The following is a 144,179-nucleotide window of genomic DNA, read 5'->3' on the forward strand; positions in this document are numbered from 1 at the left end:
CTGTCTAGTTGAAGAGTTAGCGACTAATTTAATTAGAGTTTTACCATTCCATATAAGAACTATTTAGAAGTACAGTAGAGTATAGTTTCAAGTGAGAGTAATCAAAGAGAAACACAACGCTCGCTGTGAAGTTTTGAAAACGTACGTCGAAACTAATATTAAACAATTTTGGCCCGATAACGTGAGTTTAAAGCGAATGGTTAATTACTACCTTTTGCTTATCAGTAGCATTCCTTTTAAGTTTAAAAGCCTTTATTGTCTCTGTAAAATGGTTCCAAAACATACATAAATGCTTTCACTGAAACATAACATGTACTTGAATATTATTCATGACAAACTTCCAAATATAATGAACAGCGAACACACAATTCTCAATCTCTCGGTCCACAAGATTCGCAGTAATCCAATTTGAGTCACACTCGTCAGTCGTCACTTTCATTGCAGGATGAAATCTCGTTTCCTGTAGTACAGAGATTTAGATGTATGAAAGGGTGGATTAAATAGATAGTTAACATTGTAAATAACAACAATAATGGTATTCCTTATTTGTGTTATAATAGCAAGTAAGAAATGGGGTTGAGACCACCCATTGAAAACTTGAAGTATAGGCATAGCATACTTTAAGTAGATAAAAAAGAAAATAAATAAATAATTCGTCTAGATTTTCAGTCATTATTCAGAAGTCATTCTTGAATATTATTTTCTTAGCTTAAATAAAATTTTCTGAATGACTGAATTATGTACACGACCATTACTAGGCTTACAAATTAATATGTAGTTATATATTACCTTATTCTTATCTATCATGTGGCAGATACAATATGCATGATAAGAACGTGCAGCATCTACTCGATAAGAAAAATAATTAACCGTAGGTATATTCAACCTCAGAGGAAATTTGCAAGATAAGAAAACCTTTGCAGGGTACCTGTTCACATAATATCTTTTAATCCATATTAACTTTTAATCTTGGGCTATTTTTACTACAGATACGGAATATGAGATAAATTTAGAATGCTAGTAAATTACCACAGTAGGTACTGATATTATTCTATGTAAAAAAAAGCTAATCTGATTCGGCTTACAGACGACGACATAATTATCGGAAATAACATTATCATAATTTTTGTATAATGTGTATCTATCGAACCCACTATGTGGAGGACACAGTGATTCATCTTAATGTCACAACTGTATAAAATATAACCCTAAACACTATAACTACAAAGCCACCGTGACTTCGTCACCACCATATAAATAGTCCCTAAACACTATAATTTCAAAGCCGCAAACATACTTCGCCTACAAATCACATACCATCCCATGAAAGTAATGGAGTCGAAATTCCCTTAACGAAGCAGTTACCTTCATAACCGTTTAACTGTGGGCTGTGGGATTTCGTTCATTAGCTATCTTAATCACTTACACGACGTTACGTTCCGCCATAAACCTTGTGCCAGGGACGGACTTGGGTTATTGGGGCCATATTACAAAAATATATAATTGAGAGCTGATAGTTAGTAACTTATTATCTACTAGCTATCCGCCCCCGGCCTCACCCGCTAAAAAATTAAATAGTAAAACCTTCCTCTTGGAACAAACCTGGATTAAAACTAAGCAACGGATTTTGATGCGCTTTTTTTAATAGATAAAGTGATTCAAGAGGAAGGTTTTAGTATATAATTTATTAGGTTTTAGACAAAGCGGGCGAAGCCGCGGGCGGTAAGCTAGTCGTTTATATAGGTAGATAGTACCTACTGCACAGTACAGGATAAAATAATAAATTAATTTATCAATATACAATCTGGTTATTAGGTTTCAAAAACGATGAGTAACCAATTTTACGAATAATTAATTACATTTTAAAAAATGTGTCAATGTTTATAATTTTCATTAAATTTGTTATTTGTTCACGCGTGATGCCGTGACCAAGGAAAACGGGTTTCATTTTCATCCGCGTGGTTTCACCCCCGTGGCTCCTCTCCTGTTGGTCGTAGCGTGATGGTATATAGCTTATAGCCTTCCTCGATAAATGAGCTATCTAACACCGAAAGAATTTTTCAAATCGGACCAGTAGTTCCCGAGATTAGCGCGTTCAAACAAACAAACAAACTCTTCAGCGTTATAATATTAGTATAGATATAGATTTTATTTTAATTGTATCGTGTTATTACAGTGGTCAATTCTAGTTGAAGATTTAAAAGTACGTACAAAAAAGGATCCTATCATAATGGTCTAAGATCCGAACATAAGGCGAAATTCAACGGCGTGATAATAGAATGAGACCAATTTTATAATTAACTAGCGGTCCGCCCCGGCTTCGCCCGTGGTACATATTTACGTTTTCTCTACATAAAAAACATCCTCGTACTTCAAGGAATATAATAAAAAAAGAATTATCGAAATCGGTTCAGCCGTTCTCGAGTTATGCGCTTACCAACACATTTTGCGATTCATTTTTATATATAAGAAGATTTAGTCTATTAAAAAATGTATTAAAAATGGGTTGACTGGGAAAATCCTGGACAGAACATTTTTAATGAATTAAATTTTTTTTATTTATTTTTATTTTTTATTAATTGCAGTTTCGAGATAATAAAACAATTTTGTAATAAAACAGTGCTGACATAATTTTTTTTTTCATCATCCTATCAAGTGAAAGAAACTGGTACCGACATACCTGTTTATACCTGCCAACCTAGCCGTTTGTCCCGGTAAATATTAGAAAACTATGACTGCACATTCTGTAGGTTTCATACTTTAAGTCTATTATATTTTTTTTTATTATCTTGATACTGCAATTAATTAAAAAAAAATGTTTTTTTTTCATTAAAAATGTCCTGTCCAGGATTTTCCCAGTCAACCCATTTTTAATACATTTTTTAATAGACTAAATTAATTATAAAATTGGTCTCATTCTATTATCACGCCGTTGAATTTCGCCTTATGTTCGGATCTTAGACCATAAAGATCACTAGGCAATAGGCAATAAGAAAATGTATTACAAAATTACGTAATTTTCTCATTATTAGATAACTTTGGAACGATAAATTACAAAAATAACAAATTATTCCTACGTATATCGGAAGATAAATATATAATATGGACTCTTCTAATCAAATTTCACCGTTATATTGAATATTGTTTTAAAATAAACATTATAAATGTTATAATAATAATAATAATAAAATAGTACACTATAAACAAGAATAAGCATGCTATAACAATAGAAGCACCGATAAATGTAACATACGTTGGCTCAATACGCTTTACAAGATATTGAGAGCATTTTAAATCTTCCCGTGTTGTAGATACAACAGAATTATAGTTGACTAGATACCGCATTTTACAAATTAATAGAAAATACGCTATTGTAATATCGAATACTAGCTGCGCTCCGCGGTTTTACCCACATTGCTCCGCTCCTGTTGGTCTTAGCGTGATGATATATGCCTAAACTCTAAAGCCTCCTCAATGAATGGGCTATTTAATACCGAAAGAATTTTTCAAACTGGACCATTAGTTCCTGAGATTAGGGCGTTCAAACAAACAAACTCTTCAGCTTTATATTAGTATAAATGATTTAAGTCTACGGTCTCTTGAAGCTGTGAAAAAATCAAACTAATAGCCAACGCTGATTTCGTGCGTTGGCAGAAGATACTCGTTTTTGCTGAAAATTTTCGGCAATCGCAAGGGTCGAAAGCAATCAAAACCTACACTCCCCGTGAACACTGAATTTTGAAATATTGTACGACGTAACATCTTATAGCACAGATAAAGGAAAAATTGCGAAATGCATAAATTTAAAGTTACAACATTTATAAACAAGATGTTTGTACAGAACCCTCGGTGCGCGAGTTCAACTCGCACTTGGGTCGTTTTAAATTTTTTAAATATCATTTCTGTTTCATTATATTATTATGCGGTATCTTGTCCAATATAAATCTGTGGTTGTTACAGCAACTTTCGACAGGACATTGAGAAAACTCCCAATAAGGGGGTTGAATTTAATAAAGTAGCGTTTGTACAGTCGTTCCGTTGGGCTATTGAATGCGCGATTTTACATATTTTTATGTGTTTGTATAAATATGCTGATAAAGTAAACCTTTGTATTTAATAATTGGTTATTTGTTTGTTTGCTTGAATTCGATTATCTTGGAAAACCGCTAATATGTTGTACGAAACATTATTTTTGTATTACTTAGAGTTAGATTATAATATCTCATCATCTCAAATATCATGTATCGATCTCTTAATATTATCATGTATCGAGGTATAGTGTTGCGCTGCATACTTTAAAGTTATAACTTATAAGTCAGTGAGACTGCTCAATTAAGTTATTATTAAGTTTTATTTTCGAATATAACGTTGATTCAATTTTAATATTTGCAGGCTTGCAATAATTTTGTGTCAAGTCTTATCAGATACCAGTAATTGTGTAAATTTATAATATTAAGTTTCATTTTCAAGTACAATTGTACAAATTACAATTAATCTAAAGTTACCTTTATTATTTTTTTATTTATCGCTTATCCCTCCCAATTTTCGAGGTAGGTACTAGGTTGACCGCCTCCTCGGTACAGTGGTTGACGCGTGAGCGTAACACCGAGGGGTCTTGGGTTCGATTCCCGGTGGAGACGAAAAAAAAATATGTCTTGTTCTGGTAGGACACAGAAGGCTGATCATCTACTTGTCCCTAAAGAAAATCGATCAGTGAAACAGATGTATAATGCATCTGCCCCTTACCCCACTAGGGAACATGGGACCTCCCAATTTCATAGCCGCACTTCGTTTCAAATTAAACGTATCGTTAAAATTGGTCTGTTTACATGCGATATCGTCGCGCAATCGTACCGTCGGGAGATGTAAACATTCCGATCAATACACGGGTAATATAAAATTTCGATAGCTTTTACGCTGTTGTAATAATAAAGTATCTTTTATGTGATCGTTATTAATGTTTATTGAAAGATTTTGAACGTTACTGAAGATGTATTCTGTTGTTTAGGGCATTTTAATGAAAGTCATCGAAGTTTAAACAAATTAGAATAACAAATAACATTATTAAACATTTTTAAAGATTATTTAAAAGCCTTTGTTACAGAATAAGCTACATTAATGCTTACACTAAAATACGGCATAGCGACCAAGCCAATTAATTACATTGGGACTAAAGAATAAAACTCAACTGTAGGTACATTTACAATGATACTATTTCTTTTGCGTTTTTTCTAGAAGAATTCGAAATTCCTTTGTGTGCTATTCGTTTTATAATTGAATTCTTTTCACTGAGACCGGGCTAACCATGACCTAAAAATTTGGTTTACATTTCAGTTGAAAAGTCTTTTTTGGTATGAAATATGAATGTTTTGAATCGTGTGTATTCATGACAAGTTAATAGGCGGTGTATACAGAGCGAGCAGCTTCACGAAACAGCTCGGTCAGTGTGGACGTGGTTCGGTCGAGGAAAATGCCGTGAGTTTTCAATTGTCATTGTCTCGGACGAGTATGTATGTACATATTATTTACATGCTTCGAGAGGCTGCTCGCTGTGTGGAGTCCCGCCTAATATTGTAATAGTAAAACAAGCTTCCCGCCCGCGGCTTCGCCCGTGTTTTCAAAGAAAATCTCGCATAGTTCCCGTTCCCGTGAGATTTCCGGGATAAAAACTATCCTATGTGTTAATCCAAGTCACCCTCTATATGTGTGCTAAATTTCATTGTAATCGTAGTTTTTTCGTAAAAGAGTAACAAACATACACACACACATCCATCCTCACAAACTTTCGCATTTATAATATTAGTAGGATAGGATAGGATGATTTAAGTACTTATATTTGCGTGCATAATATAAATGCGAAAGTGTGCTTATTATTTTCTTTGTCTATCCTTTACGTTGCAATGAGTCGATTTTATGATTTTCATGTCTAAGTAGTTGAGATAGTTAGGAGGGCAGAGAATAATACTTAGGTAACCGTTTACGGTTTAGTGCAGTAAATCATCTCATTCCCATGGATAGATGCGTATTGCAATTATTCCAAATTTCTATAGATGACGCTAGTTAGATTACATTTGGGTCGATTACACCTAACCTTTTTTTTTTTTTTTTTTATAGTGGGGAAATCTTCCAAAGATACCCACGGCCCCCGGGGATGGAGCCAAGGGTTATGTCGGATTCTTACCGACTAAAACCCCACTGTGTTCCGTCGAGCCGCGCAGTTAGCCGGGGCCGCGGGTACTCTTAGAAATCGTCCACGACCGATTACACCTAACCTAACGAGTACAGTGGCGAGTCAGTTTCAGCCGCATTAGCCGCGAGACAGTTTGTTGTAATATGAAAGTTTTCTTCAGTTTGTTGCGAATAATAGCGTTGTTTAATAATGTACACAATTATTTATATTGAATATTTATTTCATCTGTTATATAATATTATACTTATTCAACAATGTTTGTAATCATTAGGTATGACATTTTGCTATTTAAATTTCTTGCTGACTAACGATGACAATCTAATCGGTCATTGTCAAGTAGCAATCACTTGTTCTCACTTATTGGTAAATGTTTGTTTGTTGGAGCGATTTTCAAGTTATTTTGTGTATGTCTTAATTTTAGTGTTTATAATGCACCAGAATGACTTAGTAATTTTTTACGTCATTTGGGTCTCCTAATAGATCGTTGCCAGCGGGTAATAATGCATCTGCAGCATAGAAATCTAAATAACACGCTCACGCACGATTTTACTACTATATTTCAAAAATAAAATTTTCCTCGATAAAGAGTAGGATTGTCACTGTAATATCTCCAAACACAAAAACCATTACAATACATACAGAATCGTTCCGCTGCGATCTAATAGAGGGACAAACGTAGGTAGGTATACTTTTAAAAACAAAACCGCATCAAAATCCGTTGCGTAGTTTTAAACATTTTAGCTTAAATTTTAAGTATATAGGGATATAGAGACAGAAAGCCACTTCGTTTTATACTATGTAGTAATAGTGATAATGCACATGTAAAGAGCAATGACATGCGGTTTTACTCAGATCCTACAATTAATCTCACATAAAGATAAAGTTAAGGAGATAATGTACAGACAACAATTAGACTGCGTGATAGTCAAGTGACGACACGTGATCGTGACGTCATAACTGCAGATAAAATAATACGAGTCACTTCATATAATTAATTGCAATATAACTATTAAGTGGAAAAAATTAAAACAAAATAATTTTAATGTCATCCTGACTGTCATAAATACGAAAGGGTGGTTGTCTTTCTTTTACTCGAAAGCTGCGCGCGATTTGCTATGCGCTAGATAAGCATCACTACATAATATAAATCAAAGTCGCTTTCCTTGTCCCTATATTATGTCTATGTATGCTTTAACTACACAACGGATATTGATGCGTTTTTTTTCAATAGATAGAGTGATTCAAGGGGAAGGTTTTAGTATATAATTTATTAGGTTTTAGACAAAGCGAGCGAAGCCGCGGGCGGATAGCTAGTTAGATTAGAATTACTAAGATTATAATTCATACTTCTAAAGCCAGGGTGATTTTCCACCAAATATGTGTTATGTTATGATTGGAAATCTTATTAATTTAAATACTAGTGGTCGGCCCCGGCTTTATTAAAACCTAATATTATTATAATATAGCCTATAGGACTCAGGTATCACGTACATTATTATCTAACGGTGAAAGAATTTTTTAAATCGGTCTAGTGGTTGGTTGATATCCACCAATCAACGTGCAAACAACAACGTGTGTCGTGCAAACAATTTTATTATTGTAACAAAAATCGTAACAATTTGTATCGGAACTCATATTGTAGACGATTTTAAATAATTTTCACATGAACGGACAAATCAACATAATAAATAATAATATTATGTAGGTAGGTACATCATACGGAATCTTATCGAACCTAGATGAAACTATTAAACATTCGTCAAATAGATAAACTACGCGTGCTATCTCAAATTTGTAAATATTATCTTGAAAAATATGAAAACCGGTTCTAAAATTGGATGACTTGCATAATTTTAAAGAAGTCTAATTTATCAAATGCAGAACAGGAAACCTCTTCCATCTGTAAATTGGGATATTAAACGTGGCACTTTTTGATCTCTTAATTACTTAGATACGAATAGGAAAAGAAAGAAAAATTATTTTTGTTCGACTTGTTTGCATTTCTTACGGATTTCGACTATTTTAGCATTGTCCAGAAAAAGTATGTACCTCTGTATTTAAAAGTATGTAACTGTATGGTGTCGGTATTTTTTTTAACAATAATTCAAAACCTATACCTAGGTACCCAAAGCACGCAAACTGAACAAAAAGTGTTTTTTCCTTATAGTTCAAACTAATAAATAGATATAGTATTCCGCTAGTAAAAACGTATTTAATTATAGTACATATATTAGTTACTAGCTGCTCCGCGCGGTTTCACCCCCGTGGCTCCATTCCTGTTGGTCGTAGCGTGATGATAGCCTATAACCTTCCTCGATAAATAAGCTATCTATCACCGAAAAAATTTTTCAAATCGGACCAGTAGTTCCCGAGATTAGCGCGTTCAAACAAACAAACAAACTCTTCAGCTTTATAATATTAGTATAGTTTTAGTCATATGTTCCGCGCATACGTGTCCACCTAAGGTGTCCACAGATCAACAATTTGTTCTTCTTGGCACAGATTATAGGAAGTAATAACAATAAAAAAAACTGGGCGCCACATATTATTTGCTAAAAAGTAAAAATACAAAAATAACGACATAATAATATTGTATCATCGTCATACGCAGAGGAAACTCTCTATAAATACATACGAGGTTTGACAGCGTATGTTATTATAATATAATATTATGTCTCCGTCATTTGGTTGAATCTGCTATTTGATTGAATGACTAGGCCAATTATAAGCATCACTCAACGTTCAACTACTTAGCAGATTGTTACATATCCCTTTGAAAAGAGTGGATACAATGCTCAGTATATTATTATTGTTTCAGTCAAGACATTGAACGTTACATTAAACAACTTGACGAGTTGTTGTTTAATCATTCAATTAAATGTAGTCATTCAATAAACGCGCTAGTCGTTATAACAAATAGCAGATTCAACCAGATGACTGCGACATATATAAATAATACATACATAAATATTATCTCGCTTCAATGAATGACCTACTGCTCAGTGCTCATGTACCGTGATTCTATTTTAATACCAAGGACATACGGCGGCATAAGCATCAAACGGTACGAGATTTGATGCCAGTTTTTATACATAATATTATTCTCAAGCAATACATAGTACCTATTTGCTTCTGTCCATTGTATTAGCAGCTTCTTCATTTAGGATTACAATACGAAGATTAAAATTTTGAAAAACGTATAAAAAATCTATCCGGACGGAGCTGGGTTGAGCAAGTACCTACTTTATAGTAGGAGATGAAAATTTTCTTGCTTGTTTCGAACCAAGATCGAGTTTTTTTACAAATCTACAAAACGATTCTTAAAATATTAAACATATTATTATTTATTATGTGATAACCACCAACCAGTCTATACTAATATTATAAAGAGGAAAGGTTTGTATGTATGTATGTATGTATGGTTTTCACGCATAAACTACTGGACCGATTTTGATGAAATTTGGCACAGATAATCTTTAGACCCTGAGAAAGAACATAGGCTACCTTTTATTGCGAAATATGTACCACGGGCGAAGCCGGGGCGGGCCGCTAGTGTAAAATAAAAATATTCAGCAGTATATCCAGGAATAGCGTGTGAATACAGAAAATAAAAATCGTATAAACGTTTTCATGTGTACGAGGAAAATGATAAGCAAATGATAAAAAATTGAAAGTGTCTGATAACTAAAAATATGTGTATCTCACCTAAATCCTAATAATAGCACTTAACAATCTTGCATATTTTGGCAGCTCTAATCGATAGACAAAAAATAAAATTATATCTATTAATTAATTTAAAACAAATGCATTTTAATTAAACTTTCTAAATAAAGTAATGTTTGTTTTAAACATTTTTATCAGATATGCAAATCAGTCTGGTCTCTCGATTAACAGCAATCAAATAAAATTATCTTTGAATACTCTTGTCTTGTCTTACATTAGTGTATCTACAATACGGAACGTTATTTTTGTAGTTTATTATAGTTGGTGAGTAACACTCATTATGAGTGGTCTAGTACGAGTAATCTGTGTTTTGTTCCTATTTTTCAACTACGAAACAAATGCAGCAAAAATACTTGCTGTCTTTCCCTCACCTTCTATAAGCCATCAAGTGATTTTTCAGCCTCTCACGAGAGAGTTAGCGCGACGTGGTCATGATCTAACAGTCATAACAACTGATCCTGTATTCACCAAAGAAAACATATCAAATTTAAGAGAAATAGACGTCCATGATGTGTCATACAACAACTTTAAAGAGGACTTCGTCGAACAAGAGAAATTTGGAGAAAAGAGCAGCATATTTAATCAGATAATACACGCGATGTCTCTGATGCTTAATGTTACCACGTTGCAAATAAAAGTTGATGAGATACAAAATCTTATCAACAATAAGGATACAAAATTTGATCTGCTATTGATAGAGGCTTGGACACGGCATGCGTTGATATATTCGCATATATTCAAGGCTCCTGTGATTCTAATAAGTTCTTTTGGGTTGATGATAGGCAACGATGATAACGTTGGTGTTCCGATGCATCCAATCTTGTATCCAATGGCATTTCAACAGAGGTTGTACAATCTAACGTTTTGGGAGAGGTTTGATGTTGTTTATAAGGACTGGTGGTTCAGAAAACAATGGTTCTCGAGAGAAATGAAAGAAATTGATCATTATAGAAATGTATTAGGTCGATATATACCACCTTACAACGAGCTGAGGAACAATGTCGATATGTTATTTTTAAACAGTCATCCAGTGTGGATGGGAAACCAGCCATTACCACCTAATGTTATATCGATTTGGGGCATACATCAGAAACCTGAAAAGCAGTTGCCAAAGGTAAATAGCTGTGCCTTAATCTGTGTAATTTTAATCCTGTGGGACGTGGTTTGCTAATTGAGTGGAAATTTCAGGTGAAAATATTGTTGTATGACTTATCACTCAGGAATTTCCATTTAGTTCATAAATTTTAGAGATTTTTCGTCACGATATTAGACCATTAGAAGAAGAATAACAATAGAATACCTGTAAACATTGGACATGAAATTCCATACGACGTTATCTTTAAGAGTTTAATAATTTGTATTGATTGTAAGCACTTATCCTTGACTCTGTATGTTATCTAGTACACTGTAGTATCACAAAAAAATATTGTATCTTTACTATATCTCTTTTTATTATGACAACACATTTACAACTTATAATAAGGTTGCGGATCCTTGTTGTTGACGTATGTAATTCCTACATCTTTAAATATACATATATATAAATCTCGTGTCACAATGTTTCTCCTCAATGGACTCCTAAACCACTAAACCGATTATAATAAAATTCGCACACCATGTGCAGTTCGATCCAACTTGAGAGATAGGATAGTTTAAACATGTAGGTACCACGGGCGAAGCCGGGGCGGACCGCTAGTATAAATAATAAAGCATACAAAAATGTGCATGGCACTTTTATTAATTCCTCTTAATTCTTTAACAGGATCTACAAGATTATTTAGATTCATCAAAACATGGTGTAATCTATGTAAGTTTTGGCTCAAATGCTCCATCGTGTTACCTTGCTTCTCATTTTATTGAGTTATTAAAAAGAGTATTCTCCAAATTGCCGTACGATGTTCTGTGGAAATGGGAAAAGGATGAACTGCCTGGGAAATCGGAGAATATCAGAATATCAAAATGGCTACCGCAATCTGACCTCCTAAGTAACTATAATACAGTTCATTATATACTCATTTTTTTCTCATTTATATTTTACTGTGATCTTATGCGATATTATTATGGATATCATATTCTGAGTTCCTAGAATTCATCTTCAAATACATTTGACCGCAATAAATATGATGATGGAAATGCAGTGTATATTTGGCTATATAATATGACGATACATTAATTTTATCATTTGCAAAAATAGTTTCAGAGATAGTGGTATGGATCATGCAGATAAATTAAAAAAATCTATTTATTTTATGCACTGTAACTCATTCTAAATTGCAAACCAAAACCACTGTTCTATTTATTAAGATATTTGGTATAATTCTAGAACATCCAAAAATCAAACTCTTCATAACACAAGGAGGGCTTCAATCAACAGATGAAGCTATAACTGCTGGAGTACCTCTTATTGGTATACCGATGCTTGGAGACCAATGGTACAATGTAGAGAAATATGCATATCATGGAATTGGAGTCAAACTTGATATGGAAACCGTAACTGATAAAGAACTTGAAACGGCTATAGACAATGTTATTTATGATAAGAGGTATGATTATTTTAGTAGCTTCCGCATGATCATTTTTTATATTTATCCATACTTAATATTATAAAGCTGAAGAGTTTGTTTATTTGTTTGTTTGAACGCGCTAATCTCAGGAACTAATTTTGTATCATTGTATTACGTTCATCAAAGCCTAAATTAGTTCAGCTAAAAGGTAACACAACATTCATTGACAGGGCGGTACAAAGTTCGCCGGGACAGCTAGTTTTTATATATATAGAAGATTATGATAATGTAATAATGATAGTGAATTAATTTTTATCTTAAACTTATTAATTTTGGCTGATGAATTTTTAGAACAATTAATTTATTTTTTTTATTCACGCGCAATATTTATTTTCTTACAGTTATCGAGAAAATATAATAAGACTTCGTACCATAATGAGAGACCAGCCCGAGAGCGCACTGGATCGTGCCGTGTGGTGGACGGAGTACGTGCTGCGGCACGGAGGGGCGAAGCACCTGCGGGCCGCTGCCGCCAACATGCCCAGGACTCAGTATTATGAGATCGAATTTGTATTACAATTACTTTTAATAGCATGTACACTTCTCACAATACCTACCATAGCTTTATATTCTTTATGGAAATATGTTTTTGGTAAAGTAAACAAAAAAAGTAAAACTTCATAGCGATAGATTCAAAACGCGTATACTCGTAACTATGATGATTTAGTCAATGTTTTTATTGACCGACTTCTTTTATTTGTTACGAATCTTTGATGTTCTTATAGTGTGTAAATCTTATTGTAGGTATATACGATAATTTCAAGGTCACGTCATGGAGTAGGGCGACTGTGGTGACTGTGTGGTGATTTTGTTAAAGAAGTTTCACTTCTACCACGTGTGCTACGTGGCAGAAGTGAATAAACTAATTGGCTAAAAAAATACATTGTCACGTATTTATCATAAGTGACAATATTACAGCGTGTATTTTGTTAATTATTAATTTAAAATTTTTTGTTAACTTATTTGTGACAATTATATATACAAATTTTTGGTTGTGATGTTACGTTGTATTTTTTTTTTACTTTTACACCGATAAAAAATATTTATAGTGCACATATGGGAAATTTTACATTATTTATTAGTACTCTCCAAATTTTTCTTCTAAATATCTTCTTTGTACAGAATACGATCTCTTTCATTAATAAGGTATAGATAGATATGTAAGATAAATAGAAACATCAAAAGTTATTATTAAATAAAATTCGATTTATGTATCGTATATATACCGCACTTACATTTTTTGTCGAGTCAATACCGTTATATTATCCAAAATTTCATGAACACGTTGATGTTTGTATCGGCCCTTAGAACTGTGTAGGTACGACGTATGTATGACGTAATTCATTGCATATAATATTACGATACTCCACGTATTCTTGCAATTTATACGAGTTGGTAAGTTACAGTCGTTATGTGCGGTCCAGTACAATCCTGTGTTTTGATTATACTATTTATTTACCAAACAAATGCAGCAAAAATACTTGCCATCGTTCCTACACCTTCCATAAGTCATCAAGTGATTTTTCAGCCTCTAACAAAAGAATTAGCGCGTCGTGGTCACGATCTGACTGTAATAACAACCGATCCTGTATTCACTAAGGAAAATATATCAAATTTAAGAGAAATAGACATCCATGATATTTCATAAAACATCTGGAATGATGACTTCGTCGAACAGGCGATATTTGGTGAAAAGGGTAACGTATATAATCAGGTGAAAAAGGCTGTGTCTTTCATGATTGATCGAACGGCCGCGCAGTTAACAGCTAATGAGATACAAAAACTTATTAACAATAAGGACATACAGTTTGATCTTCTATTGGAGCTTGGACATGACAGGCCTTGATATATTCGCATATACAGGGTGTAATCGTTAAGTGTGCACAGGCGATTATTCCGTAACTATTACAGATATAAAAAAAACTTTAAACTGATATTGAAAGTACTTAACCTAATGAGTTAAATGGCCATAATAAAATTTTTAAAATAAAACGATAATAATGTGTTTCGTTATTTTTATATCGAACAATAATAATTGTCACAGACCAAAATCTTTAAAGCTACATTAGTGCTAATTTGCGATTAGGTATATACTTTTAAGATGAGATAAAGGTAAACTTTTTTACGTCCTGCCCCAACAAAAATGCCTAATAATTGAATTTATTTATATTAAAAAAGGAAATTAGGATCATGGAATGGCCGATAACACATTTTTATCATCAAATTTTTGATATGATAAACACACACTGATTTATGTTTGGTATATAAACTGCGCGATCAATAGTGTCGAGTCATTACTATTACATCATCCGCAATGTCAAGATCACATGTTCTAGCGTTTTTTCTATTTCTAATATTTACTGGACATGAGGCCGCGAGAATTTTGGCAGTATTCCCAACTCCGTCGATCAGCCATCAAGTTGTATTCAGACCTCTAACACAGGAGCTAGCTCGACGTGGCCATGAAGTCACTGTACTCACAACGGACCCAGTGTTTACGAAAGAAAATGCTCCTTCAAATTATAACGAAATAGACCTTCACGATGTCTCCTATAAAGTATGGAGAGAGGAACTAATGAAGTATGGAGCAAGTTTCGGCGATAAAGGTAGTTTACACAAACAGATAGAGCTTGTAGCAACGATATTTGGAATAGTTGCTCAAACACAAATTAAGACTCAGGAAGTCCAGAATTTACTAAAGAAACAAAAAGATGCATTTGATTTGTTAATAATCGAAGACTGTGCGGAACCTTATTTAGTGTTTTCTCATTTATTCAAAGCACCAGTGATTACTATTAGTTCAATGGGTATGACGTTAAGATCTGATCAAATTGTTGGTGCACCAGGAAACGTTTTCTTATACCCAACAATGTATAATAAAAGAGTGTATAATTTAACCTTCGGGGAAAAAGTTGAGGAATTTTATAATAACTATATGTTAACAAACGCTTGGCGTTCCACACAGGATGAACAATTAATAAAGATTAAAAATCTCCTAGGATCAGACATTCCCTCTTATAGTGAATTGAATAAAAATATTGATATGTTGTTTTTGAATATGCATCCGCTATGGATGAATAATCGACCGTTGCCTCCCAATGTAATTTCTATTTGGGGTATTCATAAGAAACCATAAAAGGCACTTCCACAGGTAAGCAAAAATTGTTGTACACATCGTAGGTATATAGATATCAAAGCCATGGAATTACAATTTCAATAGTGATATCAATATCATAATTAGTGTAGTAACGGAAGATTGTCGACTCCGTATATTAATTACAATTTAAGGTCCTTGGTCCTGGTAAAATTACAACGTCAAGGCCATACTATAGTATAAATGGAATAATGTCGATTGACAGTTCACCATTTAATTAAAACATAAATTTTAATACCTAGATGTCTGTGCATATATACAGTATTAAATCGTTTATTTGTTTATCATTATTATTGTTTTCAGGATCTGCAATCTTATTTAGATTCATCAAAGAACGGAGTAATATATCTCAGTTTCGGAAGTAATGTTCCCTCTTCGATGTTACCACCACAAATAATCCAACTATTTGTTAACGTGTTCTCAAAATTACCCTACGATATACTGTGGAAATGGGAAACAGATGAATTACCTGGGAAATCGGACAACATTCGCATATCTAAATGGCTACCACAGTCTGATTTATTGAGTAAGCTATTTTCATTACCTAATTGTTACGAGATTTTTTTTATATTAGCTTCCGCCAAATAATTACTAACCACATATTATTATAATTATCTATGTAACTGTTGTCAAAAATTCTTTCACATCAGGAAACTACATACTTCTGAGTGACCATAAGGTACTTTTTAATACGTAATAATAGATCAGCACTATTAAATTCATCATTTGGCTTCGTTGAATGTTTTTTTATTCATCAGCATCTGCACGCTATGTGACTAGAATTTACTATTACGAATTACCTGTTAATTTTTGTCTGATTTCATGATATAGAATGTTAATGTTCTCATTTATTTTTAAGGACATCCCTAGTTAAAATTATTTATAACACAAGGAGGGTTGCAATCTACGGACGAAGCTATTAAGGCAGGAGTACCACTAGTTGGTATACCAATGATTGGAGATCAATGGTATAATGTAGATAATTATGTGCATCATAGAATTGGAGCGAGAGTAGACTTCGACGCACTATCGGAGGATGCGCTTGATAAAGCTATCAAAACTGTCATTAATGATAAGAGGTAAGACATAATTCACTTTTCCTTTCCTTGATTATAAATTGGAGCAGATCAGTTGGATTAGTAGTTAATAGTTAAAAGATAAAAAAAGATTAATAGTTAAAAGTTAAAGTTAATTTTGCTAAAGTCTTAACCGTAGAAATCTAAATAACAAGACACTAGAAATGCTTTAATGTCATAATTAGTATGAAAACCACTGTCGCCAAAACCAACACATAAAGACCGATAGATAAACAGTACACACAAGTAAACTATGCCTTTTATTGGACAGCTTCATTTTAGTGAAAACTAAATACAGAATTTTATACATGAATATATGTCTTTAATTTCGACCACTGTAATCCAATTCGACAAACTTCAACGGAAAAGTTCTAATACGAACGTAATTTCAGCTACCGTGAAAATGTTTTGCGACTGCGTTCGATCATGAAAGACCAGCCTGAAACCGCTCTTGAGCGCGCCGTGTGGTGGACGGAGTACGTGCTGCGGCACGGAGGGGCGAAGCACCTGCGGGCCACAGGCGCCAACCTATCCTGGGCCGAATACTATGATATTGAATTTATATCAACATTAGCATCTCTTGTTATCTTGTTTGTAGTTGTAACTCTGTATGTTGTATACTCTTTATTAAGTCTAGTATTTGGTTCTACTAAGACTAAGACTAAAACCTCATGATAAACCTAACCTCAGATTAATTGTATTCTCAAAGCCATTGTTTATATGGTCAGTATTATATAAGGTTTGGCAGAATAATGTTTACTGAAAGTAACTACAAGCTTTAAGTATTTTTATAGTAAATTATGTTAATGTAAACAATGGTGTCTTATTACCCGACTACGGCAAAGCAAAAGGAGGGTTATGATTTTGACAGGCTATGTATGTATGTATGTATGTATGTATGTATGTTCATCTGTTCCCTCGTAACTTCTAAACTACTTATCAGAATTCGACAAATGACATATCATTAGAAGCGTCTTAATTGTCCGCTGGTTATAGGCTATATGGGATTTCACAAAATCTAATGTGGCGCCCTCTAGCGGACAAAACATACAGAGTAAAAAAATAAAGTTAAGATAAATATGCCGTGTTTGGTATCATTTGAAAGCTTTTTACTTGCACATTTTGAATATATATATATTACTAGCATTTGCTTGTGACTTTACCTGTATTCATGGGCTGATTGCATATAATTCACATCTTTTCGTTCATAGCTTCTTTATTAGTTCATCAATTTAACTTTTGTCAATATTATGCGCCAGAAAATACACTTTAACACCAAAATAGTACAAATAATAAAAAGTAAAACAACTAAAACCCAACTACGACAAAAAACGACGCTGAAAAAGTATAAAACAAGATTTTCAGAATTCCACTATGTAGAGATAAATTTTCATGTTTGGAAAGGCGTAGTCACACGTTACATATATATATCTACCGTAGTACTTTGAACACGTAGTACTTTATCAATATCTCAAATCAAAAATAAATGTAAACAATACATCACAGAAGCAAGGAATCAATATTCAATAAACAATAATATGATTTGACCTTGAACGCGCAATGTAGTCACAGCGTAGGTCATTATCATCGCAAAACATATTATAATTGGTAATAAACTAGGCACAAGCCATATCATATAGAAAAAAAAAAATAGCTGACCGAGCAAACGATGTAACCTGGACATTTATAATGATCCAGTCATTTTACGAAGTTCACCTCGGAATTCGAGATACCCAGCTGCTGCTGTCTCTGTAATTCCGAGATTCGTACCTAATTTAACCTTAAATGATTGGGCCATAACACGGGTTTAACAACACGAAATAGTTTACGATCTTTATTCAGACTTACAAAGTATATATAGAAAATTATTTTAATCTGACTAGCAGCTCGATAAGAGTCTGGTAATAATAATTATTATTTAATCTACATATTATAATTTAACATACTTAGGGCTGATTTTTCAATCTTTGGATAAAACTTATTCGTCGAATATTTTATAAAACTACCATTTTAAAATCGTATTCTAATTGCCCGTATTTGACAGTTTACGTGACGTTTAATATTATCGTGTAATACTTTATTGGACGGATAAGTTTTAACCAAGCATTGAAAAATCGGCCATAAATGTGTATGAATGTAATTTTTTTATGCACAGTCACATGGGCGTTTATCTATTCAATATATCAATTATCTAGGTACTAATTACTAAAACCGTAAGAAAATTCATCTAAAAAAAACTTGTGCACGATCTGTGTGCACGATTGACCCCATGCGTACACAAACGTAATCATTTTGTTTTTCATTTGTGTGTGTATTATACGTTTAAATTGACTGATTAAAAAATTGTCATATTGTCATCGAATTACACACGAAAAAAGAAAATCCCACCAAAAACATTTTCATGTAAAATGTTGCCAAGACGAGCCCATATGACTCGCACTGTCAAAAAGTTATCAGATCTCATGTAGAGCCAAGCTTCTGTGACATATCACACTAGCGGATTGCGAGCGGTTTCAAAGCGGAGCGGGTGCGCAACGAATACGTTGCGGGCGCGCAACGAACACGCCGCGGTTGCGCAGCGAATTCGTTGCGGACGCGTCATTTTGTATACTCTCGCACAAAAGCCAGCCCTTCCGCCTTGCCTAACTTCCATTCAATATTTCCATCGTTTCTGTAGCACTCAATTTTTTAACCGTACTGTGGAAATGCACTTACTTAACAGTTAACTAAAGATGTAATAACAACTGGAGTTGTTAAAAAAAGGTGCTATAAAATTGAATTACTAGGACTTTTAGAATGTACCATACATTCCAAAAGTATGTAACGACTGACCAGTATAATCTCTCCCATAGCAACGTATGTTATAAAGAGATTTTGTGAACCTAATTATGAGCAAAGTGATAGTGAGTTGCTGGTTGCTTGATAAAATTTTCTATTCACTGCTATTTATCTAATAATAAGATAGCCCTGTTTTAGTTAAGGAGCTTTAACATTTATTTCACTAATGAACTTTCTTAATGAGCAATTAAGTTATCTGATTGCATTTCGACCAAGATTTAATAGATAAAACAATACCCTAAACATTAACATGTTATGAAACTCGTAAAAAATAATGATCTCATAATTATTATACTATCACAAGTTATAAGTAACAACCAGCACGGATTCCATTTTGTTAATGAGTGTACATGACTGCGACGTAAACGTTGCGCATCTGCCACGCGTCCGCAACGAATTCGCTGCGCAACCGCAACGTATTCGTTGCGCACCCGCTCCGCTTTGAAACCGCTCGCAATCCGCTAGTGTGATATGTCACTAACACTACACGCCCTAACTCTACAAGGCCTAACTTCACAAACTCTACACCTTAGTCAAAATATGTGTCTTGGCCGTTCGTTAATACAAAAACTATTATATAACTAGCGGTCCGCCCCGGCTTCGCCCGTGGTACATATTTACGTTTTCTCTTCATAAAAACCATCCTCGTACTTCAAGGAATTTAATAAAAAAAATGTGTGCGTGTACTAGAGTACACACGTAAGAAGTGAAACTTCTTTATGACCTTATTTTTCAAAAAATAATTTACTATCTACACTAATATTATAAAGAGGAAAACTTTGTTTGTTTGTTTGTTTGATTGATTGTATTGAATAGGCTCATAAACTACTGGACCGATTTTAAAAATTCTTTCACCATTCGAAAGCTACATTATCCACGAGTAATATAGGCTATATATTATCACGCTAAGACCAACAGGAGCATAGCCACGCGGGTGAAACCGCGCGGCACAGCTTGTATACAATATTACAGAAATACGTTAGTCTAACACGCTCGTCGCTTCGCTCCTCGCTACCTATTTAAATATTTACACCAGCCGCTGCTGAAACTCGCTCGCTTCGCTCGCTCGGCTCGTGCGGTAGTTCAAAAATCAAAAGTTAACCTAAGATGCTCGTCGCTTCGCTCCTCGCTACCTATTTAAATATTTACACCGGCCGCTGCTGCAACTCGCTCGCTTCGCTCGCTCGGCTCGTACGGTAGTTCAAAAGTTAACCTAAGATGCTCGTCGCTTCGCTCCTCGCTACCTATTTGAATATTTACGCCGGCCACTGCCGCGACTCGCTCGCTTCGCTCGCTCAGCTCGTGCGGTAGTTCAAAAGACCAAGGGAGACGCCAAAAAATTCGAGTTATATAGAGTTTTCAACTTATAAAGGATTTCGACTTAGGCGGATTTTGATTGGACATAAAGAGTTTGAGGTTTATTCTTATATAAATATTGAATTCACAAAACCATAATTGAACACCAATCAAGCAAACACGTGTTAACGTGAGTCATAGATTTATTATCGTATACTCCTAAAATGTTTTCTAAGAAACAATACTGTACTTACATTGTCGGCAAGTTCTTAAAGGCGGTAACTTATTTTTGTTCGAACAATAGAGGTAATAAATATAAATTCCTAATGTCGAAATCTCGAAACAGTCAGAAATTAATGACGCACATAGTATATACATATTATGACAGAGGTTAAGCTTAAATAACTTGAAAAATAAATAACATGATCTCGCCCACGTGTTGGTGTTTTAAAAAATTCAATCAAAAACTGAGGTTAACTTTAAATACAATTTTAGAAAAATAAATACCACAATCAACATTCAAGTATTAGAAAAAATTGATACCATAATTCCACCCACGTGTTAGTGTATTGAAAAATACAATCAAAAAGTGAGGTTAATCATAAATAACTTAGAAAAATAAATACCATTATTACACCTAAGTATTAGAAAAATAGATGTAGGTAATTACTTATTTACTTTTTTAGAAATTCACTGGAATTAGAATTAAAACAAACCCTTTGATTTTGCTGATCACTTTAATATAACATGTATATAGTCACGAGTACGGCGTAACGCAAAAATGTCACGCGTGCGGCGTAACGTAACGCAAAAATGTCTCACAAAATTTTTGTCCACCCCCGATAAAGAAGTTTCACTTCAAAAAGAATTATTGAAATCGGTTCAGCCGTTCTCGAGTTATGCGCTTACCAACACATTTTGCGATTCATTTTTATATATAAGAATTAGACTAACCCACGAGTAAAACGTTGTTATAGTAAAGTTAAATAAAATTGATATATTTCACAATTCACTTCCTGCATTCAAACGTATCAAACTTCGTGTAAGCAGTACAACAAATGATTTAACATTGTTAATAACATTAGTGAATAAATTGTTTCTTTCTATTTTACTCTAACACTTCTATTGTTTAATTTCTATGCAACATCCTAATACTATTATAAAAGGCGAAAGTTTGTATGTATGGATGTTTGTTACTCTTTCACGCAAATACTACTGAACCGATTACAATGAAATTAAGCACACATTTAGAGGGTAACTTGGATTAACACATAGGATAGGTTTTATCCCGGAAATCCCACGGGAACGGGTTTTTCTTTGAAAACGCGGGCGAAGCCGCGGGCGGAAAGCTTGTAAAAATATAAAAAAAGATGTCATATAATTAAATTAACATTGTAAATAACTATGTATTAAATTAAATTAAAAATATTTTTATCTATTCCTAAAGCGCGTCACACACGGTGAAGATACTATAATATTTTATCGTAATATTTTATATTATAGTATCTTAAGGTATCCGGTATCAGCGTTCTGACCATCATTTTTCTTTTTGTTATTGCGTACTAAGACCCCTGTAGAACCGCCATCCTGTTACAACTGAAGATAAAATATTAAGTATCTTCACCGTGTGTGACGCGCTTAAAGGCGTATTTTGAAAATATATATTTACATTGAAACAAGTCTGCAGTTCTAGCCCTTTTTATGCACTGAGAATTTGAAAAAGTTATGAGGATCTATATTTATCGCTATTTTAAGGTAAACATTTAAATTTTTAACATAACTGATTCCATGATTTCCTAACCTTTACAACAATTAAATTAAACATAGCTGCGCAATAGATTGTAAAGAAATGATAAATGATATATTGTAAAGAAGTTACTGAGAGGCACTTCAATGAGGATAGCATTAAGGGCCATTTACAATTATTCATATTGCCTAGAATGTTTGTCACGATGAGTATGGTTGTACCATAGTTAAGGTTCGTACATCACGCGACATGCGCTACACAAAGCAGTGTTCGGAACCGTTCGAACAGTTTCACTTTTACCGTGGTTTCATAAAACCACACAACATTTTTTTTTTTAATATATTGAATGGTTGATAATTTGCATAACGTCTGTGTTTCCAAGAAAAACCTTTAGCACAACAACAGTAGAGGTATTATTATCATTGTAAAGAATTAGATATTAATAAACACGAATACAATGAGATTAATATTTTCAATTGATTATTTCAAAAGTCAGTATACTCATCATACATGGATACATGTAAACAGTGAGTGCGTATCCTCAAAAGATAGTTGTATTTTAATGTTGATATTCAGATAAAAACACAGCAGTTATAATTAGGTAAAAAAAGGCGCAGATTTGCGTTTCCTATATAAACAGCGTGTAGAGTATTGCCGAGTCATTACCGTTTCATCATCTAAAATGTCGAGATCATATGTTATAGTTTTTGCTCTAGTTTTAATTTTTACTGAACATGACGCGGCGAGAATTTTGGCATTATTCCCGACTCCGTCGATCAGCCATCAAGTTGTATTCAGACCTCTGACACAGGAGCTAGCTCGACGTGGCCATGAAGTTACTGTACTCACAACAGACCCAGTGTTTACGAAAGAAAACTCTCCTGCAAACTTTACTGAAATAGACCTTCACGATATCTCTTACAAAGTCTGGAGGGAGAAAATAATGAAACATGGATCAGTTTTTGGTGAAAAGAATGGTTTATACAAACAGATAAAGGTTCTAGGCAGCTTAATTGGAAATGTTGCAGAAATACAACTGAAAACTCATGAAGTCCAGCAGATACTTAAGAAGGAAAAAGATGCATATGACTTGTTAATAATTGAAGAATGTGCGGAACCATTTTTAGTGTTTTCTCATTTATTCAAAGTGCCAGTGATTTCTATTAGTTCTTTCGGTATGATGTTAAATGCTGATGAAATTTTTGGAGCGCCAGCACACGTTTTCTTATACCCATCAATGTTACATCAAAGAGTATATAATTTAACGTTCTGGGAAAAACTCGACGAATTGTATAAAAATTATAAATTGACGAACGATTGGAATGCCCTACAATTGGAGGCATTTAACAAAATTAAAAATGTTCTGGGATATAACGTGCCTCCTTATAGTGAATTGTATAAAAATGTAGATATGTTGTTTGTGAATATACATCCGCTGTGGACTAATAATCGACCGTTGCCTCCCAATGTCATATCTATTTGGGGTATTCATAAGAAACCAGAAAAGGCACTTCCACAGGTAAGCATTTTCTTTATTGCCAGTTATGAAATCGATAATTGTACATTACCTGAATTTGTTGCACATGATTATTGTTTTTAGGATCTGCAATCATATTTAGATTCATCAAAGAACGGAGTAATATATTTAAGTTTCGGAAGTAATGTTCCTTCCTCGTTGTTACCAGCAGAAACAATTCAACTATTTATAAAGGTGTTTTCAAAATTACCTTACGATGTGTTGTGGAAATGGGAAAAAGATTTATTACCTGGGAAATCGGACAACATTCGAATATCTAAATGGTTGCCGCAGTCAGATTTATTAAGTGAGTTATTATCGATGCTATTCCTGTACATTTCAAGTGAAAAAATTGCGTTTGCTTTAAGTGCCGTCCTTGACTTATATTTTTTCCCTGCAAAGCGAGCAACTCTGAAACAATAATAATAACACTATCTTAATTCAGATAGTGTCGAGTACGAAATATAATTATCATATTTTTTTCAAGTAAATTCATTAATGCTATGAGTTATTTATAGTGCCGCGCAGTAATCAAATATTACACGTTGAAAAAAAAATATTGTCAAGTTTTTTTAGCTCGTTATTTATTATTGTATAATATGTGTTTAGTTATTGTGATTAGATTTTATCACTTATGTTTTAAATTATGTTCAAGGACATCCCAAGATAAAATTATTTATAACACAAGGAGGTCTACAATCTACCGATGAAGCTATAAACGCGGGAGTACCTCTCGTTGGTATACCAATGCTTGGGGACCAATGGTACAATGTAGATTATTACATGTACCATAGGATTGGTGTTAGACTAGATTTCGATGCATTATCTGAAGACGCGCTTGATAAAGCAATCAAAACTGTCATTAATGATAAAAGGTGAGAGATAGTAATTAAGTAATAAGTATACTTTAACAAGATTTGATCAAACTTGAAATACTGCCTTGTGCAAATACGTACCGGTGAAATGTTTAACGAAGCATTTATAATATGTCCAGGGGCCTTAGACAAAGTAACAATTAAAAAACGATAACGAAGTTAGAAAAGGAAAAATGTATGGGATTGACATTAGATAGACCACGTGATCTAACGCGGCGTATGTCAATCCCATACATTTTTGCCTTTTCTAACTTCGTTATCGTTTTTTAATTGTTGCTTTGTCTAAGGCCCCAGATCATAAATCCTGTAATCTGTAAGACCATATTAGCGTTCCTTACCTTCATTTAAACATGTGTGTTTATTCTTAATATCTGCGTTTCTAATACGAACGTTATTTCAGCTATCGTGAAAACATAATACGGCTGCGTTCGATTATGAAAGACCAGCCCGAGAGCGCCCTGGATCGCGCCGTGTGGTGGACGGAGTACGTGCTGCGGCACGGAGGGGCGAAGCACCTGCGGGCCGCAGGCGCTAACAAAACCTGGGCCGAATACTATGACATCGATTTCATATCAAAATTAGCCTTTCTTGTTATATCTATAGTAGCTGTATCTGTTTATATTTTGTATTTCTTGTCAAGTCTATTACCTAAGTCTAAGTCTAAGATCTTATGATAAATCTGATTGTTAATATTTGTTACGTTTTAGAGCCATTTTTTAATAAGGACAGTATTTCAGGAACTGCAACAAAATATTGTTCTGTATTGAAGTGCACTTCCGTGTACGTGTTTAAAATGAGTTATATTAATATACACATGCGTCTTATTTTCATGTTACACAAAATCCAAATTGAAATAAAGATCAATCTGCTTCAATATACAATTAAATGATTTGACCTTGAACGCGTACTGTGTCTGTCTGTTTATATTTCATAAAAAAGTTTAGTAATGAAACCTGTTAGTAAAAAATAGAAGACCGCATCCTTTTCCTCTGCCTTAGTGAATTCATCGTATTGAATTACGTTCTTATCCCCTATACTTTTAATAGCGGGCAAAGTATTTGTACTTCTGCAAATGTTGATGGGTTCAGTCTCATAATAATTATGGCGCAGTTTCATTAGTCGATATGGCCCGCATGCGGGGTGCGAGAGATTTCTGGAACGCGTGCCACAGGGCCAGCATTCGGGGAACCGTTTTCATTAGTCGATAGGGCCCGCATGCGGGGTGTAGGGAGAACCTCCATTTTCCAAGCTGTATAATGACCGATGAATTTCATTGGTCGATATCACGGTCGGTATTAAGCATGCGGGGAACTTGTTTTCATTGGTTGTTATCTCGCCTGCGGGGACTCCCCGTATGCTGTATACCGAACGAGTTAACGACTAATGAAACTGCGCCATTAGCGATAGTGACCTAGATACATAGGAGAATTATAGATACCTCGTTAACGGTAGAAATGTTTTTTGAAATATTTCTAGATCTATAGTCTACCAAGTTAAATGACCAAGAAGCGATATTATCAAATGTACGTTTATTGGCTGCAACTACAACCATGTTTCTTGAATTATAAGTTAATGATGAAAAGGTAAATAAATCCTCTCACACACACACACACACACACACACACACATGTATTTATGAACGTACGCGCATACATAAGTAACTATCGTTCTTCTTAATGTCTTTAAACAGAATTTGACTGTTTAGTTTTATTATAGTACCTCTATAGATATCTATCTACCTAGATAAGATTATATAATATCTTTATAAGTGATTAGTCATCCTTAGTTAAAAAAAAATATTTGCTTCAGTCTTGAACTTTAAACTGCTATATACCAAGAAATATAATATTTTGTCTTAGCTCTTAGGTTAGGTTAGGTCTATGGAAACAGCCTCCGGCATGTAACTATGCAGAAGCCATTAGATGCACCCTATTATTTTACTTCCTTCTTAACATAGATGATTATAATAAATTATTATAGCAATAACCATATTATAATAATGACGAACAATTAAATTGACTGCCTTTAGTTCCACTAAGGTCGCGATCACGACGTCACTCAACAAGTCACATTCAGTTCAGCGATCCGTCATCCGAGCAAACATTTTTTTTTGAAATGCAACCAAGAAAGTAAAATTTAAAGAGATTAATAAAATTAAAAACAATCGTCTTATTTTTGTTGTATCAAAAGTTTTAAGTTTAGTAAAGTTTTTCATTATGTAACAAAGAAAATTTTATCTATTTATGACACGATAAAAAACATAATATCAAGGGCTATAATTAGCTTAAAAGAAATGCGTTGATTTGGTTTCCCTATATAAACAACGTGTATATTACTGCCGAGTCATTGTTCAAAATGCCACGATCATATTATTATGTGTTCGTTTTGGTATTATTTTTTACAAAAAATGACGCGGCGAGAATTTTGGCAATATTCCCAACTCCATCGATCAGCCATCAAGTTGTATTCAGACCTCTGACGCAGGAGCTAGCTCGACGTGGCCATGAAGTCACTGTACTCACAACTGATCCAGTGTTTACGAAAGAAAATTCTCCCGCAAACTTTACTGAAATTGACGTTCACGATATCTCCTATAAAGTCTGTATGGAAAAACTAAATTCGCAAGGAATAAGTTTCGGTGATAAGAATGGTTTTTTTAAACAGATGAATATCATAGGAACCTTAATGGGCGACGTTGCGGAGATACAATTGAAAACTGATGAAGTACAGAAGAAACTGAAGAAGGAGAAAGACGCATATGATTTGTTATTAATAGAAGACTGTGCGGAACCTTACTATTTGTTGTCTCATTTATTTAAAGCACCACTGATTGTTATTAGCTCTATGGGTCTGTCCTTTAGTTCCAACCAACTAGTTGGTTCGCCAGGAAATATTTTCGTATACCCAACAATGTTAAATCAAAGAGTGTATAATTTAACGTTTTGGGAAAAAGTAGAAGAGTTGTATAAATATTATAAAGTAACGAACGCTTGGCGTTCAATACAAGATGAGCAATTAAAGAGAATGAAACATGTCCTCGATCATGACGTGCCTACTTATAGTGAATTGAATAAAAACGTTGATATGGTTTTTATGAACATGCATCCGCTTTGGACCAATAATGCACCGTTACCACCCAATATTATTAATATTTGGGGAATTCACAAGAAACCAGAAAAGGCGCTTCCACAGGTAAGCATTCTTTTTTAGTAATATAATTGTTCAGTGTGTATATTTCTTGAATTTGCTTAATGCTATTGTTTTTAGGCTCTTCAATCGTATTTAGATTCATCAAAGAATGGAGTTATTTATTTAAGTTTCGGAAGTAATGTTCCCTTCTCGTTGCTACCACCACAAACAATTCAACTATTTATTAACGTGTTTTCAAAATTACCTTACGATGTGTTGTGGAAATGGGAAAAAGATGAATTACCTGAAAAATCGGACAATATTCGTATATCTAAATGGTTGCCACAATCAGATTTATTGAGTGAGTTATTTTCGTCTACCAATATTTAAAAAAATGGCGTCTGTGCTAAGAAGCTCACAAAAAATTTAACTGATTTGAAAATTATTTTTTTTTACAGCATAAAACTTCGTAATTCTGAGTTATCAAAAGTTGTTGTATAGAAAAATTTAATTTAATTTAAATTATGTTTTAGGACATCCCAAGATAAAATTATTCATAACACAAGGAGGTCTGCAATCTACGGATGAAGCTATAACCGCGGGAGTACCTCTCGTTGGTATACCAATGCTTGGAGACCAATGGTACAATGTAGATTATTATAGGTACCATAGAATTGGAGTTGTTCTAGAATTCGAAACACTATCTGTGGACGCACTTGATAAAGCCATAAACACTGTTGTTAATGATAAAAGGTAAGAGATAATTAACGACAAGTATCGTATCGGATTTTCTATGGAAAATTTCCACTTTCCTTCCCCCACAATTTCAAGCTCATCAAAAATATGTTTTCGGGACTGTAGATGATCATTACCTTCATATATACAAATGTGTTCATTATACGTAATTTAAATAAAAATGTGATTACAGCTACCGTGAAAACATTTTGCGGCTACGTTCGATCATGAAAGACCAGCCTCAAAGCGCCCTGGATCGCGCGGTGTGGTGGATGGAGTACGTGCTGCGGCACGGAGGGGCGAAGCACCTGCGGGCCGCAGGCGCTTATAAGAACTGGGCTGAATACTATGACATCGATTTCATATCAAAATTTGTCGCACTTATTATCTTTACTATAGCCGTAATTGTATATATTTTATATTTCCTGTTAAGTTTAGCACCAAAAACAAAGAGTAAGATCTCATGATTAAACAAAAGAATTAAGTATGTTTTCTAAACCATTGCATATAATTATTGACTACTAGATTTCCGCCCGCGGCTTCGCCCGCGTTTTCAAAGAAAAACTCGCATAGTTCCCGTTCCCGTGGGATTTCCGGGATAAAACCTATCCTATGTGTTAATCCAAGTTACCCTCTATATGTGTGCTAAATTTCATTGTAATCGGTTCAGTAGTTTTTACGTGAAAGAGTAACAAACATCCATACATCCATACAAACTTTCGCCTTTATAATACACTAGATTTCCGCTCACGGCTTCGCCCGCGTTTTCAAAGGAAAACCCGCATAGTTCCCGTTCCCGTGGGATTTCCGGATAAAACCTATCCTATGTGTTAATCCAAGTTACCCTCTATATGTGTGCTAAATTTCATTGTAATCGGTTCAGTAGTTTTTACGTGAAAGAGTTACAAACATCCATACATTCATACATCCATACATCCATACAAACTTTCGCCATTATAATAGTATAAGATTAAGATAGTATTAAGAGTTACTTCAACAGAATGGGTTCAATGCTGCATTGCATTTAAGATAATATTATTTAATTAATTGTATTGCTATACATAATAATAAATGAAATGTGTTTTATTTTATTTAAAGCATACAAACAAAGAATCACAAATTCAGTTGTACAAATTAAGAAAAGCTTTCGATATGGAAGATAATAAACTGCGACCAGTAGTTCCTGAGATTAGCGCGTTAAAATTAACAAGCAAACCAACTCTTCGCCATTATAATATTAGTATAGATTTATACGTTGTAAATTGTGCACTCCAATTAGTTTTGAAATGGTTAAGAGCTAATAATTTAATGTCACAAAGAATTCTTTAATGTAATGTTTAGCCAAAGGAACCCTTCTAATCGTTTGAAAAAAAATGCTATTCAGAAATATATTTAAAGAATATCAAAACCAAGAAAGTTTCGGTTTGAGGACAAGTATATTTTTTGTAAGCTGTAGAAAATAATATTATTATCATCACAGAATATTATAACAAATAAAAGGTGATTATTTAACATTAATTCTCAATAATGATCACCTTTCATTTAGTACCTACCTACCAAGTATAATGCCGTCATTGTTTAAAACAATTTGCATAATAAAATAAAATTGCAATATAAAAAGATGACAATTGATTCTGATAGAGCAGAATAAAATATTTTTGCAGTGTAGTTTTTTTCTATTATTAATTTAGTTACACTTCAAATTAATCTAGTTTTAATAAGTAACACTAATTAAATCTCTGAATGTTGACGTTCGTAATAAATAATAAGCAAAATGGTTATAGTTACAAAAACCAATAAAAACATTATGAAAGTAAACTGCATAATGTGACAATATGCCCCAATTTGACTGGCATTGACCCACATGTTGAATAAAATGCCCAATGACCTTTTGTATGCAGATATAAATTATACAGGGTGTAATCGTTAAGTGTGCACAGGCGATTATACCGTTACTATTACATATTATATCAAAAATCTGAATATCGAAAAGTACTATGCCTAATGAGTAAAATAACAATAATAACTTTTTAAAAATAAAACGAGAAATATCCAAAAAAAATTACATCAAACACTCCGATACATTTAGTATGAAATATGACTATTCCAGACATTTAATATTAAAGGTTTTGCTTTCTTATTTGATTTTGTGCTTTAATAATTACTTCACAAGTTTTAATGAATGTTCATTTAGTTTATTTTTTATGTAAATAGAGCTCGATGTGGAATACAATAGTATTCCCAAATGAGGATGTCATTTCGAACATTTGCTTTGAATACAAAATGTATGGGAAATAAAATGTATGGGAGCGTTTCATGTAACATTTTTGGATGTTTCTTGTTTTATTTTAAAAAAGTTATTATTGTCATTTTACTCATTAGGGACAGCACTTTCAATATCAGTTTAAAGCTTTTTTGATATCTGTTATAGTTACGGAATAATCGCCTGTGCACACTTAACGATTACACCCTGTATAGTTATAAATCGAATTCTGATTTTTTAATGGGAACAAGCTGTGATATAGTGTTAATTTAATAACATAGGTAGTTACAAGTATTTATGTTAAAAAAATAAAATAACGCACATATCTGTTTGTACTGTTCTTGTTATGGATATAACAAGAATTATTTGTATTTATAAATTTAAAGAATTTATATTTTCGTCTTTCTGTCAGTCCTAAGTCCGACTCGCACTTGACTAATTTTATTCATTCATAGTGGAAACATATTTTTGGCAATATTAACATTAAAGTATAACTTTATACTGATAATGTTCATAAAAGAAACACGAACGTTAGGTTATAGTTTTTGTGTTACTCACACAAAAACTATAACCTAACGTTATGAATGGTTGATGTTATTATAATTTTATAATCATGGTGCTTCCGAGAACAACTGGTTAGACCTTTGAACTCAGAAGAGGTATGTTATTAGTATTGTAATGTCTTAGGAATTAATAATCTTAAATACGATCGTACTATTTTTAATAGTTTAGATGTTCATATACTCATATACTAATATTAATATGTACAGTAAATATCCTTATAAGATACTTTTATCTAAATGTTTATAATAAGATAAAAAACACATCCTACATAATAATTAGTTAAAAATGCGCTGATTTACGTTTCCTATATAAACTGCGTGTACAATGATGCATAGTCATTACCGTTATATCATCTGAAATGTCAAGATCACTTGTATCGTTTGTTCTATTTTTAATTTTCACTGAACATGACGCAGCGAGAATTTTGGCATTATTCCCGACTCCGTCGATCAGCCATCAAGTTGTATTCAGACCTCTGACACAGGAGCTAGTTCGACGCGGCCATGAAGTTACTGTACTCACAACGGACCCAGTGTTTAAGAAAGAAAATTCCCCAGCAAACCTAACTGAAATAGACGTTCACGATGTTTCATATAAAGTCTGGAGGGAAAAATTAATGGGACATGGTACAGGTTTCGGTGAAAAAAATGGTCTATACAAACAGGTAAAGGTTATTGGAAGCTTAATGGGTGATGTTGCAGAAATTCAATGGAAAACTCCTGAAGTTCAGAAGATACTTAAGAAAAAGAAAGACGCTTACGATTTGTTAATAATAGAAGAATGTGTGGAACCTTATTTAGTATTTACTCAATTATTTGAAGCACCAGTGATTTCTATTAGTTCTATGGGTATGATGATAAATGCTGATCAAATTTTCGGTACGCCTGGACACCTTTTCTTGTATCCAACAATGTTACATCAAAGAGTATATAATTTAACGTTCTGGGAAAAACTCGACGAATTGTACAAAAATTATAAGTTAACGAAGGATTGGAAAGCTATACAAGAAGAGCAAAAAAAAAGTTTTAAACAAATTCTAGGATATGACGTGCACCCTTACAGAGAATTGTATAAAAATATTGATATGTTGTTTGTGAATATACATCCGCTGTGGACTAATAATCCACCGTTACCTCCCAATATTATTTCTATTTGGGGTATTCATAAGAAACCAGAAAAGGCACTTCCACAGGTAAGCTATTCTTTTTTAGATATAATATTCTTCAATGAAATAATTCCTTGAATTTAAGTTGTTGTTATTGTATAAATTTATAAATATAATTGTTGTTATTGTTTTAAGGATCTTCAAGCATATTTAGATTCATCAAAGAATGGAGTAATATATTTAAGTTTCGGAAGTAATGTTCCCTCCTCGTTGTTACCAGCAGAAACAATTCAACTATTTATTAACGTATTTTCAAAATTACCTTACGATGTGTTGTGGAAATGGGAAAAAGATGAATTACCTGGAAAATCGGAAAACATTCGAATATCTAAATGGTTGCCACAGTCAGATTTACTGAGTGAGTATGAGAATTTAATATTTCCTAACTTAACTAATTAACTGATATTGATAAATTGATAAATATTTCATATTACAAAGCCACTTAATTCCTGAGTAACTATTAATATTTTAGTTTTGCAAGTATCCCATTTGTTTGTGACTTCGCACTATTTTGCTTATCATTTTTGTATTTTATGAATATCACTATAATGAATTACATTTATATAATTTAGTAAAATGTTAATTTTTAAAATTGTGTTTAAGGACATCCCAAGATAAAATTATTCATAACACAAGGAGGTCTGCAATCTACGGATGAAGCTATAACCGCGGGAGTACCTCTCGTTGGTATACCAATGCTTGGGGACCAATGGTACAATGTAGATTATTACATGTACCATAGAATTGGTGTCAGACTAGATTTCCACGAAATATCTGAGGATGCTCTTGATAAAGCAATCAAAACTGTCATAAATAATAAAAGGTAAGAGAACATAATTAAGAACACGTATGTAGCAGTTGTAATCATATGAATTGTATGAACTAAATATTTTGACTAACCGTTTGGCTTAGTTGGTAGTGACCCTGCCTTTCAAGCCACAGGTCGTGGGTTTATTTCCCAACCGGGGCAAATATTCGTGTGATGAACATAGATGTTTGCTCTGCCTGCCATTATCTATATACATAAATATTTAAAAAAAATTATATATTCTGTATATTTATCAACCATCTGGTTTCCATAAGCGAAAGCTTAGTATGGGATCAGATCGTGCCGTGTGTGAAAATTGTGCTGAATATTTATTTATTTGTAAATTAAGTACTTTAAATAACTCTTAAGAAGATTTATTGGATGTTATTTAATATCTCTCTAATACGAACGTAATTTCAGCTACCGTGAAAACATTTTGCGGCTGCGTTCGATCATGAAAGACCAGCCCGAGAGCGCCCTGGAGCGCGCCGTGTGGTGGACCGAGTACGTGCTGCGGCACGGAGGGGCGAAGCACCTGCGGGCCGCAGGCGCTAACAAAACCTGGGCCGAATACTATGACATCGAATTTATATCAAAATTAACCTTTCTTGTTATATCTATTGTAGCCGTATCTGTTTATGTTTTATATTTCTTTCTAAGTCTAGTACCAAAAACCAAGAGTAAGATCTCATGATGAATAAATTTATTTATGTTTTCATAGCCATTAACTATAAATACAGTATTACAGTACTACTACAGCATATTGTTCAGAACTGAATTACGCTTCATATACTTTTAAAATAGATTATATTAATGTATTCTAATGTATTTCATTGTAATTGTAGCCAAAATAAATAAATCAACATTAAAATACATGATATAAAGAATCAGGAACTCACACAATATAGAACGACAATTAATTGACCTTGAACGTGTAGTGTAGAGTGTAGACTCAGTGTAGACCAATCTTATCACGAAAATTTTGGGCACAAGGCCAACAAATGTTTTAAAAAGCGTTCATAAAGATTAAAAACATATTATCTTATATATAAAATTCTCGTGTCACAATGTTAGTCTGCATACTCCTCCGAAACGGGTGGACCGATTCTCATGAAATTTTCTGTGCATATCGGGTAAGTCTGAGAATCGGCCAACATCTATTTTTCATATGTACCACGGGCGAAGCCGGGGCGGACCGCTAGTTATACAAAATAATAGATAAATGTGCTGATGATAATTTAGAAGACCTTAATATCATGTTAGATGATAATTATTATGTAAGTTACATTAGACATGAAAGTTTAAAGAATCTTACGTCACTTTTAAAAGTTTTTAGGATACAGAGAGAAATGTAAATTATCACATGAACTCAAAACGCCTGGGTGACACCAATCATATGCCTATATCGTAGGTAATATTAGCATTTCATAATTATAATCTTATATACAGGGTGTAATCATTAAGTGTGCACAGGCGATTTTTCCGTAAGTATTACAGATAACAAAAAACTTTAAACTGATATCGAAAGTACTTAACCTAATGAGTAAAATGGCGGTAATAAATTTTTAAAAATAAATCGAGAAATATCAAAAAAATTATCTTTAAACCCTCCCATACATTAAGTATGAAATATGAATATCCCATATACATTTAATATGAAAGATTTTAGCTTTCTTTTTCTTTTTTGGTTTTCTGCTTTAATTACTTCGCAAATTTGAAGTGGCATTTTCCACGCTTTTTCCGGACATTTTCACGCATTTTCCGGATATTTTCCGGGGATTTTCCGAGCATTTTCCGGATATTTTCCGGTATAAAAATTAATTATAATTTCCGGATAAGTTTTTTGTTATCTGTAATACTTACGGAAAAATCACCTGTGCACACTTAACGATTACACCCTGTATAAAAACAAGAGGTCCGCCCTTGCTTCGCCCGTGGTACATAATATTTCGCAATAAAAGGTAGAAAAAAAAATTTCATGCAAATTGGTTCAGTAGTTTAGGCGTGATGAGTAACAGACAGACAGACAGAGTTACTTTCGCAAATTTATAATATTAGTATGGATGAATCGCAAAATGTAAGTAAGGTAAGCGCTTAACTCGAGAACGGCTGAACCGATTTCGATAATTCTTTTTTTATTATATTCCTTGAAATACGAGGATGGTTCTTATATAGAGAAAACGTAAACATGTACCACGGGCGAAGCCGGGGCGGACCGCTAGTTCTTATATATAAAAATGAATCGCAAAATGTAAGCGCATAACTCCAGAACGGCTGAACCGATTTCGATAATTCTTTTTACCCGACTGCCAAAGAAGGAGGGTAATGTTTTTCGAGTGTATGTAAGTATGTATGTATGTCTTTTCCTTTGTGACCACCTGTAGCCTAAACGGCTTGATGGATTTTGATGTATGAGGTATCGTTAGATTTGTCTTGATTACGGGAGTGTCATAGGATACATTTTATCCTAAAAGTCCCACGGGATAAAGACATAATAATATTTTTTCTAAATTTCCCTTTAAAAAAATATGTATGCGGTATCATTAGATTCATTTCAATCACTCTTTTTTTAGTGTGCAGTCGGGTATTTTGTTTTTTTAATAATTTACTTGTTTTATTATATTCCTTGAAGTACGAGGATGGTTCTTATGTAGAGAAAACGTAAACATGTACCACGGGCGAAGCCGGGGCGGACCGCTAGTACCTAATATTTATAACTGCTAGGAGACAGACGGAAATGTTAAATAGCATTTGAACCTAAAACCACCTAAAACGCCTGATATTATTTATTATATTGTGGATAATAAATAATATTAGACTTTCATTTATACTTACATTTATAACTGCTATACATTTTGAAGATTTTAATGATAAACCGTAAAAATACTGAATCCAACAATCATATGGAAAAAGAAAGATGTAGGTTTAATAAAATTCGCCGGGCGATGGAACGGGGATCTCCATTGTCCGGTGTGATGAGGCGACGTGAGACGTGTTCCGCTCATGCCACCCCATGAGGGTAGAGCTGGTAGGCTCTTCACCGCTTCAAGCAGTTAAGACCGACGGCTTGAAGCAACGACGCGCGCTGAACTATGGACATTCATTCATTACCGTACACGGACTGCTCGAGCCGTCGCGACCGCTTCAAGCCGTCAACTGCGCGGTTTGTAGTGACAGCTCGAGCAGTCAACGACCGACCGCTCTAGCAGTCCGTGTACGTCGCTCAGCCGTTAACTACTCGAGCCGCCCGTGTTTAGTTTTTTGGCCTAGTGACGGGCAGCCGCTGATGGGGTCACGGACGACTACCATACCCGTGGCCCCGTCCTTGATGCGGCTTGACGGAACACGTGACGAAACACGGGGCTTTGGTCAGTAGGAATTCGACATAACTATGGGTATCTATGCAAGATTTCCCCACTTAAAAAAAAAGGTTTAATAAAATTGTGTGTACAAAGCAATACTACAAATCTGACGTTGTTATGTCAGTTGGTATCAGGAACTACTGACTCGAAAAAAAAATTTCGTGTTAAATTGATTATCGAGGAATATGTAGGTTATCATTACCATCCGGCCGAGGCCGTGGCCGAGGAGGGCAGGTCTAATGGAAAATTTTGTTTTAGAGCAGATAAAGTTCCGTGATTCAGATAGTAACTAAGTATTAGGTATTTTTGGCACCATTTACCTGGACACTAACAAATCAAATCTTATTGAGCAATAAGATATCTAATATTCTACGTGGTGAAAGAATTTAAGTATTCTGTCAGTTATTATCGATTATCTCACACAAACAAACCTGTCGAGGGGTTCCAGGTTCGACTCTTATCAGAAGTTACGAAGGCGTGGTTAATCGCAGAGCACGTACAGCTGTGAGAAAAATGAACTTAAAGTACACAAAGGTTCATGAATAGGTTAAGTTGTTTCGTCACGCTACACGTCTTAAACATAAAAAAAATAACTGCTGATTTGGGTTCTGTATATATTATATTTTATTTTGATAGACCTCCAAGTTTTTTTTTACCAATTTACTGAATCAATGAAATGTTCAATTTTAATAATTTTAATAAAGATATAGCTAAAGATCGATAAGATGTTAATGACCTACATTTTATTAAAAATATCCTGTTATGTTAAGTTTCAAATCATCACTAATTGTCGGGTTGCTTTGTTGTGTTAATTTTATTATACAAATAATTTTTTTTAACTTTTGTATATAACTTATTTAAAGATAAAAAGTTATAGAAGCAAAGTTGTGGACAATTAAATTCGCCACAAATTATGTCTTCAACTTTTCTGTGGAATTTCTTTAGGAGATACAGCATGAAACCCTTCCCAACCATTGCAGACTATAACCTGGGTTTAATACCAAGATCCGCTCTTTTAGTGTAATAAAAAGTAGGTAACAGCTTCTTGAACTCATTAACAAATATAATTCAGCATTTTGCTTATGTGGTGTATAACTTAAAAATAAGTTAAAAATATACTTACCTGAACCTTCCTCTTGAATCACTTCATCGTTTAAAAAAACGCTTCAAAATCCATAATCCGAACAGACAGCGACAGCAGCTTTGTTTTATGCTATACTAGCTTTCCGCCCGCAGCTTCGCCTGTTTTATCTTAAAACCTAATAAATTATATAGTATACTAAAATCTTCCTCTATATCTATTAAAAAAAACTGCATCAAAATCTGTTGCGTAGTTTAAAAAATTTAAGCATACATAAGGACATAGGGACAGAGAAAGCGACTTTGTTTTAATTATATATAAATGATTATATAAATGATTATTTTTGGTTTTATATACATAATTCAACCAAATTTACCTCGCTTTCAGATAACACATCCACACAAAATCTTAATAATTAAGCAATTCAGTCAATAAAGTATAGTATTTCGTAATGAACACATCAACGATATCGACATATTTATATATTGCATAGAAGAGGAATAAATACATGACACTCATCTAACACATGATATACTGATAAAAGTACAGTTTTTAGAGTAATAAAAAAATATCTATTATCATTATAATTAATAACGATATCACTGTGACGGCCTAGTCAATAGTATATTTTTTGCTATCTGTAGTTTGATACTTCGTTAATAAAACAATATTAGACGGTTGACGATAAACTGGTATTCATTTAACGAAATACAGTCGCGATGGTCAGATTACCAATAATCATTTTGCTCACATCTCTGTGTGTTGGAGTATACACAGCACGAATATTGGCGATTTTACCGACGCCATCTGTGAGTCACCAGGTGTTTTTCCATCCTCTATTAATTGAGCTGGTTCGTCGTGGACACCAAGTCACAGCTTTAACAACGGACCCTGCATTTACAGACGAATCTCGTCCAGAAAACCTAACAGAAATCAACGCCCACGATATATCATACAAAATATGGAGGGAGGGCTTTGTAAACACTTTCAAATTCGGAAGAGTCCAAGGCCTATACAATTTGGTTTCAACAATGGTAAATCTGATGGCGGATATTACTGTGGAACATTTGAAAATGCCAGAGGTTCAGCGCTTGATAGCTAATCCTAATGAATTTGACTTATTGTTCCTTGAAGCTTGGGTCCAACACCCGTTGATATTCTCACATATTTTCAAAGTGCCTGTGATCCAAATCAGTTCGTTTGGATTTGCGCTTGGTAACAAAGAGACCATGGGAGTACCTAACCATCCATTCATGTATCCATATCTTTTCACTCAGCAAAAAATCAACAATAGCACCTTTTGGGAGAAGGTAGATGAATTAATAAAATACTGGAAAATGAACAAATTTTGGAATTCAATAGAAGATGATGAAATTCGAAGGTTCCGTGAGATTTTGGGGCCAAGCTTACCTGATTATAGTGTTTTGAGGAACAATGTTGATATGTTTTTTTTGAATCATCATGAAATGTGGATGGACAATGTGCCTTTACCTCCGAATTGTATATCCATTTGGGGTGCCTATAAGAAACCCGTGAAACCTCTACCTCAAGTAAGTTTGAATAGTTTTATTTTATCTATTATTATTAAATATAAGCTGATTATCCCGGTCTCGCTTGGAGCAATAGATATAATATTATAATGTAAAAATAAAAATACTTCTATTTATTTGAAATAAATTTATTTCACAGATGCGTTATATTAGTGATTTAACATTTCTTGCCAAAAATTTATTGGCAAAACATAAAGTTACCTAAATTAATTTTCATATTGGTAGTAATAATTTCATTCTTCGTTAAAATTAAACAAGTCAATAACTGCGTTAAAAACAACCGACTTCAAACTTGCACTTGCAACATTTACAAATACAGACAAAAATGCTCATAAAATAAAAACTACTGGGCCTATCCGAATAAAATTTTTATGGGACCAATTCGACACCATCCCGCATCGAACAAAAAAAGAATCACATAAATCGGTTCAGATTAAGCCACGGAGTAATCGGTGTACATACATAAAAAAAAAAAACATACCGGCCGAATTGATAACCTCCTCCTTTTTTGAAGTCGGTTAATTATCCTGCAATTTATGGTGTATTCTATAAATCTATGTTTGAGTACTAATTGTATAATTTGTCTATATTTAAAACTAAGATTTAAAATTTATAAAAGTTTTCAAATTCGAAATAGATTGCAATTGACTATGAAGTTTTATTTTAAGGAAATTGGGATTTATTTCAGGAATTAAAAAGCTATTTGGATTCTGCAACGAATGGTGTTATTTATTTGAGTTTTGGTACAAATGCTCAATCATCTAATTTACCACCAGAATTTATACAGAGGATGGTTAAAGTTTTTTCAAAACTGCCTTACAATGTTCTTTGGAAATGGGAAAAGGACGAATTACCGGGAAAATCAGAAAATATACGAATTTCTAAATGGTTCCCACAATCAGACTTATTAAGTAAGTATTAGATATTCTCACATGTAAAAATAAAACCAATAAATAAAATAAAAATCGTTTATTATAGAAATAGTAATAAAACGATTTCGATTTCGTTTCCTATTAGCATACGTAATACAACAATAGATTAAAGTTTTAATGCAAAAATTTTAAACACTTGTAAGATGTTGACTTTGTAGAGGTATTTAAAGTGAAGTCCCATGTCCCCTAGTGGGGTAAGGGGCAGATGCATTATTCATACATCTGTTTCACTGATCGATTTTCTTTAGGGACAAGTAGGTGATCAGCCTTCTATGTCCTACCAGACCGAGACATTTTTTTTCTTCGTCTCCACCGGGAATCGAACCCAGGACCCCTCGGTGCTACGCTCACGCGTCAACCACTGTACCAAGGAGGCGGTCAACTTATACTTATATCGATTATTTTTCGTAGGACATCCAAACATAAAACTCTTCATAACACAAGGAGGGCTACAATCAACGGAAGAAGCCATCAATGCTGGAGTACCTTTTATTGGTATACCGATGCTTGGAGACCAATGGTACAATGTAGGGAAATATGTGCATCACCAAATTGGTATTAAACTTGATATGGAAACGCTCACAGAAGAACAATTTAAATCAGCCATTGAAACAGTTATAAATAATGACAGGTATGGTATTTGTACGGGCTAGCCGTACATCCTGACTCAGCGCTTCACACGATCCTATTTCATTATGGTGACAAGAACATCTTCACCCAGTTGGTCTGCGCTCGCGGCTCGTGTAAAGCGCTCGGGGTGTACGCGCTATATCAATTAATCTCATTATCAATCAACTATCAAATATATCAATATATCATATTATCATCATTAGTTTATAGCAATCAACAATAAAGTGATCAAAGGCAATAACTTGTTTTACATCATCAGTAGAAACTATCAAACTATCAATTTATCAGCTAAAGGAGTGTATGGGATATCATATCATATCAATCAGCAGCCCATACAGTATTTATAAGATACTAGCTGTGCTCCGCGGTTTTACCCGCTGCACTGTGCTCCGCTTGTGTTCTTTCTTATAATTATTTCAATTTTAAATCTATACTAATATTATAAAGTTGAAGAGTTTGTTTGTTTGAACGCGCTAATCTCAGAAACTACTGGTCCAATTTGAAAAATTCGGTGTTAGATAGCCCATTTATCGAAGAAGGCTATAGGCTATATTATATCATCACGCTAAGACTAACAGGAGTGGAGCTAGTCAAGTATAATTGTATAAAGTAACTATAGATAACATGTACAGTGGTATCTTAGAGCGTTCACTTTTTTTTTTCAGTTATCGACGAAATGTACTAAAACTACGAGAACTTATGAGTGATAAACCCCAACCTGCTCTGGAGAGCGCCGTGTGGTGGACGGAGTACGTGCTGCGGCACGGAGGAGCGAAGCACCTGCGGGCCACCGCCGCCAACATGCCCTTGACTCAGTACTACGAGATTGAATTTATAATCACATTGAGTTCATTAATACTTCTTTTAGCATCTGTGTTAATAGCTGTGTCTTACATACTTTTGAAAAAATTTATGCCCAGTGTTAAAGTTAAAAAATGTTAGTTTAAAGAAATTTAATATTAATTAAAGTAAAATAAAGAATACTTATTGTGTATAATAAGTCTTATTTTAAGTATGTATAATATAATTAGAAATATAATAATAAATAAAATGCAAACTCTAAGATTTTTAATACAACTTTCGTATCATCACATACGCACAACTTATCACTTATAATAATTATTATTAAATGCCAAATATATAAATAACTAGAGGTCCGCTCCGGCTTCGCCCGTGGTACATATTTCGCAATAAAAGGTAGCCTATGTCCTTTCTCGGGTATCAAAATATCTCCATACCAAATTTCATACAAATTGGTTGAGTAGTTTAGGCGTGATTGAGTAACAGACAGACAGACAGAGTTACTTTCGCATAATATTAGTATGGATTGTTAAACGTAATTAACTTAATAAGAAGTAAAGGTTTTTCTTATATTGGAATATTAACAAATTTAAAAAGCAATGAGAGTAAAGCATTTTCTTAAATGGACTATTGCAATTTTTTATGATAATATAAAAAATGAATGTGAATAAAATAACAAACAATAAACATATACGAGTCACCATATATAATGTCTTCTAATAGAACCTCATATTGTTACAATAAAAATTAACTGAAAACTTATAATAAAAATTTTATTATTAATATTGCTCTCATTGTACAACCTCAGCATTTATAGAGACATTACAGCTTGGTTGTTTCTCAAGAGTATAACAAAATCTGGTTCTTTCGCCTTCAAAATTACTATTTCTCAAGTGTTATAATAATTATAATAATATTGCACGCCTCATAAGCGAAGCGTTGAGGTGGGTACTACTGTCACTTCGCGCAAAACATCTGATTTTTCAAACTTAAAATGTCTTTATGTATCATACATTGCACTTGTAAGATAATACATACACACACATATTAAGAAAAAACACTATTTTTAACGTTCATGATATTTTTGATGTCATTTTTGTTATTTAAACTAGTTAAAAAACAGTTTAAAAAAGTTCTGTCTTGGACGTCCGTGTGTCTGTATGTGCGGATCCTTTTTCTTGTTAACACGATAGCGACCGAAATACTTTACTAATCGAGTCTTTTTTTTCTCTTACGCTTGAGTATGCTCAGGAATAGAACCCTTTCATTTTTCAGGGTCTGATTCGATGTGGTTTAATTGTTATTAAATAAACAAAAATAATAGTTAATAAATATTTATTAAAAAAAAATTATGAGGCGTGCACTTTTGGATTTTCCAAATTATTGAAATATTCCTTAAAAAACTGCATTTTCAAACCATATGAAACTACAAAGTAAAATATCTGCATATATCAGCATGATATTGCAACAATACTATCAGTTTATTTTAGAATTATCATTCCTTTGAAAATACTTCCATAAAAAGACGAAAATAAAAGAAAACAATCAGTATAATATAAAATTGTATAGTGACAATGTGCCGGTTAGTTAAAATTCTACTCATAATATCGTTAGTTAGTAAAATAGATGCTGCAAGAATTTTAGCTATATTTCCAACTCCGTCGATAAGCCATCAAGTTGTATTCAGACCTTTGACCCAAGAGTTGGCAAGACGAGGCCATGAAGTTACTGTCATTACAGCAGACCCGGCGTTTACAAAAGAAAATGCTCCAGCAAACTTGACAGAAATAGATTTTCATGATATTTCCTATAAAACATGGAAACAAAGCTTCATGAATAGTAAAGTACAACTTGGTAAACGAAGCAGTATGGTGGAACAAATAAAAGTATTGAGAAACATAGTGGCTAAGTATACAGAAGAACAAATGAGGTCTAAAGAAATACAAGAGTTGGTGAAAGATGGGAAGAATAAATTTGATTTATTACTGCTAGAAGCATGTGTAAGGCCATATACAATATTTTCCCATATATTCAAAGTACCAGTTATTGAAATGAGTTCCTTAGGTATGTTTATTGATAGTGAAAACATCGTCGGTGCACCATCTCATCCCTTCTTATACCCAACAGCGATGAACCAAAATAAATTGTTTAACTTAACATTCTGGGAAAAGATTTACGAATTATACAATCATGTTATGATAAATATTTCATGGTCTGCTGATATAGATGAGGAGCTGTCAATATTTCGTAGTCTTTTTGGTAATGATATACCTAGTTATGAGGAATTGAACAAAAATACTGATATGCTTTTTTTGAACATACATCCAGTATGGAGTCACAACCAACCTTTACCGCCAAATGTCATTTCTATTTGGGGACTTCATAAAACACCAGAAAAGCCCCTTCCTAAGGTTTGTTGTTTTATATTTGACTTCACACATCGCATGAGTATGTAGTTTTTTTGAAATAAGAGCAGGATGTTTTTTAAGTAAGTAGGTAAAATTAGAATAAGTTAATCGATGCCATACGAATTAATATTTAAATAATATAAACAAGGATATATTATATGAACACATAATTAAGTGGAAAATCAAAAATAGATGCAATTTTAAATTAGTTAATTGGTTTTAGGACTTAGAAGGTTATTTGAATTCATCCAGAAATGGCGCAATATACGTAAGTTTCGGTACTAACGTTCCCTCTTCTGTGCTTCCACCAGCAAAGGTTGAAGCTTTAATGGGAGTATTTTCTAAATTACCTTACGATGTGCTTTTGAAGTGGGATCACACAAATGTTCCAGGATTGAGTAGTAATGTTAAAGTATCTACATGGTATCCTCAATCAGATCTTTTAAGTAAGATATTTATTATATTTTATTGTCAATCTGTTCATTTATCAATAACTAGCAGTCCGCCTTGGCTTCGCCCGTGGTACATATTTCGCAATAAAAGGTAGCCTATGTTCTTTCTCAGGGTCTAAAGATTGTCTGTCCCAAATTTCATCAAAATCGGTTAAGAGGTTTATGCATGAAAACAATACATACATACATAATTACATAATTACAAACTTTTCCTCTTTATAATAATGGTATAGATAAACTGTAGCAATCGTATTCACTAATTATTTTATTAAAAGTGATAGTAAATTGAATTCATACTTATTTAAGAATTTGAGCTAGATCTCTCCAAAAATAGATTCGATCTGAACATTAATTTTATTACAAATTATTTCTAGAACATTCGAAGATAAAGCTATTCCTCACACAAGGCGGTCTACAGTCCACAGAAGAAGCTATTAATGCTGGAGTTCCTCTTGTTGGTATTCCGATGCTTGGAGATCAATGGTATAATGTAGAACTATACGAATACCATAAAATAGGAGTAAGACTTGATATAGACAATTTAACTGAAGATAATCTGATGAATGCAATCAAAACTGTTATCGATGATAAAAGGTATACCAGTTTAATATTTAATAATAATTATTTTGTTTGAATTATAGCATGAAATAAAACAGTTTACGCATTGAAGAATGTTTGAAACGCGAAAGTTATTTTGGAACTACTTTATCTTTTTGAATTGCCACATTGCATTTATTTCTTGCATGAATCATTTTGAATAAACTGACAAGATCCTTTTTGGTTATTGTTTTAGCTACAGGGATAATATTATAAGACTTCGTACCATAATGAGCGACCAGCCCGAGAGCGCCCTGGATCGCGCCGTGTGGTGGACGGAGTACGTGCTGCGGCACGGAGGGGCGAAGCACCTGCGGGCTGCAGGCGCTAATATGCCCTGGACTGAGTATTATGAGATTGAATTTTTACTTACATTGGGTTCAATAGTACTCCTTTTTGCAGCTGTGGTTATAGCTATTTTATACTTACTATTGCAAAAATGTTTATCTAAAACAAAAGTTAAAATTTCTTAGTAACATTAAATGCGATTGAAAATAACTAAGAGTTTTTTGTTTGTTCCATAGTTTCCTCAGTTCCTGGATAGATTTCTACCATTTTTTCACTCTTATAAAGTAAATTGGCAGTTATTATATGAGGCTTTAATTAATTGCCAAAGATTTTGACATGTCTAACTTATTTGATAATAATAGGTAGTACGTAACTGTATAATCATTTATTTTCTTTTTAAGTACTGGATTACCTCTGAAAAGTTGCCTATCTCTTATTTTATATTATCAAATTTCATTGTAATCGGTTCAGTAGTATTTGCGTAAAAAAGAAACAAACATCTATCCTCACATACTTTCCCATTTATAATATAAGTAGGATTATATCGATTTTTAATCAAATGTTTATAGAGATTATTAATAAACAGAATGATGTGTTGTGCGATGATGTTTTAATAAAGATAAATTTTTGAAAAAAGTCAGCATGATGATGCAATAACACTATCAGTTTTATTAATTATCATATCTCTTCAATCTCTCTCTTCAATCAATACTTGCTTATAAAGACGAAAACAGAACCGAAAGTAATCAGTATTTAAAATATAAAAGTGACAATGTGTAGACTAGTCATATTTTCTCTTATAGTATTGTTTGTTGCTAAAATAGATGCAGCAAAAATTTTAGCTATATTTCCAACACCGTCGATAAGCCATCAAGTTGTATTCAGACCATTGACTCAAGAGTTGGCAAGACGAGGCCATGAAATTACTATCATTACAGCAGACCCGGCGTTTACAAAAGAAAATGCACCAGCAAACTTGACAGAAATAGATTTTCATGATATTTCCTATAAAGCATGGAAACAAACCTTCATGAATAGTAAACTACAACTTGGTAAACGAAGCAGTATGGTGGCACTAACAAAAACATTAATTGAAATGATGCTTAAAATGTCAGAGGAGCAAATTAAATCTAAAGAAATGCAAGAGTTGATCAACGATGGTAATAAGAAATTTGATTTAATAATCCTAGAATCATGTGCAAGGCCATATAATATATTTTCACATATATTCAAAGCACCAGTTATTGAAATAAGTTCGTTTGGAATGGCTTTTGGCAGTGAAAAAATCGTCGGTGCCCCGTCTCATCCCTTCTTATACCCGACGGAGTCTAACCAGAAACTGTTTAACTTAACGTTTTGGGAAAAAGTCTATGAATTCTATACACATGTTAGGATAAATAGTTTATGGTCTGCTGCTTTAGATGAAGAAATGTCATTAATTCGTAAACTGTTGGGTAATGATATACCTAGTCATGAGGAATTGAACAAAAATACTGAATTAATGTTTTTGAATATACATCCTGTTTGGAGTCATAACCAACCTTTACCACCTAATGTTATTTCTATATGGGGAATTCATAGGACACCAGAAAAGCCGCTTCCTAAGGTCAGTATTGTTTATCATTAAATATAATAATGTTTTCGTTTAGAAAAAAAATTAAAAGGGGAGATTTACTTACTACTAGAAATTTATTAAAAAGGGGTAAAAAAATAACAAATAAGCCAGACTTGATATTTATGATAACGAATATCTTTAAAATTAAACAATGAACTTACTATTGGAATTAAGATTCTATCTTTCTTATCTTCTTATATATAAAAATGAATCGCAAAATGTGTTGGTAAGCGCATAACTCGAGAACGGCTGAACCGATTTCGATAATTCTTTTTTTATTATATTCCTTGAAGTACGAGGATGGTTTTTATGTAGAGAAAACGTAAATATGTATCACGGGCGAAGCCGGGGCGGACCGCTAGTATTAAATAAACACAAGTAAATAAATGGACACGTAAATTGAACGGTGATAGACTGATAGTATAAGCCGTTATATAAATGTTTATTTTGTTTTCAGGACTTAGAAAATTATTTGAATTCATCAAAAAATGGCGTGGTATACGTAAGTTTTGGGTCTAACGTTCGATCATCTCTGCTTCCACCTAGAACAGTTGAAACATTAATGGGAGTGTTTTCTAAATTACCTTATGATGTGCTTTTGAAATGGGATCACATAAATGTTCCAGGGTTGAGTAGTAATGTTAAAGTATCTACATGGTTACCACAATCAGATCTCTTAAGTAAGACATTTATGCTATTTTAATTTGCAACTTTATTAACAAACCAAAAAGACTATGAGGGCTAATTAATTTCATTTTTAGAAACGTGGACAAAACAGAATATTGTTGAACTAATTTAGAAATATCTTTGCTCTTCTGGCTCATCATGGCATTATGCATGAAATAGAATATTCAGAATCAAATCTTCGTATAATACGTAAATTACTATTATAAGCTACGCGTCCCACGTTAATGTCGATCTTAACCTGTCTGCTATTTCTAGAACATTCTAAGATAGAACTATTTATCACACAAGGAGGTCTACAGTCAACAGATGAAGCTATAAATGCTGGAGTTCCTCTAGTGGGTATTCCGATGTTCGGAGATCAATGGTACAATGTACAACTATACGAATATCATAAAATAGGACTTAAAGTTGATATGGAAAACTTAACTGAAGATAATCTACTTAAAGCAATCAAAACTGTTATTGATGATAAAAGGTAAGTTAGACAGGTTTCGTATCATTTTATGTGTAAAAGATGTAGTAATATTTGAAAAATTGTCGTTGTTATAGCTATAGGAAGAATATAATAAGACTTCGTAACATAATGAGCGACCAGCCGGAGAGCGCGCTGGACCGCGCCGTGTGGTGGACGGAGTACGTGCTGCGGCACGGAGGGGCGAAGCACCTGCGGGCCGCAGGCGCTAACATGCCTTGGACTCAGTACTATGAGATTGAATTTATACTCACATTAGGATCTATAATACTGATATTTGTAGCCACGTTCCTAGTCATTTCCTACTTTCTTTTGCGAAAATTCATAGCAAATAATAAAGTTAAGGTTTCTTAGATGAAATGAATGTAACATATTGTACATATTTTCGAGATTATTATAATAACATAGGGAAACATTTGTAAATAAATAGTAAGTACTAAATAATGTTTTATTAATTATATAATTTCTTTACAAAATTTATGCCCCTTCAAAGTATTTTCACATATACTTAACTAGCTTACCGCCCGCGGCTTCGCTTGCTTTGTCTAAAATCTAATAAATTGTATACTAAAACCTTCCTCTTGAATCATTCTATCTATTAAAAAAAAATTGCATCAAAATCCGTTGCGTAGTTTTAAAGATTTAAGCATACAAAAGGACAGGGACAGAGAAACCGACTTTGCTTTATACTATGTAGTGAAGCACCAATTATTGATATAAGTTCGTTTGGTATGTTCATTGATAGAGAAACTCGTCGCTACGATTGGTATAAATTATTGAAATCTAGTTATCTTGATGTATTGCCACCTTACTAAGATGAGATACTAGATGTAAAGGAGAGGATTGACGGCGGAATAAACTGTACAGAATGAACTAGTAGGCATATCTATATCACTACATAGTATAAAATATAAAACAAAGTCGCTTTTTCTGTCCCTATGTCCCTTTGTATGCTTAAATCTTTAAAACTACGCAACGGATTTTGATGCGGCTTTTATTAATAGATAGAGTGATTCAAGAGGAAGGTTTTAGTTGTAGTTTTAGTATGTAATTATTTTATATTAGGTTTTAGACAAAGCGGGCGAAGCCGCGGGCGGTAAGCTAGTATTATATACAACTCAAAGGTGACTGATATAGTGATCTATCAACGCAAAGCCCAAACCACTGGACTGAAGTTTGGCATGCAGGTAGATGTTAGGACGTAGGCATCCGCTAAGAAAGGATTTCCCGAAATTCTTGCGGGAAAGGGGAAAACGGGGATGCACATACAAAGTCGTGGGCGGAAGCTAGTAAAAAGATATGGACCTCCGGCCCACCCGTGTGGATATTATATCAGCTGGAACATTAAAATATTTTTATACTTCACCGAAACGTGATATCAGACATTAGAAACAAAAACAAAATTATATCTGTGAGATAAAATTGTTAGTAAAATATAAATTTACTGTTATCATTTGAATTTAATAAATTAGATAAACACAATGTCATATATGAACACGATTTTAACTGGTGATTGGGCATGGATTTTAATATTATAAAGCTGAAGAGTTTGTTTGTTTGAACGCGATAATCTCGGAAACTACTGCTCCGATTTGAAAAATTCTTTCAGTGTTAGATAGCCCATTTATCGAGGAAGGATATATCATCTCGCAAATACGAACAGGAGCGGAGCACTGCGGGTAAAACCGCGGAGCACAGATAGTCAGTAATAATGTCAGCAATAATGTCATTAACTCATTAGCCAGTCAGTTCAATTCACGGCGTAATCTGCCTGGAAATAAGAGGTCATACTACGGCCCCTGGACTCACTACTATGAGATTGAATTTCTATTAACATTCGTTTCTATAATCATTACGATTTCATTAAGTATGGTCTTTAGCTTATGCCTTGTATATAATATGCACAAGATAAACCATCCAATTAAAAAGAACATGTCCTTCTTATGTCGTTATTCTTAATGTATGTAGAAAAAATATAAATGGTTGAATTACAATAAGTGTTTGGTTTTCAATCCTTTCTTTCTTCTCATTTATTACTCATGCAACAATCTTATTGTGTATATTTACATATCTTTTTTTATACCATATTTTTAGTTTGTTTATTATACTTATTAGTTATTAGTATGCGAACTAATTATACCAAAACACGAGAGATAATTGTGTTTGTTTATACTTTATAGTAAACAAAATTAAAAAACGTAACCAATCTGGGTCATTTATTTATCTATTTTAATAGGTTGTTAGCAAATTTAGTTAATTATTTATGCATGTATATGAGTCGGTATAATGGATCTCTAGATAAATGACAGAAACACTACTTTAACTGACCTGTTGGCTTGGTTGGTAGAGGCCCTGCCTTCCAAGCCAGAGGTCGTGGATTCGACTCCCACCCAGGTCAAATATTTGTGTGATATCTATGTTTTATCTATGTTGTTAATTATCTATACCGGTAATTTATTTAAAAATTATATTGTATGTATCTTCAATTTGATTTCCAACACAAGCGAAAGCTTAGTAAGGAATGATCGTGCCGTGTGTGAACAAATGTCATTCATCCAGTCGAAATTGTCAAAAGAGAGTGAATTGCCTAATATTTAGGTTTTCTTTCTTTCAGAGCAAATATCTTAAATTTTCTTCTCTATCTGTCTACTCCATTTCGCACAACGAGACACGAAGTGTTTTTATTATGGAAAAAGATTCACTATTATAAGATATTAATGTCAATTCATGTTCAAGGCCGCAGCTATTAACACTCATTTAACATTCATTGAAGCTTTATTTCATGAATGTTTTTAAGAAAATCCTACTATTAGTCCGGGATACATCGCCCATTTTTGCAAGTGATTACTATCAAGCTAATTTTTCGTGAGTAGCTTTATTTTGATGAGATGCCCAATAATTTCATGTACAAAACTCTCGATTGTGGTAGCTACCAGAGGAAACAAGGATAAAATATTTTGATTTGATGGTTCTCAAATATTAATTACTAACTGAATGTTTTTTTTTTGTTCAATCTCAAGATAATTATCTAAATTATTCGAAAAAATATTTGTCCTACAAAATCTATGGTTTGATCAAAGAGTCCCCCTTTCCAATGTGTATCGATAACGAAGTCATCATAAATGATTACTAACCAGCAGATTTTTTTATTTTCACTTATTTAATACTTATTTTTTTTTTTTTTTTTTTTTTTTTTTTTTATTGTACAATAGGGGAGCGCTTGGCCACAATCTCGCCTGATGGTAAGCTGAGATGTGGCCTAAGATGGAGCGCGCTTCCCTAAAATGTACCTGTTCACTCTCCTCTTGAAGACCTCCAAATTGTACTCGTCGGGGAACACAGATTCAGGAAGCATGTTCCAGTCCCTAGCGGTTCGAATAAAGAATGACGATCCGAACCGCTTTGTCCGGGTACATGGAACGTCAACCATGTGGCGATGCCTAGAATCTGTGCGCCTCGACGAACGATGGAAAAATGGGGATGGCGGAATTAGGTCGTGCAATTCCGCAGCGCACTCTCCAAAGTGTATCCGGTAAAAAACCGATAAACTTGCCACTCTGCGACGGTGGGCGAGGCTCTGGAGTTTTTTGCCTACTAGCTCATCGTCGTTTATTAGCCTCTTGGCACGCCTCTCTATCGCCTCAAGTGTCTCCAGCTGGTATTTGGCAGATCCATCCCAGAGGTGAGAGCAGTATTCCATGCACGAACGGACCTGTGCTTGATAGAGGTTGAGCAACTGTCCCGGGCTGAAATACTGCCTCACCTTAACTTATATAATTCAACAGACATATTGTCCTACAAATTGCGTAATAAATATTTGAGAACCGTCAAATCAAAAATTTTTATCCTTGTTACCTCTGTAAGCTACCACAATCGAGAGTTTCATACATGAAATTATTGGGCATCTCATCAAAATAAAGCTACTCACGAAAAATTAGCTTGATAGTAATCACTTGCAAAAATGGGCGATGTATCCCGGACTATATTATAGTATTTTCTATATTTTTATTTTCTACGTCATTTCATGCAACAGCAGAACGTTGGAAAGTATATCTGTTTTACTGAATCTTTAAATTTTTTAAACTACTGACAAGATCTAAGAAAATTATTTAAAAAAAAAAATTACAGGTTTATTATACACATACATTGATTATTTACTGTTAGTGGTTCAATTTTGTTCAATTTATTTATTACTTGAAATATTTATTGGCAAAAATACTCAACTCAACTTACTCTTATGTCATAATAAGGATGTTTGTTAATCTATCATGCTAAAACTACTGAACCTATTTTGATGTTGGTCATTTGGCAGTGTTGTTGCTTATGTATCAAAATAAGGGAATAGGAATACTTACTTATGCTTGTGATTTCTTCCGCAGATGCAACAACGGAGACTGCTAGGAGTTAAATAGTCGCTTATTTTTATAATATTGACTTATATGAGAAAAATATAACTATATTTAATAATAGGACATATCCAGTCACAGTATATGATGATTAATAACATTATTATACTGTGTATTTGTATCTTATATATATGCAATTAACTTATAAAAACTAGTAAATAAAAACAAAAAGAAGTATGTATTGCACAATTTACGTTAATTTTCATATAAATTTTGTAAATTAGTTATAGAAAAAACAGACAACCATTCCTTCTGTATCATTACAGTAATAAGATAAATTACTGCCATAGAAAATTGGTTTCGATTATAAAAAGAATAATAACTCCCCGGTATAGATCATTTAAGCATAATTACCTTGGAATACTATATAATCATATGTATACAGATAAAGTAAAAACATCATCATGACATTCGTTGTATTTGATTATATAATAATGCCCTAGCAAACATAGAAAATTTATATAAACTATACACACACATGCATCTAGTTCATTTGAGCAAATAGCATCATGATGTATAGACTAATACTAGTCTTATTAAGTGCATCTATTATACCGGAAATATACACGGCACGAATATTGGCAATTTTCCCTACACCCTCTATCAGTCATCAAGTTGTGTTTAGGCCGCTAACGCAAGAGTTAGTAAAACGCGGACACCATGTCACCATCCTTACTACAGATCCCGTATTCACAAACAAGAATAGACCAAAAAACCTAACAGAAATAGACGTCCATGATTTATCATACGCAATGTGGAGAGAGAAGTTTACATTCAAGCAAGAATTTGGGAAAAAGGAAACTGTGTACAGTCAGATCAAAACGATTCTGGATTTGATAGTTCCGCTTACAGAAGTGCAGTACAAATCGAAGGAGGTGCAAGAACTAATTAATGATAAGAGCGTGAAATTTGATTTGCTGTTAATAGAAGCTTGGACACGACAGGCGTTAATATACTCACATATTTATAAGGCACCTGTAATACAAGTGAGCTCTTTTGGTGCTATCTTCGATCATGATGAAACAGTGGGCTCGCCTGTACACCCGTTCCTATACCCAATATTGTGCCAACAGAAGATCTATAACCTAACTTTTTGGGAGAAAGTTGAAGAACTTTACAAATACTGGTGGTTCAAAAGTTTGTGGTTTTCAAGGGAAGATGAGGAGATTAAAATATTACGTAAATTTGTTGGAAATGATCTACCGAATTACAGAGAGCTGAGAAATAATATTGATATGGTGTTTTTGAATACGCATCCTATGTTGTTGGATAATCAACCGCTGCCGCCTAATGTTATATCGATATGGGGTATTCATAAGAAGCCAGAAAAGGCATTGCCACAAGTATGTAAAATCTTTTTTTTTATTAATTTATTAGGTGTGCTTTGTGCTCGGTGGATGAAATCTGTAACTTATCTATGTGTTAATCTGGTACATAAACTGCCGCACTGTGAAATATCATGGAAATTCGTAGATAGAGTAACAAACTTCTGTCCTATCCTGATAAATGTTCATAATAATATTAACGTTATTAATAAGTAAAACAAAAACGTGACGCTTCCCAAATCATTAAAAGTAATAACGATTGGAATAAATATCATTGATTTTGATTAATTATTATCATCCCAATTTAGTTTGTCTTGTTTATTCCATTCCAATTAATATTTCCAAGAAATGTCGCTTACAAGTAATTAATCATTATCTTGTTTTTTAGGAACTCAAATCGTATTTAGACTCATCAAAAAACGGTGTTATTTATATAAGTTTCGGTACAAATGCCCCTTCATCGACTTTACCATCCGAATTTATTCAATTGTTGATACGAGTATTTTCAAAGCTTCCCTACGATGTATTGTGGAAATGGGAAAAGGATGAATTGCCTGGGAAATCGGAGAATATACGGATATCCAAATGGTTACCACAATCAGATTTATTGAGTAAGTATTGCAAGGAAAATATCAAAGTAGATAAATAGTTACAATTTGGTGCTAATCTGTGTGTGTGAAAGTAAATCTATGTGCATGAAAAGTTTAAAATAAAAAAAATCAAGACAAATTATTTATTTATAAATAAACGTTCATAAATATGTATGTCTGTCTACAATATGTCTATGTATGTCTGTCAATATTAGTTTGGATACATAATATTCAAAAAAGTGATGAGAATTTTCCAAAAGCATCAGAATATTTAGTGGCAATATTATCAAATGATATCTTTGCTTTTGTATTAACTTTAATTAAATGATATCTCTATTAAAGGGAATGTTAGACAAATTATTTTTTGCAGAACATCCAAAAATCAAACTCTTCATAACACAAGGAGGGCTACAATCTACAGATGAAGCTATAACTGCTGGAGTACCCGTTATTGGTATACCGATGCTTGGAGACCAATGGTACAACGTAGAGAAATATGTGTATCATAAAATTGGACAGAGATTGGACATGGAATCCATAAATGAACAGAATTTGAAGGCGGCTATTGATACTGTTATAGGCGATAAAAGGTAATATTTTGTGCTTTATTATTTTAAATTCTATTATCGTTGTTTTAAAAATATGTTTTTTCGTGAAAAAGTTTCAAGGGTTGGAAGCATATTATGATATGAAGAATTTGAACACTACCAAATATAAAATGTTTCTTTCCGGTCGCTATGTATCCATATTATATCATTAACGAAATTTTATGCAATTATCTGATAACTAATCTTTGAAATAATATCGATTAAATACATAGTAGGTACTGCTGATAACACAATTCATGAAAATAATGTCTGATACTTTTGGCTGTAGTACAACTATGTGATAAACACGTGCAATCAGTGTGACGTCATTTTTGTCGTCAGTAACTTCTGTATGCAATTCTCAAATATCATCTGTTTATTTATTTATCTTATCTTTACTACTGTTTGCGTCTTTATCAATTGTTAATTCATTTTAATTAATTGCATTACTGGCAATTCAATATGATATATAAGGCTATTATAATGACGTCTGTCTTCGGTCTTTATCATTTCTCTTTAGTGTATATTATGGATTACGAATGTTCCTGTTTGGTTAGCAACAAGAGTTTGGTTATCTTTCGGTGTATTTATGCCCGATTCACATTATTCCAGTCCAGTACTGGATTGCTTACTGGAAAAATGTAAACGGGCACTGGAATGAACTGAATCCAGTAAGCATTCCAGTCCAGTACCTGGATTCGCGGTCTACTAATAACTGAAATAATGTAGACGTTACAGGTCCAGTCCAGCACTGGACTGGAATAATGAACAGGGCATTAAATCAAACGAGCGAATGCTCATTCTAAAATCCAACCAAACTATGTCGAATTGTTTAAATATAACGAAAGATAATTATTTCGTTGTTCTTAGTTCGTTCGAAAAGATTCTATGCAATGTTCTAATACTGAACAACCCTGAATACGAGTTTTAATATTCCTCTAGCTCTAGCTTTATGTTCGTTTGATGTAAATGCACCGTTAGTCTACATTGCATTTACATCAAACGAGCGAATGCTCATTCTAACCACACTATGTCAAATTATTTTAGTGTACAGGCGTAGAGCATTCTTTCGTTGTTCTTATAGTGCGTTCGAACAAATTCTATGCAATGAACAACACTGAATACGAGTATATTTAGCGCTCTTGCTGTAGCTCTATGTTCATTCAATGTAAAGACCGTAATACAATAAATAGGGATAGTATAAAATTATTTTTGGTCGGTAGCAAATCATGATATTATACATTTGACAATAGCAATTTTATATTCTCATGAAACTCAGATAATTATGTAACTACGTGATAACCTATCATCGTTTTATAAGTGTCAAAGATAGTCGTCTACATAGTACTCATTTTCTGATAACAATTAAGGCATAAATTTCACGTCTGTTGTTATTTTATATTATAAATAGGTTATAAAAGTAGTTGATAAAATAATTATGAAACATTTAACATGTATCGAATAAAATTATTACGGTTTCCTGCAGATAACAAATTCATAAGAGATTATAATCGATTGTCCATTATAATATTACAGAAACCTTTTTCTTCACTTATCGTATCATGAGCCTAAATAAAGGACACAGTATTGATATACAGAAACAATACTTCATTTACTACAGATAACATTAAATATAATATTATATAACTTGGCGGCATATTATTGTTCTTTATAGTGTTATATCCAGTTTCAATATTTATTGTCTCTAATAAGACAATAAGAATAGGTATCTTTCCTGACATGTGATACATTTTCAATTGCCTCGAACATCGCAATTGAAGCAATTATAAACTTGTAAGCATAAATCAAAATGCATAATAATATAACAAATGTAGCTACCTACAATTCTCCAACCTCTTCCCAAAAGTGGAAGTATATTTACTCTATTTTAAACAGCGGCATATAAGTCGTTAAAAATTCGTATGAGAGTATCTATTACGTCGCAGTGTGGGACGGCCTTCAACGAGGTGAACTGACGACCCGATCAAAGTGTCGGGGAGCCGTTGGAGTCAGGCCGCTGGTAATCGGTCGTTATGGAAATCTTTGGGGGAGTCAATCAGTGGACGTCCTGAAAGGCTGGAATGATGATGATGATCTATTACATTACCAAATATAAAATTAAAACGAGTTATTTAATTAATTTTCGAATATTTAAAAAAGTAGGTACTCTAGGTACGGTTATAAACAACTGTGATCGTCAATAATTGTTTATTTTTTCAGTTATCGAGAGAACATGATTAAACTGCGTACACTATTGAAAGACCAGCCAGATAGTGCCCTAGAGCGCGCCGTGTGGTGGACGGAGTACGTGCTACGGCACGGAGGGGCGAAGCACCTGCGGGCCGCCGCCGCCAACATGCCCTGGACTCAGTATTATGAGATTGAATTTGTATTAAAACTACTATCGCTAATAGCTGCCGTAGTAGTTCCAGTTATAGCAGTGATTTATTTAATTACGATGAAATTTGTTTCTAAATCTAAGTTAAAAGTTTCATAGTTTATATTTGAGTTAGGTATTGTGTGGATAATTTAAGAATGTAATAAATTGTTGATAAACAAACGTGTTTTATTTCGTAAGTGAAAATTTACCTACATAATAATACATCCAATTACATGAATGATACTTCATCCGTACAATTCGAAGAATATAATATTAATTACATAACAAATAACAATTGGAGAAATACAATTATTGCGGACATAACGATATAATGTTAAAGTAGTTAAAAATGTAACCATAAAAAAAATATAATTAAAAGTTTGAAACATTGTTGCTTACATTTATAAAAATTTTCGTTTACAGTATTTTATTTACATCTCAATAATTGTCCTACTCCTATAAATTTGTATGCAGCAAATGTATGAATAGAAGTGTATTAAACAATAAACCATATTTAAAGAACTAATTTTGGATAATTATATGCGAATTGTATAATTATGCAAACCATGAGTCTCAGATTACAAACTATTATAATAATTATAACCCTTATTTATCTATTTTTGTTAATAATAAACAAACTTAACATCACACATAATATTATCATTGTATTTTCACCATTCTCTAAATAGATTTATTTTAAAGTTAACGGACCAATTAAAAACAAGTCAAATATTATCGACTAGCTTTTCACCCGCGTTTTCAAAGAAAAACCCACATAGTTCCCGTGGGATTTCCGGGATTAAACCTATCCTATGTTAATCTAAGTTACCCTCTATATGTGTGCTGAATTTCACAGTACCTAATCAATTTAGTAGTATTTACGTGAAAGAGTAACAAACATACACAAACACATTCATCCTCACAAACTTTCGCATTAATTATAGGTAATATTAGTAGGATAGGAAGGATAGGATTTTCCTACTGATGGTTTCGGAACCGGTAGTTAATCATTTATGTCAATACCTATTGCGTTATTATAATAGCTTATAAGCTGATAGTCAAGTAATCGTTCTATAAGGACTTTTCGTATTTACTTTCCTTGCCCTTTATCGAGTAAATTATCTATGCTTGCAAAGTTATCATACAAGGATAGTTTTTTTTTATAATAAAAAAAAAACTTAGTAAATAATATCGCTAAAATTGTTTTTCTTTTTTTTAACAGGTGATTAATGACATTTTTAAAAATGCGTCAATAGAAATGTAATTTACTTTCTTATGAACAAAATTCTCGTGCACACACGTGTTTTTACCACACCTCCGGAACGGCTTGATCAATTTTTATTATTATATTTTGCGTATATAGGTATCCGATAGGTAAGCGTGAGTCACAGAAATTTTATAACTCATGTCCTAGCAATAAATACAACTGGGTAAGCTAATTTGCACTTGAAATTACCATCAAAATAAATATTGACAGCAGAAAGAAAAATAATTAATTATTCACAACAGTTTACAGATAGACGTTAAACAATACTACTTAGTATTATCTATAACTAGATTTCCGCCCGCGGCTTCGCCCGCATTTTCAAAGAAAAACCCGCATAGTTCCCGTTCCCGTGGAATTTCCGGGATATAACCTATCCTCTGTGTTAATCCAAGTTACCCTCTATATGTGTGCTAAATTTCATTGTAATCGGTTCAGTAGTTTTTACGTGAAAGAGTAACAAACATCCATACATCCATACAAACTTTCGCCTTTATAATAGTACTAGCAATGCCCTGCGGTTTCACCCGCATAGATGCGATATCGTTACAGTGAAAAGTCTACTATAGGTCGGACTATAGGTTTAATTTAATTTTTAATCACATGAAAATCACCTTTACCCCGTCCCGCACTACGGCCTTTGTTTTTTTTTTTGTTTTAGTGGGGAAATCTTTCATAGATACCCACGGCCTCCGGGGGAGGGGCCGTGGGTTATGTCGGATTCCTACCGACCAAAACCCCACTGTGTTCCGTCAAGACGCATAAATTGGTAGAATTCCTCCGTGACCCCCGCACTACGGCCTGCTCGAACAGTATACCTACTATTTTCTGTAGATTGACACTTTTAAAAATTCGTTATATCTTTGGAATGGAATATCCAATTCTTTTCATTTAAAAAGTATTTTGCTTGTATTGAAACAGTCTATAATAAAACATCATTTAATGGGATAAGGATTAATATATGTGTATGAATAACATGGTTTGAATACTGTCGGCACTTCTATTTACTTTGAAAACGTAAAAAAGTTGTTGTAGTAACATAACTACTGAAGATGGACATATGGTATCGCGGACTTTCTTGTAGATATTGATCCATTCTATAATACCGTAGAACATTTTTTTGTTCTATCTTCAATAGATTCCGCAGCGCACGCGATGACAGAAGTTTTATTGAGGATTTTTTTACACCTTGGGTTACATTATTGCATTTTTGGTAAGGATCTCTAATTTTTTTGAAAATGCAATATAGCCTATGTTGCTCAGTAAAGATGCAGCTTTCTAATGGTGAAAGAATTTTTGAAATCGGTCCAGTAGTTTTTGCGTGAAAACCATACATACATACATACTTACATACATACTTACAAACTTTTCCTCTTTATAATATTAGTATAGATTAAGATAGAGTGTATAATATATAATAGAGTGCCTATACATAATAAAATTTCCTATTATACATATAGATAACGTAATGGAAAATAGATATCATATTATGTGACCTTACAAATGAGAACACATGTGTTTGTAGTACTCGAGTGAACATGAACTTGTCTATAACTTTGACTATTTTGTGTGTTTTAATATTGAGAATTAAGTGTGCAAGAATATTAGCTGTGTTTCCAATACCATCCATAAGCCATCAAGTAGTATTTCGGCCCTTGACACAAGAACTAGCGAAGCGTGGTCACGAAGTCGTCGTCATAACCACTGATCCTATATTTCCAAAAGGTCAATCTCCAGAAAACTTTACAGAAATAGATATCCATGACGCATCATACGAACTCTGGAGGAACAGCTTCGTCCACTCAATCGAATTTGGTAAAGAAGAAAACTTGTACATTGAACTGGAAATCGTGTTGGAAACATTTCCAAAACTCATAGAAATGCAGGCTAGAATGAAGGAGGTTCAAGATGTAATATACGGAAAGTTTGATCTGCTATTACTGGAAGCATGTTCGCGACAAGCCCTTATTTACTCCCACGTTGTAAAAGCCCCTGTAGTTCAAATTAGCTCATTTGGAATGATGATTGGAAGTGATTATATCCTAGGAACACCATCGCATCCTATCTTATACCCATCTGGGTTACACCAACGTTTATACAACTTAACATTTTGGGAGAAGTTACATGGATTTTATAAGCATTGGAGGATTGAGAGATCCTACAGTGAGTATGAAGATGTAGATAATGAAATGTTCAAAAGGGTTTTTGGCAATGATGCGCCCACTTTGAATGAATTGAGGAACAATGTTGATTTGATGTTACTCAATACACATCCGGTATGGACGAATAATCAACCTTGGCCTCCTAACGCTGTTTCTATTTGGGGAATTTATAGAAAGCCTAGTCAGGAACTACCAAAGGTAATTTTCTAATACTTTTACGATAATTTTTATATTTTTCTTTATTTACCAAAATGAATATATATCTATTTCGCATTTCTTATAACGTTTTTCTGGCGGATTTAAATTGATAATATAGATAATATTTACTATATCAAACGTTTGTTTACTTTAATTTTAGGATAGTTTATCGAACGTGATTTAATCTGACACGATTGATACAGTACTGAATACTTTTTTAATAGCCTGATTACTCATCTCTACTTATTCGTTATTATCTTTTGGCCATTCAATTGGGTTATAGTTTATACCGTCAACCATTATCCCAATATAACCCAAATATGAAAGGTTATTCCCAATATAACCTTTCAACTTTGTTATTCAACTAATGAACATACATATTGTTATATGCAATAATAATAGCATCAGAAAAGATATAAAAAGTGAAGTCCCGTGTCCCCAAGTGGGGTAAGGGGCAGATGCATTATACATCTGTTTCACTGATCGATTTTCTTTAGGGACAAGTAGGTGATCAGCCTTCTGTGTCCTACCAGACCGAGACATTTTTTTTTCTTCGTCTCCACCGGGAATCGAACCCAGGACCCCTCGGTGCTACGCACACGCGTCAACCACTGTACCAAGGAGGCGGTCACTTTTTTTTTTTTTTTTTTAGAAAAGATATAGTTTGATATAAATGTCTTTGGATATATAAAGAATAATTCAACTTTCATTTCAGGATATCAAAACGTATTTAGATTCTTCGGAAAACGGTGTTATTTACTTCAGTTTGGGAACCAATGTCTTCTCTTCTTTATTAAGGCCAGAAACCATACAAATGTTCATTAATACGTTTTCCAAATTAAAATATAATGTTTTATGGAAATGGGAGAAAGACGAAATGCAAGGAAAATCCGAGAATATAAAAATATTTAAATGGCTGCCACAATCCGACGTCCTAAGTAATTTTATTTATTAGTTCATATTTAATGAGTGTCAATAAATTCTTCATTTACAGGAATGCGAAAAGTATTTATTATAACATATTTTCATTAATTGATACATGTGGAACGAATTTAATTATTGTATGTTTTATTTTTTTTTCAAAAGACAACTTTGTAAGTATGCAAATAAAGGTTCCACTAAACATACACTAATGAAAATCAATAATACGAACACTTGTAACAATAAACAAATAAAAATCATAGCTGTCATTTATTCAAGTGTCTTTTATTATTTGAACAACATCAATACTTTATGTATTGGTATAAACAAAAACATATTTTTATTGTCTGCCTGGTTTTCTGCTATTTGCTTCTATCCATACTTAATATTATAAATGCGAAAGTAACTCTGTCTGTCTGTCTGTTACTCAATCACGCCTAAACTACTGAACCAATTTGCATGAAATTTGGTATGGAGATATTTTGATATCCGAAAAAGGACATAGGCTACCTTTTATTGCGAAATATGTACCACGGGCGAAGCCGGGGCGGACCTCTAGTTTCTCATAATTTCTTCACAACTAAAACGGCATTGCAACTTAAATAAAATCGAAGTTTGTAGAGCATCAAAGATAGCATTTTATTTCATTGTTGTTCATCATAAAGTTCCAAAATTTTGCATACGATAAATGTCGAGTTAGGATGCTAACATTATTATAACAAGTGAGAATAGTATAAGTAGTTTACCATCGTAATATTTCAGAACATCCAAAAATAAAACTCTTCATAACACAAGGAGGGCTACAATCTACAGATGAAGCTATAACTGCTGGAGTACCTCTTATTGGTATACCGATGCTTGGAGACCAATGGTACAACGTAGAGAAATACGTGTATCATGGAATTGGGTTAAGACTCGATTTGCCGACTTTGAATGAAGAAAAATTGAGATCAGCTATTGAAAAAGTGATACTTGACCCAAGGTGAGAATTAGCATACGTTAAATAGGTCAATTTTATAATGGAAAATTGAAACTTATTTAGCATACGATTCCTAGGTCTTGTTGAGGTTTTATATGGGCTTTTCATTGAATTTTATATACAAATAACATGCTCTCAAAAGCTAAATGGATAGTGTTTTAATTATATATGATTATGTTATAATCAAATTGAATTGAATATTGTATGCAGTTAGAAAGGGATTGTTAATTAATAAGATTTATAAGAGACTAGCTTTCCGCCCGCGGCTTCGCCCGCGTTTTCAAAGAAGAACCCGTTCCCGTAGGATTTCCGGGATAAAACCTATCCTATGTCCTTTCTCGGGTATCAAAATATCTCTATACCAAATTTCATGCAAATTGGTTCAGTAGTTAAGGCGTGATTGAGTAACAGACAGACAGACAGAGTTACTTTCGCATTTATAATATTAGTATGGATTAAGAAGAGATTAAGAAGATAAGATTAAGAAGAGATTAATAAGATTGTTAATTATGTAAACCACTGCTGCAAACTGTCTGCTTCATTGATAGTACTGTAGCAGTGGAGTGCATTCCTAGTAGTCATAATAATTTGTATTAAATTATATTATTTTTACTAACATAATTTTTAAGTTATCAATTGTTACTAACAAAATGAGTCCTGATGCTTGAATTAATAAATTATTATTTGGGGGGGCAAGTATCTCGCCTCGCGGCGGTGTGAAAAAAAAACTCCGGCTGAGTGGCCAGACGGCCGGAGTCTAGGGCGACTGAGTGAGGAACCTTCGGACTATTCGATCGTTATCCAGAAGGACTGCCCGCTGTATCCCCACTGTCATGGGATAGGGATTATCTCGGCAGACACACCGTCCCACATCTCGACAACCTCGTGCGCCAGATCCAGATATTTGAGCCGTTTATCTGACTCGGCCTTAACAAGATTGTCGTCATGTGGAATAGTGATGTCTACCAAGAAAATCCTAGAAGTTGCTCGGTCCACCACCACAATATCAGGTCTATTCGCTAGGATAGTCCTGTCTGTGATGATGGGCCGATCCCAGTACAACTTGGCACGGTTATTTTCCAGGACTGGCTCCGGCGCGTACTTGTAGTAAGGCACTTTTCCTTCAAGAAGGCCATACTTCAGAGCGAGCTCTTGGTGGATAATCCTGGCTGCTAGGTTGTGCCTGTGCAAATACTCAGAGTTGGCAAGCATGGAACAACCGGAAGTAACATGTCGGAGAGTTTCTCCAGGACGGTGACACATACGACATAAGTCCTGGGTCCCGTCCTTTATGATGTGATTATTATTATTATTAACAGAAACAAATCTAAATGTGATGAGGCTTGGAACAATGTTTTTTTAATAATTATCTATTAACAACTTTAATATATGTTAAATACTTACTGAAAAGTCTCTCCGTTGTGATTATATTCTCTCAATTTTTAAATGTTTCGTTTTTCCAGCTTCAAGCAGAACATAGAAAAGTTAAGGTGTATTATGGATGACAATTCAAAAAGTGGTCTGGATCGCGCCGTGTGGTGGACGGAGTACGTGCTGCGGCACGGAGGGGCGAAGCACCTGCGGGCCGCCGCCGCCAACATGCCCTGGACTCAGTATTATGAGATTGAATTTGTTTTGAAGCTAGTTTCTTTAAGTTTAAGTGTGTGTATTGTAAGCGTTGGATTGTTGTTTTATATGTGGTTTGATTGGGTAGAGGTAGATAGGGTTCGAGTAGGTCGATTGGTAAAGAAGGATAAAAGTGTCTAATTTAAAAACTTAATAGGGCTGCTTTGCCTGTATATGGATATAATTATCTGGTTAGTCTGTAGTCTGTATCTTATATGCTAATCTAACTATAATCTAATATGTAGTAAATTTCATAGAGAGTCGATTAACCGTGATCTCGTGATAAAGTAGGTCTATCTATTTATACTCAATATAAGTAAGATTTATCATATAATATTTTGTCATAATTATTGTATAATATTGACCGCCTCCTCGGTACAGTGGTTGACGCGTGAGCGTAGAACCGAGGGGTCCTGGGTTCGATTCCCGGTGGAGACGAAAAAAAAAATGTCTCGGTCTGGCAGGACAGAGAAGGCCGATCACCTACTTGTCCCTAAAGAAAAATCGATCAGTGAAACAGATGTATGAATAATGCATCTGCCCCCTACCTCACTACGGGGACACGGGACTTCACTTATTGTTACATAATATTAAGTACTCACAAAGTATCCAATATACGTTATCCCACATTCTAGCGAATTCTGTGTCGCATGTAAATTCATAATTCTTTTTGACGTGACAACGTCTTATAATTCGATAGAGCCGGCTGCACGCACGAAAAAACATGACTCATGCGTGATGCGGCGTTACCTCGCTATGAGGCGTTCCATGTAAGACTTGAAGTGCAAGCGAGAGCGGGGAAAGAGCGACAAAGAAGCACAATCGGACGTTGTCACGTTCAACTATCGTCAGTAATCCGACTTTACAGACAACCAATTTTTTTTACGATAAACATGGTAGGTATAAAGAAGTTATATTTGTTTTACTTTCAGTAGGTACAGCATGTTTGGCCGTTATTGAAAAACAATATGCAAATTATTACTTAGGTACTAGCTGAGCTCCGCGGTTTTACCCGCAGCGCTCCGGTCCTGTTGGTATTAGCGAGATTATATTATATAGCCTTTCTCGATAAATGGGCTATCTAACACCGAAATAATTTTTCAAATTGGACCAGTTCCTGAGATTAGAGCGTTCACACAAACAAACAAAAAATATAATATTAGTATAGATTAGCATGGTATAAAGATGTTACATTTGTTACATTATCCAGTTCCTGAGATTAGAGCGTTCACACAAACAAACAAAAAATATAATATTAGTATAGATTAGCATGGTATAAAGATGTTACATTTGTTTTACTTACAGTAGGTACAGCATGTTTAGCCGTTATTGAAAAACAGCATGCAAATTATTACTTATTACAAAGAATAAGAAATATATAAATAACCCATTGACCACCGAGCGCCCCGATCGGGGCGCGACACAATAGATTATCTATTGTGTCTGTGATTCCGGGGACTGATGGATAACTAGCGGTCCGCCCCGGCTTCGCCCGTGGTACATATTTACGTTTTCTCTACATAAGAACCATCATCGTACTTCAAGGAATATAATAAAAAAAGAAATATCGAAAACGGTTCAGCCGTTCTCAAGTTATGCGCTTACCAACACATTTTGGAATTCATTTTTATATTATAGACTAGTGGTCCGCCCCGGCTTCGCCCGTGGTACATATTTACGTTTTCTCTACATAAGAACCATCCTCGTACTTCAAGGAATATAATAAAAAAAGAATTATCGAAATCGGTTCAGCCGTTCTCGAGTTATGCGCTTACCGCGATTATTTTGCGATTCATTTTTATATATAAGATTAATAGATACATAAATCAATGAATGGATAATTAATAATAAAAAATGAAATACATTATTTTTGGTGTTTAATTACTTTATTTGCAGGTTTTAGACATTATAAATATGTGTATGAATAAAATTATAGTCTGGAAGAAAAATAAATTATCTAACTGTAGCGATATAGTTTAGCACTTAAAGATAATAATATGTAATTAATGAATGTTTGAATTAAGTTTCTTAATAATATACGTATAGAGAAATAATTATTGTTTCATTATTAATTCTGACGTCAAGAAAATGAACATAAAATACAAATAAATGAGTGTCGTATTGCATTTAAAATACAATTAACAATAACTTACATAAAATTAGATTGATTATTCTTTTTAAGCAATTTGAATTTTTTGAATTTGTAATCTATACTAATATTATAATCTATACTAATATTATAAAGAGGAAAAGTTTGTAAGTATGTATGTATGTATGTATGGTTTTCACGCATAAACTACTGGACCGATTTCAAAAATTCTTTCACCATTAGAAAGCTGCATCTTTACTGAGCAACATAGGCTATATTGCATTTTCAAAAAAATTAGAGATCCTTACCAAAAATGCAATAATGTAACCCAAGGTGTAAAAAAATCCTCAATAAAACTTCTGTCATCGCGTGCGCTGCGGAATCTATTGAAGATAGAACAAAAAAATGTTCTACGGTATTATAGAATGGATCAATATCTACAAGAAAGTCCGCGATACCATATGTCCATCTTCAGTAGTTATGTTACTACAACAACTTTTTTACGTTTTCAAAGTAAATAGAAGTGCCGACAGTAATCAAACCATGTTATCCATACACATATATTAATCCTTATCCCATTAAATGATGTTTTATTATAGACTGTTTCAATACCAGCAAAATACTTTTTAAATGAAAAGAATTGGATATTCCATTCAAAAGATATAACGAATTTTTAAAAGTGTCAATCTACAGAAAATAGTAGGTATACTGTTCGAGCAGGCCGTAGTGCGGGGGTCACGGAGGAATTCTACCAATATGCGTCTTGACGGAACACATCTATGAAAGATTTCCCCACTAAAACAAAAAAAAAAAGAAAAGGCTGTAGTGCGGGACGGGGTAAAGGTGATTTTCATGTGCTTAAAAATTAAACCTATAGTCCGACCTATAGTAGACTTTTCACTGTAACGATATCGCTATCTATGCGGGTGAAACCGCAGGGCATTGCTAGTAATAAATAAAATTAATGTATTTTATTGGTCAAAGATATTAAAGTGATAAATATTTTCAAATGCAAAATGAAGGCCCATGTCCCAGCAGTGGGAACGTATATGGACTGATGATGATGATGATGGACTCGCTTTTATTAGTTTCATCTGTACGATTGCATGTTTTTATACATAACCGACTCGATTTGGACTTTAAACGGGCTTATCAAGGATCGGTGACAATAATTTCGTAAGTTAGAGAATGTATAAACTTCGAATAAAGCAAATGATAAAATTCGATTATTTTTATGTCACGAATCGAAACTTTAATTAAGTAGGTACCTATATTTACATTATATATTATACAGATAACTGGAGATAAACATCAGGTACACAAACCCCGCTAAGATAAATCTTTCCCATTTTCAAGCAAAACATTTTCCGCATCTGTTTTATAAATCCAAATATATGAACATCCATAACAGTGATTTATTCTTTTCACTGCATATAATAAACTAGATGTGCCCCGCGGTTTTACCCGCATTTCTCTGCTCCTATTGGTCTTAGCGTGATGGTACACATAGCCTCGATAAATGGACTATATTTTTTCAAATCAGACCCGTAGTTCCTGAGATTAGCGCTTTCAAGCAAACAAACTTTATAATAGTAGTATAGGTACTAGCTTTCCGCGTGCAGCTTCGCCTGCTTTGTTTAAGCCTAATAAATTATAAAACCTTCCTTTTGAATCATTCTCTCTATTTTTAAAAAATCGCATCAAATCCGTTTCGTAGTATTCAAGATTTAAGCATACATAGGGATATAGGGGCAAAAAAGTGACTTTGTTTATACTATGTAGTGATATAGCAGTTGAATATAAGAAAAACGCAATAAACAACATAATTAAATCGTTTGGAGAAAGTGTTTTATTATACAAGGAATAAATAAATGTGCTTCTGAATCAAGGATATGTTAATTTCGGTCGTTTAGTTAAGTTTTATTTTAAGCCAGTCGTGGTGACAATGAGCGAGCGTACGAGGATTTTTATTAAATTAATGTAATGAATGAAAATGATTTTTTTTAACCATTTATTGATAGAAACAAATAAACATACATTAAGCATACAGAAGAAAGACTACATAAATCTTGCTCGTGGTGCAATTAATTATTGTAATTTGTATTGTAGACATTATGAAGTATACACACTGATTTTAACAATGAGCGTATGTGCCGAGCATACGAGTCAGAAGTGAAACTTCTTTGACAAGATTCAGAGATACCAAAATCGTTGCCTTGCTCCATGACGTGACGGTATTGCTTCAAAATTTCACTGTACAAATATAGCAAAGGGCGGTCGTATCGCTTGGTAGCGATTGGATCAGATCAGTTGGATCAGGCAACCCTTACAAAAAAGCAAACACATACTTTCTGTTAATTAATTTTAATTCAGGATTTTTATGTAATAATTTGTTCAGTTTTTATAATTGATAGATATTTTATTACGCTTGTGTTTTGTTGTTTAATAAAAAATGAGTAATTCTTTGTAACAGAAAATGATAGAAACCATAATATGAGTGATTTTTAATGAAGATGTACATTGTGTTACAAATGTGTTTTTTCATAAGTTGAAGCATGTTGTAAATGTAGAAATGTTTTAATTATCATACATATAAATTATAATATAAAGTATTGTATTCGTTTTTATATACTTTGGTTTCTTTCCTATTTCATTCTATTGTAATTTATTTTCATAGAATCGAAAATTTTCCTAGACTTATCATAAATATATCTAAATGTTCTCACATTTGTATTCTCATACACGAGTAAATCCTTCGTGGAAAGAGGAACTTATTACAGGAACTAGGATTTCACGTGTAAAATGTAATAGATATAGGCGTAGTAACCATAAATTATTAAGCAGAATAAATAAAAGTTTTACAAGTAAGTACTGTATATAATATGAATTGTTTTATTTTCTTATAGTTCGATAATGCGAAATGTTCAACACGATAGGAAATTATAATCCTAACTACTAATATTATAATTTTATAAATGCGAATGTTTGTGAGGATGGATAGATGTTTGTTACTCTTTCACGCAAATACTACTGAACCGATTATAATGAAATTTTGTATGTAGTTAGCTGAGGACCTAGAATAAACCATAGGCTATAAATTTATAAAGAATAGAAAAAATTCGATCACGAGGCGGGACTCGAACCCGCATCCTTCGCGCCATTCCGGGGCGGATGCCTTACCAACTCAGCCACTCGTGACCCGCCAGAGCAATCGAATTTATTCTATTCTTTCAGTTTTATGTGTCTGAAGGGACACACCGCGCGCCATCTATTGAGATGATTAACAACCATTTCAACCAATATGAAGCACTTTTCAGTGAATACAATATTGTAACGATGGAACACGACCTTTTTTGTTGAATTTATATTTTTGGTTTTATGGCATTCAAATGCTTTATAAATATAAATTTATAAAGAATAGAAAAAATTCGATCACGAGGCGGGACTCGAACCCGCATCCTTCGCGCCATTCCGGGGCGGATGCCTTACCAACTCAGCCACTCGTGACCCGCCAGAGCAATCGAATTTATTCTATTCTTTCAGTTTTATGTGTCTGAAGGGACACACCGCGCGCCATCTATTGAGATGATTAACAACCATTTCAACCAATATGAAGCACTTTTCAGTGAATACAATATTGTAACGATGGAACACGACCTTTTTTGTTGAATTTATATTTTTGGTTTTATGGCATTCAAATGCTTAAATGAATGGCGCGAAGGATGCGGGTTCGAGTCCCGCCTCGTGATCGAATTTTTTCTATTCTTTATAAATTTATATTTATAAAGCATTTGAATGCCATAAAACCAAAAATATAAATTCAACAAAAAAGGTCGTGTTCCATCGTTACAATATTGTATTCACTGAAAAGTGCTTCATATTGGTTGAAATGGTTGTTAATCATCTCAATAGATGGCGCGCGGTGTGTCCCTTCAGACACATAAAACTGAAAGAATAGAATAAATTCGATTGCTCTGGCGGGTCACGAGTGGCTGAGTTGGTAAGGCATCCGCCCCGGAATGGCGCGAAGGATGCGGGTTCGAGTCCCGCCTCGTGATCGAATTTTTTCTATTCTTTATAAATTTATATTTATAAAGCATTTGAATGCCATAAAACCAAAAATATAAATTCAACAAAAAAGGTCGTGTTCCATCGTTACAATATTGTATTCACTGAAAAGTGCTTCATATTGGTTGAAATGGTTGTTAATCATCTCAATAGATGGCGCGCGGTGTGTCCCTTCAGACACATAAAACTGAAAGAATAGAATAAATTCGATTGCTCTGGCGGGTCACGAGTGGCTGAGTTGGTAAGGCATCCGCCCCGGAATGGCGCGAAGGATGCGGGTTCGAGTCCCGCCTCGTGATCGAATTTTTTCTATTCTTTATAAATTTATATTTATAAAGCATTTGAATGCCATAAAACCAAAAATATAAATTCAACAAACCATAGGCTTTTATCCCGGAAATCCCACAGGAACGGGAACTATGCAGGTTTTACTGTTGAAACGCGGGCGAAGCCGCGGGCGGAAATCTAGTGACCTATACTATAGACTATAGTAATGTTTATTATGGATTCATTAAACATTTTTTCAACAATTTTGACATTCTTATAATCTGCTAAAAACATTGCCTTTCACTTCGTACACAATTAAAATTTAAACCCTCAAAACAACTCCAACAAGAACCTTTCACTCAAACTTCTCATGCCTTAGTGCTCATTTTTATTTCGCTCCGCGTATCTCAAGCCCCAGATATCGTTAAGGATTCTGTAAATCGTCGCGAGTCTCCGAGCAAAATAATCGTATTTTCGCTTCATTTGCTCGCCGTCGTCGTAATTTGCTATCTACGTAATCATGGATAGGTCTGACACGGTGTTTTGAACCCGCTTTTCCGAGTGAATAAGTTCACACCTATTAGGAGAATTATATTGCATTAAATCTCTGCAGGTGATAAATATTCGGAAGCTCTTTAAGCCTACTTAAGTACACAGAACATTCCTTAGGCCTTTTTCCTTATCCTACATAGTACCTACATTCCTTAACTCCTATCGTCAATTGTTTCCTTATCCTTTAGAAGCGAGCAACGCATTAGAAGCCTCTGCTCTGCTTTTTTCATGGTATTCCATACCATCAGGAGAACTGCCAGCTCGGTTGTCATCTCTAAGAGAAATAATAAAACAAAATTTGATCAACATTAATCCTTACGTTATGCTTTAAAAGCGGTCATGTCCTTTGCCCGCTTTTTAGTCCTACAGCTGTAAATGTAAATACCTAGTCGGTGATCGCTTACCATCACCCAAACCATCTAACTTGCCCGCTTAAAGAGTAATCACAGGAGAATGTTCTATACATACTATGTATAATATTTTTCAAGCGTAGAGTGAACAGGTACCTTCTAGGGAAGCGCGTTCCATCTTAGACCACATCTCAGCTTAACATCAGGCAAGATTTTGGTCAAGCGCTTCCCTATTCCCAATAAAAAAAACATACATATAAATCAGAAGACAAATCAGAACATACCACTTGTAGCCACTCCTACAGATTTACTTTATCAGTAATCCCTTAGTAACAACACTTCAGTAGTTCTTATACTATAAGTTAAGAAGATTATACTAGGTATTGTGTACGGTGGTCTAAATTCTTATTCTAAGGAGACTCAGCTGCATTTTAGTGCACGTATCGCGGTAAAACATATTCGACAGCTCTGTTTTGTAAAATGAAAACAATAAATGATATAATATATCATGGCAATACGTGAAACACATTCTAAAATATGAGAATACACTGCGTTTATAAGAATCAAACATGCAAAATTGCTAAACGATACCGATATTACAAATTTCTTTTGAGGTATCTTATACACATACAAGTTACTTACATTCTGTATTTCATTGCAGTACATAAATATAATATCTCGATATGTATTCCATTAGTTGCTCTAGCTACACTTTAGCTAAAGATTAACCCAAACTAAAAAACTTACCCAAAAAACTGAAACCTATCAATAAGGATAAGGATAGTAATGATAAAGTTAAATTTTAACAATAAGGTTTGGAAGTAAAACAGTTTTAAAAGTATCTTATAAATTGACACCCAAAGCGATAAATTTTGAAGAAAATTATCTGTTATCATTAAACTGATTAACCTGTCAGTATGTCACTTAACAATTAACACAAATCTCAAAATAAGAAGTAGAGACACGGTACTACGAGTGGTTACGAAAAATATACATCCTCATACCATTAAAAACATAACCCTCCTCACGAAAAAAGATCCTTGAAATACCTTACGGTTATCCTGTAAAAAGATTTACGCAATATACTGAAACTAAATACAATTTCGGATAAACCCCGAACAAAATTAAGTTCCACATCAGTGGTTCTGAAAGCGTTTTCATTCACAATGCTTTGAGCAGGATAAGTATGTATGAAGGATGACTTTTTTGGTATGATTAAAGAATCTATGTATAATAATCTTATACGTGAATTGCTTTAAATTCATGACAAAGAAGATATAATAAGGTTCTTATCGGCGGTAATTGGTAAAACTATGTGCTGACGTTCCAAAAGTGCTTCTAGAAGCTGCTTAATTCCTTGCAGAACTCAAACTGTCGAAATTTCATTGCTTCCAAAATAGTGTCCAACTTCGGCATAAATTTAAAAAATAACTCAAACGCGAAAGTTGAAACTTACTCAGAATTCAGCGAGTGTTATCTCGGTAATGCCCAATAAAAAGTATTTTACGAAGTCGACTTCAGGGGAGATAAGGTAACGAGACACTTGTGACGTCACCCGAAAGTTTCCTCAGAACCAAGCATTATACATACATATTTCATTTTCAAATCTTACAGACGAATCATCATTAAACTACAGCCTCAAATAATATAATAAGTAAAATGGTTTAGAAAGGTTACCGACACTATATTCGATCATCAAAAACGGCACAATAACGCACACGATTTACAGGTGAAAGTGAAAACTCCAAAATAGCAATTAAAGCATTAAGATTGGGACTAAACATTTTTACTAAATTGAAAGAAATAAGTTGACCTGAGATTTTAGTTCGAGAGATTAATCCCTGTTTATATGCTTTATTTCCGAATAAATACCACATAAATACACAATCAGGTCTGAAATCTGAATTAAAACTGAAAGTTTACCTTTGCCATAGTGAAGTTTCTTTGAATATCTATGAAAGGACGGGTAAAGTCAGCTCACGGACCGAAAAGTTTGTCAATATATATTTGTTTTGGGTGGTCGTAATATTAAAAATTAAACTTCGTGTTTCATGTGAATTTCAGCGGATTTTTAAATAGGTACTATTTTTGTAAGAATTAATAGCATAGACGGAATAATCTTAACTTTATTATAACACGAAAGTGTGTTAGTTTATCTTCTGTTACGTCGCAACAGAGAGATTTTATGGCATGATTTTTCGATCTTTCGTTCGGTATCTGGATAGTTCAAACTCAAACTCAAACTCAAACATTCATTTATTCAATTAGACTACTATTTAGTAGCACTTTCGAATCGTCATTACATAGTATTTTTAACATTTACCACCGATTCGGAAAGCAGTATCTATGGAGAAGAATCGGCAAGAAACTCCATAGTTGCTCTTTTAAATAATGTCAATAAATTTACATAAAATGTAACTTATATCTACCTAACTACATAATATGCCAAAGAACTGTCCTGTGGTTTTTACGCGACAACCCTCCATGGGTCTTTATCGTCCATATATTCCTGAATACTGTAGTACGCTCTCTGAACTAGTACATTTTTTATGTAAGTTTTAAATTTAGAACTACTAAACTCTTTAATATTGTGAGGAATTCTATTGTATAAGCGTATACCTTGACCCATAAATGAATTTTTAACTTTAGCTAATCGGAAAAATGGCATTTCAATTCTATTCTTGTTCCTTGTGCCATAATCGTGTCTATCTCCTACTCTTGTGTGTAAGTCAGAGCTTTTGTGTACATGCAAAATATTATTAAATATATACTGTGATGGTACAGTAAGGATACCAGTATTCTTAAAATGATCTCTTAGTGAGTCCCGAGCACGTAAATTATATATAGAGTTAGGAGGCTAGTTAGTGCCATAGGTAGGTATACTGTTAGATTGAGTTGAGTGTAGTTAGAGTTAGGAGGCTAGTTAGTGCCATAGGTAGGTATACTGTTGTAACCGCGGTGATTTTCTTCTGAATACTGAGGACGAAGCCACATCCAGTAAGCTAGTATTCTGTGAGAATGGTTAAACAATTCACTTTAATATTCCTCTCATACAAGCCAATAAATACATAGTTATTAATTTCCTTTTGTAGATGAAGTCGCAACAGTTAGTTCATGCTATAATTACGATGTATTTTCATAGGTATTCTATAAATTCCAGAGAGATTTGCGCATTGCGTATCAAAGGATTGATTACTACCACGAATGCTTCTTTGTTCAGAGATGCATCCCATCTGTTTCAATGATCGATTTTAGTTACGTGCTAGTGACCATTCTTGTATGGACACTTTACGACGTTTCCATTAGCTAATCTAATACCACTGAATGGGTACGTTTATGTTTTAATAATTATGCTATGGTGATCTAATTTTCATGCTTTAGTTATTTACAGGCTTTTTCGTTTGTATCAAAAATGTTATTATACAATTCGTGTATGCTAATAAATACTAGGTATGTATATGAAGCCATTATGTATTTGTAATTTTAAAAGAATTATGTTTATTTGTTTTTTCTTATGCGACTTTAACGAACTTGTTCAAAACAATTTCCATCTGTTTTCTCTATATCCGAATGTACAATAATTTGGCAATAATAATGAATTCTCCAATGAGAAATTATTCATTAAATATTTATAACTGAAAAATGAATCACAATAAAAACTATCACAACAAATAAACAACAAAAACGCTTTCCAACTGAAAAAATAGAAACAAAATTCGATGGCTTAAAATTTATATATGAAAATCGCATCGCACATCTGCGCTGAGGGATTTCAAAATCAATACCTTGTTAAAAAGCTTGAATCATAACTGTAATACCTCGTTTATTGTTATGGTAATCTTGCTGCTCTTATTTTTGCCAATTATTTATACGTAAATCCATTTTTCGCTGCGCAAATTTCATCGTTAAACGTAATAAATAATAATGATTTCATTATTTCCGAGTGTTTACAATTCTCGTGTTTATTTTAATTCTTCATTTTATACGGTTGCATGTTTGTCAGAAAACATTTACGTAAAGCTATAAAAATATATTTTTTTTTACTTTTTAATAATTAATTTAGTTAAAAATACGTGTGGCACTCGAGGACTGCCGCGGTAAAGCTATTGCATAGCATCGCATCGCTGTGCCGGTTGGAGTGGAGGGTGTTAGGTTTTTCGTTACGGATTTTTTACATCCGTTCGCGCGCTCAGTCTGAAATAAAAACTATGCAATAGCTTTAAACACACAAAAAGCTCATAGAATTGTTGTAAATTGTAATATCATCGTTCTTGATGAGTGTACAAGGTTTGAATATGTACGTTTATAGTGGATCAAGGTCGAGTCTAACGGAGTCTACATACAAATACAGCTAATATGTACAAGCTGCTGCGGGGAAATGTCCTCTTCATCGCAGATGAAATTGCGTATGTCAACTAGGAGTTGCAGTACAATTTAACAAGATAAACCATACTTCAAGGCAAGTTCATGGTTCCTTCAATAAATGACAGAAAAAAATCAAGAAATACGGTCAATAAATTAAGGTTCAATTCATGGATGTGTTATTTTTTGTAATTCATGAGTCATGACGTCATTTTACATATTATTTGACACAAGTTGCATGGTTATAGAATTTTGAAAACTGTTAAATTTCCCGCATGCTTATTTTGAAAAACAATTTCACCAGAAAAATATTATCACCCTAAACGAAAAAAAAAACAAAATTTTTTTTATATATTTCGACTCGTGAAGGATTTGAACCTCCGCCCTCCGATGATCAAGAATTTCTATATCGGTGCTCTAACCTACTGAGCTAACGAGCCTTGACCACGAGTGTGGAAATTATTCATCACTACCTACCCAAGTATTGCAGCATTGAACAAGGAAAAATGTACTGTATTGTATGCACCCAGAAGTTATTTTTGCACTTCATTGTTCTTGGTGACGTCACGTCACGATTCGAATATAGAAGTATCGACCTTGGGGTGAAGTTGCAGTGAGTAATTGATGACGTCATTACGTCATTCCATTTATTTAGTCTACAACCCCTTCCAGACGACACAATTTAATCAGCCGATTTGATTGCCGATTGAATCGGGCCCAATTTGATCGTCTATCCACACGTACACAATTAAATCGCCAATTTTAGTTCTGCTCCGTTGCTGTTACTGACTGGAATTTTATTTTGCAACATGCCTCTTAGTAAAAAACAAAAATTGGGCCTGATATTGGCTGTAACTACAAATTTAGAAGAAAGAAAAATACAAAGGATATGGAGCAAAGAATGGTTGCTTAAAAGAAATCGCCGAAGTCATATAAATATTGTTAGAGAACTGGACAGTGTCGATTTCACAAATTTTATGCGGATGGACCATGACACTTTTAATGAATTATTATCTCTAGTAAGCCCATACATTACTAAACAAGACACTGTTATGAGAGAAGCCGTTAGTCCTGAGGAGAGATTAATAGTAACGCTTAAATATCTAGCATCAGGAAGAGATTACAAGTAAAAATTGGCCAATTAGCGTCCACACCACCCAATTTGATCGGGCAATCCCAAGGCAATCGCAAATCGGCCGATCCCGACCACCCAATGACCTTGAATTTCATATTTCCGTCTAGACGACCCAATTTGATTGCCGATCTAGTCAAATTGGACGAAAAATTGTGTCGTCTGTAAGGGGTTTAAATAGATTTTGGCTTGATATTAGCAGTAAGTACGTAAATAGGTATATATTCATATTATATCCATAATAATCGATTTAAATCCTCAGAAGAATTTACATCAGAAGCTAGATGTATGTCTGTGCTAGGTACGTTCTATAAAACTGCACCTGTCTATTTTATCCGGGGTTAAACAAATATGATTTTTTTTAATAACAACATTGACAAGGAATTTCTCTTTTTCCCGCCCAAATGCTTTCAAAGGAGGTTGATTATCGACAACGCAATTTAAAAAAATAATTAATTAATATAATATCTAATCAATTTCTTACGCATATAGAAAATCGATCAATGAATCGGACTACAAACATACTAAAAAACCATGTTAGTATCTAAGTTTTCATATTATTATTTTCAGACATGGACGTATAAAAAAAGACGGACACCGTATTACGAACAAACAACGTGAAGCCACCATAGTAAGCTAGCGATCGTGTAAAGACAATAAACACGCACACACTCTCACCATAGTAAGCTAGTCGGCCGCCATTACGTCGTGAACTACCGACTGATTAACTGCGTCACTGTTTCACAAAAAATATTTAAAATGCCGTCTTGTGTGGTTAAATGGTGCCGCAACAGTACAATTTTAAATAACAAAACACAAGGGATTACATTCCACAGGGAAGCAAGTTATTTCTTTTATGTTTTAATGACAAAATTATTACGGCAAAATTTATAGAAAAAAAAAATACAGCCGCCATTGTCATCAGGACAGCTGTTGCCATGGCAACATGGCACACACACATGGATGTTTCGCCGCCATTACTAGGCTTCACTCAATGTTTAGGCGATATACCGTCCGTCTTTTTTTATACGTCCATAGACCGGGAGATACTGACACAAAATTTCGAGTCATTTGTAACAAGGATGGCGGTTCTACAGGGGTCTTAGTACGCAATGACAAAAAGAAAAATGATGGTGTGAACGCTGGTACCGGTGTCTTAGTCGCGTGGGCGTTTGTCGAACTCGTCGGAAAAATAGCGAAAGTCAAACGATTTGTAACACAAAAATTTTAGAATTTACCGATAGCCCATAAAAAAGTAGTAGGCGGTAGTGTCATGCCATACTTTTCCGGTGTGACTTACAGCCCGCCATACCGACGCGAATGTGTTGATATAAATAAAACAATCATTCAACCATTTGTACCAGGCTAACTTTTGCACAGGTAACTATCGTCGTGCAGCCATTTACGAAAATCGCCATGCCATACTTTTCGGACGATTCCAAATGGTCGCCATACCGCCGAAAATCTGCAAAAAATTTTTATTTCGCCAAACTTTTTGTACCAGTATTGCATTTGGATTTTTGGAGAGTATTTGATAAAATGTGACCATTATTATATTTGCCATACTTCTAGTAGGGGGGAAAAGTGCTGTCATACTTGAAAACTTAATTTATTATTAATTTATATAAGTGAGGATTTCCAACACTTAGATCTTTGAAATTTTGTATTTATATTTGTTGATCCTCAAACTTACAGGAAAAATAAGTGCCATACTGTTACAAATCGTTTGACTTTCGCTATTTTCCGACGAGTTCGACTAACGCCCACGCGACTAAGCCGCCGGTACCAGCGTTCACGCCATCGTTTTTCTTTTTGTCATTGCGTACTAAGACCCCTGTAGAACCGCCATCCTGTTACAAATGACTCGAAATTTTGTGTCAGTATCTCCCGGTCTACATGTTTTCAGAGATATTTAAAAATGTTTCAATAGAAAGCTTAAACCTGTCTTGTTGCAGAATGTCAAACTTCCTTAATTTATAAAAAATGTCAATCGATATCAAAATCTACTATCAATATGAATGTAAGATGAATTTATAATGAAAATACGTGAATATGCTCCACATATTGTTTTTATTGTTGATTATTTTTGATCTTTTTAATGTTTGTAAGTACCTATTATTGCATTTCTAATTATATTATAACAGATTTAATTCAAAATATGTACATTTATCAAGGATCGGTGACAATACAATAATTTCATGAGTTCAAGCGTGCTTTTTTGTTATTTATTGTGTTACTAGCGACCCGCCCCGGCTTCGCACGGGTGCAATGCTGATACTAAATACACTACAGAAAAATTGTGAACGTTGTATAGGTATAAAAATATAGCGGCCCGCTCCGGCATCGCACGGGTATAAAATAAAATACATAGCCGGGCGGCCGCAAACGTTACGTCCCGCAATTTTTAAATCTGTAATATCTTCGAAAATATTCACTTAAATCATGGGGTGTAAAGGGCCATATAGATCTATATTAAATGAACAATGTATCCATGGTAATTAATTGCTTAAGGATTAATGCTGTATTGGTTAAAATCGCTTCGAAAATTAGCCATTATTTGTCGTAAAAAGTAAATGACAAAAAAATGTTATTGTGGGTTATCCATAAGAGATAGACATATACCATCGCGGACTTTTCTATAGACCTTTTCAATGTGTATAATACTTAGTACATTATTTTGATAAAACTCGTAGGGTTCAGCCTGCGTTTCCAATGTAAGCGGAATAAATGTAATTTTTTACGACATCACATTAGAAACCTCAAAAATAACAGTACTTCTCCACTATTTAATGGATCTTATTATACATATAAACCTTCCTCTTGAATCACTCTATCTATTAAAAAAAACCGCATCAAAATCCGTTGCGTAGTTTCAAAGATTTAAGCGTACAAAGGGAAATAGGGACATAGGGACATAGGGACAGGGAAAGCGACTTTGTTTTATACTATGTAGTGATATATAATATAATCTATTGCGTAATGCGTTGTTAAATAAAATTACTTACAGATTTAGCGTTTTATGAAGATTTAAAAACAAAATATGCAAGCGAAGCGTTTGAACCAGTCACAACATCAATGAAAGATTCTGTATCGAAAAACATAAATTGCGACGAATTTTCCGATTATGCCCTCAATTGTACTGTGGAAGCAGCCATGATGTATAACTCTAGTAGAATGACACCTCCAGCACCAAATAAGATCGGTGATTGGTGTAGGTTTGTAAAAAATATAATAAATATTTTAAATCTAAATATATTAGTACCTACCTAAATAATCTCATTGTGCTGCGCGGACATAGTTAACTGCGGGCAAAAATTTTCACGTTTCAACCCTTTTTTGATAATAAAAGTAGGCTATTTCTGGGTTACCCAGGCTCTAAAGTCTAAACTGTTTACTACTTAAATCAGTGCCATCTAGTTTAATCGATATAAAATATTGCGCCTGCACATTAAAATTAGCAATAACGTAGAAATACACAACTGCTAAGTCGCAGCCTTTTAGTTTACAATACAACATTTATAATATTTACTACATGCAAGTTTAAGTACAATTTTTCAAAAACATAAATAATATCGATAGTTCATATTGTGTTATGTTGAAATATCTTACCCTGTTTTGAATAGGAATTAAGAACATTATACTGGACCAGACAGACCCATTTAACCATTCACCCTTTGACCATTTTTACCGCGTACAACTCAATCTCACTCAAAATTACACCTTACTCCTTTCGTCTTAAAAACTAAATTACACCAACAGATACCAACGTAGCACATGGCGCTAATACCTTCAACTAAGAAGACATAAATTTCGCGGGAAAGAAAGCTAAGAGTGTTCTAACGTGAGACTTTTAGCGTGGACGAGTGCACTAAACAAACGGAACAGCTTGACTTTTATGTGGAGATGTGTTTCGAGACGCTTCTAGAAGTTTGCGATAATTGACGGACGGTTCTTCTAATTGATTTAAAAGTGGTTTTTGATGCGTAATTTAAGTGTTCTGTCGTGTGTTCTTCTAGGTAGACGTGCTCCTAAATAGCGGACCAACATCTGCCTATTTAATAGATATAAAAAAACAGAATAACCTTTTGCCTAAAGTAGTAAATGGAACTAATTTAATAATTCCGATAATGTTTTGTTACAAAATTTTCATTGTACCAAACCGAAATACAGATTTGCCGCTTTCCGAATTTTGCTATAGAATGAAATACAATATTATGATAGCAGTTTAAATTACTTAAAAACTAGCAATCTTCTGTATTCCTATAATATCAATATCGAAGCGTAATGTTTCTATTAATTTATCCCAGAATTTGCCCGGAAGGATATTATAGAACCTACTTACCTAAAGAAAATTGAAATAAATACTATCAGAAGGGAAGCCAATTTCTTGGTAAAAACGATTTTACTGAGAATACATTAACTACCTATATTGTATCGTATTTTCTTTAGTTATATTGTACTATAATAACCACAGAACAGTAAAAACATATAGAAGTGCTTTAATGTCATAATTAGTATGAAAACCAGTGTCGCCAAACCCACACATTTAAACCGATAGTTATACAGTACACTACAAGTAAACTATGTCTTTGATTGGACAGCTTAATTTGAGTAGAAACTGACTTAGGTTATAAATTCAGCATTTCAATATGTACCCTAACGCACCATGTTACGGTTTATTTTAGTATAACATCCATAGGTATATTAGCTGTTTTGTTTCTCATTGCTCAGAAATTCCAAATTCGAAAACATTCAGCTACTCCACAACAGAGGGCGTTAGTTTTCGATAGATATAACTTTGAACCTCAAAACATAGAGATAAGGTTGAAATTTGTGTCACTCAACATTAATGCCATTAACTTGACATTTATCTGATGCTATGCTCTAAGGGATGTCAGCCTTGTTATCGATAATTCACAAATAAATATTTTTTTGTGCATTTTTTTTTCTTTCTATTATATGAGTATAGTATAATGCGTCACATTTTGAAGTATGTTTATTACTACTAAGTACGTCTTTTCATATTATTATAATTAAATAAAAAACGGAATAGAATAGTATAAATCTATATTTACAAAATACAAACAGAAAATAATATGCATTATTTTAATCTTGGAACTGCTGTAGGTTTGATGTATCGGTGGCCTTTGTTAGACTGCTTAGTGCTGTTCGACATCCAGTTAACTCGTCACGTTGCATTTGTCCATTTCTCTTTTAAATAAGCCTCTTTGGGAAATCTATAAATAAATTGGACAAATGAAAGCTATAAATGTTTGTCTTTTCTAAAGTATCGATACTATCGATATGCGCCACAATCATCACTAAACCGACATTCGTTTGTTTATTGCAATAATATTCCAGAAAGTCTTGTTTTCTGTTCAATCTATAAAAGTACTAATTTCTTATAACTTAAGGTTCATTTTGACTAGATATTTGTATACAATTTTGACAAATTACGACAAGCGAAGTTATAACATAAAATATAATAAAAATAAATAAAAATAAGACTTAACGATGGTATGAAATGCCTCCATTGCTGATATTATTTCGTCTGCTATCATTTTTGCACTCTAATACCGAACAACACGTCCTAATTAATGAATAAATGTGGAAAAAAGGTTTGACAGCTGACAACCGACTCGAATATTTTTCTGCGCACAACTGAGAGCAAGTTAGGTGATCTTACCTTACAAGTGACACGTGGGCCACGCCCACATCAAACTTCTATCTACTTTACTGTTCTGTGATAATAACATAATAAACGCGAAAGTGTGTGTTTTTGTTTTTTGTTAGTTAATCCTGCACGCAAAAACTGCTGAACCCATTTTCATGAAATTTGGCCACACATAGAGGGTAACTTGGATACGCATAGGATAGTTATTATCCCAAACATCCAGGATCCATTACAGGAATAGGAACTATGCTGGTTTTTCTTTGAAATTGCGGGCGGAAAGCTAGCTTTCCGCTTCTCCGCTTATTTATCCCTAGGGATAAATAAATGTTTTACTACAAAAATAACTAACACCGGTAGATGAAAGTTTACATTTGAGTTTTCAATAATCATTCAAATTCAAACAAATTCTAATACTTAAAAATATTTATTTATTCAACAAGACTTCTTGTAGAAGCTTTTTTAAATTAGGATGTAAAAGAGAAGTCATTTACCACCATAAGTTCCTAAAGCAGTTTCTACACTGAAGAAACTGTGTAGTAATCTGTATTAATTATATTTTTTATCTGTATTTCAGAGCAATAAAACATCTGATAAGCTGTGCAATAGATTGGAACGTGGATTGCAAAGACGTCACCGAGAGCCACTTCAATGAAGACAGCATAAAGGGTCACATACATGTCGCCAATAATGTATGTGACGATGAGTGGTTGTTGTTACGTAAGTTTGAAGATACTAGGCGGGTATCTACCTACCACTATTATTGATATCACTAAATAGTACAGGTAAAACAAAATGTTAGTGAACTTAGCAGATCATTTTTAGCAGATCAAAAAAAAAATGTGAGTTCTTATCGCGTGCAGTTGAGTTCTACAGTTCCTGATGCTTTTTAGAAATAGTTCTGGCGTTTTTAACTTAACAAACGACATTTGAAAAAACCCGACCTGGACCCGGCTTAACGTGATGCTAAGACGTAATGCTACGACGTGATGCTACGACGTGATGCTACGACGTGATGCTACGGCGTGATGCTACGCTGTGATGCTACGGCGTGATGCTACGGCGCAATGCTACGGCATGTGTTACGGCGTGATGCTACGGCGTGATGCTACGGCACAATGCTACGGCATGTGTTACGGCGTGATGCTACGGCGTGATGCTACGGTGTGATGCTACGGCATGATGCTACGGCGTGATGCTACGGCATGATGCTACGGCGTGATGCTACGGCATGATGCTACGGCGTGATGCTACGGCGTGATGCTACGGCGTAATGCTACGGCGCGTGCTACGGCATGATGCTACGGCATGATGCTACGGCATGATGCTACGGCATGATGCTACGGCATGAAGCTACGGCATGATGCTACGGCATGATACTATGGCGTGATGCTACGGCGTGATGCTACGGCATGATGCTACAGCATGATGCTACGGCATGGTGCTACGGCGTGATGAAATATGACATAAATAAGTTTTCTAGTGTTTCATTTTACGCGAGTATTTCTAAAAAGTATCAGGAACTGTAGAACTCAACTGCACGCGATAAGAACTCACATTTTTTTTGATCTGCTAAAAATGATCTGCTACGGGAAGTTGGCAGATCATTTTTTCAAATGTCATTTTTAAAGGTAAAAACGCCAGAACCATTTCAAAAAAGTATCAGGAACTGTAGAACTCAACTGCACGCGATAAGAACTCACATTTTTTTTTTGATCTGCTAAAAATGATCTGCTAAGTTCACTAACATTAAAACAAAGTCGCTTTCTCTGTCCCTCTGTCCCCATGTATGCTTAAATCTTTTAATAGATAGAGAGTGATTCAATAGGAAAGTTTTAGTATATAATTTATTAGATTTTAGACAAAGCGAGCGAAGCCGCGGGCGGAAAGCTAGTTGATAATAAATTAACTATATTTGAATCACTCCGGTATTAATTAATTCCGATAGATAGGGCTGGGCTATACTATAAATGTGACAAGTATGAAAATTATCGTCAATTTTCTTTGACCATGCGAGCGTAGCCGCGGGCGTAAAGCTAGCAAATAGATATAATTCAAAGAAATACGAGCAACCGTGAATTCAATATTCTATTTGTTGTAAATACAATACACTGTTTTTATTACTCAGAACACGAAGCATTCTCTATATAGGTACTGAACCGATTACAAGGACATTTTGTATGTAGGTAGCTGAAGTTCCAGAATAAGACATAATTTATTTATAATATTAGTAGGATACCAAGACAATATCATTGATTTTGACTAGATAATATCTTCCCGCTTTCACCAGAATCTGAAAATAGCAATATCATATTGTATTTTTATAGTTTTATAAGTCATCTATCATTTCCCAAGGCTACGAGGAACTATCGGAGTGTATTGATACTACACAGGACCCGTGGGAGGGTTGCTACAAGGCGTTCAAGAAATCTGTGGAGGAACAAAAGAATACTACACACGAGTGGACGCATTATGATGTTCATTTTAATTTGTGTTGGTAAGTTCTGGTAGTATTATAAATAATAGTAGCTGTTCACACACTAGACTTAATTTTGTGTATATTTTCAAAATTTTAAAGTTATTATGATAGTCAAAGAGGGTACAAATCCAACAATCAAAAAACATTAAGATCCGTTCAGCGGTTCTTGAATTCTCGACTTTCTTTTATATATATACAGTAGCACCTCTATAAGTCGAATATCAAGGGAGACGCCAAAAAATTCGAGTTATAGAGTTTTCAACTTATGGAGGATTTCGACTTAGGCGGATTTTGATTCGACATAAAGAGTTTGAGGTTTATTCTTATCAATTTTGAGTTACAGAGGTAAAATAAATTAAAATTCAACTTGCAGAGGTCACAAACATGTTTTTATTTATATCAATATTATTTCAAATCATTTTAAAATAAAAAATATGGCATTAAAAAAGTCAGTATTTTTTTGCTTTAGATAATTTGGTTGTTCTCTAGCATTTTATAATCTATAAAGAGCAGAAAATTCTTCTTTTTCAAAGATACTGGTTTGCTTTATAAAATTTCGTAAGGTATTCAATACGGTTCTTGCCTCTTTGATGGAAACCCATGGAGCGCATGTACTATTCACGTCTTCTATGTCATCTTAATCATTAGTATCGGTTTTCTGAGCTACTGAATCGATAATTTCTTCATCAGATACTTAACGCAAAGACGTGTTTCGTGAGTCATAAATTAATTATCGTATACTCCTAAAATGTTTTCTAAGAAACAATAGTGTACTGGTTGTAAAATAAAACGTTGCTAGGTTCGAGATACAGAGGTCAAATTTGATTTTTCGAGTTATAGAGTGAAAATATGTACCAAAATGGCTTGGAGGGACTCGGTGATTATTTCGACTAACAGAGGGACAAAATTTCAAGTAATAGAGGTTTTCGGGTTTGAAGGGAAGGGAACAAGACATTTTTTCGAGATTTGGAGGTTTTTGACTTATCGAGGTTCGACTTAACGAGGTGCTACTGTATTATACATACATACTTATGTATAGATTTATTATCAGAGGACCAGGAAAAGAACGTGCGGTGCACTTTTATGAGTGCATAATATAGTTGCTGTTGATAGAAGATGTTAATCGTCTACTGTAGATAATATTTTTATGACAAAGCAAGCAAAGATACAATTCATTCAATCTGCGTATATTCATTACCACTTAAATAAAGAACCAAAGAGAATACAAATACTACGTAAGATAAAGAACAGCTAAATGGATTAAAAGTATTGAAGTGAAACTTCATTAGGCACGTTTAGAATACAATTTCAAGATCACGTCATGGCAATAGCGTCACGTCATGGAGTAGGGGGGGGTTTTGTATCTTTGAATCTTGCCAAATAAGTTTTACTACTGACACGTGTGCTTGGCACACTTTTTTTACTTAAATTTCTATATATTATTCGACCAAGCCAACTAGACGCTCGGGTGGAATGCGGCCTCCCCGCCCGCTTACCGCCTCAGGTACCGCGTTCGCCTTAGTACGGTTCGCAGCATCGACGCATTCGTACGTTTCACATCGCTAGTTATTTCTGTACTTTTTATTTTGTTGGTAAGTTCTGGTAGTATTATAAATAATAGTAGCTGTTCACACACTAGACTTAATTTTGTGTATATTTTCAAAATTTTAAAGTTATTATGATAGTCAAAGAGGGTACAAATCCAACAATCAAAAAACATTAAGATCCGTTCAGCGGTTCTTGAATTCTCGACTTTCTTTTATATATATATTATACATACATACTTATGTATAGATTTATTATCAGAGGACCAGGAAAAGAACGTGCGGTGCACTTTTATGAGTGCATAATATAGTTGCTGTTGATAGAAGATGTTAATCGTCTACTGTAGATAATATTTTTATGACAAAGCAAGCAAAGATACAATTCATTCAATCTGCGTATATTCATTACCACTTAAATAAAGAACCAAAGAGAATACAAATACTACGTAAGATAAAGAACAGCTAAATGGATTAAAAGTATTGAAGTGAAACTTCATTAGGCACGTTTAGAATACAATTTCAAGATCACGTCATGGCAATAGCGTCACGTCATGGAGTAGGGGGGGGTTTTGTATCTTTGAATCTTGCCAAATAAGTTTTACTACTGACACGTGTGCTTGGCACACTTTTTTTACTTAAATTTCTATATATTATTCGACCAAGCCAACTAGACGCTCGGGTGGAATGCGGCCTCCCCGCCCGCTTACCGCCTCAGGTACCGCGTTCGCCTTAGTACGGTTCGCAGCATCGACGCATTCGTACGTTTCACATCGCTAGTTATTTCTGTACTTTTTATTATTAATCGTTAAAGCTTGTTGTTGACTGTTAAGTTTTTCGTTGTTATTTGTTTAAGTTTTTACTGTGTTGTTATTCATAGACAGCCCTCGAAATGGGGAAAAATAAGACTATTCATAGCGGAGAGCGAACAGTGATATTATTAATATTTTTTTTTTGCTATCTGTACCCGAGACATGGGCGGGTGACGTCACAGTTGAAAAGGGTCTAGTTGGCTTGGTCACGTAGTAGTTGTAGACAGGGCAAGCAGCTAATAGGGAATAGTCTATTTAATTAAAATTATACCTTGTGCAATGAGAAATAAGATTCCCCTTATAATATCTGTCTAATATTTAACACGTTAATAAATCTTGCTAGCTAATCTCGATGGAAGCAAGCCAACTGCAAGAGTTATTTATTATACATAGGTTTGAAAGCTTGATATGCAAGTGATATATTTTAATAATATAGTTTATTTATTAGTTATTTATTTATTTTGTATGAAAACAATTTGAGATTACATAATATAGCTAGATTTATTATTAGGTCGGTATGGTAGGTATATTTAGGCAGTAATAAATAATATCATCTTTCTTACTAATCCTACTACTATTATAAAATATGCGAAAGTTTGTAAGTATGGATGTATGGATGTTTGTTACTCTTTCACGCAAATACTACTGAACCGATTACAATGAAACTTAGCACACATATAGAGGGTAACTTGGATTAACACATAGGATAGGTTTTATCCCGGAAATCCTACGGGAACGGGAACTATGCGGGTTTTCCTTTGAAAACGCGAGCGAAGCCGCGGGCGGAAATCTAGTAATATTATAAATGCGAAAGTTTGTGAGGATGTGTGTGTTTGTTACTCTTTCACGCAAATACTACTGAACCGATTGCAATGAAATTTAACACACATATAGGGGATAACTTGGATCAACACATATTATAGGTGTTATCCCGGAAATCCCACCGGAACGGGAACTAAGCGGGTTTGGCTTTGAAAACGCGGGCGAAGCCGCGGGCGGAAAGCTAGTGATATTTAATTATGAAGGCAAAAGGCACGTGGATGTCTAGTTTTAGTATAACAAAAAGACGCTGTCGTTGTCTATCTGTCCCTGTAATATATGTTTAAATTTATGAAACTACGCAACGGATTTGGATGCGATTGATAAATTTATATTTGACTAGCTTCCGCCCGCGACTCCGTCCGCGCGGATGTCAGTCTTCGCGTGGATGGTTTATTTCTCCATTTTGAGTAACTCTGACGATGACATCTTATAAATATCTATTGGACCCAAATACGGCTAGGCCTATAATAATACGCAACGTGTGTTCGCGGTTACAGAACAACATCTATGGATAAAACTTAAAATTAAGATTAATTTTTTTTGTACGTATTTTTCCAGGATAAAAAGTACCCTATTTTACGCCCAGGATAATAAGGTATAATTAAACCAAGTTTCATCGAAATCGAACCGTTAGTTTTCACGTGATGTCTTCACATACAGACAGACAGACAAAAATTTTTTTAATCACATATTTGGGTTTGGTATCGATCCAGTAACACCCCCTGCTAGTTATTTTTTCAATGTACAGAATTGACCCTTCTACAGATTTATTATATGTATATGTATAGATTAATTAAATGATATCGATGAAATGATAATGAATTCGAGGCAGGTTTTAGTAGATAATTTAATAAGTTTTAGACAAAGCGAGTAAAGCCGTGTGTGGAAAGCTAGTAGACTAATAGATTTTCTATGTTTATAATATTTAAAAATTTAAAAGGTTTGAAGCTCTGACCTTTGTAATGAAAAGTAACGAAAGTTGCCTTAATTTTTTTATTTGTTAATAAATTATTTAATTAAGACAAGAAGTCATTTATGTGTAGTGTAATTCGTTGCTATATTTAGTAATTTCTATTTATATAATGTTTCCTCAAAGAAAAATCAAGTCAAATTATACAATTATTTTATTTGTATTGAAGAACGCGACTGTAATTAAGTATTATCAAGTCATTAAAATGTTAATAATTTATTTATCTGCATTTATTTTAATAATTGGGTCCAAATTGCGGATAACACACACTATTTTATATATTTTACTAGCGGTCCGCCCCGGCTTCGCCCGTGGTACATATGAAAAATAGATGTTGGCCGATTCTCAGACTTACCCGATATGCACAGAAAATTTCATGAGAATCGGTCCACCCGTTTCGGAGGAGTATGCAGACTAACATTGTGACACGAGAATTTTATATATAAGAGATAATCTGTAAATATTGTTTATTCATATATTATACTTCACTTCGAACCTGTTAAAACATAAAACATTCAAGCATCACAATAAAAGATATAAAATTCAAGCATTCATTGCATTCATACAAAATAATTATAATATTTATTATTTCACAACAGAGTCGCGGTATACACATAGTATGCGTATCGCGACAAAATTATAAGAGTGAACGCGGGTATTCTAAAATCTTTTGTCGACTGTTACATCGAACTAGTTTCTATAATATTCTATTGAACATTGAATGAGCTTACGTGTGGCTCTCAACAGTTATGTTTAATTTTTAGTATCAAATATCAGCATTTAGAATGTTCTCAAAATTCTATTCTTCTTCTGTGTTGTGTCGTAATAAACTGTTTAAAAGTATTCGTGATACTTATAAGGTATGGAAAAGGTATTGTACTCCAAATTATATTATCAGTTGAACTTGATATTTTTGGTTTTATGGCATTCAAAATGCTTTATAAATATAAATTTATAAAGAATAGGCATCCGCCCCGGAAACACATGGAAAGGCGTGAAAGAATGCGGGTTGTCCCGCCTCGTGGACGAATTTTTTTCTATTCTTTATAAATTATTATATTTAATTAGTTTTAATTATCAAATCTAAGCTAAATTGGTGACCACTCCGTACCTTAATTTGAAGAATTATTATTTTCTATAATCTAGGAAATCTGAGCAAAACTGTGCACGTGGAACCCCACGGCCCACCCAACAAACATTCGTGAATTTACAGATTTTTGGGTGGAAAGCCTGCAATTTTGTTTGCAAAAGTTAAAGATCAATTTGCTATGATGAATACTATTAATATTATAACAACATTTTATCATGTAAAACGGCTTCCATCTTTTTTTTCTTTCCACTTTATACCTAGTTACTACTTTTTATGTATTCGTCTTGATTACGTAGTAACTATATTTCAATAATATAATGTCTTTGATATTATTTTTAGCACCAGGGCCAGATTCAGACGGTGTACATTGGAGGCGCTATTTGACCTACCGACAAGTTGCACTCATAACCAGGCGGTGACGTTGCAGAAATTCTCCGTCATTGTCTCTGAAGGTGGAGTGTATCAGGTAAGTCGTGGTCTAAAGTTATATTATAAGTATTAAAACTGTTATGACGATTAAAAAGTGATTAAAAAGAACTGATGTAAGATATTATATAAGAAGTGACTGATTGAATAAATAAATGATTGAGTTTGAGTTTATATTTTATGAAGATTGTCTCGTTGTTTAACTAATCATTTGTGTTCTTAATCAGTAACAATATTATGTCGAAAATTTTCGCAATACAACCAACATTATCAATCAATATTGATGCGTAGGACCATAGAGTAATCGTAGGACTTAAAATTAACATACTTAGTTGATATAAAATATTTTTTTTATATAACAGATAACCTATCTAATAACAGTAGTGTAATTTTAATAATGAGTGTGAATTTAAGTTTAATTTTAACAACAATAATTAAGGTTTTCAAATCTAAAATTATAAATGTAAAATGATTATGCAATGTTACTTTTTAACACGTATTATTTCCATCTGCATGTTTGTATGTCTACTTCTTTAGACTCGACTTTCATCCACTTAATACGGACAGATTTAATTCAAACCTTGCACACTCTTCAAGGATAGGTTACAATGCAATAATTTCATTCGTTTAAAGTGTGTATTTTACTTATTAAGTTTATATAAGTGAAGTCCCATATCCTCTAGTGGGGTAAGGGGCAGATGCATTACACATATGTTTCACTGATCGATTATGATCTTTAGGGGCAAGTAGGTGATCAACCATCTGTGTCCTACCAGACCGAGACATTTTTTTTCTTCATCTCCACTGGCAATCGAACCCAGGACCCCTCGGTGCTACGCTCACGCGTCAACCACTGTACCAAGGAGGCGGTCAAAGTTTATATAATAATATATTTTAATTTATCTGTAATGGTTTCCAGGATTGTGACCGAAACATGATGTACCCAAATTGTCCAGGGGGTGATCCACGACCCACGAGCAAGATGCTGCGTCGTTTAGTGAGCAGTGACGTCAGCAATTCGTCATGGGACAGAGCACTCAGTGTGACAACGATTTGTATACTTTTTATTATTGCTATTGTGAAATAAATAATATGTTTGTTTGGAAGTGTAAAATTTATTTCAATAAGTAACGTATATAATATATTTAGTAGTGAATGGAATGATAAATTGAGTAAGTGTAAAACATTTACTACCATAATTATTGCTCAACCGATTTTAATGTAACCTACACTGACTGATTCATGAGTTAAAATACTGGTACCTAGTACCTACGTATTAAAAAAAATATGGACACCACATAAATGTGAGGACTCTGTGAGGATAAAAAGTGAAGTCCCATGTCCCCTAGTGGGGTAAGGGGCAGATGCATTATAATTTATACATCTGTTTCACTGATCGATTTTCTTTAGGGACGAGTAGTTTATCAGCTTTATGTGTCCTACCAGACTTATTTTTTTTGTTCGTCTCCACCGGGAATCGAACCCAGGACCCCTCGGTGTTACGCTCACGCGTCAACTACTGCACCAAGGGTGATCACCCACCCATTGGTGCAGTGGTACAAGCTGATCAGCTTGTATGTGTCCTACCAGACCGAGACATTTTTTTTCTTCGTCTCCACCGGGAATCGAAACCAGGACCCCTCGGTGCTACGCTCACGTGTAACCACTGTACCAAGGAGGCGGTTCAAGTATACTGTACCAAGGATAGAAATGACGATACTATCAACATTTTTGTATTAATATCATATTTTCTATCGCATAGTCGCATCCGACTGCTTTTTATAAGCAGTCGGTGCTTTCATTGTTAATTATTTAAATGGTTTTATAAATTGACGATGGTGTAATGTGTCTTTTTATCAAATTGCAACAAACTTTTATAACCCATAATAGTTTCTATGGCTGACTTCAGATTATCTTCATTCACAGTTTCCATGTCTAGTCTATTTTTATCAATTTTAAACTAAGCATATTTATCTGCATTGTACCATGATTGGTCTGAAAACATTGGTATTCCAATAACTGGGACTCCCACTGAAATAGCTTCCTTCGTTGATTGAAGTCCTCCGTGTGTTATGAATAGTTTGAGGTTGGAATGTTCTGGAATTTAATTGTATTGTTCAGTTTTATGCGTGGGCTTTTGTATAGTTCAATATTCCTAAAAATGTTTTAACTATTGGGTTTTTGGTTAAAGAAGAGAAGTTAATTAAATGATGTCGTCGTCAAAATATTATTTAACTTTAAAGTGTTATTTGGGCACCGGTCAGCTACTGTTTATAAAATATACTTAAAGATTTTACTTATTTCAAAAAATACAATTCTCAATTCTTACTCGGAAGATCCTCTTGTGGTCGTCGTTTCGATATTCGTATATTTGCTGATTTCCCCAGCAGCTCATCCTTTTCCCATTTCCACAGAACATCGTAAGGCAGCTTTAAAAATATTCGAATCAACAGCTGAATAAATTCACTAGGTAAGGAAGAAGATGAAGCCGTGTTTTGAAGAATATATGAACTTCTTGAGATCCTAAAATGAATAGCATTCAAATTGTTGTTCACTATAATTGCTTGTCTTTGGAAATTTTGTATGCATAATATTTTTTATTTTGTTAGTTTAAAAAAAAACAAATGCATACAAACAGCGATTGGAATAAAAAAGATTTTTGGAACATATTCTTCTACATAAGTATCAGAAAAAATAAAACGCAATTCAAAATTTGAACTAAGGAGCCGCAAGTTTGGTTCAACCATAAATTATTTACGCACAAAAATCAAAATCTTCAGTGAAGTTTATGGAAAAATATTATATAACAATTTTTACCTACCTTTGGTAACATCTTTTCCTGTTGGTAATAAATACCCCATATTATAGAAATAATATTTGGAGTTACTGGTTGATTGTGAAGCCATATGGGCATATTCAAACATAGCAGATTATCAACATTTTTCTTCAGTTCTTTGTAATGTGGTAAATCAGTCCCTTACATTTTGTTTTTATTTCTGTACTGCAATCTCTGTCAGGCAACCTGTTAGAAAAAAAAGATATAAGTTTATAGAACCATTTACCATTAGAAAGATTATTCTAGTACTTTAGAAGTGATGGTATTATTCGCTGATTAGAAGATTAATTCCACGTATCTTATTACAGTTCATATTGTAGGGATAATTCGCTATATTAATAATCATTTGATTTCGTAGAATCGAGATTTCTTCCCGCATTGAGTCTAGTTTCATATGATTATATTCGTCTCAATCAGACTGCTTCCAAGAATTAATGGTCTCGGCTTCTCTAAGTTTACTTATTATGGAGAAATGTGGAGGAATGGGAAGCCCGTGTCCCTGCAGTGGGAACGTTCCCACACACGGGACACGGGCTTCCCATATACGCATATGGGCTGGTGATGATTGTTTTGTAAACTGGTGACAATTCGTACAAAAAAATTAAAGATTTTCATAAATTGTTTCAATGATTGTAATATTTTATTTTGTTCGTCAATTACTAATACGAGTAATTTCTATCAGATCGATAAATTAATACAGTGGTTTATTAAATTGTCCTATTGTTTCAAAGCTTTTTTCAAAGAAACAAAAAATTTTTACATCTTGTCTATTCGACTTGTAACTGTTTGAAACACGTTTAGTTTTTCAGGTAGTGTTTGTCTCTGTGGTGAAGTTATTTCGGGGTTACACCCGGCTCTTCGAATATTTATCAAATGTGTAAAAGGCAAGGTTTAGACAACGGCTTCTGGATCGTAATAAAATTGGTTACATAGGATAAACTGCTTATATAAAGAAAACAATTGGTGTTCCGACTTAATTGTTTACTAGAATAAAATTATTAAAGACTAGCGGTCAGCCCCGGCTTCGCCCGTGGTACATATTTACGTTTTCTCTACATAAAAACCATCCTCGTACTTCAAGGAATATAATAAAAAAAGAATTATCGAAATCGGTTCAGCCGTTCTCGAGTTATGCGCTTACCAACACATTTTGCGATTCATTTTTATATATAAGAAGAAGAAGATATAAAATAAATAAAAAATAAAATAAAATAGCCTTTATTGCTGTTACTTTTCTTAAAATTATTACATGCCAATTTCTTAAAAACTAAGTTAATTCTACTTATTCTAATTTTTATTTATAATATCGGCAACAGGTTTATAAGGAACAGCTTGTCTGTCGACAAAGGCCTCCTCTAAAGATTTCCATATATTTCTATCTTTTGCTAAGCGGGTCCATACAGGACCGGCTATTTTCTTAAATTCATCTTCCCATCTTTTGCTTTGTCTACCTCTATTCCTTTTGTTATCTCTTGGATACCATTCCGTTACTAACTTAGTCCATTTCTCTCTACTTTCTCTAAACATATGTCCTGTCCAACGCCATTTTAGCTGTCTGTAAGTTGTGAGTGCATGTTTAAATTTAGTTTTATTTTTAATTTCTTCTAATTTCACTCTATCTTTTAGTTTTATACCCAGAATACTCCTTTCCATTGAATTTTGGCAGACTTTTAATTTATTTTCCTGTAAATCTGTTAACGCCCATGTCTGGCACCCGTATAGTAAGCATGGCATAATGCATATTTCGTACACTTTCTTTTTTCCTTTCATAGGTATATCTTTATTCTTCATTATTTCCCGTAGAGACCAAAACCGTTTCCAAGTATTATTAATTCTTCGTTCTATTTCTTTATTCATGCAATCCACTGTCGATATAAGTTGGCCCAAATATATATATTCATTTACAAATTCTATTTGTTCATTGTTTACTGTTATTAGTTCGTTTGTTACTGTTCGTTGAGAATTCGTCATAATTTTTGTCTTAGTTAAGTTCATTGTCAGTCCTGCCTTAGCACTTTCATCCGATAGTTGCTGCATCATTACACCCAGAGTTCGTGCATCTTCTGATAATAAAACTAGATCGTCCGCGAAGCGCAGGTGGTTGAGATTTTCTCCATTTATATTGAGGCCATTTTCGGTCCAGTCAAGATTTCTGAAAATCATCTCCAGCACTGCTGAAAATAACTTCGGTGATATAGGATCTCCTTGGCGTACACCTCTTTGAATAGGAAATTCGTTGCCAGTAGATTCAAGTTTAATTTGTGCTGTGCTCGCTGTGTATACGTTTTTAATTATTCTTATGTATTTTGCTTGTATCCCTTGTTTCTTTAGAGCGTCCCATATAAATTCATGTTCCAAGGTATCGAACGCTTTGTTAAAATCAACGAATCCAATGTAATATGTTTTGTTATATTCTCTATATTTCTGTAAAACTTGTCGTAGAGTATGTATGTGATCTAAGGTTGAGAATTTACTTCGGAAACCAGCTTGTTCCTTAGGTTGGTTTTCATCTAGTGTATTGGTAATTCTGTTTAATATTATTTTAGAAAATATTTTATAAATATTTGACATTAAGCTGATCGGTCTGTAGTTTTTTATATCACCTTTGTCTCCCTTCTTATGTAACAGTATGATTGTCGATTTGGTCCAGTCCTCCGGAATGATTTCCGTTTCGAGGATTTCATTGAATAAATCTGTAAGTATTGGTGCTAACACTGGTAATGTAGTTTTTAGTATTTCATTTGTGATTAAGTCTGATCCAGGTGCCTTATCTACTTTTTGTGTTTCGATAGATTTTATTGTTTCTTCCTTCAGAATTGGTTTAATCTCCTCTTGGTTTTCTGAGTTATATACCTTTATTCCTTGTTCCTTTATATTGCTTTTGTATAAATTTTGATAATATTCCGTAGCGATACCTAGTATTTCTAGTCTTTTAGTGGTCTTTGCATTGTTTTTATTTTTCATATTTGGAATCCAGTCCTTTTTGTGATTCATTTCTTGCAGCGCCTTCTTTATTCCTCCTGTTTTTTCTATGTATGTTCTCAATGTTGTTGACCTTTTCATTTTCCGTTCTTTTCTAAGTTGTTCACTAATCTTTTTACTTAATTCTGCTATCTTATGGCCATTGTTTTTGTAAGTTCTTCCTTGTTGTATCAGTTCTTTCCGTTCTTGTAATAATTCCTTAGTTTTAAATGATATCACTTTCTTACTAGTTATGTTTACTTTCATAGTTTCTGTTTTTAGTTGTTTGATCAATCTGATGTATTTTTCTTGAGTCGACATTCTTTCTTTACCACCATTTTGCAGGGATATTTCAAGGTTTTTCAGAAGTAAATCTTTGCTACCGGTGCATTCAATGCCTTTCACGCTGTAGTGATATTTTCGTGCTCTTTTAGCACGTTTTCCTGATAGTTTTGCTCTAACAATTCTATGGTCTGAGTTAAAATTGAAGTTGTTTAAAATAGACAAATCTTCAAAAACTTTTATATTGTTAGACATAATATAGTCGATCTCGTTTTTATATCGGCCATTGGGAGAGATCCATGTCCATTTCTTTGATGGTTTCTTTTTGTAAAAACTGTTTAGGATGCTTAGCTTATTTTCAATGGCAAATGAAACTAGTCGTGAGCCGTTTTTACTTCTATTGCCAAATGCATGACATCCTATGTTATATTCTTCTCCACATTTTTGTTTACCAATCTGTCCATTAAAGTCACCCATAATTATCATGTTTTTTGATGCATATGAAGTAGTTAATTGTAGGTCTTCGTAAAATTTTTCTATTTTTACTATATCTTCTTTCTTATTTGATTCAATAGGCGAATACGCCTGGATTATAGTCCATTCTTGTTCTTCCTCACCATCTACGGGTAATAGAATGTTGAGAATTGCTATTCGTTCTGAAATACCCCTTAGTTCTTTAATGTTTTTGGCAAAACTCTTTTTAACTATAAATCCGACTCCATATAATCCGGGCGTCTCCCCAATGTGGTGTAGTATGTAATTTCCATGGTCTTCTATTTTTTCTCCAAATCTTCTTACTTCACTAATACCAATAATGTCCCATTTTATTTCATCCAATGCTAGTTCTAATTCTTTCAATTTCTCGGTGGTCCCTAGTGATCGGCAGTTTAAAGTTGCTATGTATATATCGTTATATTTATTTTTACTGATATTTTTTATCTTTAGAGGGTCGCGGTCTTTTTCCCCCACGATGACCAGTCGGCTTGGAGGAGATTGGTGGTTTCTAATTATTCGGTTATCAATAATTGTATGTTTTTGTGTTTTCCGGTTGCCGATAGCTAATTGTTATTGCCTATTATCTGTTGTGTAGGAAGAAAGAGAGTTGGATCTTCCTCTCATGACGTCAAAGGCGTTACGTCTGTTAGTTTGTGATGGTATCCACACTTGCTTTTTTGCTTGTGTATTTTCTCGCGGTGATGAAGATAATTCTCTCTTTCTTTTATCATTTGTTGTATTATTTTCCTTCACTATAAGCTTGTCGTATTTAAGATACGCAAAATTTCCTTTCATTCTTTCTTCTTTTAGTTTACTTTGTAACATCTTTCTCTTCTCCAGAACTTCTTTAGAATAATCCTCTGATATATATATACCTTTGAGATTTTTCCGTACTTTCATAACCTCATTTTTCTTCCATGAACTGACAAAGGAAAGCAGAACAGGTCTCGGCTTTCCTTCTAGGTTTTTCTTTCCGATACGATAAGCGTTGTTTATTTCAAAATCCTCAATATTTATATTTAAGTCTTTATTGAATATCTTTTTTACCTCTTGTATAAGTCCTGGCGCAGATTCCTGTTCCTCTTTCAATCCGAAAATAATAATATTGTTTTGCTTCTTATCTCTTTTCAAATATTCCATCTCTTTCTCAAGGTTTAGCATTTTCATCTTTAAATCTTTGTTTTCTGCTAGAATAGGCTTTATTTTTTCATCAATTTTCTCCATGATTGAATTAGTTATAGACTCTTTGAATTCTACCGTCTGTTTCTGCATTTCTATTTTCATTTTGTCGAACAAAATTTGAAATTGATCTTCCATGTTTAAGTTTTAAATTCTTAACGTAAAATGAAACGGTGGGGAATTATGATTATTAAGTTGGCAACACTGATGTGACCAATGACACGATCTGACAGTGACGTGACAGATGATGACAGTTGACACTATGACGTTTTAATGCTTTCAATGACGTTTCAATGTGATTGTGAATTGTTGGTTAATTTTTAATTGTTTAGTACTAGATCTTCACCTGTTTTATTTCCACGAATCAATAATCCCACAAGTCCACAGCATTTATTTGTTTTCTACTATTCACCGTGTCCAACAGTCCGTAGTTTATTTTTAATAACAATAAGTTTGTGGACTTCGCTACAACGATGTTTACGTTTCGAGAACCGGAACCGGAAAGATACAGTGATACAGAAGAAGAAGATACAGTGTGTCTATTTATGAGTTATCTTGGCCGAGCGGTTTCACCCGCGGAGAAACTGCGGGCAAAATCAAGTACATATTTCTATAGTAATATGATATCTGTGGTTCATGTCTTATTCTGATGTCTAACCTATAGTTTCACCCAAATCATTAAATCTAGTAATTCCATCCCAATTTCGTAAAACATAAGTTATCGACTATGATGCTTTCACAGTAGATTATAGAAGCAAATCGATTTTAATATCATCGAAGTAATACAATTGCTTGATTGATGAAATAAAAAATATCTATTTACTACCAATATCAAATCTATACTAATATTATAAAGCTGAAGAGTAATAATTTGTTTGTTCGCGCTAATATTAGGAATTACGGGTCCGATTTGAAAAATGAATAATACCCTGCATTGCTTTCATAGAATCGTCATTAGTAGGCCAACAGTGCATTAGGACTCGATTTCTATTATCCACGACTGAATAGATAGTTATCAGAAACCTACTGAGGCGGTGACTAGGCATTTTCAATGGCTTCAATAGTTAAGTTGCTTTTATGCTAATCTATGAGATTCAGCAGTTTTCGTTGTATGTTTGAAGTTTTATATTGGGTCAATCTTGCTTTGGACAATGGATGGTTTCTTGTTTGAAATCTTAGATTTTTATGAGGTTTGCTGTTTGTTTTATGTTTGGTTGATATTTTTAGTTTGATTGTTGTTATTTTGATCTTGTTCTCTCTTCTGTTTAGGTATCTTGTAACAAGTCTTTTTGGAAATGTGTAGTTGGTTTGTTTAACAAAATCTTCGAAAGGAATTTACTAATAAAATACCTAAATTCCTTTCGAAGATTTTTCAATGAAATGCAAGTTTATATTTTCTGAACTGTAATGTTTTTATCAATTGTAGTATAAGAGGTTTTTAAATTTAAACTTTAAATAAATTAAAGTTTGAAAATATGACTTATAAAAAAAGTCATAAATTGGTATTTGGAATTTGGTTTCATTCGATGAATATACAGATATGAAGTCTTTCCCTAAAAAGCTTGTTCATCCATTTTTCAGAATTATATCACTTTCCGCCTGCGGCTTCGCCTGCATTTTCAAAGAAAAAACCGCATAGTTCCTGCTTAGCTAAGCTTTGGAGAAAGGCTTCACGCCCTTCCTGAAAGCTTCAGTTTCAAATATAAAAAAATATCGAATGAAATCAATAACAGCGCAAATACAGCACATTTCAGGCTTTAATTAATTATCAAAATCCTCTTACAATGGGAGCAATAAACTTGTATTAATTCGCACATTTGTCCTGCTTATTGCTTTAGCGAATCGACGAATCCATAGGAAATCGGGAATTTGTGATAATTGTATATATCTACCTAATAAACATTTTCGAAATGTTTGATATAATTACTGTCTGCTGTTAATTAATTCGTAAAATTTTATAAACTAGCGCTCGGCCCCAGCTTCGTCCATGGTCCTTGTTTACATTTTCTCTCCATAAGAACCATCCTCGTAGGTTGGTACCTGCTTCAAGCAATATTGTAAAAAAAAATAAACAACATCGGTTCAGCCGTTCTCGAGTTTTACGCTTAGCAACAAATTTGGCGATCTTTTTATTTTACCTTTAGCTATAGACATTCCACCTCCGGGCTGAATGGCGGAATAGATAATGTATGTGTATTTTAAATATGAAAATCTGTCGGTCTTGTAGCTGTCATGACTACTAAAGTACCAATTATTTGGATTAAATCAGATATTTAACTAGTTTACGACTCAGAAGAGAAATCAACCCGTAAATGATACGATTGTTTGTAGTAACAAACATCTGACTTTCATATGAAAAGGGCATTATATTAGCAAGAAGATGTCATTCATTTACCTCATATATTTTCAATGAATTCAAAATTGATGAACAAAGAATATCATGAACATAAAAGCACAGATTATTAAACAGTTACTAATAAAAGGAACAATTTTAGTAACTTGTTACCCAAATCGTCTTAATATTAAGTAGGTACTTAAGTCAATTAAAACAACCAATGAAAGGAGGGAAGTTAACAATGAATTCACTAAATTTCCAATTAAATAATTAACACAATTGGTTCTTCAGTTTGTAACGAAAAATAACACTTTACATTATTAACATAGTCTGTTCTGACAAATTAATATTTGATACAGCCACTCAAACTTGTAATTGCGTGTTAGAGAATAATGCTCACCATTCACTGTAGGATTTTGGTGACACATAATTATATTTTAGTATTGATTTATTTATTTATAAAGTATTTAAAACACATAACTTATTATGTAAATAAGTTATGTGTTTTAATAACAAAAAACAGTAAATAAGCATAATATTTCGGTTTGTTCCTTATAGCCTACGTGAAAAAGGTTGCTCATTATACGTTTTTGCTGTAGAATTCAACATTCAGCCTATAAGTTACATAGAACTTGTTCAAAAATATCTTCAAAGTTCACCCTCCAAAATTATTATGCCGTTTTGTACATAATTTGGTCGCGTTAGTAGATAAATTATTTTATTTACTCTGCTATTGAGTATTATTCTATAACATTGGGTATTTGGCATGCTGGACCAATAACCATTTAATTTAATATTAATTGTCGTAAAATTCTATCAGACATAGTTTTCAAGAAAAATGTTTGGGAATTTTTTGATTGGGCAAATGTGTCAAATTTTTGGTCCTTACCCAGTAAATACGTTCAATAAAAATTAATTGATACAATAATAATATATTTATTTTGTTTTTTCTCATCACAAATGATTTAACACATAGGTACCATCCATGATATGTGCGTACTTCTATAACTTAAAGCTTGTACGTCGATTTGCACAGAGCTTTCTATCACATTGAGTGACCTTCTCTTATCCTCGATTTAATTTGTAATACATGCATCAAAACTTAGACCATAGTTATACAGTTTATACATATCTTTGTCCTGTTAATCTTAAATACGAGTCCCATTTACATTCAGCCAGATTATGCGAAGATTAGCGAAGATTAGCGAAGATTGCCGAGGTATTACGATTTAACTTATGTAAATTGCATTAAGATCGTACTGCGTTGAACGAAATACAATGAAAGTTAACAATGAGAGGTTTTAAGAGATTTCAGAGGGATGAGATCAGTGGATTTGCATCTAGTATTCTAATTTGCTTTCTTAGTGAACAGCTTATTGTTTGTAAGCTTGAAAGTGATGTATTTTGCACATTGTAATAAATTTTTATAATTGAACATTGAAAAATGGTATAATGTAGACAATATTTTCAACCATATTATGGCTACATTCAGCTGCGATTTATATAAAGTTTAATATAAATACGGACTAGACCTATGAAATAATAGATTTTGTATACTAACTATATATTTCTTAATATGTTACAAATCTATACATCTATACAAATATTATAAAGAGGAAAGGTTTGATTTTTTGTTTGTTTGTTTGTTTGTATGAATTGAATAGGCTCCGAAACTACTTGGCAGATTTGAAAAATTCTTTCACTGTTGGAAAGCTACATCATTTCTGAGTGACATAGGCTAGGTTTTATCCCGGAAATCCCACGGGAACGGGAACTATGCGGGTTTTTTTTTGAAAATGCGGGCGAAGCCGCAGGCGGAAAGCTAGTTATTACATAAAATCAAAACTTTCCTACATAATATTAGGTACCTACCTATTATTTTAGTCGCAAAATCTGGTCGCACGTTATAATACATCATAACTGTACATCAATCAAAGTCAGGGGATATTAATGATATACCCACTTTTGCTAATTCCCTAATACAACATAACAACGTAACTTGATTCGCTCATTAGTCACTATTAACTTTGTTTATGTTTAATCATAATTCTACTAACTTTGCCCCGTGGTTTTGCCCGTATTTATCTCTTTCGATTGGTCTTAGCGTGATGATAATATATCTTATAGCCTTTCCGATAAATGGGCTATCTAACTATGAAATAATTTTTCAATTTGGAACCGTAGTTCCTGATAACAAAACATACAGATAAACAAACTCTTCAGCTTGACAATATTAGTATAGAAGCGTAGATATTTATTCATTTATTTATTTATCAATTTAAATACCACACCAAGTAATATTTACAATTATACAAAGGTACATCATATGGTAGGTACATAAGGTGGCCTTATCGCTTACTAGCGATCTCTTCCAGACTGCCCAAGGTAAGAGATAAAGAAGAAACGTACATGTTACGCGGATGGCTGATATAAGATATTGTGTTAGCGTTCAACGAAATTTTTTAAATGAATAGGTACATATTTTATGAACTTTGATTCATACGCAAGTCTTCAAACTTTTGAAATTCCATTTTCCAAAGAAGTGAGTAAAATCCAGCGTCAGTTAAAATAATCATATTTCCATTTCATCGAAAAACGTTCATGATTATAAACTGTTCATGCATGTAAATTGCTAGTTTGTGCCATTAACAGCACATTCTGTGGCATATTTTTTTTTTTATGATATAGGATAGCAAACGAGCAGACGTGTCGCCTGGTGTTAAGCGATACACGCCGCCCATAAGCATCCACTCCACTGGGAAGTGGATGTGTTGCTGTCCTCAAAGGGATTTGGAAGGAGTTAGGTAGAAGGGGCGAGGATGGGAGGGAATGGGGATAGGGAAGGAGAGGATGGGTAGGGGATGGGAAGGGATGTGGGCCTCCAGTCCGCACTGTCATAATGTCGAGAGATAAAGTTGTATTATGTAGCCTAAGTATGTTTAATAACTACTGCTTGTCTACTTTTTATCTCATCATCATTTTTATCAGCGTGAAAAATAAACATTTTCATGGTACAAACTTTCATCCCCTATTTTATCTCTTTGGGGGTAGAATTGATCAAAATCCTTTCTTAGCGCATACCTACGTTCTAACATCTACCTGCATGCCAAATTTAAGCCCAAACCGTTCAGTGGTTTGGGCTGTGCGATGATAGATCACTATTCAGTCAATCACTTTTGAGTTTTAAACAATATTTAGATGTGTGCAATAATTTCTTTAAAAAACCTAGAATATCAATTCGCATTATTAAAGCATTGGTTCTAATTTGTGTTTTAATACTCGTAAAATATCTTGAAAATATTCAATTTCTCCCAACATTGTTCGGTCGATATAACCTCGTACACTGGGGTAGAAGCCTTTGAAAATAATGAAAAGATAAAAAAAATCGCAGTCGGATGAAACCCATTAGAGAAGGAGGGGAATATGATAAAAATGTAAGGAAAAATAAATTACGGTCAATCCGAGTTCGGGAAGCGGGAGGGGGGAGCTTTTAAGAGAAAAAAATGGTTTCTCTCAATTTCCGACAAAACTACAAGTCCTATAGAAAAAAGTTCAATGACAAAGTTGTAGGTAATTAAAAGTTCTACAACTTTTGTATTCACAATTTTTTCATATAACCTAAAAATTTAGGTGAAAAATTCAAAAAACCACGTTTTTGGTCTTTTATTTCTATCTACTTCAAAATTTATTTTTTTTCTACGAAATTTGGTGAAAACTTACTTTATTATGTCCCAAATACACTGTAATTTATTTGATTGAAAATATTTATTTTTTCGCCTTATTTTGAATTAATACCAAAAAAACAACCTAATTTTCAATCGAAAAGTCACCCGTCAAAATATCAGCTTTTTTCAAAAACTTGGGGTGCCTTTTATTCATTGAAATCTCTACTTTCATATGGTGTAAAAAAAATAAACACCACCATAGTAAATGTTCTCAGGAAATGCTTACAAACAGTCTGAAAATTAGCTTTTACTAAATCAGGCACAATTCTTGAACTCTATATCTTCTCTTGTATCGGCTTTTCGGTAATATTTCAAAAGAAAAATAATTATCTGTTCTAAGTTTAATATTTTACAGCATATTCAAAAGCAAAATGATGTCGATAAAAACATTTCAGGTAGTTCGAAAAGTGTGCCTAATTTAGTAAAAGCTAATTTTCAGACTGTTTGTATGCATTTCCTGAGAACATTTACTATGGTGGTGTTTATTTTTTTTACATCATATGAAAGTAGAGATTTCAATGAATAAAAGGCACCCCATGTTTTTGAAAAAAGCTGATATTTTGACGGGTGACTTTTCGATTGAAAATTAGGTTGTTTTTTTGGTATTAATTCAAAATAAGGCGAAAAAATAAATATTTTCAATCAAATAAATTACAGTGTATTTGGGACATAATAAAGTAAGTTTTCACCAAAGGAGAATGGGCATTTTACTATGGAAGTTGGGCCTGAACCCTTGAGTTGGACCAATACACATGAGATATTGTTTTTATAATAGATCATAACACATACATAACGGGAAAAATATATATAAAAAAATAATCAACCGGGTTTTTGTACAGTCACATCAAGTTTTATTTCTTTGTGTATAATATTTTTTGCAATAAATAACTGTTATAAGACAATGACAATATCTTTATGTTACTCCAATTCACTTTCACTTACAAATACGCCTTCTAATAAGTAATAACCGAAATACACTAATATGTATTATGTTTTGTAACAGGTACCTATACCGTGTTTATTATAATTCAACGTAGTTAGACGTTTTTTGTGGTTAAACTCAGTCACTCCAGTGACATTTAGATTTATATTTACTTCACTCGAATTAAAAACACCGTTATTGTGCGCAAAATAATAGCCAAATAAATAAAACTTTTTGCCTTGACTGTACAAGAACCCGGTCGATTTATTTTTTTATTTTATTTTTTTCGTAAGGTATGTGTAATGATCTATCACAAAAACAATATTTCGTGTGTATTGGTCTTAGCCCAAGTTTCAGGCCCAATTTGCCCATTCTCCTTTCGTAGAAAAAAAATAAATTTTGAAGTAGATAGAAATAAAAGACCAAAAACGTGGTTTTTTGAATTTTTCACCTAAATTTTTAGGTTATATGAAAAAATTGTGAATACAAAAGTTGTAGAACTTTTAATTACCTACAACTTTGCCATTGAACTTTTTTCTATAGGACTTGTAGTTTTGTCGGAAATCGAGAGAAACCATTTTTTTCTCTTAAAAGCTCCCCCCTCCCGCTTCCCGAACTCGGATTGACCGTAATTTATTTTTCCTTACATTTTTATCATATTCCCCTCCTTTTCTAATGGGTTTCATCCGACTGCGATTTTTTTTTGTTTCAAAAATTATCTACTCTAGTCTATCGCTCGAAGTTCGTGACTAAAATATTTCAGAGGGTTTCAATACTTATTACAAGGCTTGGACGTTATTAATACCATATTATTTTGTGATCTTCCAAATATTTGGAGTACATTTTCCTTGATCGTAGTTCGTACGTTTATTATTTTAGTGGTAAATTGGCTGTCTTAGGGCTTGTTTGTTTTATGCTTTGAGTTGTATGGAATTGGTTTTTGATTAGGTAATAGTTATTATAAATATAAATCAACCGTTTTTCTACCGCTTTCTTAACTATGAGCCAAAAAAAAAACTGTACCGTAATTGAGATTTTGTTTGGTAAATTTTTATTTAAGTAAAATTAAACCGGTCAAGTGCAAGTCGGACTCGCGTAACGAGGGTTCATTCTTTCAAGGAAATATTTATTTAAAATTTTTGCCACGCCAATAGATAGAATATAATATATCATATCAATAATTTATATTATTGATCTATCTTCTATTATTATCTAATAATGTCACAAATTACTCATTCAATGTTCGATATTTTTATCTTCGATGGAAAATCAGGCATTATCTTTCCGAAAACAATACGCAAATGTAAGTTCTATGCAACTGCAATACAGTGCATTATCCCTTGTTTGATGCAGTTGTGCGTAGGTACTTATGTCAATTTTCAAAAATGGAATTCAAGACTCGTTAGCTCAGTGGGTTAGAGCATCGATATCACTTTCAGAACCATCGGAGGGCGGAGGTTCAAATCCTTCACGAGTCAAAACATTTTTAGTCTTTTTTAGGGTTCCGAAACTCAAAAGGAAAAAACGGAACCCTGATAAGGAGATCCTATAAGATCACTTCGTTGTCTGTCTATCTCTTTGTCTATCAATACCCTTTTTCTCACGGAACACGTGAAATCAAGCTGAAATTTTTATTAAATACTCGAGTCTTCGGTTCATTGAAACTGGAAAAATCAAACTTATAAGCGAAATAATCCAAAGATAGATGCCCTTCATGCTGTAAATTTTCTCAAATTTCGACGTTCGCAAGGGATTCAAAACATACAGGGTACTTTCCGTGAACACAGAACTTTGAATTTTAGTTCGTTACCCTAAAAATAGCCAATATCTAGTAGGTAAGTACCTACTAGATTAATAGAAAATTATAATAGTCAGTTGTAGCACAGATTGCGAAATAAGTAATACCTTCGCAATAATTTACTACGTAAGTAATAGTTTCAGACAACAGCTGACACAAACAAACATAATATTAATATTAATACACTTGAAGTTATAACTCGACGATATCCCCCAAGAGAATATGAAAAAAAAAATCACAATGTATTTCATAAACAATAACAAAGTTAATTCATTACACACGCGTCAGATGACACCTCTGGGATCAGATTTTATGTGCCAATGACCTGTTAACCCTTCTCTAATTAAAACCTATATATTATATTGTATTATGTTACTGGCAATTTGTTTTATTCGGGTATTCTATGTAGAGTATGAAACTTTTTCGATATTATGTATGAAATATTATGATGTAGGTATTTTATCGTGATATATTGAACATTTGTACACTTAGTTAGTACAAATTATTGCACTTATAATCTGTATATTGCTTTGAGAATTATTCAATCTATCCGCTTCGTCTTCCGATTTTTTAATGTTGTAATTAGTTTTGACTAAATAAAACTTGAAGAAGTTAAAAAAGTAACAGAGACTTCACTGATTGTAGTGGTCATAATATAAAGACCAACATTTCCTCTATTCGTTCGTCGAGTGTCTACCTTGCTTTGAGTCATTTGTATATATTATTACCATCGCATATTCTTATCTGTTTCAATGATTAAGTCTAGAGTCTTCTGTACCTCATTTGACAAAGATACTTTCTTTTGTTTTTCTCCACTGAAAATCGAAATCGCTTCAAAGTTCTCGCTGCACTAAGTGGCGCTCAAATAACATACATTTACTAAACACCTACTAGAAGTACACACTATTCATCCAAGATGCAAAACAAATAGCTACAGAACCGTTAATTCCACGCTCATATAAACTGGAATTAGTACATTCCCCAAGTGTACAGGATTTGTTCCCGAAAGTGTTTGTTCAAGTAAATATATCTTGAACGTTCACGTACTATGAGTTTGGATTTGTTCCCGAACCTGTATGTCCAAGTTAATCTTAAACGTTCACCTACCACGAGTATGGTGATCTTACTCAATGCGTAGGTTGTATGGAAAATTCTACAGCTGCAGCGTCTCTAGCGGCCCTTTCGAAAAATTATTTCATAGTATGTCTTCAAGTAAAAAAATAATCCAAATTTTACTGATAAAAAGTCACATCTTGTAGCGTTTTTTTTATAGATTATCAGTACCATGAGTCTTTGTCTTTGTCAGTCTTTGGCAGAAGCTCCCAAGAAATAGTTTTTCGATTCGATTGTAGTTGAGTCCATGTTTGACCGTGATCGCCGCCGTGGCTAACGCGATACATATTATAGTGGTTAACACGCGACTGCAGAACCAAGGGGTTCAATTCCTGAAGGAGACGAAAATAAATGTCTCGATCTGGCAGGAAAAAGAAGGCTGATCACCTAAATGAAAATACATCATTCATTCATAATGCATACTGCTGCATAGATACTGCTTTCCGAATCGGTGGTAATTGTTAAAAATATGTATTGACGATTCGAAAGTGCTTCTAAAAGTCTAATTGAATAAATAAATGTTTGAGTTTGAATTTGAGTTTGCACCTTCCCAATACTAGGGGACCTTTACTCGCTATCGAAATCACACAAGGTTCGATTACTCATGGTAAGGGTACTGAAGCGAATGGATCAGAATGAAATCTATACATAGTGTTCCCGGGATGAACAAATGTATTGTACCTTTTTAATAGAATCCCAGTGAATAGATCGAATCGAAAAGTTTTGGTGCTTTGAAAGAAATGCAGTTTTGTTATTTTTTTGGAGGAATTCAGTTTAATGAAGATTAAAAATACGTTGTTATGGTTGAAATTTATAGTGGATTGTGACCTGATTTATCTACTATTGAAAAGGTTATATTACATTTTAATATACTGCAATCGCACAAAATGAGTTTAATCTATATACTAATAATATATAGCTGAAGAGCTTGTTTGCTTCAATGCGCTAATCTAAACAAAATAATATTAAAGAAACATAATTATTTAAGCATTTATTCGTAAATAGCATAAATCAGAGCATGGATTTAAAAATGTTTTTCTGTTAACTACTGAATGAAAGTTTATTTGGTGATAATATTAAAACATACAATGAACCCTCTAAAGGAAAAAGTTACATATATTTTCGTATCATGGCCTCAGATAAATTATTATCAGCAGGTGTTAAAGCCTAGGTAATAAAAAAGTTGAATCTCACATAACCAACGAAGTAAAATAATAAATTTCAATATTGCCTAATCGTATTTCACTTAGTGCTAACCCCGATTTGCTTGTGGTAAATAAAACACTGCGTATTTATTGTTTGAGGGTACTTTCATATAAATCATACTTTTTTATTTATTGCCTAATTTTTGAAGTGAAACTTCATCTTTCTTCTTTGTAAAATTTCAAGGTCGTGTTATGGAAATTCCGTCACGTCATGGAGTGAGGCGACGATTTTGGATCTTTGAATCTTGCCAAAGAAGTTTTGCTTCTGACACGTGTGCTCGGCACACAAACTCTTTTTTTTAAAGAAACACACACGTTTCTAGTTTACAATTCAATAGCACATTATAATTTTAATGATAAGGAAACAGAAGCCTATTTCCCTTCTTCATATTTTTATTTTCAGCATTATTTATTAAGGAGCGTGTATTACATGTCTAATGTTAAGCACATTAGACATGATATACACGCTCGAGACCTTTTTTATTTTAAAAACGATACAAATACATATTTTGGTATATTACATTGACATGTACTTAACTTGTATTAACATAATAATTATTAGTTATCTTATATATAAAAATGAATCGCAAAATGTGTTGGTAAGCGCATAACTCGAGAACGGCTGAACCGATTTCGATAATTCTTTTTTTATTATATTCCTTGAAGTACGAGGATGGTTTTTATGTAGAGAAAACGTAAACATGTACCACGGGCGAAGCCGGGGCGGACCGCTAGTAACTTATAAGTTAAGATTATAGTAGTTTTTTGTGATTGGTTATTCTGATAAAATTTCACTTCTTCTTTAATAATAGTCCTCCTCATATTTTTATTTTCCGCATTATTTATTAAGGAGCGTGTATTACATGTCTAATGTTAAGACATAGGATACTCTCAAGACCTTTTTTATGCTAAAAACGATACAAATACATATTATTTTGGTATTTTACATTTCTAATATGTAATTAACTTATATTACCATAATATTGGTTATAAGTTTAAGATTATAGTAGTTTTTTGTGATTGGTTATTCTGATAAAATTTCACTTCTTCTTTAAAGTACGATTAATGATTAAAAAAGCTCGGTCGGTTCTTTTCAGACTTAATTACTAATTAGGCTGTCCTTTCACATTTTGCCCAAATGGAAAATTTTCCTTTTGAGAGCAGACAAAGCGTGGATAAGCTAGATAATGTTAATATTAACTTTTCATATGTTGTGTCATTTGAAGTAATCTTTCGCTATAATAATAATAAATAATATACAGGCATTTCTCCGCAACTCAATGTCAAGCGCCTATTTTGCGTGAGAGAGGGAAGGTGGGGGAAACCAGCTAAAACTGAAACCACCCGAGCTCTTCCATGAAGCCAAGCAGCTTGAGAGGGCTGTGATTGACATTAAAGAGATGTTTGTTGAAGGGGCCGTGTCCTGTCACTGTGGTCCCTGTTATTATGCGTAGTTGCACTCTGCGCAAGTTGAGAATCCGACGTGAAAGTTATTTCTTTCTTTCTTTCAACAAGTCTAGAGTCAATGTTCGGTAGGGCTTCTCTGGCTTGCTTGCAGTCAGATCTTTTTGACCATTCAGCTTTCTGTGCAGTGCTAGTGGGCTGGGTAATCATCAGCCGTGTCCAGCTTGAAGGTAGCGGTATAATGGGAAACGGTCCCATGACCGGTGTTTCAGATGCCCTTCTGGCTAATATGTCAGCAGCATCGTTTTTTTTATGTCAGAGCAAGCAAAGGGGCAGGTGGGCCAGCTGATGTTAAGTCGTCACCACCGCCCATAAACACTTGCAACACTAGAAGTGTTGTAGGTGATTTGCCGGCCTTTTATGGACAAATAAGCTCTTTTCTTGAAGGCCCCAATGTCGTAGCTGTTCGGGAACACCGCAGGTGGCAAATCGTTCCATAGTTTCCACGTGAGTTACTGTGTCCTTTTATCTATTGTAATACTAGGGAATTTCCCAGGTTAGGGCTAGGTGACACTCTAGGGTTATTCCTGAAGTGAGTTCATGGCTTTTGATTGCCATGAGTGCTGCTTTGCTATCCAAAAGCTGAAGCTACAAGTGGTCCTAGGCATTCAGTCTGAAAGACTGTATTCTGGGGAAAAGCTTTCGCTAAATACCAAGTGATAATATCAATAGACCACTACATCCTTACTGCTTAGACAGTAAATCGTTTAGGGCCAATTTCACACCTTAGCAATTTTTTCTCCTAAGCTTATCTGTGAAAACAACTTGTGAAGAATGAGGTTAAATAGAGTCAAATCAGCTATCACTCAGATTATTAGCAAGCTGTTCAAGAGGGCCTATTACCTCCCGTTTCCTCATACTCAAGGAAAAAATTTAGTATCAGTGGGAGTACGGGTTGGATCAACATCATAGCACAGTGGAACAACAGTGGTGCGTCACTCGAGATGCCAAGTGACGAACTATTCCGAAGCACGCTGCGTGCTGTTGGAGTTTGCAGTAGCTACAATTTAAATTTTACTTAATGTAAACTTAATAACATAATATAAACACCTTATTTATGGCTACTAAGCGATTGGTACCAGCAATCGAAAGCCCGGTTTAACCCAAAGTTGAGTGTAGGCCTCTTCATGGGCACGCCATTCTTTTCTGTTCTTCGCCACCCGCATCCATTTTCTTCCCAAAACCTTCACTATAATATCGTCAGCCCACCTAGCAGGCTGACGTCCAACATTTCTTCGCCCGGTCCAAGGACGCCATTCCAAGATTCTGTTGGTCCACCTATTGTCGCTTAATCTACAAACGATCAATAAAGTATTTAGGCAGAAATGGAGATGGGCGGGCCCATGTTTGTAGATTAAGCGACAATAGGTGGACTTTTTACTTATATTGCTTCTATTTGGAATAATTCAATGAATCTAGTACTTACTGACAAGTTAGAAATTCAGATTGGATCAAGTTGTCACATGGCCCATACTTGTTGCAGGGACAACATAAACGGACACCAGGGAGTTGCGACATTTCAACAGTAACTAGAGGAGTTATTAATAAGTGTATTCTATATTTTTTGTAGATGTGTAATTTATGTCTACATAAAAAAAACAAAGTTGCTGTCCTATTCTGTTGTATGTATATGGATAAAATACCTAGTTGTTGAGGAATTTGTTTTGTACATTAAAGAATAAAGTACTCAAATTTTGATTTTACTAGGTATGTGTGTGAATAAATGTAATGTTTGTTTATATACCTGATAGTTCCATATCAGTAGATAGCACTGGCACTGGTGGATTCTCTGTTAGCTAAAAGTGAATAATTATTATAGTTTCAAAAATAAAAAACAAAAAAAAAAACTTAAACAATAAACTTAAACTCGTGCAATTATTGTATCTATTGTCACCAATCCTTTATCAATAACTTGACTTGACTTGACTTATGTTCCTGTGTCCCCTAGCTGGGGCAGAGGGCATCCACAGTGCTCCGCCAGGTGTGTCTATCAAGAGCTACCCTTTTGATCTCGCTCCAAGTTTTCCCAATTTTCTTGGCTTCGTCTATGACTGTGCGCCGCCAGGTCTGTTTAGGACGGCCACGCTTACGCTTTCCTTGGGGGTTCCAGTCTAAGGCTTGCCCTGGAATATGATCCGTTTCCCTTCGGAGCGTGTGGCCAATCCAGTTCCACTTACGACGTTTGATTTGCTGGTCAATCGCGATCTCACCACAGCGTACCCAAAGCTGGTCATTTGATATAGTCTCGGGCCAGTAGATACCGAGGATTTGACGAAGGCAGCGGTTCAGGAAAACCTGGATTTGCGAAGAGATGTTCTTTGTTACCTTCCACGTCTCACAGGCATACAGCAACACGGTCTTCACATTGGATCTAACACATTTACATTTATTGGATGTGTGTGTAAATTTTGAATCAATTTTATTAATAAAGGATTGGATTCTATAAGAGTTGTGTACTAGATACAATCATGGCAGTTACATACAATCATAAGGGTGAATCTAATAAAAGAATGATTGTTAAAAATTGCTTTACAGCTGCCTTACAAATTATTAAATAATCTATACTAATATTATAAAGCTGAAGAGTTTGTTTGTTTGAACGCGCTAATGTAGGGAACTACTGGTCCTATTTGAAAAATTCTTTTGGTGTTAGATAGCCCATTTATCGAGGAAGGCTGGCTATATATCATCAGTCATCACGCTAAGACCTACAGGAGCAGAGCAATGCGAGTGAAACCGCGCGGAGCAGCTAGTACATAATAATTTGCAGAAAACATTCCCCTGTATGTGAAAGTACCGCTCATTCGACCGTACGAGAAAATAAATAAAATTACATGCTCGAGTTAGTAACTTATATAACAAACCTAAGCTTTTTATCGAAATAATATAAAAGTACTTTTTGTATGAGTAAAATACTGTATTAAAAGTGATAGTAATTTGTGTAGAGGTGCTTATTTCATCACACCACATATTAATGGGCCCTCTTTACAATGGGCAGCGTTGGCCCAACAAATGACCGTCGATGTTTGCCGCCATTACAGCAAATATGAATAAACACCTACAATGACGGCCGATTATTATAGTCATTTAGGCCCTCTACACTATCATGATTGCCTCTACTCGCCCAACGCTGCCCATTGTATCAATCGATGAACTTTCAATTTCGAATTGTTTGCGAGTCGGCCTTTACGTCGAGTTTTGCATGATGGACAAGTCCATGAGCGTTTTAACTCTCTTAGGATTTTATTATAATAAGATGCGGGCATATATTTTATAAACACGACTATATAATATAAATTTAGATGAACAAAACTAGACCAAAGCATGGTAATAAACCACGTGACAAGTCAATCTTGATACACGAATATCAAATGAACAGGCACACGGCGGTTAATGCAAGTGACTCAAACATTCAGCTTGTAATTCACACATTTATTGCTTAACAGTCATCAGTGGATGGGCTTATGCAATAGCGTAGGATGGGAGAGAGATATTTCTTCGTATATAACTTTTAATTCATTGAAATAATTGAATATTTTAAAATTTAATTATTTACTTATATTCTTTAAGTGTATGTATGCATCACGAGAAAAAAAAGATTATATATTGTCGTTTCAGATTTGTCAAATTTATCAATACAATATTGTATTACGCTCGTATACATAATACCAATTATAAGCAATATATTTCTTAAGTATTGCGCTATTTAACGCAATGCTACACATAATAGTCCCTATACAATAAAATTTTAATCAGATGAAATATAATGATTATTAAAATCGAATTAATTATTGAACTCAAACATTTATTTATTCAATTAGACTTCTTCTAGAAGAACTTTTGAATCGTCATTACATATTTTTATCATTTACTACAATTTAAAAACGATTGTCAAAGAAAAATCGCTGTATCACAAATTGTCACAATCGCAAATGAATTAAACTAGTTAAACAAGGTATATAATGATCATAAGGTCTTTTAATAAATAAAACAGTTTGTATCTCGAGAGTATCATTTCTCTCCTGACACACGAACCTTATATATTTACCTCAGCCTTTAATTCGGCAACTTGTTCTTGTAGCTCGCGCACTCGATCCGAGTCATCTATGTTGCTTCTTAGCTCAGTCGCCATTACCTCATTCTGAAATATTCAATATTTAACTGTTTTAACCGTTATAAATAAGAGGTTCATTAAAAATGCCATCTTTATTAAGGTACCGTATTGATATTATCAATGTGAAAATGTGTTTGTTTGTTTGTTAATCTTTTTATTTCGTCGCAACGGAACAGATTTGATGATATAGTTTTTGTGACTGGAGTTAGTTACTCCTTTTTAGTCTTCCTCCACTCTATTCTGTCAAGTGCTTTCCTTGACCATGTTTTTCCAGCTATATATAGCCTTAATTTCATCCTCCCATCTTCGAAACTGCCTACCTCGTTTCCTTTTCCTATTCCTTGGGTATCAAAAGATGATATGTTTGCTCCACTTATTAATACCTCTTATTGAGTGACCAGTCCATCTCCATTTAAGCTTTCTGATTCTAGTTGTTACATCTTATATTTTAGTGCGCTTTCTGATGGTTTTGTTACTTATTCTGTCACATTTTCTTATGCTCATCATACTCCTTTCCATTGCTGTTTGGCAGGTTGCCAGTTTCCGATTTTGTGAGCGCCCAAGTTTGGCAGCCGTAGGTTAGAACTGGGAGTATGCAGATGTTGTATATCTGGATCTCGAGAGTATCATTTCTCTCCTGACACACGAACCTTATATATTTACATCAGCCTTTAATTCGGCAACTTGTTCTTGTAGCTCGCGCACTCGATCCGAGTCATCTATGTTGCTTCTTAGCTGAGTCGCCATTACCTCATTCTGAAATATTCAATGTTTAACTGTTTTAACCGTTATAAATAAGAGGTTCATTAAAAATGCCATCTTTATTAAGGTACCGTATTGATATTTTCAATGTGAAAATGTGTTTGTTTGTTTGTTAATCTTTTTATTTCGTCGCAACGGAACAGATTTGATGATATAGTTTTTGTGACTGGAGTTAGTTACTCCTTTTTAGTCTTCCTCCACTCTATTCTGTCAAGTGCTTTCCTTGACCATGTTTTTCCAGCTATATATAGCCTTAATTTCATCCTCCCATCTTCGAAACTGCCTACCTTGTTTTCTTTTCCTATTCCTTGGGTACCAAAAGATGTTATCTTTGCTCCACTTATTAATACCTCTTATTGTATGACCAGTCCATCTCCATTTAAGCTTTCTGATTCTTGTTGTTACTTCTAATATTTTAGTGCGCTTTCTGATGGTTCTGTTACTTATTCTGACACATTTCCTTTTGCTCATCATACTCTTTTCCATTGCTGTTTGGCAGGTTTCCAGTTTCCGATTTTGTGCTTTAGTGAGCGCCCAAGTTTGGCAGCCGTAGGTTAGAACTGGGAGTATGCAGATGTTGTATATCTGGATCTTGAGAGTATCATTTCTCTCCTGACACACGAACCTTATATATTTACATCAGCCTTTAATTCGGCAACTTGTTCTTGTAGCTCGCGCACTCGATCCGAGTCATCTATGTTGCTTCTTGCTGAGTCGCCATTACCTCATTCTGAAATATTCAATGTTTAACTGTTTTAACCGTTATAAATAAGAGGTTCATTAAAAATGCCATCTTTATTAAGGTACCGTATTGATATTATCAATGTGAAAATGTGTTTGTTTGTTTGTTAATCTTTTTATTTCGTCGCAACGGAACAGATTTGATGATATAGTTTTTGTGACTGGAGTTAGTTACTCCTTTTTAGTCTTCCTCCACTCTATTCTGTTAAGTGCTTTCCTTGACCATGTTTTTCCAGCTATATATAGCCTTAATTTCATCCTCCCATCTTCGAAACTGCCTACCTTGTTTTCTTTTCCTATTCCTTGGGTACCAAAAGATGTTATCTTTGCTCCACTTATTAATACCTCTTAATGTATGACCAGTCCATCTCCATTTAAGCTTTCTGATTCTAGTTGTTACATCTTATATTTTAGTGCGCTTTCTGATGGTTTTGTTACTTATTCTGTCACATTTCCTTATGCTCATCATACTCCTTTCCATTGCTGTTTGGCAGGTTGCCAGTTTCCGATTTTGTGCTTTAGTGAGCGCCCAAGTTTGTCAGCCGTAGGTTAGAACTGGGAGTATGCAGATGTTGTATATCTGGATCTCGAGAGTATCATTTCTCTCCTGACACAGGAACCTTATATATTTACCTCAGCCTTTTATTCGGCAACTTGCTCTTGTAACTCGCGCACTCGATCCGAGTCATCTATGTTGTAACAGCAATTGAAAGGAGATTTTTTCTTGTAGTGAGCGCCCAAGTTTGGCAGCCATAGTATGCAGGTGTTGTATTGCTTGGATTTAACAGCCATCTTAGTTTCCGTGTTCTTCATAATTTCCTTAAGACCCCAGTAGCACTTCCATGCATTCCCTATCCTTGTATCTATTTCTGTGGACATTATATTAGTAGTTGATATTTGTGACCTAGATAGGTATACTCTTTCACAAACTCGATTGGCTGGCCATTGATGATCATTCTATCTTCGATAGCGTTGGTCATAGCTTTAGTTAAAGAAGTGTTCATCGTGAGACCTACCTTGCGGCTTTCTTTCTCTAAGTCTGTGAGCATGCTTTGTAGATGTTCTTTTTTGGTAGCAAATAATATGATGTCGTCGGCAAAACGTAGGTGTGATAGTTGTTCTCCATTTATGTTCAATCCGTACTGATTCCATTCAAGCTTTCGAAATACATCTTACAAGACGGCTGTGAATAGTTTAGGTGAGAGTGGGTCTCCTTGACGTACAGCTCTATTTATTTTTATTTCTTTCCCCTCCTTTTCTAGTTTAATTCTTGCTGTGCCCTGAGTGTATACATACTTTATATTGTGAGTGAATATCAGCTCCTTAGTTTTAAATTCAAAAATCATATTAAATTCAATAATTACTTGTAAAAACAGTATAAATTAGTAATATACTAACTATCTTATCAACGTAAAAGTGTTATTTAATGTGAAATACGTATAATTACGTGACTGAAGCTGCGTTTTGTATAACGTGGATGTCAACGGCAACGGAAATTCAAATTCGAATTTCTTCTTGGATAAAACCAGGGGAGTACTAGTTTTAATATATCTTATTTATAGATACACACAACATTCACATTCATTTAAAGTTTAAACTAATAACACTGCTCATATTTTATGAGTAACGTCACAATAAATACATGAGCGCATAGTTATCGTCTCACTTTGCTTGACAAGTTGGAAGCAATTTAGAGGACAAAAACTAATAGCTCCAGACAAAATATACTTCAGTTCTAATACAAAACCTATATCTTATCCATTCACTATCTACTCTTTTCTTATAATTAAACCATATTAAGCCTATCTAACACAAGCAAAATTGTTTTAATTTTGTATCATATTATTATATACAATTTTTAACATCTATTTCACCTGTTTCAGCAACTAAAATTACAACATGCTGACCCGCAAGGCAGTGGCCAAAGATATGGAAAGCAAACTAAAGGCCACACTACAGGATTTAAAGGCTTCTCAATCCCTGTGTGAACAACTCTTGCTGGAGAGAGAGGAACATGAGGTAGAAATCCAGCAAATAATAAACAAGAATACTAGTCTGAAGGCCGAGCTAGCTGAACTCCACACTCAATATATGGACAGCCAAAACAAATGCACAGCCCTTCAAGACCTTGTTGACAGCTTCCAACAGTGTTCCAATGACCACGAGAAGGCTCTCAGTCGTATCGCTGAACTGGAATGCAGTTTAATGGAGGTTCAGGAGGATAACTCCAAGCGGCTATGCAATTCATCCAACAGTCTTTTTGGTGAACTGCTTGAATGTGGACAGTTAAGTGGTTTTGAAAACAGTAGAAACATTAAGTTCAATTCACACAACAAATTGAAAAAATATCTTAGATTAAGTAAGTTTATAAAACGTACAAAATCAATTATTAGAAATAGATTTTCATGGAAAAATGTAGTACAATTACAAAATAAAAATAACAGTCTTGTGAAAGAGTTAGATAGATATCATAGGGACTTAGAACATTATAAAATGATATATGAAGTGGAAACTACTGAACTGAAGGAGAAAATAGACTCATTAAATGATACATTACTTGACCTCAACCAAAAATATTCTGCTGCCCAGTTACAAATTAATGAACACATAAAAGAGGCAGATTACCTAATTAAGTTAAGCAATGAAAATATGGATCGTTTCGAATCTCTAACCAATAACTATGTATGTAAGTGTTCAATAAGTGACAATAAGCAACAGTCGCCCCATAAGCTAATTGACTGCACTGATATACATAGTATTCAATCAACGGCAACAATTCCATCTACTAAAACGAAACATCTTTCCACGCAGGAAATTATTGTGTTGTCAGACAATATTGGTCAGGGATTTGGCGCTTTGCTTAACAATTTGGGGCATAAAGTAACTAATTTTTGTACTCCTAATAGTTCATTTACATATATCATGAATTCATTAGATAGTTTTACTTTTAATGAAAATAGTATTGTTATTATATTATATGGAGATAGTTTTAAATTAAAAAAACATGACATAGATATAGGATTTCAAAAAATGTTAAAAATTAGTAGTGAGACAAAATGCAAATTTATGTTGTGTACATTACCATATTTGCCTGGTTTGACACAAAATCAATATAAATTTATCTATAATATTAACTTGAAATTATATAATTTAACAAATCATCATAGTGATGCATTTATATATTTTGACATAAATTCTTGTATTAAATCTTTTTGTTTGACAAAGAATACAGTGTATCTGCCATTTAGATATAAGAGAGAACTTGCTATGTTAATAGCATATAAAATTATTAACCAGTCTGGTACATGTTTAGTATCAGACCCTGGATCTACTATAATTTTATGTAGTAGTAATTATATACATCAACCTAGTTTAAGTGTTGACAGACAATCTAGCCCTAAGCTAGATTTAAACTAGTTTATAAGACAACAGCTAAGCAGTCTTTTTCTATTGTGCATCAAAATATTCAAGGCTTGGCTAGCAAATTATTAGAAATAGAATTATTTTTAAATCATAATAGAATTAAAATATTTTGTGTAACAGAACATTGGCTTAAACAATGTCAGTTGTTAATAAATATTGATAATTATAAATTAAAAAGTATATACTTTAGAACAAACGCTATTCATGGAGGTTCTCTTATTTTTGTACACAATAGTTTAAAATGCAAGGAACGAACTGACATTGTTAGCCTTTCTGTAGAACGGACCATTGAACTGTCCTGTGTGGAGCTGGAGCGTTATATTATTGTTTGCGTTTATAGACCCCCTTCCAGTGACTATAATATGTTTGAGACAGTCATGGAAGAAATATTAAAGCGTTTAAGTAGGAGTAAAAAAAAAGTTATAGTATGTGGTGATTTTAATATTGATATACTTTTACAAACACAAACGGCAACACGAATTGTTAATTTGTTTCAGTCATTTAATCTGTATAAACTTTTTAATGAACCCACACGAATCACACCTACTTCTGCAACCTGTATTGATAATATATACTGCGACTGCAACTGTTTAGAGAAAAATATTCTCAATACACTCACTTCGGATCACTGTGGCCAGAAAGTAGTTTTTGAATGGGATTGTTTACCTGAATTTAAAAGAATTAATGTTAGGCCTATAACTAAAAAAGGCATTAATAAATTTAGAGATAATATTAATAAAAGCCTGCCCGTACTGAATGATCAATCCTGTCATAATAATCCTTGTGAAATGTTTAAAAATCTTTTTAATTTAGTGCATAATGAATTTGAAAAAATATTTAAAGTTAAATCTTTAAATATTACCAAGGATTTACCATTTAGTAAATGGGCGACACCTAGCATACATAGGTGTAGGATCGTTCTTTATGAGTTATATGGTATGAAGCAATATAATAAAGACCCATCTTTTCTTAGTTATGTTAGAAATTACTCAAAAACTTTTAAAATTGTTTGTTTTACTGCGAAGCGTTTGTATATCAGAGATAAAATACGCGACTCCGATAATAAAGTTAAAACAGTTTGGTCTATTATTAATGGTGAAATGGGTAAAAGCAAATCAAGTAATACCATAAAACTTGTTAATAATGGCATGGTTATTGACAAAAATGCTGATGTTGCGCTTGCATTTGAAGATTTCTTTAGTAGTGTCCCTGCTAGCATTACTAATAATTTAAATTCGTCTTCAGCAATTGCAGAGACCTTTTTGAGGGACCATGTTGCGGGGTGCAGCACATTATATGAATTGCGACACGTAACTGCTAATGATATTGTTACAGCCTTTAAGACACTAAATTTAAAAAATACTTGTGATCTTTGGGGAATGTCCGTAAATTTAGTTAATAATATAATAGAAAATATTGCGAACAATTTAGCTTTTATATTTAATAAGTGTTGTGACTATGGTACATTTCCTAATTTATTAAAGCTTAGTAAAGTTATACCTCTATTTAAGAAAGGCGATCAAGAAGACTGTAACAACTATAGACCTATCTCGATTTTACCAACATTAAGTAAGGTATTCGAAAAGTTAATATTAAACCAATTGACTAGTCACTTTGCATCTAATAATTTGCTGCACACCAAACAGTTTGGTTTCACAAAGGGGCGCTCAACCACAGATGCTGGAGTTGCACTACTAACACATATATATAAGGCATGGGAAAACTCAAAAAATGCTTTGGGGATATTTTGTGACCTCTCCAAGGCATTTGACTGCGTTGAACATTGTACCTTATTGCGTAAACTTAATCACTATGGGATTAAAGGACAAGCTCAGAACCTCATAGCCTCATACCTGCATGATAGGATACAAACTGTAGTTGTTAATGGAGAACGTTCTAGCGGTGCGTCAATTAACATTGGTGTTCCACAGGGATCTATTTTAGGACCCTTCTTGTTCTTGGTATATATCAATGATCTACCTTATTATTTACAGGATAGGTGTGAAATAGTTCTGTTTGTAGATGATACCTCATTAATATTTAATGTGGATAGGCATGACCCAAATGTTGACGAAGTGAACAGTGCTCTTTTACACATATCCGACTGGTTTACTGCTAATAATTTATTATTAAATGCCAAAAAAACAACTTGTGTTGAATTTTCACTACCAAACGTTAAAAAGTTAAGCAGAAATATTACCTTGAACGGGGAGGTATTACACCCTACAGAATCGACTGTATTTCTTGGGTTAACATTGGACGAGAAACTACAGTGGGGAGCCCATGTCAACACCGCTGCAGGTAAGCTCAGTTCAGCAGCATATGCAGTCCGAAAGGTAAGGCATCTCACCGATGAAGATACAGCTAGATTGGTTTATTTCAGCTACTTTCATAGTATTATGTCCTATGGAATTCTACTATGGGGCAGGGCAGCAGATATAGAAACTATATTTATCTTACAGAAAAGAGCCATTCGTTCTATATATAATTTACGTGCTCGGGACTCACTAAGAGATCTCTTTAAGAATACTGGTATCCTTACTGTACCATCACAGTATATATTTAATAATATTTTGCATGTACACAAAAACGCCGACTTACACACAAGAGTAGGAGATAGACACTGTTATGGCACAAGGAACAGAAATAGAATTGAAATGCCATTTTTCCGATTAGCTAAAGTTAAAAATTCATTTATGGGTCAAGGTATACGCTTTTACAATAGAATTCCTCATAATATTAAAGAGTTTAGTAGTTCTAAATTTAAAACTTATATAAAAAATGTACTAGTTCAGAGAGCGTACTACAGTATTCAGGAATATATGGACGATAAAAACCCATGGAGGGTTGTCGCGTAAAAACCACAGTGTACTGTGCTTACAGTACGTATATATGTAGAATTGCACTGGCTCACCACTACACTCAATAGTGCGGGAACACGTCCATTCCAGTCCGGCATCGGCCGTCGACTGACTAATGACAGCTATAAGCTTTCCCCACCACTGGTGTACGTGAGACAATGTATATATCTATTTCATAGATACACTACATCCCTTCCTTTTTCAAAATTAATTAATTTCCGCTCCAAATAATCACATAATGAAAAATTATAGAATTATACAGTTATCAAGTTATTAATTAATAATTCCCAATAGAACTTTGAAACCTAAGTTAATGAAGAACTCTTAAAATCAGAACATACTTATCAAACCTACTCGTTTTGATACTTGATAAACTCATTCCGTACTAGCTTCCACCCCTGCCCTTCCTTTTCAAAAATATTTTTTTCTATTTTCAAACGAATATTGTATAGAAGTGTATAACATTATCCAACATTTTATAAACAGCGTCTGTCCTTCAAAATGATTAGACATTTTGTAGGATTCGTAGACCGGATAAATTGAAATAATACCTAGTAAAAGTTTGTCTTTTGAAACATGTATGACCACGTATGGAATCGGTAAAATACTAGTTGTGTCGCGTGTTCGTGATATTGTTAATTCCTATTTGTATTTATAATGATCATATTTATCACTATTAAGTCGTAATAATACCGAATAAATAGAAATAAAAGTAAAAGTTTTTGTTTTGACACATATATCTATCTCTCTTGCAAGCATTCTGCGTCATATTATGTCATAGTATCTATTTGAAATGAATGTTGAATGAATGTGTTCGACGCATTGTTTGACGTTATTTATTTTGAAATAATGTTTATTACGATTTACTTTTCACATTTGTCTTGTAAATTAAAATATTACCTATGTAATAAATGTAATACTTAACGTTCATCGTTAGTTTAAACTCAATAAAGTATTTTTTTTTAAAGAAAACTTTAATCATTTCTAAAAGTACTAACATCAAGCTTTAAATTGAGCTATCTTGACACAATAAGTTTGATTGCGATACCAAGTGCCATAGTCACTTGGGCAATCTCCTTTAGACAATTATAGAAAATATATGACATTGTTATCTAAATTTACAAATTTGGGCTTGCTCAAAAAATAGGACAAAACTTATTATTGAACTTCATGTTTTTACTACCTAACATAAGTTTAAAGTATCTGCATATCTTCAAACTTATTAACTTTATTCTTTTTTTTTTTTTTTTTTTTAATTTCACCAAATTTGTAAGTGGCCAAGATTCTGTACTGATGAGTGTACACCACCAAATTCAATGCTACATGTTTATATTGATTTCTCAAACTACAAATGTCTCAATGTTTAGGATTTGCGTTCTGAATTCTAAAGCTACACAATTACCTACTAAAAACGTGTTCAGTTTCTCCTTTAAACCAATTAACTTTATCTGACGATAATATTATGTATTATATAGACGCCAATAACCGTGCTATTTTTGTATTCTTATGTAAACAATCTAAATATCTTAATCTTCAAGAGACCCAAACATTCGTGAGATCTAAGTACCTTTTGTTTGAATTCTAAATTACCTTAAACAATACAATAAATGAACAACCTTCAAAAACCAATTCAAGATACGTATTCTAACCATAGATTTACGTTATGTCAGCTGCTTATCTAAACACGTAATTATCTGTTACATTTTATTATGAACTGCGTAAATAAGAAAGTCTTAAAATATGCGAGTATTAAGTGTTTCGATTTACCTTCTATTCGATTAAATTAAACCTGCCTCTTTTTCATAGTCAATTAGTCAATGCTGTACATCACGTTTTTTCATTAAGTATAGGTACATTAAAGTCAAATGGAAATCACGCCTTAATCAAAAGTTACGAAAAAATTAAATCTCTTGATGCAACTACTTAACGCATTACTTTTCATCTTTATTCGAGTAGTTATAAAGCTGTCTTTGCATAGCATGTCATTTCGATCTGTCGACTAGTACGTACTAGTACTTAGTACTAACGTGGGTAGTCAAGAAATCAATTCAAAATAATTCGCAAATGGTTTTTCATTATATTTTATGGACAAGTGTATGTTTATCGTTTACGTCCAATTCAATGTCTTTCTTTGCTAGTGTTAACTTGCTAACTACAAAACCGTTAAGGTATATTTAAATTCATATTATCATCATTATTTGCGGAATGTAATTACAAAGATATTACCTATATACAAGTTATAAGATTCTTATTCCTTCCACTCGTAGGTAGTTGAACGAGAAATTATTTATATTTTAAATTACATTAAACAATATTAGGTAGGTATGTCACACAACACTAATTACTGTTATTTCGATACATAACGAAATTACACTAATAATATTATTATTGCAAATGTATGTCCAATATGATGTCAATTATTAATTTATTATTTATCAATTATTATATTTTTTGATTTATAAAGTCACAGGATTGTTTTTTAATTATTAACCAATTTATCAACCCTGTCTGCAATATATTTATAGGTAGTTTAAATTGTCTGGTATTTATGAAGGTAGATTGTAATGCTTCTAGAATTTAAATTATTTTTGCAGTATAAACTTTACACGTTGCTAATATAGTTTATTCTGATATCTGGTCATAATTTGAGTATTAATTCCTCCTTTTTTTCGTGTAATTATTATGAAAGACGTGCTTAGGTACGCCACAGGATTTATTTTTTGAAATATCATGAATTACTGATGTAGAACATCAGTAGGTTCCAAACTACTAGTAATATCACACGAGATAATAATTATATAACTACGTAAAACGTTGGGTTAATTTTAATGTAATAAGATATAACTACACACTGGTTTTGTACGTTACAACCTACACAAAATCTGTTCAGTATTACCATCATTGTGAAGTTACTACAGTTTAAAAACTTACTTTATTTTCTAATTGCACACTCAATGTGAAATAATATTATCTACTGACCGTTTTATGTGAATGATTGTAATACAGATTAGTTTGGTACCAGTCACCCAGTTACACGTCACCCTGGATTCCGATGAGCACCCGCTGGATGTGTTGACACGTTGCTCGACGTGGTAGCGGACACCGGGCATGGTGTCGCGGACCCAGATGTGATGTCACGGTACCTAGGATATCGTGTTGCGTATCAACGAATGATACTCGATGCATGACGCTCGAAGCTCGACTCCTGCGGTGCACGACGCGATGACATGGCGTTCGAAGCGGTGGTGAGAGCGGCAGCGCCATCCGTGCTGCGCAAGGTGAAGTTGCCGGCCTGCTGGCACTTGTCGACCTCGACACCTTACCTTTGGCACCACCCAAAGAGTGACACATAGAATTTCTGTTGGATACATTTTCCCATTGAAAACATTCGAATGTAAAGTAGCCTCGTCCCGATGGCACACCTCCCATTTAAGGAATGTCAATTTCTCCTATTCAAAGGAAATCCATACCTCCTTTTAAAAGGAAATCGATACCTCATATTTAAAGGAAGTCCAGACCTTCTATTTAAAGGAAATCAATACCTCCTATTTAAAGGAAGTCAGTACCTCCTATTTAAAGGGCATCAATACCTCCTATTTAAGGGAAGTCACTACCTCCTATTTAAAGGAAGTCCATACCTCCTATTTATAGGGAATCAACACCTCCTATTTATAGGGAATCTATACCTCCTATTTATAGGGAATCAATACCTCCTATTCAAAGGAAGTCCCTACCTCCTATTTAAAGGAAGTCATCTTTCTTTCTTTCTTTCATACCTCCTATATATAGGGAATCAATACCTCCTATTCAAAGGAAGTCCCTACCTCCTATTTAAAGGAAGTCATCTTTCTTTCTTTCTTTCATACCTCCTATATATAGGGAATCAATACCTCCTATTCAAAGGAAGTCCCTACCTCCTATTTAAAGGAAGTCATCTTTCTTTCTTTCTTTCATACCTCCTATATATAGGGAATCAATACCTCCTATTCAAAGGAAGTCCCTACCTCCTATTTAAAGGAAGTCATCTTTCTTTCTTTCTTTCATACCTCCTATATATAGGGAATCAATACCTCCTATTCAAAGGAAGTCCATACTACCAATTTAATGGAAGTCCATACTTCCAATTTAATGGAAGTCAATACATCCAATTTAATGGAAGTCCATCTATCATTTCAAATAGAATATGAAATACAAACGAGTTTACTCGTCGTCGTCGTTTCAGTCATGGAACGTCCACTGCTGGACGGCCTGCGTCCAGTGACTCCCAGCCACTCTAACCAGGTCGTCTGTCCATCTTGTGGGAGGTCGTCCCATGCTTAGCCGCCCAATTTACATGTAATATCATAATAATATAAAATTATAACAATGGCGGTTGCGAGTCCATAATACTTTGCCACATCTTGGTAATTACTACATGTTACCACTTGTATTTATATTGTGGCTTTTTATGCATTAAACAAACATGGATATATTAATTTACCCAATCTATTTATAGTCTAACGACATTTTAAATATTTATTTCTAATTTCTAATTTTAACGAAATTAGTTATAGATAAGTAGCAGTCGTGAAAACGTTAAGACATTTAAATAGTTTGCCACTTGAATAATATAATAAAACTAGGTGTGGCTAACACACAGTATTTTAGTATACCTATGCATTTTTATCATATTATGTATATATTAAAGTATTTTAAATATTTTTTTCATATTAATTATATTCGCATTTAACGAGTCGCGGTATAAGCGTTGTATGCGTTCTGCGGCTAAAATATTCATTAATGTGCAGGTAGTTCTAAAATGTTTCAATACAGTTTAATTCTGTTTAAATTTAAAATCGTTCCTTCCTATTCCTTGAATGCGGAATTCTATTTGTTTTTATCAGCATTTATTGTTTAATTTCTAATAAGTGTATTATGAATTCAGTGTGTACATAGTAAGTTTATACTTATTTACTTATTTTCTCCTTCTGAGTGGAACAAATAAGCGCAATTAAATAGTGAGTGAGTAATTATTTTCCAACAACCTAAACACGGTACTGTTCATCAAATCGGTATATTATCACAGAAGCCTCTAAACTAGGTTTCCTCAATGTGAGATATACCGAATTATTAACTCAAAATAAAAAGAAGTTTAACCTTTCCTGATTACATTATATTATGCTCACATGATGTCTTGAAAATAAATTACTTAAATTCAAATAAATTATTCAAACCAAAATAAATGCGTATTCTAATTACTAGATTAAAATTCGAAAGATTTTATTTTTTATTTTGTCGTTCTATTTTAACTTGTGAAGGATTTCGGATAAGATTGAAATTGTATTTGTATTTAATGTGAACCAACAGACGTAACGGTTATTCTGTCTTTAACATTTCAAAATGAATTCTGGTATGTTACTACATACCCTCTCCCTTTTTTATTAAATTTCTTAAAACTTTTTATTGCACGCGTACTCTTTATAATATTGTAACACTGACCTTTTACCTCGTCGCCACTTGTACTGTGCTTACAGTACGTATATATGTAGAATTGCACTGGCTCACCACTACACTCAATAGTGCGGGAACACGTCCATTCCAGTCCGGCATCGGCCGTCGACTGACTAATGACAGCTATAAGCTTTCCCCACCACTGGTGTACGTGAGACAATGTATATATCTATTTCATAGATACACTACACACAGGACAGTTCTTTGGCATGTTATTACAATACTTATATGTTGTTACATATGTATTTTGTAAAATTGTAAAACTGACATGATTTAAAAGAGCAACTATGGAGTTTCTTGCCGGTTCTTCTCCGTAGATACTGCTTTCCGAATCGGTGGTAAATTTTAAAATATGTAATGACGTTTCAAAAGTGCTTCTTTAAGAAGTCTAATTGAATAAATAAATGTTTGAGTTTGAGTTTGAGTTTGAGTTTATAATTCGAATATATTTGCAAACCCGCCCTTTGAGGCTACCCACAGTGGAATGGCCTATCTAAAACAGCTTCATGTATTCCCTTTCACACGTTCTTTTGTACGAATAACCATAATATTATATTTTCAGGTGCAATACCTTTAAGTTAGTTATTTTAAATCAGCTATAAAGTATTTTAAAATCTATAAGTTTTCTTGTATTTACAAATACAGTTTTTTATCATATGCTTTTCTGTCCCATCTTACCTAGATTAATATCCTAAATAGCATATTCTTTTATTATAATATTTCTCAATGAATGATGCTAATGTATAGTGGTAATTTAGTTCGACAAATTTTCCAACATCTAACACCCAAAATACACAATCACCATTCAAACAGAACAAGTTTAACATTGTCCAACACGAACTTCTGTTTAATTTCAAAATTGTCACACTGTGAGTTAAGACCGTCATCAATAACGGAAGCGCATAAAGCCACGGCACCTCTAGATTGCTGACGTGTCGCTGAATACATTACGTTGTGTCACAGTAAAAATAATACTTACAGTAAAGCAACTACGACTTTTCTATAAAATTCACTAGAAAGAAAGAAAGAAGAAAGAAAGATCATTTATTTGACTCCACAATAATAACTACGCACCTGCATCTACGCAAGAGGTTCGTTACTTTGTCAATCACTTTTTAACGGTTGTCGGAGTAAAATGTTTTGTGCTGTCTTTTGAAGAAGAGACTCGCCACTTTCAAAACCGCAATGACTGCTTCCGAGTTTCGTCGATACGCCTGTTTGTGTGAGTGAGCCATGTCAAACGTTTTGTAGACAGTTTCCGTACTGTTCGTTTATTTGCTGTGGTAGTTTGCAGTCTGTTGTACATTGTTAGCGCACTAACTCATTATTTCTACGAACTTGATTCTAAATCAGGCTTTCTGTGACCCACTTGACGGCTCCTCGCTGTCGCTTGAATCACAATTAGGTTTGTTGCCTCGAGTTTACTTAATTTGAGCGATTGCTGATGGGGTGGAGAAAATATATGTAGTTTTTAATAGACACATCATCATCATCATTATCAGCCTACATTTGTCCACTGCTGGATATAGGCCTCAGTCATGGCACGCCACTGAGCCCGGTCGTTCGCTCGTTGCCGCCAGTTGTGCCCAGCAACCCTGCGGATGTCGTCACTCCACCTTGTAGCAGGGCGTCCTACGCTACGTTTGCCGAGCCGCGGTCTCCACTCTAAGACATGTGTGCCCCAGCGGTTGTCCGTTCTGCGGCACATATGACCGGCCCACTGCCACTTCAGCTTGCTAATCCGGTGAGCTATGTCGGTAACTTTCGTTCTCTGGCGAATAACTTCGTTCCGGACCTGGTCCTCAGAGAAATACCGAGCATAGCTCTCTCCATAACTCGCTGAGCGACTTTAAGTTGGTGGACCAGTCGTATTTCATAGACACACACTTAAATAATAAGAAAATCTTTCTTCATATATTGTGGATATATGTAGATCAGGATTATGGAAGAAGCTTTATAATCATCGAAAATTTCAAAGCATACAAATAATATATTTAAATAATTTGATCACATTTTTTATTAAATCTCAAATCACATTTTAAACTCTCAAGTCCTACTCATTGTTACAAGCCATTTATACCTGTTTTATTATAGTTTAACGATAACAACTTGGATCCTATCTTTTAAACTGTTATGCCCTTTATAAAGACTGGATAAGAATCCAAAATTAACATGAACTATGGTACACCATTTCATATAATCAGAAGGTCTAGTCATTCTGGTTATATCAAACGACTAAATCGCACGAAGACATTATGTAAAGGTTATTAAGATTCGCAAAATTTCAAGTTCTCGGGTTTCGAATAAAATCTCATATAATACCAAATACACAAGGGTTCAGTGGCATGATAAGTTCTGTAAATTTCGAAGCAATATCGTTCAAAGTCTCATACAAATAAGCCCGAACCGTGCTCGAAGTTTCTGAAAGTTGATCGAAATTGAGATGTTGTACCTTGTAGCGTGTAAGTATGATAAGCTGATGTTACAGGGCTTAATAATCAATTAGTTAAACGTAAGGTTTTCTTGATTATATTGAGGGACTGTTTTAAGATCTTTACGCTAATGTTCTGTGTGTTGTACAAATAACATTTATTGATATTTAAAATAACAAATGCACGATACATTGTTGCCGAAATATAGAAGATAACAATCTTATTGGTTACATTTACAATTTTTTACTACAGACGAGAGCAAAAAATTGAAAAGACCGTTTTATTTTATGGAAAATCATTGATTTTATCAAATATTTATTTGATATTCTTTTTGGATAGATTGAATAGCCATAACCATACTGATCCTGATTCATAAATGATTTCCAAAAGGAAAGTTATCCGCTCCCAACTAATTTTCCAAAACACAAAGGATAAATTATTTGAATATTCTATATTTTAGATTTGGATGTTTAGGTACTCGTGCTTATGAAGAAATGCTTACAAATATAACAGGAATTTGTTAATTGCTTTTTGAAATGTTGGCGTAAAATTGTCTTTCCGTTTGTATTGTTTTTTTTTTTGGGTTCCAAGATGTTAAATTCGTGGAGCAGTCTTTCGGTATCCAGTCCGGTTAGTTTGTCCTCACCGGCCAGTTGCCTTATGGTATGCTCGCATGGCATTTTTGTTTTGGTCAACTGATCTTCTCATGCGAGTCTTCTTATTTATATCCTTGTTTATTTAGGGATATTTGTCCAAAAGGACGATGTCAATCCCATCGTACCTTTTACAAATATATTACAGTTTACAATCTATATTATATTTGAAATTTAAAGTTGAATTGCATTCTAGCTGAGCTGCATCAGAGTGTGGTGCAGCTAGAATGCTATGATATACACCAACATTCATAGAATTTATTTAAATTTCTTCAGCAAGTCCTTTCTTTTAATATCATTCCGAACACACTTCATGAGGAAGTGTTGAACATCATCATAATATTTCGAGGCAAAAATAAAGAAAAAATTGCGAGTCTTCTTATTTCCACCATCCACATGCTGGGTCGTTGCTGGCCCTACTGCCGTCAAGATAACTGGTGGGGATGGTGGGTTCGACTGGTGTGGTCGGGTCGGTCGGCGGGATTAATAATGGGGAATAAAATGACAGTTTTTTTTTAATCTTTTTTATTAAGGGATTTTTGTCCGAAAGGACGATGACAATACCATCGTACCTTGTATACAAACATTTAACACTTAATGAACTATATTACCTATATTTTAAATTTAAAGTTGAATAGCATTCTAGCTGCATCAGAGTGTGGTGCAGCTAGAATGCTATGATATGCACCAACATTCATAAAGTTTATATTAAAATTTGTCAACAAGTCTTTTCTTTTAACATCGTTCCGAACACATTCCATGAGGAAGTGTTGGATATCGTAAATGACAGTTTTTATATTGTATACTAATACTAATATATACCGAAAAGCCGTGATCATTGATTACTTTATTTCATTAAAATACAATTCAATAAAGTTGATCATAATACGAAATTACGTGACATATGGATTTAAAATATGCTAGAAACTCGATGTATAAAATGAAAGTTTAAAAAATTCCATCGTCGTCGTTGTCGTACATTAATATAATCGAAATAATGTAAACTAAAACCTGTGAATAGCATACAAATTATTTTCTTTACGGAAGCAGATCAAACATAGGCAATTCAATTACTACTACATCTAAAACATTACATCGGCTGGTACGTGAAAAATAAAACTGATATGATAAGTACTAATAATTTAGACGTATTTTTTACAATATTTTGTGGTAATAAACATAAATGGATGTAAACAAATGTGTTCAGGAAACAAAAAGGCAATAAATAAAATAAAAATACTAAACAAAGGCTGATAAAATAATAATTTTCGTCAATTTTTCTTGATATAAATATGCGTCGGGACATTCACATCCGTTCGTATTTTCGTGAAAAACGTTATTTTTCCCCCATTCCTGAGGGTAAACGTTTGCTTGGAACTCGAAGAAATATGGAAATGTTATCGCAAAACCGGGTTTTCGTGAATAAAATCTTATTTTAAAGACGTTTCTACGACGTGGATAGCACAGATTTAATGTGGATCCTTGTGACCACTCGCTTGGTATGGGGTTTAAGTGCTTTTGAATATCGTTAATTTTATACCTTCTTGAATTATAAATTAATGGGTTGTAAAATTGAGGTGATTTAAAAAGAGTAATAGTCGTATTCGTTAAAGCTTGTTGTTGACTGTTAAGTTTTTTGTTGTTAATTTTGTTTAAGTTTTTACTGTGTTGTTATTCATAGACACTTATTTACTCACGTAAATAATATATATTTACGTGAGTATGCTGGCACTGTGTCTTATGTAGTGGAAAGCGTGGGTTGCCTTTAGCACAGGTCTAGTTAGTCGATGTCGTGTCTCTTTATATGTAAACTTTTCTAATGTGGGTTTTCAAATAAATATTTTTTTCATTTTCATTTCCCCTTAATCTATTCCTATAATATATTCACTGAGATCGAAAGAATTTTCTCCCCACTTGCCGTTAATCGGTCGTTAACTCCCATAAAGCCTTACAACGTATTTCAGCAGTAATGTTACGATCGTAACAGATACGTCGAATTGATATTATATTTATTAGAATTTTATTGCTTGCGCTAAGTTCCTTACGGTTTTAGCGTGCCATCTTTTGCCGTCTGCTTCTAAGATAGTTTTTGATAAATTATCTATACTTTGGTTGAGTCAATGTGAAAATGTGTTTGTCACATTGATTAATAGATTGTTTATGGTTTGAGTTTTATGGAAGGAAAAATATCGTGGATGAAAAAAAATTGAATGCATTTTGAGTAGGTATGTTATTATTAGCTTTGTAACTTCTCGAATTTGATAAAAATGAATTTTTAGGTGGAAGTTTTAAATAATCTCCAAGTACAACAGCTATATTCCATTTACAAAACCACCCTTTTTCTTCATCGATAGCTTATCGATAGTATTATATATTTCTGATAGACGCAAATGTATATAAGCCAAAGAGATATTCGATATTTCATCGATTATAAATAAAACAACGTTCAAATCCTCGGCCTGTATTTGAGCATTTGTATTTGTTCTACTGCTGATTGTAAAAGGCGATGAATTTTCAATTCTTTTACTTTGGGGGCCGCGATAGTTTCCGACAAATAGTGTTCTTTTTTTTTTTTTTTTTATTGTACAATAGGGGAGCGCTTGGCCACAATCTCGCCTGATGGTAAGCTGAGATGTGGCCTAAGATGGAGCGCGCTTCCCTAAAATGTACCTGTTCACTCTCCTCTTGAAGACCTCCAAATTGTACTCGTCGGGGAACACAGATTGAGGAAGCATGTTCCAGTCCCTAGCGGTTCGAATAAAGAATGACGATCCGAACCGCTTTGTCCGGGTACATGGAACGTCAACCATGTGGCGATGCCTAGAATCTGTGCGCCTCGACGAACGATGGAAAAATGGGGATGGCGGAATTAGGTCGTGCAATTCCGCAGCGCACTCTCCAAAGTGTATCCGGTAAAAAACCGATAAACTTGCCACTCTGCGACGGTGGGCGAGGCTCTGGAGTTTTTTGCCTACTAGCTCATCGTCGTTTATTAGCCTCTTGGCACGCCTCTCTATCGCCTCAAGTGTCTCCAGCTGGTATTTGGCAGATCCATCCCAGAGGTGAGAGCAGTATTCCATGCACGAACGGACCTGTGCCTGTTCTATTATAAAAGACTTTTAAAAATTTATACAAAACCTTTATATAAGCTCTTCAATTTAGATAAGTCTATATCTCTATCGCCTAATTTCGTCCGACGATAGATAATATATCGTAGAACGAAATTTCAAACAATACACCAAATTCCAAAAATAAAACATAGATTATTTGACTAACATTTCTTAAAATAACTAAATTAATGAAGAGCAGTACACACGTATGGATTTGCATAGGATTACAATTCGGCTAAGTGGATTGTATATTGGGTGATAATCCTTCTACAATCCTTTGTACTAACAGAGCTCTACTAGAATGGAAGACCGGTAATCCTTAGTTTAGCTTTCAAGATTCTACAATCAATAATCATTAACATACGATTATTCCAATGCAATAGTAATATTTTACTGCAACACAAATATAAAGCATGTACACAAATATAAGTCGTTCGTGTTTGCAGGACCAGACCTTTGACAGTCATTGAATGGACACACACACATACATACTATAATCTTAAATAGTGTGGTTCTAGTTTTACCCCGGGCAGACATTAGAACAAGGACAATACAAGAAAAACTAGATTAACTTCTGTGTTAATGTTTTTGATAATTAAGTTCATAGTATTTAAAGGTATAGGATAATTAAGTCAGACATTTGCAGTTAGCTTTTCATATTAGCATATTATTTTCTCTAGAAACAAACATTTTTTAGTAAAAAAAAAATGCTCTTTATTTTGTCTCCGCGTTTTGTTATCGTGTTCGTGTAAACAATATTATATTCTTATGTAACAAAACAGAACCAATAATTTGTCTTAATAAATATTAAAACGATAATGTTAAAGAGCAGATTAATGACTGAGCGATTTCAGGATGGGCTAATGAACCAATTTCCGTGAATTTCCACTCTTTATTAACATAAATTCTGCGTAACCACCTTGAAAATTAAATTGCTTATTAGAGAAACAATTAAAATACTAAAGATGAAGAATAAAATTACGCTCAGAATTAAATCTAATTCGTAATATTTAGCTAACGATATATAAGCAGTTGGTGTATGTAAGTGGTCTAAATTGGCATGTCTTAGTGCATACTCCGTCCGGAAGTTTATCTTTCACTTTGCACATTAAACCCCTGTGCCATACTCTGTCAAACGCTTGTTGGACATCCAGAAATGCCGCCGAGCAGAATTGGTTCCTTTCAAAGCAGCGTCTGATTTCTATGGTGGAGTGCTGCTTTTGAAAACCAAATTGGTGTGTGGGGACAAGATCACAATTGTCCATATGCTCCTTCAAGCGTACCAGAAATATCTTCTCCCATAGCTTCGAGAGAACCGGTGTCAAACTTATGGGACGGTAAGAAGCAGCCTCGTGGGGAGATATTTACATCAAAGTGGATTAAAATATTGTATAATTACTACGAGCGTTTAACACCTTTTTATTATATTATAAAACATAATCATGTAAAACGCTGATTCCCCATAACCTTCAAGAGAACATTGATTACAACTAATACGAAAACTGAGAAATGATTTAATCTACTTACATATTCCAATTGTATAATTCTCCCATAAAAGACTAAAATTAATTATCATGAATAAATCCTTGGAAAGTAATTCAGAAGTTTGGTCAATTTCATAACAATAATTTTCAGCTACAAACACTGGTTATTTTTAATGCAACATTCGAAGTTACCTGCAAGTGAGCCACATTGTTGTTGACAGACTGTTTTCTGAGCATTTTGTTGTCATTTTCCAGCTCATTTACTCTTGCTATGAGTTCGCGTTCCGCCGCCTCCCGCTCCGCAGCGTGCAGCCTCGCGTGGACCAACTCTCGCTGGAGGCAGCGAGCGAGCTCCTCTCCTTTCGCGTTGCCCTGTGTGTCTTCAGACGATTGGCGCGAGTTTTTCTGTTCGAAATGAATTGTAAATTAGTAATTTGGGGTTCGAAATGAGTTATTGTTTATCGAGAATGAGCGAATGAATGTGGTGGTGCACACCTCGTCTAGGGTCATTTCAAGAGACCGGATTTCCTCCTGCGCCAGGGCCAGCCGCTGCTGCAGGCCCACGTGCTGGCGGCGCAGCGCTTGCAAGCGCGAAGGTCTCCTCCTCGCCCTCCGCGCGGTCCACCTGCCCGCGCACCAGCCCCTCCGTGAGCCCTGAGCTCTTCTTCTCGAGTAATTCCACGCGTTGCTTCAGTAGCCGGTTCTCTTGACGGAGACACTGATGAACAACAATATCGTTACGACCCGTTGCCGTCAATACGGTTATGTCGCAAGGGCGTGCGGCTAACTTCATGCGCCGTGTTGTTAGTAGTGTAGTGCACGCATGTTTTTCACGACTGGCAGTCTCCACACCAGGCAGCGTATCGCGCAAATGCGTGATCTATTATACTGTACTAGTAAAGTAAATAAGAAATAATCACATTTTTGTACGTAACGAATGTACTAAAAATCTGCTCAATGAGTTTTAAAATTTTTCAATTGCTTTTATTTACCACACAGCACCAAGCCGCGGGCAATTTCTAGTATTAAATAAAAAAAGAAAACAAAAATAAATACTCACTCTCAACACAGCGATATCCCCCTGCTCCTTTGTCTTAATAACTGTATATTCTTTGTACGGGCCTATCCCGTACGTGTGTATGATTAATAAATGTAAAATAAAAGAATTATTAAAATATAAGAAACTTGTAATTAACTGAATATAATAACTATATAATGGATGGATGAGTCACGCGAGGTACTCTTAATGCCCGTCGACGATGAACTGATTTTAATTTAATATAAAGTGTAAAATGTTGGATACAATTTGCAAGCAAAGCGCCTTGTTGCACTTTGGACGTGCTTGCTCGTACATATTCCCGGGCGGGAAAGATGAGGGTTAGTATGAGATGAGGTGACCCCATGATACAAGGTGATAACAATTTTTTTTTTAATTATAGTGAACCCCATGATTAGTAGTACATAATTATTTCTTAAACTATAACTTATACAGATCAAATATTCTAGGGGAACACTAAACCTAGGTGTCTGTTTCACCATTAGGTACACACTATAACACTAGAACATTCAATTTGTTTACACTACACTGCACTTTCACTGTGGACTGGAGGGCCAGGCTCACCGGAGGCGGCCGCGCCAGGGCCGCGCGCCTGCTGCTGCACTGGAACCGCTTGCAAACATTATTGCTCTGCCGAGTCCAGGATAGAAAATAATATATGTATCGCAGCGTAGTATTACTTGATTGGATCAGCTATTGGTTCGGTATTTTCATGTATTGAATAATTCCTTAATAATCTTGATCTTAATCTTGATGTTATGCTTACGAGAGATATCATTTATAGAGGCTGTATATGTTTAATTGTATATTATTGTTTACATTGAGTCATTAACAGGCTATTATTCGCTCGCCTCGTGCCGTGCAACATGACTCCGTAGCAATATGATCGCGATTGTATTCTTCCACAAATCTTATCTGGGTATTTCATATATTTTTCCGTGGCCTTATTGCCTTCTGTTTAGGGTTGAGTATTGTAATATCCAACTAACCACCAATCGTCTCTAATTATTTGCATGTATTTAATGCGATCAAAATAAATACTATTGTTACTAAGTTAAGGTAATTTACTTATGTTATAAAACCATGACCTACAGCTATCTTAATACAAAATAATGATAAAGAAAGTGCATCGGATGCAAAACTAAACGTTTTATAATTTCGCACGAGTTTAATTAATAAGTTTGTTACTTGTTTATATCCGTACTAGAGATTTGATTTACGTTTTCATTCACGGGTAACCTACATAATTTAATAACGGGCCGTTTCATGAAACCATTTTTAGTTTTAAGCGTCACGACTCTTACATAGCCGTCGCTGCCGGGGTGCAGCTCTACTACGCGACCTAAGGCCCACTTCCCCGGCGGGAGATTGTCATCCTTAATGATGACAATGTCGCCTAAATTTATATTCGACTTAGGCTCCCTCCATTTACTACGAGCTGTTAATAAAGTTAAATATTCCTCACGCCACCTATTCCATATATCATTAAATATTTTTTGATTGAGATGCCACCTAGTTCTAAGGTCTGTTTCGGTGTCATATAAAGTTAGAATAGGGCCGCTACTTAAAAAGTGAGATGGAGTTAAAAAGTTCAAGTCATCGGGGTCCTCGGTTAAGGGACAGAGCGGGCGCGAGTTCAAACATCCCTCTAATTGAGTGAGAAGCGTAGTGAACTCTTCAAACGTGAGATTTTGTTCGCCAACAACTCTTTTTAGATGATGTTTCAGAGATTTTACTGCAGCCTCCCACAGCCCACCGGCGGATGGCCAAGACGGGCAATTGTGGTGCCACTCTATACCCATTTCTACGATCTCTGACTTAAATTCTTGACTTTCTTGGAGCTCGGTCAGCTGCTGCTGTAACACGTTATTCGCTCCAATGAAATTTTTTCCTTGATCACTGTATATGTGACCCGGTAAGCCTCTTCTAGCGATCATCCTACGCAACGCGGCAAGGAAAGCGGATGTTGATAAATCGGAGACGAGTTCCAAGTGTACGGCCTTAGTTGCCATACACACGAACACTGATATATATCCCTTTGTGGTCTTAATACCACGGCCCTTGCTGCATTTCACGTTTACGTGTCCGGTATAATCGACACCGCAGTGATAGAATGGGCGCGAAGGGTTTGTGCGCGTGGAGGGCAAATCTCCCATTATCTGTTGTTGAAGGTCGGGATTATGCCTCCTACACTTAACGCACATGCGTAGCCGCTTTTTTGTAGCATTATTGCCGCCTATAAGCCAGTATTTACGACGAATGATCGAAGTGGTTAATCGCGCACCCCCATGGTAAGTAAACTCATGCGCTTGATCGATGATGAGTTCTGCTAATCTCGTGTTACAGGGGATGATGGCAGGATGCTTCATCTCGGCATCGATGTTCGCATGTCTAAGCCTACCACCGACGCGTAAGATGTCGTTTTCATCCAATATAGGATTTAAACTAAATAATTTACTCTGCTTACTAATAACTTTTCCTAATTTTAAACTATGTATTTCTTGTGAAAAGCTTTCTATCTGACAATTTTTAATAATTAAATTCCTAGCTCTATTTAATTCTTTAATGCTTAAATAATCTTGCTTTTTAGCTTTAGCAGTGAACCTTAATATCCACGCTAATATTCTAACAGCTTTAGATAGTGAGCTTTGCTTTTTAATAATTTTCTTAATAATTTCGCTTCCGCTTATAACAATATTAACTTGTTTAATAGCTTTCAAGTCTTGATTTGTGCTATAAATTTGTTTATCTTGTTTTTCGGGTATATAGGTAGGAAGCCAGGCAGGACCTAACCACCATAAGCTATGTTCTCGTAGCTGAGAAGCCGTAAGACCTCGGCTAGCACAGTCAGCTGGGTTTTCTTTAGACGCGACATATCGCCAACAGTCAGCCGACATCGAATCTGTGACTTGTTTCACTCGATTTGCGACGAACGGCTTCCATCTGTCGATCTGCCCATTAAGCCAGCCTAGTACTACCATCGAGTCAACCCACCCGTAGACGGTGATGTTGTAGTTGACGAGGCATTTTTTAATTTTTGCCATTAATTTAGATAATAAAACTGCACCACATAATTCTAAGCGGGGCAGTGAGCATTTTTTGCTTAGCGGTACTAATTTTGTTTTTCCCGCCACTAAAACAACTGACGAATTATTATTACGCGTAATTTTACAATATACAACAGAGCCGTAAGCTTTCGTGCTTGCGTCACAAAAGCCATGCAGTTCTATCAAATCATTCTCTTGAGTTTGCAGCCACCTTGGTACTTGAAACTGGCTGATGGTGTCGATATCTTGTTTTATCTTACACCATTTTTCTGAGATGTGCTGTGGTACGAGCTGATCCCATGCTAAGTTTTCTCTCCAAACATCTTGAAACAATATCTTAAGCTTTGTTGTGAGGGGAGAAAGCCAACCTAGTGGGTCGAAGATCTTAGATATCTCCGACAATAGAGATCTTTTCGTAAGCTTAGTACACGTATTTAACTTAGACTGAAATATAAAATTATCGTTTTGCGGATCCCACCCAAGACCTAAGGTCTTTGTTGACTCCACTTGTTTGAAGTCAAAGCAGTCTTGATGCTGTATATTTACATCAACGTGCTTAAGTAGTTCAGGCGAGTTTGATTTCCATTTTCTTAAGTGGAAACCGCCCTTCTTCAACAGATTAATCATATCTGTTTGTAGCTGCTTGGCTGCCTGAAGTGAGTGGGTCCCATGAATGAGGTCATCCATGTAAAATGATTCCTCAAGGACGCTAGGCGCTAAACTATCTTGAAAGTTCGACCTTTCGTCATGAGCTAATTGTTTGAGTGTCATCATGGCAAGGAACGGAGCCGCTTTCGTTCCATATGATATAGTAGCCAAGTGATACTCAAGTAACTTTTTATTTGGACTATCCCTCCATAAAATTATTTGTAAATTCTGATCTTCAGGGTTAATCCATATTTGTCTAAACATTTTTTCTATATCGGCCGTAAATGCATATTTAAATTGCCTCCACTTAATAACGAGACTAAATAAATCTTGTTGGAGATTCGGCCCCCGGTACATAACATCATTTAAACTAGAGCCTGATAAAGTTTTACTCGAAGCATTAAATACAACGCGTAACTTAGTTGTCGTTGAATCGCTTCGGGTGACACAATGATGAGGTAAATAACACCTAAGGTATGTGCTACGGTCATCGGTCGCGGGTGTCATATGTCCGAGCGACAAATATTCATCAATGAATTGCACATAATCATTCTTAATAATTTTATTACATTCGAGTTTCCGTTCTAAATTGTAAAATTGAGCAATTGCTTTTGATTTGGAATTGCCTAACTTTTCCTTGTAGTCGGGTAACAACGGTAACCTGACCTCATATCGCCCGTCTTCCCGCCTTTTTGTAGTTGCCTTGTAAAACTCTATACACTTATTATCTTCCAAAGATAAATCGGATTTTTCGGAAATATCTTCAATTTCCCAAAAATTTTGTATCGCTTCGAAATTATGTAAAACTACGTTGCATTGAAACGTTTTTGTATTGCCACTCAAAATCCAACCGAGCTGCGTCTGTTGAGCAGTCGGTAAGGTCGAGTTTACTTTACATATTCCATCCATAATAACAATAGAATATATATCTGCACCTAATAAAATATCTACGGGGCGACTTTTATAGAATTCAGGGTCCGCAAGGGTAATATGATCTAGGTATGACCAGTTTGGTTTTTCAAAAGTACAACTAGGCAAGTTTTTAATAAGTTGTTTCATAATTAACGCGTCGGTTTCAAAGGAAAAATCGCTGACTAGAGATGAACACTTTAATGTGACCATACCCTTACTATTGCATTCCTTATCGCCGACTCCCGAAATAACACCCTTACACCGCTGCCTAGGGATTTTCAGAGCCTGTGCTGCGTGCTCGGTAATAATACTAGTTTGCGAACCTTGATCTAGTAGAGCCCTAAGGATACAGTACGAACCATTCATGGCTTGCACCCTTAACATTGTAGTAGGGAGTAGGACCTCGTTGGTGTCCTCCTGAATTGACACGTGCGAGTTACGTGGGAGCTGTTTTTAGGGTTCCGTAGCCAAAATGGCAAAAACGGAACCCTTATAGTTTCGTCATGTCCGTCTGTCCGTCTGTCCGTCTGTCCGTCTGTCACAGCCGATTTACTCGGAAACTATAAGTACTACAGTGATGAAATTTGATGGGAATATGTGTTGTATGAACCGCTACAAAAATATGACACTAAATAGTAAAAAAAAGAATTGGGGGTGGGGCCCCCCATACATGTAACTGAGGGATGAAATTTTTTTTTTCGATGTACATACCCGTGTGGGGTATCAATGGAAAGGTCTTTTAAAATGATATAAAGTTTTCTAAAAAACATTTTTCTTAAAGTGAACGGTTTTTGAGATATCAGCTCTCAAAGTCGTAAAAAGTATGTCCCCCCCCCTCTATTTTTATAACTACGGGGTATAAAATTCTAAAAAAAATAGAGGTGATGCATGCTAATTAACTCTTTCAACGATTTTTGGTTTGATCAAAGTATCTCTTATAGTTTTTGAGATAGGTTGATTTAACTGTAATTTATTATATTTGCTGCTACGGAACCCTTTGTGCGCGAGCCCGACTCGCACTTGGCCGGTTTTTCAGCGGTGGTATCGACCGCAGCATTTGCCGAGTTGCCCCCGCGCACGCTCAAGCCCTCACCGCTGTGACCGAGTTCCGCGCGCGTGTATTGCGATTGCGCAAACGCCTCGTGTAAAAGACGATTATGGGCCATATTGCACTCGCGAAAAACTTTATTTGATTTGCATTGATTGCCATTATGATTAAATAAACAACTTGTACATAAATTTAATTTCGTAATAGTTTTAAGCCTATCACTAGGTGGCATTTCTAGAAATTTTTGACAATAATATATTCCGTGATCATTACTCCTACACAATGAACACCTAAATTTTAAACTTAAATTGCTTTTATTATTAAGAACTGGCGAAGTTACTTTACTACTACTTAACAACGTTTTATGATAATTAGGATTATTATACTGCGGACTAATATATTGATTCTTATTGCTAACGATATTTTTTTGCATAGGGTTATCTTGTTTCCTATGTGACGATTCTAATGAAATAAATTTAACTTCTAAATACTTTA

At 34.1% G+C, this 144,179-nt stretch overlaps 12 protein-coding genes and 1 pseudogene across 13 annotated transcripts; 12 read left to right on the forward strand and 1 right to left on the reverse strand.

Annotated features, from left to right (window-relative positions):
• The first annotated feature begins 10,149 nt into the window (after positions 1–10,149).
• On the forward strand, positions 10,150–13,314 carry LOC149898687 (UDP-glycosyltransferase UGT5-like). The gene is made up of 4 exons (XM_090114906.1): positions 10,150–11,027; positions 11,676–11,898; positions 12,237–12,456; positions 12,819–13,314. Exons 1-4 carry the CDS (start codon positions 10,194–10,196, stop codon positions 13,099–13,101), a joined length of 1,560 nt encoding a protein of 519 aa, XP_089971032.1. The 5' UTR covers positions 10,150–10,193; the 3' UTR covers positions 13,102–13,314.
• A 1,295-nt stretch (positions 13,315–14,609) lies between these two features.
• LOC149898688 (UDP-glycosyltransferase UGT5-like) lies at positions 14,610–17,469 on the forward strand (annotated as a pseudogene). Its single transcript, XR_016458015.1, has 4 exons — positions 14,610–15,628; positions 15,935–16,157; positions 16,491–16,710; positions 17,100–17,469. The product of XR_016458015.1 is annotated as a UDP-glycosyltransferase UGT5-like (transcript).
• A 5,764-nt stretch (positions 17,470–23,233) lies between these two features.
• LOC149898689 (UDP-glycosyltransferase UGT5-like) lies at positions 23,234–25,747 on the forward strand. The gene is made up of 4 exons (XM_090114894.1): positions 23,234–24,107; positions 24,189–24,411; positions 24,760–24,979; positions 25,380–25,747. The coding sequence occupies exons 1-4, from the start codon at positions 23,271–23,273 to the stop codon at positions 25,651–25,653; spliced, it is 1,554 nt and encodes a 517-aa protein (XP_089971020.1). The 5' UTR covers positions 23,234–23,270; the 3' UTR covers positions 25,654–25,747.
• Positions 25,748–27,334: 1,587 nt separating this feature from the next.
• LOC149898690 (UDP-glycosyltransferase UGT5-like) lies at positions 27,335–29,310 on the forward strand. The gene is made up of 4 exons (XM_090114841.1): positions 27,335–28,171; positions 28,247–28,469; positions 28,642–28,861; positions 29,037–29,310. The coding sequence occupies exons 1-4, from the start codon at positions 27,335–27,337 to the stop codon at positions 29,308–29,310; spliced, it is 1,554 nt and encodes a 517-aa protein (XP_089970967.1).
• A 2,714-nt stretch (positions 29,311–32,024) lies between these two features.
• LOC149898691 (UDP-glycosyltransferase UGT5-like) lies at positions 32,025–34,453 on the forward strand. The gene is made up of 4 exons (XM_090114889.1): positions 32,025–32,862; positions 32,971–33,193; positions 33,439–33,658; positions 34,064–34,453. The coding sequence occupies exons 1-4, from the start codon at positions 32,029–32,031 to the stop codon at positions 34,335–34,337; spliced, it is 1,551 nt and encodes a 516-aa protein (XP_089971015.1). The 5' UTR covers positions 32,025–32,028; the 3' UTR covers positions 34,338–34,453.
• A 4,297-nt stretch (positions 34,454–38,750) lies between these two features.
• LOC149898692 (UDP-glycosyltransferase UGT5-like) lies at positions 38,751–42,230 on the forward strand. Its single transcript, XM_090114887.1, has 4 exons — positions 38,751–39,636; positions 40,325–40,547; positions 40,980–41,199; positions 41,864–42,230. The coding sequence occupies exons 1-4, from the start codon at positions 38,806–38,808 to the stop codon at positions 42,138–42,140; spliced, it is 1,551 nt and encodes a 516-aa protein (XP_089971013.1). The 5' UTR covers positions 38,751–38,805; the 3' UTR covers positions 42,141–42,230.
• A 1,343-nt stretch (positions 42,231–43,573) lies between these two features.
• On the forward strand, positions 43,574–45,929 carry LOC149898693 (UDP-glucosyltransferase 2-like). Its single transcript, XM_090115110.1, has 4 exons — positions 43,574–44,410; positions 44,631–44,853; positions 45,234–45,453; positions 45,653–45,929. Exons 1-4 carry the CDS (start codon positions 43,574–43,576, stop codon positions 45,927–45,929), a joined length of 1,557 nt encoding a protein of 518 aa, XP_089971236.1.
• A 587-nt stretch (positions 45,930–46,516) lies between these two features.
• Positions 46,517–48,872, forward strand: LOC149898694 (UDP-glucosyltransferase 2-like). The gene is made up of 4 exons (XM_090114817.1): positions 46,517–47,350; positions 47,817–48,039; positions 48,302–48,521; positions 48,596–48,872. The coding sequence occupies exons 1-4, from the start codon at positions 46,517–46,519 to the stop codon at positions 48,870–48,872; spliced, it is 1,554 nt and encodes a 517-aa protein (XP_089970943.1).
• A 4,559-nt stretch (positions 48,873–53,431) lies between these two features.
• Positions 53,432–57,945, forward strand: LOC149898695 (UDP-glycosyltransferase UGT5-like). Its single transcript, XM_090115207.1, has 4 exons — positions 53,432–54,267; positions 54,638–54,860; positions 55,210–55,429; positions 57,647–57,945. Exons 1-4 carry the CDS (start codon positions 53,434–53,436, stop codon positions 57,921–57,923), a joined length of 1,554 nt encoding a protein of 517 aa, XP_089971333.1. The 5' UTR covers positions 53,432–53,433; the 3' UTR covers positions 57,924–57,945.
• Positions 57,946–60,577: 2,632 nt separating this feature from the next.
• Positions 60,578–65,311, forward strand: LOC149898696 (UDP-glucosyltransferase 2-like). Its single transcript, XM_090115209.1, has 4 exons — positions 60,578–61,430; positions 62,146–62,368; positions 63,114–63,333; positions 64,794–65,311. The coding sequence occupies exons 1-4, from the start codon at positions 60,609–60,611 to the stop codon at positions 65,095–65,097; spliced, it is 1,569 nt and encodes a 522-aa protein (XP_089971335.1). The 5' UTR covers positions 60,578–60,608; the 3' UTR covers positions 65,098–65,311.
• A 10,295-nt stretch (positions 65,312–75,606) lies between these two features.
• LOC149898697 (uncharacterized) lies at positions 75,607–94,985 on the forward strand. Its single transcript, XM_090114818.1, has 7 exons — positions 75,607–75,610; positions 80,784–80,991; positions 84,025–84,167; positions 85,803–85,944; positions 91,501–91,627; positions 92,507–92,607; positions 94,841–94,985. Exons 1-7 carry the CDS (start codon positions 75,607–75,609, stop codon positions 94,983–94,985), a joined length of 870 nt encoding a protein of 289 aa, XP_089970944.1.
• A 3,743-nt stretch (positions 94,986–98,728) lies between these two features.
• On the reverse strand, positions 98,729–99,838 carry LOC149898698 (uncharacterized). The gene has a single exon (XM_090114992.1). It carries the CDS (start codon positions 99,476–99,478, stop codon positions 98,732–98,734), a length of 747 nt encoding a protein of 248 aa, XP_089971118.1. The 5' UTR covers positions 99,479–99,838; the 3' UTR covers positions 98,729–98,731.
• Positions 99,839–119,403: 19,565 nt separating this feature from the next.
• LOC149898699 (uncharacterized) lies at positions 119,404–122,187 on the forward strand. The gene has a single exon (XM_090114912.1). It carries the CDS (start codon positions 119,419–119,421, stop codon positions 120,934–120,936), a length of 1,518 nt encoding a protein of 505 aa, XP_089971038.1. The 5' UTR covers positions 119,404–119,418; the 3' UTR covers positions 120,937–122,187.
• Positions 122,188–144,179: the final 21,992 nt, after the last annotated feature.

Source organism: Colias eurytheme, chromosome 22 (genome assembly GCF_061535395.1).
Source record: "Colias eurytheme isolate Ceu_HAF_F1 chromosome 22, ilColEury1 Martin Lab GWU primary, whole genome shotgun sequence".
Classification (NCBI taxonomy): Eukaryota; Metazoa; Arthropoda; class Insecta; order Lepidoptera; family Pieridae; genus Colias; species Colias eurytheme.

Coding starts and splice junctions, on each gene's coding strand:
- LOC149898697 (XM_090114818.1), top strand. Junction 80,992..84,024: donor AAGATCGGTGATTGGTGTAG/GTTTGTAAAAAA, acceptor TCTGTATTTCAG/AGCAATAAAACATCTGATAA. Junction 92,608..94,840: donor AGCAGTGACGTCAGCAATTC/GTCATGGGACAG, acceptor CGTCTCAATCAG/ACTGCTTCCAAGAATTAATG.
- LOC149898687 (XM_090114906.1), top strand. CDS start 10,194: ATGAGTGGTCTAGTACGAGTAATCTGTGTTTTGTTCCTATTTTTCAAC. Junction 11,899..12,236: donor ACCGCAATCTGACCTCCTAA/GTAACTATAATA, acceptor GTATAATTCTAG/AACATCCAAAAATCAAACTC. Junction 12,457..12,818: donor AATGTTATTTATGATAAGAG/GTATGATTATTT, acceptor ATTTTCTTACAG/TTATCGAGAAAATATAATAA.
- LOC149898692 (XM_090114887.1), top strand. CDS start 38,806: ATGGTCAGATTACCAATAATCATTTTGCTCACATCTCTGTGTGTTGGA. Junction 39,637..40,324: donor CCGTGAAACCTCTACCTCAA/GTAAGTTTGAAT, acceptor GATTTATTTCAG/GAATTAAAAAGCTATTTGGA. Junction 40,548..40,979: donor CCCACAATCAGACTTATTAA/GTAAGTATTAGA, acceptor TATTTTTCGTAG/GACATCCAAACATAAAACTC.
- LOC149898689 (XM_090114894.1), top strand. CDS start 23,271: ATGTCGAGATCATATGTTATAGTTTTTGCTCTAGTTTTAATTTTTACT. Junction 24,108..24,188: donor CAGAAAAGGCACTTCCACAG/GTAAGCATTTTC, acceptor TATTGTTTTTAG/GATCTGCAATCATATTTAGA. Junction 24,412..24,759: donor GCCGCAGTCAGATTTATTAA/GTGAGTTATTAT, acceptor ATTATGTTCAAG/GACATCCCAAGATAAAATTA.
- LOC149898691 (XM_090114889.1), top strand. CDS start 32,029: ATGTCAAGATCACTTGTATCGTTTGTTCTATTTTTAATTTTCACTGAA. Junction 32,863..32,970: donor CAGAAAAGGCACTTCCACAG/GTAAGCTATTCT, acceptor TATTGTTTTAAG/GATCTTCAAGCATATTTAGA. Junction 33,194..33,438: donor GCCACAGTCAGATTTACTGA/GTGAGTATGAGA, acceptor ATTGTGTTTAAG/GACATCCCAAGATAAAATTA.
- LOC149898699 (XM_090114912.1), top strand. CDS start 119,419: ATGCTGACCCGCAAGGCAGTGGCCAAAGATATGGAAAGCAAACTAAAG.
- LOC149898694 (XM_090114817.1), top strand. CDS start 46,517: ATGTGTAGACTAGTCATATTTTCTCTTATAGTATTGTTTGTTGCTAAA. Junction 48,040..48,301: donor ACCACAATCAGATCTCTTAA/GTAAGACATTTA, acceptor TGCTATTTCTAG/AACATTCTAAGATAGAACTA. Junction 48,522..48,595: donor ACTGTTATTGATGATAAAAG/GTAAGTTAGACA, acceptor TCGTTGTTATAG/CTATAGGAAGAATATAATAA.
- LOC149898690 (XM_090114841.1), top strand. CDS start 27,335: ATGCCACGATCATATTATTATGTGTTCGTTTTGGTATTATTTTTTACA. Junction 28,172..28,246: donor CAGAAAAGGCGCTTCCACAG/GTAAGCATTCTT, acceptor TATTGTTTTTAG/GCTCTTCAATCGTATTTAGA. Junction 28,862..29,036: donor ACTGTTGTTAATGATAAAAG/GTAAGAGATAAT, acceptor ATGTGATTACAG/CTACCGTGAAAACATTTTGC.
- LOC149898696 (XM_090115209.1), top strand. CDS start 60,609: ATGAACTTGTCTATAACTTTGACTATTTTGTGTGTTTTAATATTGAGA. Junction 61,431..62,145: donor CTAGTCAGGAACTACCAAAG/GTAATTTTCTAA, acceptor CTTTCATTTCAG/GATATCAAAACGTATTTAGA. Junction 62,369..63,113: donor GCCACAATCCGACGTCCTAA/GTAATTTTATTT, acceptor GTAATATTTCAG/AACATCCAAAAATAAAACTC.
- LOC149898698 (XM_090114992.1), bottom strand. CDS start 99,478: ATGGAAGATCAATTTCAAATTTTGTTCGACAAAATGAAAATAGAAATG.
- LOC149898693 (XM_090115110.1), top strand. CDS start 43,574: ATGTGCCGGTTAGTTAAAATTCTACTCATAATATCGTTAGTTAGTAAA. Junction 44,411..44,630: donor CAGAAAAGCCCCTTCCTAAG/GTTTGTTGTTTT, acceptor AATTGGTTTTAG/GACTTAGAAGGTTATTTGAA. Junction 44,854..45,233: donor TCCTCAATCAGATCTTTTAA/GTAAGATATTTA, acceptor AATTATTTCTAG/AACATTCGAAGATAAAGCTA.
- LOC149898695 (XM_090115207.1), top strand. CDS start 53,434: ATGATGTATAGACTAATACTAGTCTTATTAAGTGCATCTATTATACCG. Junction 54,861..55,209: donor ACCACAATCAGATTTATTGA/GTAAGTATTGCA, acceptor TATTTTTTGCAG/AACATCCAAAAATCAAACTC. Junction 55,430..57,646: donor ACTGTTATAGGCGATAAAAG/GTAATATTTTGT, acceptor TTATTTTTTCAG/TTATCGAGAGAACATGATTA.